We start from the raw sequence: 144179 nt of genomic DNA on the forward strand, positions 1-144179 counted from the left end.
CGAGCCTTACACTGGAGTTGCGGTACTTTTTTCCGGCATGGTAACCTGTCGGCAGATTATTGAGGTAGAAATGGGGAGATGCATGGTCTTAGATGTCTCCATGGGGGGGCAGGACCTGCGCCTGATTAACATCTATGGGCCCCAGACAAAATGGGACAGGAAATGCCTCTTCATGAAGATCAAGCCTTTCCTTTTTACAGCCCAGCAAGTTGTCTTCGGTGGTGACTTTAACACCGTCACTAGGACTAAGGACAGGAGAGGGACCGGAGTCAGGCTGGACTGTGACGGGTTTTTTTTAAACAAAATAGCTAGAGAGGCAGGTCTGGTTGATGTGCACATTCATTGCTGCCCAGACGAAACGGGATTCACTTTTCAGCGAGGTTCTAGTCAGAGTAGAATAGATAGGTTTTTTTTAAAGGGGAACTCCGCCTTCTCGGCACCAGTGTGTCAGGCGGTGGAGTTTTCCGATCACTGTATTCTGTCTGTGACTCTGAGTGGCCCCGATACACCACCTAAGGGGAGGGGTACCTGGAAGCTGAATTCGGCACTCCTGGACGATGAGAAGGTGAGTCAATCCTTTGAGGACTTTTTTCAGGCACAGGTATCAATCATGGACTTTTGCAGCAGTAAGTCCGAGTGGTGGGAGCTTACAAAACGAAGGATCGTTGGGTTTTTCAAGGCCATAGGAAGAAATAAACAGCTTGATAAGTATGTCACCTACCAGCGTCTGCGGAGGAAGCTCGATCGGCTTGTCTCGAATAATGGAGATCCAGAAGCGATCTCTGAGGTTAAACTCTTGCTCAGGCGGTGTCAATATGACAGGCATGCCTCTTTGGTTCTGGAAAGGGATTATGGGAAATATCACTCACCCGACCCTTACCAGGACTGCAAACAAGGTAGAGCAGTTAAGTCAGTTGTAGTCCTGGTTGACAGTAAAGATTCCCTGACAAAGTCCAAGTCGGGGATCCTGGAAACCTCCAGGTCATATTATGCTGACCTCCTGGGTAGGAGGGACCTCGATCGGGCGAGCATGTCTGGTTTTCTGGACTCTACTCCAGGACTGGGAAATGGCAGTTCTCCTGTGAGTTTGACAGAGGACATCACGGCAGATGAGGTGGTGAAAGCTATTGATCAGCTTGCCATGAAGAAGTCGCCTGGGCCAGACGGATTGACAGCCGAGTTTTATAAGCACTTTAAGGTGACTCTGGCCCCATATTTGGTGGAGGTGTTTAATGGCTGTCTGAGAGAGGGTTCGCTCTCTCCCTCCATGCGACAATCTGCAGTGATTCTTCTGTCAAAGGGTAAGGATTCCTCGAGAATTGAGAATTGGCGGCCCATTAGCCTTCTCAATGTTGATAGGAAGATATTGGCAAAGATTATTTTTTGGCGTTTATCGTCTGTTGCGGGCAATTTACTTTCTCGCCATCAGCACTGTTCGGTTCAGGGAAGAAGCACTTTTTCAGCGGTGTTAGCTGTCCGGGAGGACCTGGAGCGGTGCAGGGCTGCAGGCTGGGGAAAGTTCCTGCTGGCATTGGATCAGGCCAAAGCTTTTGATCGAGTCAATCATGAGTACCTATGGCTGCTTCTTGGCAAGTATGGCCTAAAGGGGGGCTTTATCGATTGGCTAAAGACCTTATACAGAGGGGCTGAAAGCTTCATGCTTGTAAATGGTTGGATTGGAAGGCCCTTTGAGGTTGGCTCAGGAGTTCGTCAGGGGTGTCATTTGAGTCCTCTGCTATATGCGTTTGTAATCGATCCCTTCATTCGGAGGTTAGAGAGCGGACCGTTGTGTGGAGTTCCTTTGGGCATTCCTGGGGAGCCCCCTCTGAGGGTCTTGACCTATGCTGATGACATGTCTGTTTTAATCTCTGGGATGCAGGAGGCAGAGGAGGTGGTCTCGGTGATGGAACAGTATGCTGAGGCAGGAGGCGGAGGAGGTGGTCTCGGTGATGGAACAGTATGCTGAGGCATCTGGCTCAAAGATCAATCAGGATAAGAGTGAGGTTTTCTGGATGGGAGAGGAAGGCGAAGGCTTTACCCTTCCGGACGCCTTCCCAGAGCCCCAGCAGGAAATTAAAGTTTTAGGCATCAGATTTGTTCCCGGTGATTACGGCCTTGCAAATTGGGTAAGCAGGCTACAAGATGCCGATGCCAAGGTGGCCAGCTGGAAGGATTGGAAACTCTCTTACAGGGAAAGGATTGACCTGATTAAAACTTACCTGATCCCGGTATTTCTGTATGTCAGCTTTGTCTGTGTTTTGCCAGTGTCTCTCTATGCGAGAATCTACAGTTGTTTCTTCCAGCTGTTATGGGGGCACAAACTGAACCTCATTAAGAGGTCTGTAACCTACCTTCCCAGGCGGATGGGTGGCCTAGGTATGGTCAACCCGGTGGTTTTCTTTTCTCTGATGTTTTTGAAACATAATTTTGGTAGCATGCTGGCAGAGGAACCGCCTGGGTGGGTTGGTATTTTTCAGTCCTGGTTTAGGCCTTTTCTGTGGAGCTGGGAGAATGGTGGGCCAGTGAAAAGCCTGAGGGTCCAACATGGTAAGCTCCCGGCTTATGTTGCCCCATGTCTGAAAATGCTTCGGCAATGGCGAGTGACGGCGGAGGAAATTAAATCTCTTCCTAGGAAGGCCCTGGAGAGGAGGGTTGTTGAATCTGCCTTTAGTGAGCCATTGGCTTTGAAGGATTGCCCAGGCCCGGTTATGAGGGAGGGTCTGCGTTTGATGAATCTGGAGAGAATCCCTTTAAAGTTTTGGGATTTGGCCTGGCTCTCGTTCCATGGCAGACTCTATGTGAAGGGCAACCTGATGCATCGCTCTGCGGAGAACTGTGGTTGTCCAAGAGTGGAGTGCGGTGGAGTGGAGGAGACGATGGACCATTTCTTGCTTCAGTGCCCCTTCAATATAGATGTCTACAAGCGGGTGGGTGGGGCTCTGGGGATCCCTTTCCTTTCCCGCTTGAGTTACGCGGAGTGGTCATATGGTGCCTTTCAGACTCACCGGGATTTTGATTTTGAGACACTTTTTCTAGTTAGCTTAGTAGTCCGTGGAATTACACGTGGAATGCACGGTGTCAGGTTTCCATTCGCAAAAAAGTCCTTCCTGTCGAGGTGGTGGTGAGCAACATTCTGGGTGAGGTTGGGAAGATTCGGGGTCTTGAGAAGGACAGGTGGCGGCCGGGAGCCTGGACAAAGGCGTGGAGGAATGTCAGGTCCCCGTAGCTGCAATCTGTCAGTCTCTGGGGGCGTGGCTTCTCTTTCTGTCCTTTCAGTCCCCTAGATTTTGTAACGTCAGATTTTTGAAGAAAGGCTGCATGCATGAGATCAATGTATGGGATCAGTGTATGGGATCAATGTGTGGGATGAATGTTTAATTGTTTCTTAGCCTGAGGGGGGTGTTTAGGTGACGGTCAGGATTTGTTATTGTTTTGCTGAAGTAAGCTGGTTTTGTTTAATTATATATATTTTATTCTGTATATATGTAAATATGATTTTTATGATGTTTTTTTGTTTGCAAGATTTTAATAAACAAAAAATTTACACTCTAATGTCCCCTCCCCCACAATCACATCTGTCTCTGTAGTGACTTTTGGAGTATTTATTAAGAAAAATTATATTATCCCAAAAAGGAAGTTCTAAGCTGACTCTTATGGGTTAAAATAGTTGATGAACTTCAGGTGACCTTCCAGGAAGCCACCATAAACCATGAGTGGAGGAGATCTGTGTGACATACAATGGGGACCAAATACACTATGTGAGGCCTGCAGATGATCAAACACAAGATACCGTATAATGACAATGGTGGACTGAACCTTAGTGACTCTGGTTCTCACAAGACCTCGCAGATGATCAAACACAAGATACCGTACAATGACAATGGTGGACTGAACCTTAGTGACTCTGGTTCTCACAAGACCTCGCAGATGATCAAACACAAGATACCGTACAATGACAATGGTGGACTGAACCTTAGTGACTCTGGTTCTCACAAGACCTCGCAGATGATCAAACACAAGATACCGTACAATGACAATGGTGGGACTGAACCTTAGTGACTCTGGTTCTCACAAGACCTCGCAGATGATCAAACACACAATACCGTACAATGACAATGGTGGACTGAACCTTAATGACTGGTTCTCACAGGACCTCGCAGATGATCAAACACAAGATACCGTACAATGACAATGGTGGACTGAACCTTAGTGACTGGTTCTCACAAGACCTCGCAGATGATCAAACACAAGATACCGTACAATGACAATGGTGGACTGAACCTTAGTGACTCCGGTTCTCACAGGACCTCGCAGATGATCAAACACAAGACACCGTACAATGACAATGGTGGACTGAACCTTAGTGACTGGTTCTCACAAGACCTCGCAGATGATCAAACACAAGATACCGTACAATGACAATGGTGGGACTGAACCTTAGTGACTGGTTCTCACAAGTCCTCGCAGATGATCAAACACAAGATACCGTACAATGACAATGGTGGACTGAACCTTAGTGACTCCGGTTCTCACAGGACCTCGCAGATGATCAAACACAAGATACCGTACAATGACAATGGTGGGACTGAACCTTAGTGACTCTGGTTCTCACAGGACCTCGCAGATGATCAAACACAAGATACCGTACAATGACAATGGTGGACTGAACCTTAGTGACTCCGGTTCTCACAGGACCTCGCAGATGATCAAACACAAGATACCGTACAATGACAATGGTGGGACTGAACCTTACTGACTCTGGTTCTCACAAGACCTCGCAGATGATCAAACACAAGATACCGTACAATGACAATGGTGGACTGAATCTTAGTGACTCTGGTTCTCACAGGACCTCGCAGATGATCAAACACAAGATACCGTACAATGACAATGGTGGACTGAACCTTAGTGACTCTGGTTCTCACAGAACCTTGCAGATGATCAAACACAAGATACCGTACAATGACAACGGTGGACTGAACCTTAGTGACTCTGGTTCTCACAAGACCTTGCAGATGATCAAACACAAGATACCGTACAATGACAATGGTGGACTGAACCTTAGTGACTCCGGTTCTCACAAGACCTCGCAGATGATCAAACACAAGATACCGTACAATGACAATGGTGGACTGAACCTTAGTGACTCTGGTTCTCACAGGACCTCGCAGATGATCAAACACAAGATACCGTACAATGACAATGGTGGACTGAACCTTAGTGACTCTGGTTCTCACAGGACCTCGCAGATGATCAAACACAAGATACCGTACAATGACAATGGTGGACTGAACCTTAGTGACTCTGGTTCTCACAAGTCCTTGCAGATGATCAAACACAAGATACCGTACAATGACAATGGTGGACTGAACCTTAGTGACTCTGGTTCTCACAGGACCTCGCAGATGATCAAACACAAGATACCGTACAATGACAATGGTGGACTGAACCTTAGTGACTGGTTCTCACAAGACCTCGCAGATGATCAAACACAAGATACCGTACAATGACAATGGTGGACTGAACCTTAGTGACTGGTTCTCACAAGACCTCGCAGATGATCAAACACAAGATACCGTACAATGACAATGGTGGGACTGAACCTTAGTGACTCTGGTTCTCACAAGACCTCGCAGATGATCAAACACAAGATACCGTACAATGACAATGGTGGACTGAACCTTAGTGACTCCGGTTCTCACAAGACCTCGCAGATGATCAAACACAAGATACCGTACAATGACAATGGTGGGACTGAACCTTAGTGACTCTGGTTCTCACAAGACCTCGCAGATGATCAAACACAAGATACCGTACAATGACAATGGTGGGACTGAACCTTAGTGACTCTGGTTCTCACAGGACCTTGCAGATGATCAAACACAAGATACCGTACAATGACAATGGTGGGACTGAACCTTAGTGACTCTGGTTCTCACAGGACCTCGCAGATGATCAAACACAAGATACCGTACAATGACAATGGTGGGACTGAACCTTAGTGACTCTGGTTCTCACAGGACCTCGCAGATGATCAAACACAAGATACCGTACAATGACAATGGTGGGACTGAACCTTAGTGACTCTGGTTCTCACAAGACCTCGCAGATGATCAAACACAAGATACCGTACAATGACAATGGTGGACTGAACCTTAGTGACTCTGGTTCTCACAGGACCTCGCAGATGATCAAACACAAGATACCGTACAATGACAATGGTGGACTGAACCTTAGTGACTCTGGTTCTCACAGGACCTCGCAGATGATCAAACACAAGATACCGTACAATGACAATGGTGGGACTGAACCTTAGTGACTCTGGTTCTCACAAGACCTCGCAGATGATCAAACACAAGATACCGTACAATGACAATGGTGGACTGAACCTTAGTGACTCTGGTTCTCACAGGACCTCGCAGATGATCAAACACAAGATACCGTACAATGACAATGGTGGACTGAACCTTACTGACTCTGGTTCTCACAAGACCTCGCAGATGATCAAACACAAGATACCGTACAATGACAATGGTGGACTGAATCTTAGTGACTCTGGTTCTCACAGGACCTCGCAGATGATCAAACACAAGATACCGTACAATGACAATGGTGGACTGAACCTTAGTGACTCTGGTTCTCACAGAACCTTGCAGATGATCAAACACAAGATACCGTACAATGACAACGGTGGACTGAACCTTAGTGACTCTGGTTCTCACAAGACCTTGCAGATGATCAAACACAAGATACCGTACAATGACAATGGTGGACTGAACCTTAGTGACTCCGGTTCTCACAAGACCTCGCAGATGATCAAACACAAGATACCGTACAATGACAATGGTGGACTGAACCTTAGTGACTCTGGTTCTCACAGGACCTCGCAGATGATCAAACACAAGATACCGTACAATGACAATGGTGGACTGAACCTTAGTGACTCTGGTTCTCACAGGACCTCGCAGATGATCAAACACAAGATACCGTACAATGACAATGGTGGACTGAACCTTAGTGACTCTGGTTCTCACAAGTCCTTGCAGATGATCAAACACAAGATACCGTACAATGACAATGGTGGACTGAACCTTAGTGACTCTGGTTCTCACAGGACCTCGCAGATGATCAAACACAAGATACCGTACAATGACAATGGTGGGACTGAACCTTAGTGACTGGTTCTCACAAGACCTCGCAGATGATCAAACACAAGATACCGTACAATGACAATGGTGGGACTGAACCTTAGTGACTCTGGTTCTCACAAGACCTCGCAGATGATCAAACACAAGATACCGTACAATGACAATGGTGGACTGAACCTTAGTGACTCTGGTTCTCACAAGACCTCGCAGATGATCAAACACAAGATACCGTACAATGACAATGGTGGACTGAACCTTAGTGACTCTGGTTCTCACAAGTCCTTGCAGATGTGTGTTATCTAAACAAGCACCATTGTCTATGGGAAGCCAGGAGATATCTGGATTAAAGTCAATTGTAGGTCTCCAGGAAACTCAATTATAGTGAGTCAAACTTCTCACTAATCTCCATCTGGAGGTGTTCTCTAATGATCACACAATAGTTCTAGTACCTAGATGCTTCCTATGTCATCTGTCTTGGAACTTTGCACTCGGCTCAAAAGAAAGATTTGCTTCATTTAATTACAAAAAAAAAATTACAAAATAAGTGTGGCATATATCTAAACTGAAATATTATCTCAGGTATATACCCACACACCAAGATCCAGTTACCAAAGTTGGGTCCTGCATATCACTCAACTGAAGATCATGAAGTCATAGAATTTAAGTTTTTGGAAAATGACAAAAAATTTTTTTTTACATAAAATTGTCATTTAAATGATTTATTGCTCACACAAGCCATGGGTATACGTGGAATTACACCCCAAAATACATTCTGCTACTTCTCCCGAGTATGGGGGTACCACATGTGAGAGACATTTTGGCAGTCTAGCCAAGTACAGGACCCAAAATCCAATAAGCACCTTTAGGCTTTTAAAGGACTTTATTTCCTCATTACACTTCCAGACTACCTATCACAGTTTCGGAGGCCCTGAAATGCCAGGATAGCACCAAACCCCCACCCCCCCAAATTACCCCTTTTTGGAAAGTAGACACCCCAAGAAATTTAATAAGAAGCATGGTGAGTATTTTGCAGATCTCATTTGTTGCCACAAGTTTTTATAAAATGAAGAAAAAAAACAAAAACATATTTCTTTTCTTTTTGAATATTTCAATACCTTGTGAAAAACATGAGATCTGAAAAATACTCCCCATGCCTCTTTTTAAATTCCTTGGGGTGTCTACTTTCCAAAAAGGGTTCATTTGGGGTTGGGGGGTTTGGTGCTATCCTGGCATGTCAGGGCCTCCAAAACTGTGATAGGTAGTGAGGAAGTGAAATGAGGAAGTTACGCACCTTCAGGCTTTCAAAGTGGTCATTGGATTTCAGGCTCCTGTATGTGGCTGGGCTCCCAAAAAGTCTATATATATAATTCCACATATGCCCATGGCTCATGCCAGAAATATATCACTTAAATGACAACTTTGTGTAAAAAATATATATATTTTTGTCATTTTTCAAAAATTAGTGGAACAAAAAAACCCTTCCATGAACTCAATATATCTCCCAGCAGATAGCTTAGGGTGTCTACTTTCCGAAAAGGGGTTATTTGGGGGTGTTTGTACTGTCCTGGTATTTGGGGGTGTTTGTACTATCCTGGTATTTGGGGGTGTTTGTACTATCCTGGTATTTGGGGTGTTTGTACTATCCTGGTATTTGGGGGTGTTTGTACTGTCCTGGTATTTGGGGGTGTTTGTACTATCCTGGTATTTGGGGGTGTTTGTACTGTCCTGGTATTTGGGGGTGTTTGTACTGTCCTGGTATTTGGGGGTGTTTGTACTGTCCTGGTATTTGGGGGTGTTTGTACTGTCCTGGTATTTAGGGGTGTTTGTACTGTCCTGGTATTTGGGAGTGTTTGTACTATCCTGGTATTTGGGGGTGTTTGTACTATCCTGGTATTTGGGGGTGTTTGTACTATCCTGGTATTTGGGGGTGTTTGTACTGTCCTGGTATTTGGGGGTGTTTGTACTATCCTGGTATTTGGGGGGTGTTTGTACTATCCTGGTATTTTAGCACCTCAAGAAATGTGATGAGCAGTCAGAAAGTAAAAGCTGTAAATTCCATTATCTATCCCATAGATTGTAGACGCTATAACTATCAATATACACTGATTGGGATTTTTTTACCAGAACATGGAGCAGAATACATTTTGGCCTAAATGTATAACGAACTTTGAGTTTACTATATATTTTTTATAGCCAAAAGTAAAAAATATCCTTTTTCTTCAAAAAGTTTGGCCTTTTCTTGTTTATGGTGTGAAAAATAAAAATCGCACAGGTGATCAAATACCAATGAAAGAAAGCTCTATTTGTATGAAAAAAAGGATGTAGATTTCATTTGGGTGCAGCATTGCATGACTGCGCAATTGTCAGTTGAAATAGTGCAGCGCCGAACAGCAAAAACAGGAAGGGGGGTAAATCCTCAGGATGTCCAGTGGTTAAATATATTTTAAAAATATTCTTCCAAAATTTATTGAAATACTGCAATTTTGGTCATATGCAATATATTTCTAAAGATATTTCAATAAATATATATATATTGTATGTTGAAATGCATTTGTATTACAAAATATAGGAAACATATTTTTAAAAATACATTTACATATATACTGTATGCCTTTGTAAATACATTTAATCTACATTTTTGGAATGCATTTACAAATATATGTAAAAATATATGTTAAAGTTACTTTTTTATATGTTAAAAAAAAATCTGAAGAATACATTTTAAAAATATATATTTTTAAAAATATTTTTAATATATTTTGGAACATATAAAAAAACTCATTTTAACATGCAGCATATATATACGGCCAAAATTGTAGTATTTCAAATATATGTCAAAATATTGGGAAGAATATTTTTAGAATATATTTAAAATATATCTTCCTTCCATGTGGGTATAAAGTCTTTAGCTGTTAATCTTCCCTTCATATACAGATTAATACCTGCTGGAGGGATTTCTGATTTTTTGACCAAACATCTTATCATGAAAATGTTAATTGCTGAAATGGACAATTGTTTCCCACCCTGGTCACCCAGGACAGGACAGTATACTATTCTCCATTGGACCATTACCATTTCTCTCATTACAGTCACACAGATACAGTTTGCCTTTTAAATAGAATTAGCACCAGAATAGTCCCCATAGTCTATCACTCTTCAGGATTTCCCTTTTAATATGTAAATGGGCTTGTCCCCAGTCTATGCATGGATATTCAGGAATGTGTGTGTATACGTTACCTTTGCATGTACTCTTTTTATTTCTTATAAAACTTGTTCCTGTTTATTCATTTTTTCCTTTTTTCTTATTTATTTCCATTACTTATATAGCGTCATCAATTTACGCAGCTCTTTACATATATATTGTACATTCACATCAGTCCCCACCCCTCAAGGGACATACAATATAAAGTCCTTAACTTACATTCATACAGTCAGGTCCATAAATATTGGGACATGGACACAATTCTAACATTTTTGGCTCTATACACCACAATGGATATGAAATGAAACAAACAAAATGTGCTTTAACTGCAGACTGTCAGCTTTAATTTGAGGGTATTTACATCCAAATCAGGTGAACGGTGTAGGAATTACAACAGTTTGCATATGTGCCTCCCACTTGTTAAGGGATCAAAAGTAATGGGACAATTAGTTTCTCAGCTGTTCCATGGCCAGGTGTGTGTTATTCCCTCATTATCTCAATTACAATGAGCAGATAAAAGGTCCAGAGTTCATTTCAAGTGTGCTATTTGCATTTGGAATCTGTTGCTGTCAACTCTCAAGATGAGATCCAAAGAGCTGTCACTATCAGTGAAGCCATTAGAGATGAGCGAAGAAATGAAAAATTCGATTCGACTGATTCGGCGAATTCGTGGACAATATTCGATTCGAGTCGAATAAATTCGCTGTGAATTTAACTTAAAAAAGGGTGTTTCTAGGCTTCAGAGAGACTTAATATTAGTGCAGAACACTGTACCTTTAATTTAAATGCCCTTGGAGTCTGCTGGGGAAGAGAAATAATACTGTCAGTCAGTATGACATGCAGATGAGTGCCGTCGATCTTAGAATCACCGCACACTTCACTCATTTGGGCAGTCACGGGGCCAAAACCAGAGTGTGGAGCCACAGTGTGGCGGTGGAGGCAGCAGCAATGGGAGGCCATACAGCACCCTATGACAAAAATGGAAACCACCAGCAGTGTGAGGAGACCTGAAAGTGGCACATGGCAGAGTGTGGCGATAGAGACAGCAGCAATGGGAGGCCGTACAGGGACCCATGACACACTCTGGACCTGGCAGCAGCATGAGGAGGCGGTACAGGGGCCCATGACAGATTACGGGCCTGGCAGCAGCATGAGGAGTCGGTACAGGGGCCCATGGCAGATTACGGGCCTGGCAGCAGCAATGGGAGGCCGTACAGGGACCCATGACACACTCTGGACCTGGCAGCAGCATGGGGAGGCGGTACAGGGGCCCATGACAGATTACGGGCCTGGCAGCAGCATGAGGAGTCGGTACGGGGGCCCATGACACACTCTGGACCTGGCAGCAGCATGAGGAGGCGGTACAGGGGCGCATGACAGATTACGAGCCTGGCAGCAGCAACTTGGACAGGAGGACGTTCAGCTTCTGCACCGTCGGGTGCGTGCTCGCAAACTGTTGTCTCTTGGAAACGGATTCCAAGAAAGACTGCTGACGGAATCCGTGAAGAGGAGTAGCAGGAGAAGGAGCATCTGAACGAGCGGAATATGCCAACAAGCGACAACAGTGGCCCATGACAGATTACGGGCCTGGCAGCAGCATGAGGAGTCGGTACGGGGGCCCATGGCAGATTACGGGCCTGGCAGCAGCTATGGGAGGCCCGTAATCTGCCAGCACCCTATGACAAAAAATGGAACCCACCAGCAGTGTGAGGAGACCTGAAAGTGGCACATGGCAGAGTGTGGCGATGGAGACAGCAGCAATGGGAGGCCGTACAGGGACCCATGAGAGACTCTGGACCTGGCAGCAGCATGAGGAGGCGGTATAGGGGCCCATGGCAGATTAGGGGCCTGGCAGCAGCTATGGGAGGCCCGTAATCTGCCAGCACCCTATGACAAAAAATGGAACACACCAGCAGTGTGAGGAGACCTGAAAGTGGCACATGGCAGAGTGTGGCGATGGAGGCAGCAGCAATGGGAGGCCGTACAGGGACCCATGAGAGACTCTGGACTTGGCAGCAGCATGAGGAGGCGGTATAGGGGCCCATGGCAGATTAGGGGCCTGGCAGCAGCTATGGGAGGCCCGTAATCTGCCAGCACCCTATGACAAAAAATGGAACACACCAGCAGTGTGAGGAGACCTGAAAGTGGCACATGTTTGGGGCATGATTCATGGCGGATTTAGTCAGTTGTGTCAGGAACTGGTGGTTTGAAATCCAGACTAATCCACGCCTGATTCATTTTCACAAACGTCAGTCTCTCCACACTTTGGGTGGACAGTCGTGTCCTCCGCGGAGTTGCAATACCTCCTGCCGCACTAAACACGCGCTCCGATGCCACGCTACTGGCCGGGCATGACAGCCTTTCAAGGGCAAATTCAGCTAGTTGGGGCCAAAGGTCAAGTTTCGTTGCCCAGTAGTCAAGGGGATTGTCTACCTCGGTTGGCAGGGTGCTGTCCAAGTAGGCCTAAGCCTGTTGTTTGAGGTCCTGCTCCAGGTCCACCTGATGCTGCTGCTGCTGCTGCGGCTGGTTAGTAGTTTCCTCACTGCGCTGGTGAAGAAAGCTACTCATCATCGACTGCAGACTGAGGCAGCCGCTGCTGGTGGAGCTGCCACTGCTCCTACCACCCCACCCCTCCCCTGCTGCCATGGCAGCGGAACACGAGCGCACAGGGCCCACAGTGTCTGAGGATGGACGTTGGCGCAGACAGGCAGAGACCAGCTGACTACATAGGTGTTTTTTATAGTACGTTATTTTGGCCTCCCTCTCAGCAGGTGTGAAAAAGGCCACCATTTTTGAACGGTAGCGAGGGTCCAACAAGGTGGACAGCCAAAAGTCATCCCTCTGTCTGATGGTTATTATTCGGCTGTCGCTACGCAAGCAACCGAGCATGCTATGGGCCATTTGTGCCAAGGAATGCGAGGGACTCCCTGCCTCCATCTCCACAGCATACTGCCACGGTGCGTCTAGGTCCTCTGTCTCCTCTTCCTCCTCCTCTACCAGATGCTCCTGCTCCTCCACTCCTGTCCGCTGAGTGGAAAAACCACCCATTTCACTCAATAATTCCTGAGCACCAATGTCCTCCTCTACCTCCTCCTCTTCTTCCAGTCCTGCCCCCACAGGGGCCATGTGGCGTTGAGATCTGTGCGCCACGTCTACCGCACCCTGACCAGCCATTGTTAACAGCATTTGTTCCAGGACGTGCAACAGAGGAATGACGTCGTTCATCCCATAGTCCTGCCGACTCACGAATAGCGTGGCCTCCTCAAAGGGCCTGAGCAAGCGCAGGTGTCACGCATGAGCTGCCAATGGCTGACATCTAAGTTACACAGGGAGTACCTTTATCTGCTTTTAACATCAGGAAATCTGTGATGGCCTTTTGCTGTTCGTAAAGGCGGTCTAACATATGTAGGGTTGAATTCCACCTTGTTGCAACGTCACAGCATGAGGAGTCGGTATAGGGGCCCATGGCAGATTAGGGGCCTGGCAGCAGTTATGGGAGGCCCATAATCTGCCAGCACCCTATGACAAAAAATGGAACACACCAGCAGTGTGAGGAGACCTGAAAGTGGCACATGGCAGAGTGTGGCGATGGAGACAGCAGCAATGGGAGGCCGTACAGGGACCCATGAGAGACTCTGGACCTGGCAGCAGCATGAGGAGGCGGTATATAGGGGCCTACGGCAGATTAGGGGCCTGGCAGCAGCTATAGGAGGCCCGTAATCTGCCAGCACCCTATGTCAAAAAATTCAACACACCAGCAGTGTGTGAGGAGACCTGAAAGTGGCACATGGCAGAGTGTGGCGATGGAGACAGCAGCAATGGGAGGCCGTACAGGGACCCATGACAGACTCTGGACTTGGCAGCAGCATGAGGAGGCGGTATATAGGGGCTTATGGCAGATTAGGGGCCTGGCAGCAGCTATAGGAGGCCCGTAATCTGCCAGCACCCTATGTCAAAAAATTCAACACACCAGCAGTGTGAGGAGACCTGAAAGTGGCACATGGCAGAGTGTGGCGATGGAGACAGCAGCAATGGGAGGCCGTACAGGGACCCATGACAGACTCTGAACTTGGCAGCAGCATGAGGAGGCGGTATATAGGGGCCCATGGCAGATTAGGGGCCTGGCAGCAGCTATAGGAGGCCCGTAATCTGCCAGCACCCTATGTCAAAAAATTTAACACACCAGCAGTGTGAAGAGACCTGAAAGTGGCACATGGCAGCAGAGTGTGGCGATGGAGACAGCAGCAATGGGAGGCCGTACAGGGACCCATGAGAGACTCTAGACTTGGCAGCAGCATGAGGAGGCGGTATATAGGGGCCCATGGCAGATTAGGGGCCTGGCAGCAGCTATGTGAGGCCCGTAATCTGCCTGCACCCTATGTCAAAAAATTTAACACACCAGCAGTGTGAAGAGACCTGAAAGTGGCACATGGCATGAGAGACTCTGGACCTGGCAGCAGCAGGAGGAGGCGGTATAGGGGCCCATGGCTGATTAGGGGCCTGGCAGCAGCTATGTGAGGCCCGTTATCTTGCAGCACCCTATGTCAAAAAATTTAACACACCAGCAGTGTGAAGAGACCTGAAAGTGGCACATGGCAGCAGAGTGTGGCGATGGAGACAGCAGCAATGGGAGGCCGTACAGGGACCATGACAGACTCTGGACTTGGCAGCAGCATGAGGAGGCGGTATATAGGGGCCCATGGCAGATTAGGGGCCTGGCAGCAGCTATGTGAGGCCCGTTATCTTGCAGCACCCTATGTCAAAAAATTTAACACACCAGCAGTGTGAAGAGACCTGAAAGTGGCACATGGCAGCAGAGTGTGGCGATGGAGACAGCAGCAATGGGAGGCCGTACAGGGACCCATGAGAGACTCTGGACCTGGCAGCAGCAGGAGGAGGTGGTATATAGGGGCCCATGGCAGATTAGGGGCCTGGCAGCAGCTATGTGAGGCCCGTAATCTGCCTGCACCCTATGTCAAAAAATTTAACACACCAGCAGTGTGAAGAGACCTGAAAGTGGCACATGGCAGCAGAGTGTGGCGATGGAGACAGCAGCAATGGGAGGCCGTACAGGGACCATGACAGACTCTGGACTTGGCAGCAGCATGAGGAGGCGGTATATAGGGGCCCATGGCAGATTAGGGGCCTGGCAGCAGCTATGTGAGGCCCGTAATCTGCCTGCACCCTATGTCAAAAAATTTAACACACCAGCAGTGTGAAGAGACCTGAAAGTGGCACATGGCAGCAGAGTGTGGCGATGGAGACAGCAGCAATGGGAGGCCGTACAGGGACCATGACAGACTCTGGACTTGGCAGCAGCATGAGGAGGCGGTATATAGGGGCCCATGGCAGATTAGGGGCCTGGCAGCAGCTATGTGAGGCCCGTTATCTTGCAGCACCCTATGTCAAAAAATTTAACACACCAGCAGTGTGAAGAGACCTGAAAGTGGCACATGGCAGCAGAGTGTGGCGATGGAGACAGCAGCAATGGGAGGCCGTACAGGGACCCATGAGAGACTCTAGACTTGGCAGCAGCATGAGGAGGCGGTATATAGGGGCCCATGGCAGATTAGGGGCCTGGCAGCAGCTATGTGAGGCCCGTAATCTGCCTGCACCCTATGTCAAAAAATTTAACACACCAGCAGTGTGAAGAGACCTGAAAGTGGCACATGGCAGCAGAGTGTGGCGATGGAGACAGCAGCAATGGGAGGCCGTACAGGGACCCATGAGAGACTCTAGACTTGGCAGCAGCATGAGGAGGCGGTATATAGGGGCCCATGGCAGATTAGGGGCCTGGCAGCAGCTATGTGAGGCCCGTAATCTGCCTGCACCCTATGTCAAAAAATTTAACACACCAGCAGTGTGAAGAGACCTGAAAGTGGCACATGGCAGCAGAGTGTGGCGATGGAGACAGCAGCAATGGGAGGCCGTACAGGGACCATGACAGACTCTGGACTTGGCAGCAGCATGAGGAGGCGGTATATAGGGGCCCATGGCAGATTAGGGGCCTGGCAGCAGCTATGTGAGGCCCGTAATCTGCCTGCACCCTATGTCAAAAAATTTAACACACCAGCAGTGTGAAGAGACCTGAAAGTGGCACATGGCAGCAGAGTGTGGCGATGGAGACAGCAGCAATGGGAGGCCGTACAGGGACCCATGAGAGACTCTAGACTTGGCAGCAGCATGAGGAGGCGGTATATAGGGGCCCATGGCAGATTAGGGGCCTGGCAGCAGCTATGTGAGGCCCGTAATCTGCCTGCACCCTATGTCAAAAAATTTAACACACCAGCAGTGTGAAGAGACCTGAAAGTGGCACATGGCAGCAGAGTGTGGCGATGGAGACAGCAGCAATGGGAGGCCGTACAGGGACCATGACAGACTCTGGACTTGGCAGCAGCATGAGGAGGCGGTATATAGGGGCCCATGGCAGATTAGGGGCCTGGCAGCAGCTATGTGAGGCCCGTTATCTTGCAGCACCCTATGTCAAAAAATTTAACACACCAGCAGTGTGAAGAGACCTGAAAGTGGCACATGGCAGCAGAGTGTGGCGATGGAGACAGCAGCAATGGGAGGCCGTACAGGGACCCATGAGAGACTCTGGACCTGGCAGCAGCAGGAGGAGGCGGTATATAGGGGCCCATGGCAGATTAGGGGCCTGGCAGCAGCTATGTGAGGCCCGTAATCTGCCTGCACCCTATGTCAAAAAATTTAACACACCAGCAGTGTGAAGAGACCTGAAAGTGGCACATGGCAGCAGAGTGTGGCGATGGAGACAGCAGCAATGGGAGGCCGTACAGGGACCCATGACAGACTCTGAACTTGGCAGCAGCATGAGGAGGCGGTATATAGGGGCCCATGGCAGATTAGGGGCCTGGCAGCAGCTATAGGAGGCCCGTAATCTGCCAGCACCCTATGTCAAAAAATTTAACACACCAGCAGTGTGAAGAGACCTGAAAGTGGCACATGGCAGCAGAGTGTGGCGATGGAGACAGCAGCAATGGGAGGCCGTACAGGGACCCATGAGAGACTCTAGACTTGGCAGCAGCATGAGGAGGCGGTATATAGGGGCCCATGGCAGATTAGGGGCCTGGCAGCAGCTATGTGAGGCCCGTAATCTGCCTGCACCCTATGTCAAAAAATTAAACACACCAGCAGTGTGAAGAGACCTGAAAGTGGCACATGGCATGAGAGACTCTGGACCTGGCAGCAGCAGGAGGAGGCGGTATAGGGGCCCATGGCTGATTAGGGGCCTGGCAGCAGCTATGTGAGGCCCGTTATCTTGCAGCACCCTATGTCAAAAAATTTAACACACCAGCAGTGTGAAGAGACCTGAAAGTGGCACATGGCAGCAGAGTGTGGCGATGGAGACAGCAGCAATGGGAGGCCGTACAGGGACCATGACAGACTCTGGACTTGGCAGCAGCATGAGGAGGCGGTATATAGGGGCCCATGGCAGATTAGGGGCCTGGCAGCAGCTATGTGAGGCCCGTTATCTTGCAGCACCCTATGTCAAAAAATTTTACACACCAGCAGTGTGAAGAGACCTGAAAGTGGCACATGGCAGCAGAGTGTGGCGATGGAGACAGCAGCAATGGGAGGCCGTACAGGGACCCATGAGAGACTCTGGACCTGGCAGCAGCAGGAGGAGGTGGTATATAGGGGCCCATGGCAGATTAGGGGCCTGGCAGCAGCTATGTGAGGCCCGTAATCTGCCTGCACCCTATGTCAAAAAATTTAACACACCAGCAGTGTGAAGAGACCTGAAAGTGGCACATGGCAGCAGAGTGTGGCGATGGAGACAGCAGCAATGGGAGGCCGTACAGGGACCATGACAGACTCTGGACTTGGCAGCAGCATGAGGAGGCGGTATATAGGGGCCCATGGCAGATTAGGGGCCTGGCAGCAGCTATGTGAGGCCCGTTATCTTGCAGCACCCTATGTCAAAAAATTTAACACACCAGCAGTGTGAAGAGACCTGAAAGTGGCACATGGCAGCAGAGTGTGGCGATGGAGACAGCAGCAATGGGAGGCCGTACAGGGACCCATGAGAGACTCTGGACCTGGCAGCAGCAGGAGGAGGTGGTATATAGGGGCCCATGGCAGATTAGGGGCCTGGCAGCAGCTATGTGAGGCCCGTAATCTGCCTGCACCCTATGTCAAAAAATTTAACACACCAGCAGTGTGAAGAGACCTGAAAGTGGCACATGGCAGCAGAGTGTGGCGATGGAGACAGCAGCAATGGGAGGCCGTACAGGGACCATGACAGACTCTGGACTTGGCAGCAGCATGAGGAGGCGGTATATAGGGGCCCATGGCAGATTAGGGGCCTGGCAGCAGCTATGTGAGGCCCGTTATCTTGCAGCACCCTATGTCAAAAAATTTAACACACCAGCAGTGTGAAGAGACCTGAAAGTGGCACATGGCAGCAGAGTGTGGCGATGGAGACAGCAGCAATGGGAGGCCGTACAGGGACCCATGAGAGACTCTGGACCTGGCAGCAGCAGGAGGAGGCGGTATATAGGGGCCCATGGCAGATTAGGGGCCTGGCAGCAGCTATGTGAGGCCCGTAATCTGCCTGCACCCTATGTCAAAAAATTTAACACACCAGCAGTGTGAAGAGACCTGAAAGTGGCACATGGCAGCAGAGTGTGGCGATGGAGACAGCAGCAATGGGAGGCCGTACAGGGACCCATGAGAGACTCTAGACTTGGCAGCAGCATGAGGAGGCGGTATATAGGGGCCCATGGCAGATTAGGGGCCTGGCAGCAGCTATGTGAGGCCCGTAATCTGCCTGCACCCTATGTCAAAAAATTTAACACACCAGCAGTGTGAAGAGACCTGAAAGTGGCACATGGCAGCAGAGTGTGGCGATGGAGACAGCAGCAATGGGAGGCCGTACAGGGACCATGACAGACTCTGGACTTGGCAGCAGCATGAGGAGGCGGTATATAGGGGCCCATGGCAGATTAGGGGCCTGGCAGCAGCTATGTGAGGCCCGTAATCTGCCTGCACCCTATGTCAAAAAATTTAACACACCAGCAGTGTGAAGAGACCTGAAAGTGGCACATGGCAGCAGAGTGTGGCGATGGAGACAGCAGCAATGGGAGGCCGTACAGGGACCCATGAGAGACTCTAGACTTGGCAGCAGCATGAGGAGGCGGTATATAGGGGCCCATGGCAGATTAGGGGCCTGGCAGCAGCTATGTGAGGCCCGTAATCTGCCTGCACCCTATGTCAAAAAATTTAACACACCAGCAGTGTGAAGAGACCTGAAAGTGGCACATGGCAGCAGAGTGTGGCGATGGAGACAGCAGCAATGGGAGGCCGTACAGGGACCATGACAGACTCTGGACTTGGCAGCAGCATGAGGAGGCGGTATATAGGGGCCCATGGCAGATTAGGGGCCTGGCAGCAGCTATGTGAGGCCCGTAATCTGCCTGCACCCTATGTCAAAAAATTTAACACACCAGCAGTGTGAAGAGACCTGAAAGTGGCACATGGCAGCAGAGTGTGGCGATGGAGACAGCAGCAATGGGAGGCCGTACAGGGACCCATGAGAGACTCTAGACTTGGCAGCAGCATGAGGAGGCGGTATATAGGGGCCCATGGCAGATTAGGGGCCTGGCAGCAGCTATGTGAGGCCCGTAATCTGCCTGCACCCTATGTCAAAAAATTTAACACACCAGCAGTGTGAAGAGACCTGAAAGTGGCACATGGCAGCAGAGTGTGGCGATGGAGACAGCAGCAATGGGAGGCCGTACAGGGACCCATGAGAGACTCTGGAACTGGCAGCAGCATGAGGAGGCGGTATATAGGGGCCCATGGCAGATTAGGGGCCTGGCAGCAGCTATAGGGGGCCCGTAATCTGCCAGCACCCTATGTCAAAAAATTCAACACACCAGCAGTGTGTGAGGAGACCTGAAAGTGGCACATGGCAGAGTGTGGCGATGGAGACAGCAGCAATGGGAGGCCGTACAGGGACCCATGAGAGACTCTGGACTTGGCAGCAGCATGAGGAGGCGGTATATAGGGGCCCATGGCAGATTAGGGGCCTGGCAGCAGCTATGGGAGGTCCGTAATCTGCCAGCACCCTATGTCACTCTCCTCGCCAGTACTTCTTCGCCTGGCTGCTGAAAAGGCTGATGTCTCCCCCCGTTTCTGACCGCCCTCTGTTAGCTCTTCCTCACTGTACAGTGGGGCTGAGCCCACAGCATGCGATACTTCGCTTGGTGAGGGAACAGCAAAGGACAGGGGCAGGTAGAGGACACGTGATTTCAGTGGGCTTGGTCCCGGGCCATGCCAACTAACGGTTGTGTCTGACGTACCCACCGACCGTTGGCTGTAGGTGTCAGAGGTGACCTGGGAAGAGGAAGACGACCGAGCCAACCAATCAATGACGGCAGGGTTGTCGGTGGAGACACGACCGCTGGATGACACCGGGAGCACTGGCCTCTGGCTGCGAATACTGCTGCCTCGACCCCTTCCTCTGCTGCCACGTCTGCTCGCTCCTAAAACATTGCCTCCTCTGCCACTCCTCTGCATGTTGTCTGACATACTATTTAATTCAACGATTAGGTGTCCCTGAGTAACAATTCTCTGGCACTCAGTAACAATTCTGTCTGTCCCTGAGTATGAATTCTGTGGCCCTGAGTAACAATTGTGTGTCTGTGCAAGTAACAATTCTGTGTCTGTGCAAGTAACAATTTTGTGTCTGTGAGAGTAACAATTCTCTGGCACTCAGTAACAATTCTGTCTGTCCCTGAGTAACAATTCTCTGGCACTCAGTAACAATTCTGTCTGTCCCTGAGTAACAATTCTGTCTGTCCCTGAGTATGAATTCTGTGGCCCTGAGTAAGAATTCTCTGGCACTCAGTAACAATTCTGTCTGTCCCTGAGTATGAATTCTGTGGCCCTGAGTAACAATTGTGTGTCTGTGCAAGTAACAATTCTGTGTCTGTGCAAGTAACAATTTTGTGTCTGTGAGAGTAACAATTCTCTGGCACTCAGTAACAATTCTGTCTGTCCCTGAGTAACAATTCTCTGGCACTCAGTAACAATTCTGTCTGTCCCTGAGTATGAATTCTGTGGCCCTGAGTAACAATTCTGTCTCTGTGCGAGTAACAATTCTGTGTCTGTGCAAGTAACAATTTTGTGTCTGTGAGAGTAACAATTCTCTGGCACTCAGTAACAATTCTGTCTGTCCCTGAGTAACAATTCTCTGGCACTCAGTAACAATTCTGTCTGTCCCTGAGTAACAATTCTCTGGCACTCAGTAACAATTCTGTCTGTCCCTGAGTAACAATTCTCTGGCACTCAGTAACAATTGTGTGTCTGTGCAAGTAACAATTCTGTGTCTGTGCAAGTAACAATTTTGTGTCTGTGAGAGTAACAATTCTCTGGCACTCAGTAACAATTCTGTCTGTCCCTGAGTAACAATTCTCTGGCACTCAGTAACAATTCTGTCTGTCCCTGAGTATGAATTCTGTGGCCCTGAGTAACAATTCTGTCTCTGTGCGAGTAACAATTCTGTGTCTGTGCAAGTAACAATTTTGTGTCTGTGAGAGTAACAATTCTCTGGCACTCAGTAACAATTCTGTCTGTCCCTGAGTAACAATTCTATGGCACTCAGTAACAATTCTGTCTTCCCTGAGTAACAATTCTCTGGCACTCAGTAACAATTCTGTCTGTCCCTGAGTATGAATTCTGTGGCCCTGAGTAACAATTCTGTCTCTGTGCGAGTAACAATTCTGTGTCTGTGCAAGTAACAATTTTGTGTCTGTGAGAGTAACAATTCTCTGGCACTCAGTAACAATTCTGTCTGTCCCTGAGTAACAATTCTCTGGCACTCAGTAACAATTCTGTCTGTCCCTGAGTATGAATTCTGTGGCCCTGAGTAACAATTGTGTGTCTGTGCAAGTAACAATTCTGTGTCTGTGCAAGTAACAATTTTGTGTCTGTGAGAGTAACAATTCTCTGGCACTCAGTAACAATTCTGTCTGTCCCTGAGTAACAATTCTCTGGCACTCAGTAACAATTCTGTCTGTCCCTGAGTATGAATTCTGTGGCCCTGAGTAACAATTCTGTCTCTGTGCGAGTAACAATTCTGTGTCTGTGCAAGTAACAATTTTGTGTCTGTGAGAGTAACAATTCTCTGGCACTCAGTAACAATTCTGTCTGTCCCTGAGTAACAATTCTCTGGCACTCAGTAACAATTCTGTCTGTCCCTGAGTAACAATTCTCTGGCACTCAGTAACAATTCTGTCTGTCCCTGAGTATGAATTCTGTGGCCCTGAGTAACAATTGTGTGTCTGTGCAAGTAACAATTCTGTGTCTGTGCAAGTAACAATTTTGTGTCTGTGAGAGTAACAATTCTCTGGCACTCAGTAACAATTCTGTCTGTCCCTGAGTAACAATTCTCTGGCACTCAGTAACAATTCTGTCTGTCCCTGAGTATGAATTCTGTGGCCCTGAGTAACAATTCTGTCTCTGTGCGAGTAACAATTCTGTGTCTGTGCAAGTAACAATTTTGTGTCTGTGAGAGTAACAATTCTCTGGCACTCAGTAACAATTCTGTCTGTCCCTGAGTAACAATTCTCTGGCACTCAGTAACAATTCTGTCTGTCCCTGAGTAACAATTCTCTGGCACTCAGTAACAATTCTGTCTGTCCCTGAGTAACAATTCTCTGGCACTCAGTAACAATTGTGTGTCTGTGCAAGTAACAATTCTGTGTCTGTGCAAGTAACAATTTTGTGTCTGTGAGAGTAACAATTCTCTGGCACTCAGTAACAATTCTGTCTGTCCCTGAGTAACAATTCTCTGGCACTCAGTAACAATTCTGTCTGTCCCTGAGTATGAATTCTGTGGCCCTGAGTAACAATTCTGTCTCTGTGCGAGTAACAATTCTGTGTCTGTGCAAGTAACAATTTTGTGTCTGTGAGAGTAACAATTCTCTGGCACTCAGTAACAATTCTGTCTGTCCCTGAGTAACAATTCTATGGCACTCAGTAACAATTCTGTCTTCCCTGAGTAACAATTCTCTGGCACTCAGTAACAATTCTGTCTGTCCCTGAGTATGAATTCTGTGGCCCTGAGTAACAATTCTGTCTCTGTGCGAGTAACAATTCTGTGTCTGTGCAAGTAACAATTTTGTGTCTGTGAGAGTAACAATTCTCTGGCACTCAGTAACAATTCTGTCTGTCCCTGAGTAACAATTCTCTGGCACTCAGTAACAATTCTGTCTGTCCCTGAGTATGAATTCTGTGGCCCTGAGTAACAATTGTGTGTCTGTGCAAGTAACAATTCTGTGTCTGTGCAAGTAACAATTTTGTGTCTGTGAGAGTAACAATTCTCTGGCACTCAGTAACAATTCTGTCTGTCCCTGAGTAACAATTCTCTGGCACTCAGTAACAATTCTGTCTGTCCCTGAGTAACAATTCTGTCTGTCCCTGAGTATGAATTCTGTGGCCCTGAGTAAGAATTCTCTGGCACTCAGTAACAATTCTGTCTGTCCCTGAGTATGAATTCTGTGGCCCTGAGTAACAATTGTGTGTCTGTGCAAGTAACAATTCTGTGTCTGTGCAAGTAACAATTTTGTGTCTGTGAGAGTAACAATTCTCTGGCACTCAGTAACAATTCTGTCTGTCCCTGAGTAACAATTCTCTGGCACTCAGTAACAATTCTGTCTGTCCCTGAGTAACAATTCTCTGGCACTCAGTAACAATTCTGTCTGTCCCTGAGTAACAATTCTGTCTGTCCCTGAGAATGAATTCTGTGGCCCTGAGTAAGAATTCTCTGGCACTCAGTAACAATTCTGTCTGTCCCTGAGTAACAATTCTCTGGCACTCAGTAACAATTCTGTCTGTCCCTGAGTAAAAATTCTGTGGCCCTAATAACGTTTCTGTGGCCCTAAGTAACAATTCTCTGGCACTGAGTAACAATTCTGTCTGTCCCTGAGTATGAATTCTGTGGCCCTAACTAGCGTTTCTTTGTCCCTAAATAACGATTCTGTGGCCCTCATTAACAAGTCTGTGTCCCTGAGTAATGGTTCTCTGTCCCTAAGTAACTTCTCTCTGTCCCCAATTCTCGTTTCTGTGGCCCTAACTCTGTCCCTGTCCCTAGTACAGAGCGGTCTGCCTCTGTTCAATGACTGCAGGCAAATGAAGATTTCCAAAATGGCCGCTATATATACCTCGACCATTACACAGTGCTGGCTGGCTGGCTGCTGATTGGCTGATGCGATCACATGTCGTTGAGGAATGCATTATGGGGCAGCGCGCCTTGTCTGCGCGCCTTCCCCGACATCCCCGCTCCGTCGCCGCACATGTCAGCCGCCATTTTCGGAAAAATTTCGATTCGCGCGTCCGAATTAGGCTGTTTTTCGGATTCGGCACGAATCGAAATTTTTCCGAAATTCGACTCGAATTCCACTTCGGATACTTCGATTCGCTCATCTCTAGAAGCCATCATTAGGCTGAAAAAAACAAAACAAACCCATCAGAGAGATAGCAAAAACATTAGGCGTGGCCAAAACAACTGTTTGGAACATTCTTAAAAAGAAGGAACGCACCGGTGAGCTCAGCAACACCAAAAGACCCGGAAGACCACGGAAAACAACTGTGGTGGATGAGCGAAGAATTCTTTCCCTGGTGAAGAAAACACCCTTCACAACAGTTGGCCGGATCAAGAACACCCTCCAGGAGGTAGGTGTATGTGTGTCAAAGTCAACAATCAAGAGAAGACTTCACCAGAGTGAATACAGAGGGTTCACCACAAGATGGAAACCATTGGTGAGCCTCAAAAACAGGAAGGCCAGATTAGAGTTTGCCAAACGACATGTAAAAAAGCCTTCACAGTTCTGGAACAACATCCTATGGACAGATGAGACCGACATCAACTTGTACCAGAGTGATGGGAAGAGAAGAGTATGGAGAAGGAACTGCTCATGATCCTAAGCATACCACCGCATCAGTGAAGCATGGTGGTGGTAGTGTCATGGCGTGGGCATGTATGGCTGCCAATGGAACTGCTTCTCTTGTATTTATTGATGATGTGACTGCTGACAGAAGCAGCCGGATGAATTGTGAAGTGTTTCGGGAATATTATCGGCTCATATTCAGCCAAATGCTTCACAACTCATTGGACGCTTCACAGTGCAGATGGACAATGACCCAAAGCAGACTGCAAAAGCAACCAAAGAAGTGGAATGTTCTGCAATGGCCAAGTCCATCACCTGACCTGAACCCGATTGAGCATTTCACTTGCTGAAGACAAAACTGAAGGGAAAATGCCCCAAGAACAAGCAGGAACTGAAGACAGTTGCAGTAGAGGCCTGGCAGAGCATCACCAGGGATGAAACCCAGCGTCTGGTGATGTCTATGCGTTCCACACTTCAGGCTGTAATTGACTGCAAAGGATTTGTAACCAAGTATTAAAAAGTGAAAGTTTGATTTATGATTATCATTCTGTCCCATTACTTTTGGTCCCTTAACAAGTGGGAGGCACATATGCAAACTGTTGTAATTCCTACACCGTTCCCCTGATTTGGATGTAAATACCCTCAAATTAAAGCTGACAGTCTGCAGTTAAAGCACATCTTGTTTGTTTAATTTCAAATCCATTGTAGTGGTGTATAGAGCCAAAAATGTTAGCATTGTGTCCATGTCCCAATATTTATGGACCTGACTGTATATTAGGGCCAATTTTAGACAGGATTCAATTAACTTGCCAGCATGTCTTTGGAGTGTGGGAGGAAACCAGAGTCCCAGAGGAAACCCATGCAGGCACAGGGAGAACATGCAAACTCCAGGCAGGTGATGCTGTGGTTGGGATTTGAACCAATGATCCTAGTGCTGCCAGACAGAAGTGCTAACCATTTAGCCACTGTGCAAATATTTTTATTAAATGCAAAAAAAAAAAATGAAAATACCATTAAAAATTGTTCCTATTTATTAATTTTTCTTTTTTTTATTAAATGCAACAAAAATGAATTTGTATGTACTCTCTATTTTTTTTCAAATTCTTTATTTATAGAGACAATTCCACACTCACAGAGCAGTTCAGTATTTCCAGAGTACACAGATTAGAAATGGGTAACATCCCCTATGCAGAAAAGTCATCTTGCAAAATACAGTCAAAGGTATAAACTTTAACACTGTACTCTTTATTTTTAATAAAATGTGTTCCTATTTGTTCATTTTTCTTTGATTTTTATTGAATGCAACAAAAAATACACTGTCAGTTTTTTTTTTACATCTGTGCACCATTGTGCAGATTTCCCTTCACTTCTTGTGTCAGCCAAACAGGAAGTGAGAGAAAATTCTTCCAAATTAAGGAAGTTCCTTGGTGACCACCAGAACCAGCGTCCCCATTGGAAGATTTCTCTTCTATTACTTTTCTGGGGACAACCCAAAGTGTGGGATTTTTTTTATGTTCACAATGAAAACAGGACAAATAGAGACAGTGAATCTCCCTAATGGGGACACAGACAGTAACAGCAATTTCTATTGGGCATAGCTATCATATACACATGATTTTGTGCAGGGAGTCCGCCCTGTGGCAGTATTTCTATTATAGGGAGGACCTAAAGTGGTTAAGGAAAGCTTGGCGCTGTATTTCTATTTATTGACATTTTTGCACATTTATATGAGTATGTTTAGGTGTGGCCAGCGTTGTTTTAGTTGAATTCCCTGTTAAGTTGGTTTATTGATTGTTGATCACCTTTTTTAGCTGCTTGTGGGAATACTTTGTATTATTTGTGCTCCTCTTCACTAGTGTACCTTTCCAGTTCCTGTTTATAAATATGGACACAGAATGATCGCTGATTCTGTACAGGTGATCAGCAGGTCCAGGTGATCAGCAGGTCCAGGCCAGAAATCATTGACCTGGACCTGATAATCAGCTTGTGTTGTACTGAATGACAGCACAGTCAGGGCGGTGGGCTCACACGTGTACATGTACTGTATGTGATCTGGAACAGAGGGGCTGCCCTGCCGCAGTATAAGTGTGGTGGTCGGTCCTGAACTGGGTAAAGTCAGATTGTTTGCCGATGATCTTTTACTTACTTTGGTCCAACCCAACACCTCCCTGCCAGTCCTATTCTCTGTACTCCATACATTTCCCTTTCCTCTATAAAACAGAATGATAGTTTCCTTGGCCCACCCCCTACCTGGATTATTTGGGCATTCATCTCCCTCGCTCGTACAACACACTCCATGAGGCCAACTACATCCCCACTTTCAAATACTTGAGAGTCCTACTTCTGTCCTGGACTCATCTTCACCTCTCCTGGATAGGGAGGATCAGCGATGGAAAAGTGGCAATTTTACCAAAACTCCTTTACTTGTTCTGTACTCTTCCCCATCCCCACCCCCACCGATCCCCATCTCCTCCTATACTCTGAAATCTTTTTTAAAATCAGGTCTTGTGATTCAACTGAGCAGACAAAGGGCCACAAATCCCAAGACATGCTATGTATATACATAAGGAACAAGGAGGTTTGGGTGTTCCAAATGTTACTAAATATTTCTTGGTGCCCAGATTACCCCACTAACCCCCCTTTACACCACAATACATGGCTCCTTATGGGCTGACTTAGAAGCATTGCTCTGTTCTCAAACTTCTCACCATTCACTCCCATGGAGTCCTCCTAAATCCAGACCTACGTCTATCAGCCTCTTGATGGGTCACACACTCTGCACCTGGAACTCTGATAAATATTCCAGCAACTTCATATCCCCTCACTTGCCTCTCTGTCCTCTTTTGGGCGATCCTAAAATGGTTACAAACATTACTAATCTGCGCTCCCCCCGGAACCCTTGGTACATCTTAATGCATTTGCAGCCCCCAGGCCTCACAAGTTCCCAATATAATTGTCACACATTCCATACCCTGGACTTTGTCTGCCCTTGTACTACATAGCTGGGGGGAGATCTAGAGGAGATTGTCCAATCAGATTGTATAGGAAGGTATTATAATGAGGGAGGTGTGGTCCCGAGTGGTGAACACGCCCTGTCACACCCCCTTCTGTGATGCAACAAGGAAGTGAAGGCTTCTGGGAAGTGGCCTACAGGAAGTGAATGGTGAGATATCATGGACAGGAAATGATGCAATCTGAAAATCCGTTCCAACGATCCAATAAACTGACAGACAAGTGATGGTCCTGTGGGTGAGGGGAGAGGAAAGCCCATCGGGACGGCCGGGCCAGAGACGGCATCAGAGAACGCTTCTGTGTATTATGGGAGGGAAATTCTGCCCGAAAAGGGGAACTTCTCCTTTAAGTATGGACCAAACTGGTCACGTCTGGGTGAATGGCGGTCCATTCATTCAACAATTTATAGACTCAGCCAATCACAGGGCAGGACTCCATTGTTATTCTTCTCCTGATATCAATGGCCAACCCGGTCCCACACTTCATCCATGTCTTTGGGGACCTCTGATCTCCTTATGAACTGTTCCTTCCATGATGAAGATCAGCCATGGAGTATATCTGAGGTGTATATCAGGGTGTGCTTCTTCCCCACATGAGAGCTGGGATGTCCAGCAACATTCATCTAGAAGACATTTCCCGCACTCAAGGCACTAATACACCTCCAGGGTTGTGTGGGACCCCTGATGTACAGGAAGACAGGACTTCAGTGAGGAACATTTCCCTCACTCAGGACAGGAAAGTGGCTTCTCCGTGTGAGATTTCTTATGCCTGGAAAGATTGAAGCTCCTTGAAAAACATTTCCCAAACTCAGGATAGGAATACGGCTTCTCCCCCGTGTGACATCTCTGATGTGTAACAAGTGCTGATTTATATATGAAACATTTACTGCACACAGGACAGGAATACAGCTTTTCCCCCATGTGAGATCTCTGATGTGTGTACAGATCAGACTTCTGTGAAAAACATTTCCCACACTGAGAACAGGAAAGTGGCTTCTCCCCCATGTGAGATCTCTGATGTTTGGAAAGACTGGACTTCTCTGAAAAACATTTCCCGCACTCAGGACAGGAATATGGCTTCTCCCCCGTGTGAAATTTCTGATGGCTGTAAAGATGAGACTTCACTAAAAAACATTTCCCGCACTCAGGACAGGAATACGGCTTATCCCCCATGTGAGATCTCTGATGTTTGTAAAGACTAGACTTGTCTGAAAAACATTTCCCACACTCAGGACAGGAATACGGCTTCTCCCCTGTGTGAGATCTCTGATGTACATAAAGATTAGACTTCTGTGTAAAACATTTCCCGCACTCAGGACAGGAAAATGGCTTTTCACCCGTGTGAGATCTCTGATGTCTGGAAAGAATGGACTTGCATGAAAAGCATTTCCAGCACTGAGGACAGGAATACGGCTTCTCCCCCGTGTGAGATCTCTGATGTCTGTAAAGACTGGATTTTTGTGAAAAACATTTCCCACACTCAGGACAGGAATATGGCTTTTCCCCCGTGTGAGATCTCTGATGTGTGTAAAGATTGGGTTTCTGTGAAAAACATTTCCCGCACTCATGACAGGAATATATTTTTTCTCCTGTGTGCAGCCTTTGATGTGTGACAAGATGTGATTTTAATACAAAACATTTCCCGCACTCAGCACAGGAATATGGCTTCTCACCTGTGTGAGATCTTTTATGCCTATTAAGATTGGATTTATAACGGAAACATTTCCCGCACTCAGTACAGGAGAACCTCTTCCCTGTTGGAAGGCCGGCCCGGTCCCGCACAGTCTGAGGTTCCTCAAGATACGAGGAAACTGATGGTCCATCTACACTGGGTGGTGCCGGATGGACATTGGAGGGAGCCGGGTTTTCTCCTGGACTATACTGTGTGATGTCCTCATCTTCTACTTTCCAGTCTGGAGACAAAGTGAGACAATCCTCGGAGGTTTTCCTCATCTCCCGGCCATGGACTAAAATACAAAGACAAAGAGGATTACTAGACAGGAGCTGATTGGTTCCCCCAAACCAGGACTCCGCCCACATCAGGCAGCTTGGTCTCTGAGGAGCTTACAATTCCACCCTCAAGGGAACTAGGAAATGGCTCCTCTGATCTCCTACCAGGTCATTTATTTATTCATGGACCTTAGTCAGAGAGTGAGGAAACAACCAGAACTGTCTTTTATAGGAGGGACAGTGATGAGGGGATTATAGGACGAGGGTCCCCACCCCCTCTATCACTCATCGCCATCTTCCCAACACAAGAAGTACTGCACTTCCTTGTTTAGTCCATGATTTAGTCATGAAGAACAGCGGGGCTGAGCCCCACCAGAGGTCAGAGAGTGAGGATGGGGGAGAACAACCAAGATGAAAACTGGACTGATCCTGAAGACCACCATCATTGGGGTATTGACTCCTCCCTCATTATCACTTTCTGTTTAAGGGTCCAAAGTTGGAGGATGTTATCACATTATTATCACCATGTAAAAGTCTGTGCTCCAATCACATCATCCGATATAAAATGTCCAGCTGGGAGGAAATGGGGGAAACAAAAGAGAATCCATATTATGTGTATATATAGCAGTGGGGGGAGGGGGGAGAGCAGAAGTCAGAAGTATGTAATGTACAACATAGAGTATATAGTGCAGGGGTCAGGAGTATGTAATGTACAACATAGAGTATATAGTGCAGGGGTCAGGAGTATGTAATGTACAACATAGAGTATATGGTGCAGGGGTCAGGAGTATGGAATGTACAACATAGAGTATATAGTGCAGGGGTCATGAGTATGTAATGTACAACATGGAGTATATAGTGCAGGGGTCAGGAGTATGTAATGTACAACAGAGTATATAGTGCAGGGGTCAGGAGTATGTAATGTACAACACAGAGTATATAGTGCAGGGGTCAGGAGTATGTAATGTACAACATAGAGTATATAGTGCATGGGTCAGGAGTATGTAATGTACAACATAGAGTATATAATGCAGGGGTCAGGAGTATGTAATGTACAACATAGAGTATATAGTGCAGGGGTCAGGAGTATGTAATGTACAACATAGAGTATATAGTGCAGGGGTCAGGAGTATGTAATGTATAACATGGAGTATATAGTGCAGGGGTCAGGAGTATGTAATGTACAACATAGAGTATATAGTGCAGGGGTCAGGAGGATGTAATGTACAACATAGAGTATATAGTGCAGGGGTCAGGAGTATGTAATGTATAACAGAGTATATAGTGCAGGAGTCAGGGGTATGTAATGTACAACATAGAGTATATAGTGCAGGGGTCAGGAGTATGTAATATACAACATAGAGTATATAGTGCAGGGGTCAGGAGTATGTAATGTACAACATGGAGTATATAGTGCAGGGGTCAGGAGTATGTAATGTACAACATGGAGTATATAGTGCAAGGGTCAGGAGTATGTAATGTACAACATAGAGTATATAGTGCAGGGGTCAGGAGTATGTAATGTACAACATAGAGTATATAGTGCAGGGGTCAGGAGTATGTAATGTACAACATGGAGTATATAGTGCAAGGGTCAGGAGTATGTAATGTACAACATAGAGTATATAGTGCAGGGGTCAGGAGTATGTAATGTACAACATAGAGTATATAATGCAGGGGTCAGGAGGATGTAATGTACAACATGGAGTATATAATGCAGGGGTCAGGAGTATGTAATGTACAACATAGAGTATATAGTGCAGGGGTCAGGAGTATGTAATGTACAACATGGAGTATATAGTGCAGGGGTCAGGAGTATGTAATGTACAACATAGAGTATATAGTGCAGGGGTCAGGAGTATGTAATGTACAACATGGAGTATATAGTGCAGGGGTCAGGAGTATGTAATGTACAACATGGAGTATATAGTGCAGGGGTCAGGAGTATGTAATGTACAACATGGAGTATATAGTGCAAGGGTCAGGAGTATGTAATGTACAACATAGAGTATATAGTGCAGGGGTCAGGAGTATGTAATGTACAACATAGAGTATATAATGCAGGGGTCAGGAGGATGTAATGTACAACATGGAGTATATAGTGCAGGGGACAGGAGTATGGAATGTACAACATGGAGTATATAGTGCAGGGGTCAGGAGTATGTAATGTACAACATAGAGTATATAGTGCAGGGGTCAGGAGTATGTAATGTACAACATAGAGTATATAGTGCAGGGGTCAGGAGTATGTAATGTATAAGATAGAGTATATAGTGCAGGGGTCAGGAGTATGTAATGTACAACATAGAGTATATAGTGCAGGGGTCAGGAGTATGTAATGTACAACATGGAGTATATAGTGCAGGGGTCAGGAGTATGTAATGTACAACATGGAGTATATAGTGCAAGGGTCAGGAGTATGTAATGTACAACATAGAGTATATAGTGCAGGGGTCAGGAGTATGTAATGTACAACATAGAGTATATAATGCAGGGGTCAGGAGGATGTAATGTACAACATGGAGTATATAGTGCAGGGGACAGGAGTATGGAATGTACAACATGGAGTATATAGTGCAGGGGTCAGGAGTATGTAATGTACAACATAGAGTATATAGTGCAGGGGTCAGGAGTATGTAATGTACAACATAGAGTATATAGTGCAGGGGTCAGGAGTATGTAATGTATAAGATAGAGTATATAGTGCAGGGGTCAGGAGTATGTAATGTACAACAGAGTATATAGTGCAGGGGTCAGGACTATGTAATGTATAACACAGAGTATAAACTGTAAGGGTGATGATTGTCCATTTGAAGGCCAGGCCTTTTTTGAAGTAAAAATCAGTATTTTTTGCTGTGAAATTACTTAGAAGCATAAAACATATCAAAGACGCCGCTTTAAAAGCCTTTCCAGGTTACCAGTTTGGAGTTACAGAGGAGGTCTGGTGATGGAATTCTCTCCCTCTGATGATTGTGGCAATACCTCAAGTGTGGGACAATCTCTGTATACGTACCAATGGAGGACTGATGCCTGGGTTTGCCTTTGCACACAAGAACGGTGGGACGGGAACTTTACATTTTGTTTCCTAATTTTTAACCTATTTCTTTAATTTTGAATCACTTTATTGCTGACACTAGGAATGTAAACATCCTTTGTGACAACAATAGACAGTGACAGGTACTCTTTATGGAGAGATCTGGGGTCTATTAGACCCTGGATGTTTCCTCTGCCCTGGCAAGCATTGATGTGGTCAGATACTTTCCAAATTTCAAAATGGCGCCATTTACAAGTGAGATAATGTAAGAGTGAGGACTACATAATGTACAATAAAATCATATAATAAAGGGTCAGGACTCATAATATTGTATTCAGTAATCAGTGGAAGATGAAATGTTTACTGTAGACAAGTTGCAGAGATCCCACACCGCTGCCTCCCATCTCCTGAGACTGCACTCAGTGACTTGGGTCTGAGACACTACAGACATATCCCTCCACCCGGCACAGCCAGCAGACCACAGAGCAAGGAACCCTGGAGGAGTCAGGCACAAGGCAGGAGACCCCAGTCACATGTCCTGGGTGCTACATTATGCAATGCTTAGAGTAAAAATCAACATTTTTCTGCCGGCTGAACCCCAGAATCTCCATAAATCCAGTCTAGAGACATAAATTGTGTCTGCAGCACAGAGAAGGAAGATTATCCGAGAGAAATCCAGGAATACAGGACGGGAAACACAGCTCAGGAAAGTGACCAGGGGATTACAGGCTGATATCACCCAGTCCCCGCCCTACTCTGGACCAATCAGTGAGCAGTATGGGTGGAGGAATGGATTTAGTGTTCATGACCCACCTGTGCTGATCTCTGTAGGAGTGTCCTCCTCTATAAATGTCCCCGTTATTCCATCCTCCTCCATAGACTGCTGATCATCCCTCACATACGCCTCTTCTTCTTCTGCTTTCACCTCAACTTTTATATCGATCAGATCTTCAACCTAAACCAACGGAAGAAAAGAAAATATCATCTGTACGACAGAAGCATTAATATTGTTGCATCACATAAAAAATCCACACATGTCTCTAGGAGTCCATGCTCTGGATGCTCTGTCCCACCAACCTTGTAATGGTGAGGGATGGTGTGACCTTCCTGTGTGGAATCCCGGGAATACAGAGGACGGGGACATCTCTCTGGTGGGTTCCTGGTATTAGGTGGCTCCATCATATCCTTGTGTCCTTCTGAAAACTCCTCCATCACTCCATACTCCTCATCCTCCTCTTTATACTCTTCTTTAACATCAATATTATCATCCCCGAGGATTCCACTCTGAAAGATATAATAAAACATTCATTGTAACAAACATGCTGTGTATAAATCACAACTACCAATAATTGTCATCATCTACCTGATGATGGTGAGGGATGGTGTGACCTTCCTGTGTGGAATCCCGGGAATACAGAGGACGGGGACATCTCTCTGGTGGGTTCCCATGACTGGATCCATCTGTAGGAAACACACACACTGACTGAATCCATTGTTTCTATGTGTTTATCAGATGATGGGGGATCTAGGTGGATCCTCCGTACTGCTCTCTCCTTTACAATAAAGTCTCCTCTTACCCGGTGATGTGAGGGGCGGCTGATTGTCCATCATGACGTCCTTGTAGAGATCCTTGTGTCCTTCTAAATACTCCCACTCCTCCATGGAGAAATAGACAGTGACACCCTGACACCTTATAGGAACCTGACACACACAATGATACAGTCACCATCCAGACACATCCCTTGTCTGTTACTGGAGAATGTCCCAGAATTCCCGGCACCGCTCACCTCTCCTGTCAGCAGCTCCATCATCTTCTTGGTGACTTCTAGAATCTTCTGCATGTTGTGTCTCTCAGGGTTTAGGGAGTCACATGGAGGCACTGTGATGGTCATATGATCACCTGACTTCAGAAGAGGAAATCTCTGTATTGAGGAACCAATAGGAATATCATGTTAGACTCCCAGAATCCTCCTCACCTCTCCGGTCAGGTCTGTGTTTTATTAATAGAGATAAGTGATGTCATGTGACCTCCCAGAATCCTCCTCACCTCTCCGGTCAGGTCTGTATTTTATTAATAAAGAGTGATGTCATGTGACCTCCTAGAATCCTCCTTACCTCTCCAGTCAGGTCTGTGTTTTATTAATAGAGATGAGAGTGATGTCATGTGACCTCCCAGAATCCTCCTCACCTCTCCGGTCAGGTCTGTGGTTTATTAATAGAGATAAGAGTGATGTCATGTGACCTCCCAGAATCCTCCTCACCTCTCCGGTCAGCAGGTAGATGATCTCCAGGGTGAGGTTTAGTATCTTCTCAGTCATGTGACTCCGGTCCTCCTCCATCCTCATTGGTGCCATCATGTGATCTATACAGGTCTCCTTGTAGACGGATAACTTTGGGAAATGAAAGTAAGAATGATTTGGATGGTATTGGTCACACAATAATAGGATGTGGATGTGAGGGGGGAATAGGAGGGTTGCTGGACATTTAAGGACTACTCCCCCCATGGGAAGACATTTAGTCAGGACTGTTTAGGGTTTACTGAATCTTCAAGGTCCCGGGACCCTCTTGACCTGCTGCATCAGAAATCCCCTTTTCTCTGTTGGGTTTGTTTGGTCTCTGAACTGGTTTTGATGAGTTTTAGATCTGCAGACAAGGAATGATAAATCTGATCCTTCCTATGACTTGTTTGCTCTGAGGCAGTGCTGTGAGGTCAATGTCGGATCATCAAGATGTCCAGGAAGGGGAACTTGCTGATTTTTGGCCAGAGTTGCTTGATAATCAGGATAATTGGCAGAACTACGGCTGCAAGGCTCCAATCTCCGGCACCCTGCTGACAGGAGTGATGTCACTGTCACTCTCTTCAGTAAGAGAAGGGATTGGGTAGCAGGAGGATGGTGCTGGTGGAGTAGAGAGCTGTGGGGGAGGAGTCTGTTCTCATCTCTTCTATGTGTGGGTAGGAGGAGGACAGCAGGGGGAAGGGTTTGATCTCTTAGTTGCCAAGTATTCTGACATTTCCAGGACATTGTACAGAGTGGCAGTGGATTTTTGAGGTTCTGAATTCTAGTACCGGCACTGCCAGATTCTGTGGTATGGGAAGGTATTGGACTGTCCGCCCATTAATCATTAATGCTATGCAAACAGACCTCCCCAAGGACCAAGTGTCCTTCTTTGTTCTATTTTGTGTCTTGCAATATAATTCTTGACCAGTGAGATGGTGAGGTGAAGACTCCCTACATGTGCTGGCAGAGAGTTCTTTAAGGAGGTCAGAAAAGTAAGTGAAGGTGGGGTGGGAGGACCATCAGAGACCAAGAGTTCCTATGAGCCCTAAAGCCCCCTCTTACCTCAGAGCCTTGCAGCCTGAATACCCCCTCAGAGGCCCCCACAGCTTCCAGCCCTACTAACCTCTCAGAGTTGTTCAGCCCTATTACTTCCTAACAGACTCCAAAAGTTCTTCAGCTACTCCTCCTCCTCAGAGGTCCCAGAGTCCTTCAGATGCAGGAAACCCTCAGAGGATCCAGAGTTCTTTAGTCCCACTACCTCCTCAGAGACCCCTCAGCTCCTCTTCTTCCCTCAGACCCCTCAGTATTTCCCTCCCTCTGACACCAATGATGGAACATATTCTTCATGGCCGGCTGGGGAATGTTTTCTTCCTCCTTCCCAGCAATGTAAGGGGCTCTATGCTCCATACTCCTGACCCCGGCACTCCATCATTGTGTTGGCTGCATAGTGTAATGATTGCCCATTGGCTGCCTGTGTAGTGTCATCATTGCCCTTTGTAGGCCATGTATGGTCAGGATGGTCCTTGTCTTGTCTATTTATTGTCAGTGCTGTTTGTTTAGAGGACCATATTACTAGAATTTATCTCCACAATGAGGAGAATGTTCCGGCCCCGGAAGTGGGGGAATGTTCTGCCCCTGAAGGGGTTCATCTGGGTTCCCACACTATATATGTGTGTATCATCATCTGCTGGAGATAAAAGACGTCACAGTGACTATGGAGGAAGAGGACGGACATGACTATGGAGGAAGAGGACGGACGTGACTATGGAGGAAGAGGACGGACATGACGATGGAGGAAGAGGACGGATGTGACTGTGGAGGAAGAGGACGGACGGACGTGACTATGGAGGAAGAGGACGGACGTGACTATGGAGGAAGAGGACGGATGTGACTATGGAGCAAGAGGATGGACGTGACTATGGAGGAAGAGGATGGACGTGACTATGGAGGAAGAGGACGGACGTGACTATGGAGGAAGAGGACGGATGTGACTATGGAGGAAGAGAATGGACATGACTATGGAGGAAGAGGACGGACGTGACTATGGAGGAAGAGGACGGACGTGACTATTGAGGAAGAGGACGGACATGACGGGGGGTTACTGGGTGTAAATTGGAAATAGCATCTTATTACCTCCTCTGCTGCCACTTCTGGTAACGGCTCCTTTCTACTTCAAAACCACTTGGAACTTCCTGCCTGACATCACTTCCTGTCTGTACCTGAAATCACTTCCTGTCTGTCTTCCATAGAGACTTCCTGTCTGGGTAGAAGTGTAGAAGTGAGATCCCCACCTTGAGGAGCTCAGAGGAACTGCAGCCCTGAGAAACATCTGTAAGGCTCTGTTCACAGCTTTGTAGTTTGCTTTTTGTTCTTTTTGCAGTTCATTTTGCGTTTTTTTATGTGTTTTTGATATGTTTGTAAGGGAGAATGTCACCAGCACACCGAGGATCACCAATATGGGTCCAAAAGTTTTAATGAACGATCACATAGTTACTGCAAGGCAATGTTTTGGAGCCTCGCAGGACCCCTTCATCAGGCATGTGACGGAGGAGTCCTGCGAGTCTCCGAAACATTGCCTTGCTGTAACTATGTGATCATTTGTTAAAACTTTTGGACCCATATTGGTGATCCTCGGTGTGCTGGTGACATTCTCCCTTACTGATTCTGTTTGGTTCCAACCAAACCATTTTTAATGCAGGAACGTGTGCATTAATTGTACACTTGCATGTTGATACGTTTGTGATACCTTTGTGGTACATTGTGTGTTTTGTTCAGTTTTTTTTTTCCAAAGTCAAATTTTTTTATTTGCTGGGCAGAATAAAAATGCACAACCATGCATTTCAGCAAATTCTCCATTGAACTCTGTTGTAGCAAAAATGCTTCATTTTGCTTTTTAAAAAGTCCCTGACCCTTTCCAAAAACACAGCAGCTCAAAAAAGCTTAGATGTGAATGTGTCCCATAGGAAACCATATTTAATGGACTGGAGTGTTTTTCTGAAAACAAAAAGTACTAAAAAACGTATTGGTGTGAACAGCCTGAATAATCACTCCTGTAAAATATCTGCCTTACACAGCTACCAGGGAAACTCAAATATAACACAAGATAAGGAAGAAAATATAATTCTAGCTCTTATGGAACCAACACTTTAACAAAGATATTTTATTACATATAGAAAATACATTAAAACAGATTCCCTCTGAAATCAATCTTTTTGGTAAAGAAAATGTAAAATTATTCTTTAAAGCAGGGCTTGAAAAAGCCGCTCGCCCGCTCGCCAAACACGAAGGGAAATCCTTGTGTGGCGAGCACAGATGGAGCTCCAAGCCTCATTGTGAAGCCGAGTTCCGGTTTCCGACTTCTTCTTCAACACCGCCATTACACTGGCAGCGCCGCTGAGGGGACAGGTGCAGGAGAGGTCTGCTCTCCTCCACTGAGAGGAGACACCTGCTCTCCACCACCACGGGAGACTCGAGGAGAGGTCCGCTCTCCCCCTCCACGGGGGACACGAGGAGAGGCCCACTCTGCACTGCCTTGGGGGACACGAGGCCCACTCTCCACCACGTTTGAGGACACGAGGCCCGCTCTGCACTGCCTTGGGGGACACGAGGCCCACTCTCCACCACATTTGGGGACACGAGGCCCACTCTCCACCACGTTTGGGGACATGAGGCCCACTCTCCACCGCCTTAAGAGACACGAGGCCCGCTCTCCACCACCTTGGGGGACACTAGGCCTGCTCTACACTGCCTTGGGGGACACAAGGCCTGCTCTACACCGACTTGGGGGACATGAGGCCCGCTCTACACCACCTTTGGTGACACGAGGCCCGCTCTCCACTGCCTTGGGGGACATGAGGCCTGCTCTCCACTGCCTTGGGGGACGAGGCCCACTTTCTACCACCTTGGGGGACACGAGGCCTGCTCAACACCACCTTGGGGGACATGGAGCCCGCTCTACACCACCTTGGGGCACATGGAGCATGCTCTACACCGCCTTGGGGCACATGGAGCCCGCTCTACACCACCTTGGGGCACATGGAGCATGCTCTACACCGCCTTGGGGCACATGGAGCATGCTCTACACCGCCTTGGGGCACATGGAGCATGCTCTACACCACCTTGGGGGACATGAGGCCTGCTCTACACCGCCTTGAGGGACACGAGGAGAGGCCTGCTCTACACTGCCTTGGGGGACACGAGGAGATGCCCGCTCTACACCGACATGGGGGACACTTGAAGGAGAGACCCACCAACACTGCACATCCCTACACCCGCCAGCTTAAGGTAAATGACATTAACTAAATTTACATTTTTTTAAAAGAGACTTTAGTTACTAAAGATGCAGGAGATAAACAAAAAAATACAAAATGTTCACTGCAGGTTTAAAGCTGTAAAACTTGATATTTTGATTGCCCCCTATTGCTATTAAGCTATTGCTGTGATGTTTAAATTGACATAATAAAGCTTTGTTATAATTGCAGTTTTTTATATTTTGGACTCTTTATTCTAAAGAAAAATGTAATTTCATAAGCTTTAAGGGGGTGTGGTTGGGGGCAGGGCTAGGGGCGGGGTTGGGGGACAGGCCAGGTGTTGGTTGGAGGCGGACCTGGGCAAGGTTAGGTGGGGCAACTAGTGGAGAGTAAGGTTTTTGCCTGGCTAGTAGGTCTAGACTCAAAATTTTAAGCCCTGCTTTAAAGTATAAAGATATACATCAATCCTCTCAATGAAAATGTTAAACATAAAGTACAGGGATAGAACAATCCTCAGAAGGGAACATGTAGGATGACAGGAAAGGCTCCTGACTGGTGAGATCCTCCAAACATAATGATGACATCCATGAACTGGAGCGAGCTCGTTGGGGTGATAAAGCCAATCTGGAAACACTGTGTAGACGTTCTCCAAGAACTCAGCACACTCCAGGTGTGGAGAAAGTCTCCAGGTGGGTTTAGCCTGTCATTTATCATAGATACAAACACACTGTAACCGGGATGGATCACTCTGCCATTTGCTCTCTTTTTTAGTCTGCTGGCATAGCTGTGTCCAAATTTGATAGATCTGTACCTATGATCCGCTGTGCTTTATTTCTCCTCCCGAGACCGACACTTCCTATCCTCCACCCTACAGCCATCATACTACACTGCAGTGTGGATGGGAAGAATACTCTCCATGGTGCAATGATAGAAATGGACCAGAATTCCTGGAGACCAAAACACCAATCATATGAATGTGGAACTCTTTGGAGTAATCCTCTTTGGACATACTGCAAAAAGTTCTGCAATGCCTTCTCTTCTCACCTTGGAACTCCTATCTGAAGATATCCGCCTGTAAACTTGTACACAAAGGGCATTTACTCTGTCAAAGATCTGCTGAACAACACTTACATAAGAACGTTTCAGGATCCCAGAGTCACTTATTTTCTGGACCAGGAAGACTTCTACAAATTCCTCAGAATTAGACATATGCTACCTCACCTGCACTGGTGTGAGAACACTCAGCCCATGGGCCTCATAACACTCTTCAACAGCTCTACACCTTCCAGCTCCCATCTCTCTACCTTCTACCACCTACTCCAAAAACAAACTCATACAACCAATCTCCCAACGATGGAATTCTGGAACTCTAATTCTCTATCTTTTGAAAAAACAAACAATATTTTCTCATTTCTGTTATAAAAAATATCCAATTAAGTCAAATTTCATCATAAATTTAGGTCAAAATGTATTTGGTCTTTGGTAAAACAAAAATCCAAATAACTGCATATTAATTGGTTTGTGTGAAAGTTATAGAACTACAAACTATGGGATAGATAATGGAATTTACACAGCTTTTACTTTCTGACTGCCATCACATTTCTTGAGGTGCTAAAATACTGGGGTAATACAAACACCCCCAAATTAGCCCTTTTCGGAAAGAAGACACCCTAAGCTATCTGCTGAGAGGCATGTTGAGTCCATGAAAGATTTTTTTTTTTCCTTTTTTTTCTCTTACACAAAATTGTCACTTAAATGACATATTGCTCACACAAGCCATGGGTAAATGTGGAATTACACCCCAAAATACATTCTGCTACTTCTACCGAGTATGGGGGTACCACAAGTGTGAGAGGCTTTTTGGGAGCCTAGCCACATACAGGAGCCTGAAATCCAATGACCACTTTGAAAGCCTTAAAGTGCATAACTTCCTCATTTCACTTCCTCACTACCTATCACAGTTTCGGAGGCCCTGAAATACCAGGATAGCGCCAACCCTGACCCCATATCTGGCACGCTTGCTGGGGAACAATTGTTTGAATGCAAGGTTACCATAAAAATTAATGAGGGACTCATCAATGCAGATTTTTTGCTGGGGAGTATAGACATCTGCACATTTTTGGTTGAGGTGATTTATGAAGGGCCTAATTTTGTGGAGTCAGTAAAATTCAGGGTCACCCCGAGGAGATGTCGTTGAAGTGCATAAAATGCAATATCTTCTCATATCTATGCCTGGCCATGGCAGCAGAGAACACGGCATATGATGAATCGGGTCTGCGGACCAATACAACCACAATTCATTTTTCTTAGTAATACTCATGTTGAGGGTTAGGTCCAAAAAAACCTTAAATTTGGAAAACGTATTAGGTTTCCATTCAAATAGTCTGGTAAGGTTTGAACTTGGGTTGGTGGCGATAAACTGATTTATACATTGATTTAATCCACAATTAATGCATACAGATCTTCCATGAAAAACCGCTCCAAAAAATCAAGGGGAGTATTTAAATTGGCTGTTTCCACCTGAATTCCAGGTTGGGCAGTGAATGGAGGAAGTATGGGAGCTGCAGAATTTGTGGGCTGCCAATTGGGATTTGCAAGCACATCCAGAAGGATACTAGGGGCTCTATGAGCTTGTGTGTGAATTCTTGGTGGCTGCGGGACAATACTTGTGTTCGCCACCGCACCAGCTTGTACTGCACTTTTGGGACTTGCCATGTCACCAAGTGATACTGCAGTGCTGGTATGTATAAGACCAGGATGTACTAGGCCGCTGGTGCTCACCAGTTCACCAAAAGGTAGTGCGGCACTAGTACTGGCACTCTGCTGCATATGAGTCATCATGCAGTTGTACCACCTCAGCACCCTGGGAATGGGGTCGGGTATACCTGACCTTAACAGGGACCTCTTCCTCATCGTCTGAGTGATCTGTCAGGGTGCTGCTGCTGTCTGCAGGTTCGTGTTCTGAGGCTGATTGTATCAGTGAATCTTCCCCTTCACTCTCACCTGACATGCTCAGAATCCTGGAGGCCTCTTCACTACTGTACCTTTTGTTGGACATTTTGGCCACTAAATGTATAGGTACCTGGTGCGACTCACGGGAAAAAGAGCACCTGGCTGTCGAGGACTTTTTGATTTTGCAAACACTGCGGTTTTGTGTGCAATGTATCAAGTGACAGTGACCTACTGACACTGCACTTGCTGGGGAAGAAAGGGGGGTAAGCATAGGGGCTAAATGCAGGTGCTGGCAGGTGTGTGAACGCTGGTATAGTGCTGATCTAATCAAAGATATTGATCCATTCAGACACTAAACTAGCAATGGAGGTTTATTGTATATGAGCATCTTCCTGGCAATCAAGGGGTTAAATGTGATGACTGGTGTAGTGACGGGCAATCTGACACTATCTGGTAGGGGCGCTAACTGACACTAACGCTATGTGAAGTCGCTGGTGACACTAATACAGTGATCAGCAAAAAATCTGTACACTGTACTAATGACACTGGTGACAGGGCAGTGAAGGGGTTAACTGGGGGGCGATCAAGGGCTTAAATGAGTCCTAAATGTGATTTTACTGTGTGTGTGCAGTGTGTGGATCTGCTTTCTTCTCTCTCTGGGATGGAATGCGCTCAGAGAGAGAAGATTTCATCATTTCCTGTACCTGTGTAATGTAAACACAGGTACAGGAAGATCTCTGATAGGGCAGGGATCGATCATCAGATCCGAACATCACTGGCCTGAACATGATGATTGGTCAGGAACTGAATCACGGCAATGGCAGGTTGGTGCATGCACACACGTCCCCGGTCACCGCGGGAGCATGAACCATATATATACATGATTTTGTGCAGAGAGTCTGCCCTGTAGAAGTATTTCTGCTATGGGGAGACTTAAAGCAGTTAAGGAAAGCTTGGCGCTGTATTTCTATTTATTGACATTTTTGCACATTTATATGAGTATGTTCAGGTGTGGGCAGAGTTGTTTTAGTTGAATTCACTGTTAAGTTGGTTTATTGATTGTTTTCACCTTTTTTAGCTGCTTGTGGGAATACTTTGTATTATTTGTGCTCCTCTTCACTAGTGTACCTTTCCAGTTCCTGTGTTTATAAATATGGACACAGAATGATCTCTGATTCTGTACAGGTGATCAGCAGGTCCAGGTGATCAGAAGGTCCATACCAGAAATCATTGGCCTGGACCTGATAATCGGCTTGTGGTGTACTGAATGACAGCACAGTCAGGGCGGTGGGATCACACGTGTACATGTACTGTATGTGATCTGGAGAAGCGGGACGGCCCTGCCGCAGTATAAGTGTGGTGGTCGGTCCTGAACTGGGTAAAGTCAGATTGTTTGCTGATGATCTTTTACTTACTTTGGTCCAACCCAACACCTCCCTGCCAGTCCTGTTCTCTGTACTCCATACATTTCCCTTTCCAATGCAGCGCTCGCCTCTGTAAAACAGAAATATAGTTTCCTTGGCCCACCTCCTACCTGGATTATTTGGGCATTCATCTCCCTCGCTCATACAACACACTCCATGAGGCCAACTACATCCCCACTTTCAAATACTTGAGAGTCCTACTTCTGTCCTGGACTCATCTTCACCTCTCCTGGATAGGGAGGATCAGTTCTGGGCCATAGATGGCAGGAGGGGTTGTTTTGTGTTTACACCTGCAGTTCCATTACTCCAGTCACTTTCCGGGTCGTTACCACCCCCCATTATTATCACTGTCCCAGCCCGTTCCATCTGTGTGAGGAGCTGAGTCTCCACCTCCTCATTAACACTGGGAGGCCTATAACAAACTCCAATGATGACCTTTGTAGTACCGCCCCCCATGTGCAGTTCCACCCATAATACTTCAGCCTCATCACACTCTCCATCAACTAGGTCCTCTTTCACACTCGCTCTGAGATCACTTCTCACACAGAGACAGACACCACCACCTTTCCTATTTCCCCCGTCTCTCCGAAAGAGAATCGAGCCAAGATTCAGCAATACCAATTCAATCCTAGTTCTCTTCATGCACCAAACCTTCCAACTCACCTATTGTGCTGGGCACACTTCTGGCATTGGGGAACAAACACTTTCATTCACTGACACCTTGTCCATTCACCGACACCTTGTCCATTCACCGACACCTTGTTCATTCACCGACACCTTGTCCATTCACTGACACCTTGTCCATTCACCGACACCTTGTTCACATGGATTTTCTGTAATTGTTTTACTTTAATACAAATGGTACCAATTCCACTGGTTTTAACATGGGAACCTTCTTATCTGCCACAGCCCTCCCCTCATCTTTCCCCATTCCACCCCTCAATAAGAACTGACCCCTGTCTGATCTGTCTACCCCGTTATAATCACTGATGTACAGGAAGACAGGACTTCAGTGAGGAACATTTCCCTCACTCAGGACAGAAATACAGCTTCTCCCCTGTGTGAGATCTCTGATGTCTGCAAAGACTGGACTTCACTGAAAAACATTTCCCACACTCAGGACAGGAATATGGCTTCTCCCCTGTGTGAGATCTTTGATGTGTGTGCAGACTGAACGTCTGCGAAAAACATTTCCCACACTCATGACAGGAATACGGCTTCTCCCCTGTGTGAGATTTCTGATGTCTGTAAAGATGGGACTTCTGTGAATAAAATTTCCCACACTCAGGACAGGAATACGGCTTCTCCCCTGTGTGAGATCTCTGATGTGTGTAAAGATTGGATTTCTGTGAAAAACATTTCCCACACTGCGGACAGGAATACAGCTTCTCCCCCGTGTGAGATATCTGATGTCTGTAAAGACTGGACTTCTGTGAAAAACATTTCCCGCACTCAGGACAGGAATAAGGCTTCTCCCCCATGTGAGATCTCTGATGGCTGCAAAGACTTGACTTCAGTGAAAAACATTTCCTGCACTCAGGACAAGAATACGGCTTCTCCCCTGTGTGAGATCTCTGATGCCTGTGAAGATGGGACTTCTGTGAATAACATTTCCCACACTCAGGACAGGAGAAGCTCTTCCCTGTTGGAAGGCCGGCCCGGTCCCGCACAGTCTGAGGTTCCTCAGGATACGAGGAATCCGATGGTCCATCTACACTGGGTGGTGCCGGATGGACATTGGAGGGAGCCGGGTTTTCTCCTGGACTATACTGTGTGATGTCCTCATCTTCTACTTTCCAGTCTGGAGACAAAGTGAGACAATCCTCGGAGGTTTTCCTCATCTCCCGGACATGGACTAAAATACAAAGACAAAGAGGATTACTAGACAGGAGCTGATTGGTTCCCCCAAACCAGGACTCCGCCCACATCAGGCAGCTTGGTCTCTGAGGAGCTTACAATTCCACCCTCAAGGGAACTAGGAAATGGCTCCTCTGATCTCCTACCAGGTCATTTCTTTATTCATGGACCTTAGTCAGAGAGTGAGGAAACAACCAGAACTGTCTTTTATAGGAGGGACAGTGATGAGGGTATTATAGGACGAGGGTCCCCACCCCCTCTATCACTCATCGCCATCTTCCCAACACAAGAAGTACTGCACTTCCTTATTTAGTCCATGATTTAGTCATGAAGAACAGCGGGGCTGAGCCCCACCAGAGGTCAGAGAGTGAGGATGGGGGGAGAACAACCAAGATGAAGACTGGACTGATCCTGAAGACCACCATCATTGGGGTATTGACTCCTCCCTCATTATCACTTTCTGTTTAAGGGTCCAAAGTTGGAGGATGTTATCACATTATTATCACCATGTAAAAGTCTGTGCTCCAATCACATCATCCGATATAAAATGTCCAGCTGGGAGGAAATGGGTGTAACAAAAGAGAATCCATATTATGTGTATATATAGCAGTGGGGGGAGGGGGGGAGCAGAAGTCAGGACTATGGAATGTACAACATAGAGTATATAGTGCAGGGGTCAGGAGTATGTAATGTACAACATAGAGTATATCGTGCAGGGGTCAGGAGTATGTAATGTACAACACAGAGTATATAGTGCAGGGGTCAGGAGTATGTAATGTACAACACAGAGTATATAGTGCAGGGGTCAGGAGTATGTAATGTACAACATAGAGTATATAGTGCAGGGGTCAGGAGGATGTAATGTACAACATAGAGTATATAGTGCAGGTGTCAGGAGTATGTAATGCACAGCAGAGTATATAGTGCAGGGGTCAGGAGTATTTCTCAGATTGGGGGGGCACAGTCACAGATGGGGTGCTGCTTTTGCGTGTGTTGTTTTTGAAGGATTGCTAAGACGCAGTTGAACACAGCAGTCTAATCATACCTTCCCTGCTTTTCACAGGTAAATGCTGCTATCTGCTCTCCACTATAAACTACAACAGCACATTGACTCCTTTTAATTTCAGAACAAATAGTGTATATATATATATTTGTCTGTTTGTGTTGATTAGTTCACACCTCTAGTTGCACCTTTTTTAATGACTGTGGCCTGTGTCTGGTCTGTGCTTGAGAATCATCCCCCCTATTCATGTGATCCTTATCAGTTACTAATTGGGGCGGAGATGAGTGCTCATTTGGCCATCTCCCTATAAATTTAGATCAGCTCATGGGGGCGCATAGTCACAGATGGGGCGCATAGTCACAGATGGGGTGCTGCTTTTGCATGAGTGCTGTTTTGATGGAGTGCGGAGACACAATTCAACACAGCAGTTGAATTAAAGCAGGAGAACTCAAGCAGCAGGAAGAAACAACAAGAAACTCTCCTGCATGATGGACAGACTGCGAGCAAACACCCTGGGAAACATCTCTTACAAGTCCGAGTCCTGTGGGGGAAAGGGTTCATCTCTAATACCTGTCTAAAATCTATTTCAATAATTCTGAAACATACTAACATCTCACAGATAGAGAACGTTGATGAAATCAATACGGAGTATTTACTCTGCTACTGTTTATACAAATTCTAATATGTCATGTCAACCTGCCCGAAATGTGTCATATCACGCCAGCTACAGATATTGGACTTTGATTTCTGCAAAATACAGTATTTTTATATAATAATACTTATTAGGATGAGATCATGTTATGAAATACGTTTAGCTAATGATGTTCTGATTGGTTGAATCGATATTGGTTGTAATAATCTGATTGGATGGAGAGACATCCTCCCTCCATAATTGTATTTAAATCCTTCTTTTGCTACCAATAAATGAGCATACTTAGAACCATCCTGCTTCTGCGGTCTGTCATTGTATGCTCCCAGAATTCCGAGGGGTCCTCCAGATCATCCCGGGGGCCAAATTAACCCCTTCCCAACAAGTCCCACTCCATGTACCTTTTATTATGTCCCCTCTACTCCTTTTCATATTACTTTCCTGCGTTCCCAAAATCTAACATCTTTACCCCTCTGCTCCACCCCAAAACCTGTACATCTCCCCCTCACTGCTACCATCTCCCTACTACTGCTCTCATCACCTCCTGCTGATACTTCACTCTCCTGCTGACCCAAACACCAGGACTGGAAGGCATGTGCGCTCATGTACATCCCGCTCCCATCTTACTTTCCTCACCCTCCTTCTCCTAACATCTGGGGGTATCTCCCCAAACCCTGGTCCTCCACTATCTCACCCCCACACCAGGCACCCTCCTTCTCCTAACCTCTGGGGATATCTCCCCAAACCCTGGTCCTCCACTATCTCACCCCTGCACCAGGCACCCTCCTTCTCCTAACCTCTGGGGATATCTCCCCAAACCCTGGTCCTCCACTATCTCACCCCCACACCAGGCATCCTCCTTCTCCTAACCTCTGGGGGTATCTCCCCAAACCCTGGTCCTCCACTATCTCTCCCTCACACCAGGCATCCTCCTTCTCCTAACCTCTGGGGATATCTCCCCAAACCCTGGTCCTCCACTATCTCACCCCCACACCAGGCACCCTCCTTCTCCTAACCTCTGGGGATCTCTCCCCCACACCAGGCATCCTCCTTCTTCTCCTAACCTCTGGGGATATCTCCCCAAACCCTGGTCCTCCACTATCTCACCCCCACACCAGGAACCCTCCTTCTCCTAACCTCTGGGGATATCTCCCCAAACCCTGGTCCTCCACTATCTCACCCCCACACCAGGCATCCTCCTTCTTCTCCTAATCTCTGGGGATATCTCCCCAAACCCTGGTCCTCCACTATCTCACCCCCACACCAGGCATCCTCCTTCTCCTAATCTCTGGGGTTATCTCCCCAAACCTTGGTCCTCCACTATCTCACCCCCACACCAGGCACCCTCCTTCTTCTAACCTCTGGGGATATCTCCACAAACCCTGGTCCTCCACTATCTCACCACCACACCAGGCACCCTCCTTCTCCTAACCTCTGGGGATATCTCCCCAAACCCTGGTCCTCCACTATCTCACCCCCACACCAGGCATCCTCCTTCTCCTAACCTCTGGGGATATCTCCCCAAACCCTGGTCCTCCAGTATTTCACCCCCACACCAGGCACCCTCTTTCCTCCAGGAATAGCTGCAATCCCCTCAATTTAATATTTGCCCCCGTGCTCCCAAAAACCACCCTCCCTTTTTCATGTGCGATCTGGAATGCCCGCTCTGTCTGTAATAATCTCACCTCTGTCCATGACCTTTTTGTCTCCCGCTCCCTTAACCTACTAACAATTACAGAAACCTGACTCCAAGCAGCAGATTCTGCTTCCACCGCAGCACTTTCCTATGGAGGCCTCCTCTGGACCCACTCACCCAGACCCAGTGGTCAGAAAGGTGGTGGGGTTGGTTTGCTTCTATCCTCACTGAGCACCTAAAAGGATCTAGATAACTTCCATTTTGTATTATGTACGCCATTTTAAGTATTAAGTTAGTTTTTTGTAGAGATATTAGAAGTTTAATGAAACTGTTTTCAGTTGTTCAAGGATGTATCAACAGAAGCTAACATGACCCTGACAATGTCTTTGTCTGGCTGTTATTCCAGAAAGTTAGCCAAAACAATTTGTACCAAGAAATGTATATGTTATGTTTCATGTAGTTAGCTCATGATGGAAAGTTACAGTTTTGAAACTCGCTCCCCCCTCCCTTATGATTATCTGTAGTCTATATAATCTTATTAATGTCTAATAAACTTTGAACATCTCTGAACATAAGCTGTCGTGATTTCCGTGTTCAAGGGGTGTTCCCAGAATTCTGCTGATAAACCAGGAATCTCTCCACAGACCGGGGGTCTCTGAGGGGAAAAGAAAATCATTCCTTTCAGCTGGGGGCTCAGCCCGGGATGACCACCCACCTCACTTGGTAAGTAAACCTTTTGTCTTTTTATGACTAAAAGCTCTTTCTTGCCCTGTGTTGAGGGAAGGTCTTGAATCATTCTGTATTGTCTATATAGACCCGTGATAACCTGTAGCTGCTTTTGGTAAAGCAGACTTAACTCTTTGGTAGAGTTACAAAATAGTGCACTATAAAAAAAGGTGTTTTGGTAAACACAGTTCTCTGGTAGAACACACTGTTTTTGGTAAAACAGTGAAGAGATAACTTTTGGGAAGTTATCAAGAGGTTAATAAGTCTGTGGAGCAGATTCTGGTTTATCTGTCTTTTGCTTTTTCTTTCTGTTGCGTAGAAGTATAAGATAATTTGTTGTGTGGAACAAAATAAGATTTGAAGGTAAAATTGTTTTATCCACTGTCTAAATATGGGTCAAGGAGGTAGTTACCCACCAGGTCCCCCAGAAAAGGGAGAAAATTGTAAGGATTATGTTGCTAGAGTTTGTGGAACGGACTATTATTTAATAAATCCCTGGGTGGATTGTATGGCAGGCTGGACAGAAGCTATGGGGAGTACAGACCCATTCCCAAGAAAGGGGGAGAAAACTGGTTAAAATGGTCACCGTATTGGGTTGATAATAGCAAGGGAAAGTTCAATTTGATTTTCTCTTTAAAACAAAAGAGGAAGTTGAAATTGGATACATTAAAAATATGCCAGGAAAAGCATCAATCTGAAAAGACATGCAGACCCAAGATTGGACTGAAAACAGTTCAGACACCAATCCCACCCCCTCCGTATAATATATATCCTTCATTAAGTGGTTTTAAAAATGCTGCTGATGATGATTTTTTGATTAGTTTGGGGATTATTACTCCCCAGCCTAATGCCCCTCCAGCCCCTGCTCCTGTCTCTGCAGCTCCTGCCCCTGCCCCTCCAGTCCCTGCCCCTCCAGCCCCTGTCCCTGCGCCACTTCCCATCCCGGATCTACGGCCAATACAGCCAGGCCCCTCCACTAGACCCAAACAGATTATTAGTATAAAATCACCAGACAAAGAGGGCAGCCAAGTTCAAGGCATCCTTACAGAGAATAATGACGACGAAGGAGAGTTGGAATACGAAGAACAGGGACAGGTAAATATAATAAAATTACAGAAAAAGGATGGTCAATGGAGAAGAAGTGACACCAGTCATAGAAAGGGCAGAGATGTGGAGGAATTTAGAATGCAGTTTAGATCCATGGATAAGAAACAAGAGGGAAAAAGAGAAGATGAGGGGGCCGTAGGAGGAAAGGAGTTGGCTATATTGACACTACCTTTTCTCACAGCAGGAGAACTAATTCTAAAAAAACCCCATAGAATTAGAAGATATTAATAAGATTGTTAAACATTGTCCCAAGCCTACAGTATCTCCTGGAGGTACACTTGCTTATGTAAAAAAGGCATGTTTAGGAAGAAATTACACGCAGGAAGATATGAGATTGATCATTGATGGTATTCTGGGAAATAATCCAGCTTGGGATTGGATAAATGTAAAAAGCATTAGTCACATAGAACCAAGTAATACACAGGCTACTGCCTATAAACTGAACACCACAGAAGGGAGAGAAACTATGTGGGGGGAGCTTGACACAGAACTAAAAAGGGTTTTCAAGAATAAGGCTTCCCTCCCTATTGCTACAGCATGTAAACAGAAGGTAGAAGAAACGGTTTCTCCTTACAACACACCTATCAATCCTGTTAGGAAGCCGGATGGCTCTTACAGGTTTGTACAAGATCTGAGGGCCATAAATAATTTGGTAGTTCCATTAGCCCCAATAGTGCCTGATGTGCCATCACTCCTCACCTCCATTCCGTCCGATGCAGAATATTTTACAGTGATTGATTTAACAAATGCATTTTTTTCGGTTCCTGTGGACCACCAGACAAGGGCGCTATTTGTATTTATATTCTGAAAATTGCCAGATGACCTGGTGTAGATTGCCCCAGGGCTATGTATATTCGCCTGCAGTCTACTCACTTGCCCTCCAGACCACACTGAGGTCCTGGACCCCTCCCAATGGTTCGGTTCTCCTACAATATATGGGACCTATTGATTTGTAGTCCAAGTCAGGCGGCCAGTCAGGAGGATAGTTGGTCTCTGTTAGAATGGTTGTCAGGGAATGGTCACAAAGCATCTAAAAAGACACTGCAATGGTGCCAAAAACAGGTTGAGTACCTTGGTTTTATTCTAAGTCATGGTGAGAGGAATGTCAGTCACAAAAGAGCTGCGGCTCTCGTGGGTCTGCCCCGCCCACAAACAAAAAAGGACATGCTAACTTTTCTTGGTATGATTGGTTACTGCCGCCAATGGATACCTGATTGTTCATTCTATGATCACACTCTGAGGTCTGCCACACTTTCAGAATCATCTGACATTCTCACATGGTCAAATGAAATGGTTGATGCCTTTGTGTACCTGAAGAATGCTATGGTAACGGCCCCTGGTCTTGGACTACCTGACTATAAGAAAATGTTTCATCTGTATGCGGGGGAAAATTGTACAACCATGGCGGGGGTCCCGGCTCAGGAACATGGAGGCAAGCTCCGCCCTGTAGCTTTTTTCCAAAGTAGTGCCGACTCAGGTTCAGGGCATGCCTGCTTGTCTGAGAGCTGTTGCATCGTGTGCAATTCTGGTGGAGATGGCTATTTCTTTCACATTGGGACATGAAACTACCCTACACACCACACACCAAGTGTCCTTACTACTGAAAAACATACACACTCAACACATGTCAGCACAAAGGTTGAGCGGATATGAAGTGATTCTTCTATCTGATCCCAACTTGATTATTAAATATTCTTCAGCAAATTCAGGTCCTACTCCAATTTTGAATGCCCTATTGGGGCTAAAGGGGGAACAGGATGAAGTGGCACCAGAACACAATTGTATAACCCACATACAGCAAGACACTTCCCCTAGGTCCGACATGTCAGCTGTGGCTCTTGATGGGGCCCCAGATGTGTTTGTAGATGGCTCATGTTCTAGGCCAAATGATAATACTTACCATGCAGGAGATGCCATTGTGCAACTTCCTGACAAAATACTCGAGGCAAAGCCAATCCCATATCAGTCAGCCCAAGCAGCCCAACTGATTGCCCTTACAAGAGCATGTCAATTATTTGCAGGACAGGATGTCAACATTTACACAGACTCCAAGTACCCCCATGGTGCTGTACATGATTTTGGGGTCATTTGGGAGAGAAGAGGATTCATTGCTGCTGATGGCAAAACCATATCTCACTCTTCCTTGATATCTAATCTACTCAAAGCCATACAGTTACCAAAAACATTAGCCATTCTTCATTGCAGGGCACATAGAAATCACAGAGATCATATTGCCAAAGGAAATGCATTAGCAGATAAGGTAGCAAAGGAAGCCGCATTACAACAGGTGGCCAGTGAGCAGATGTCTATGCCCACTTCAGGCGTCACAACCACCCCACATGAGCAGATGTATGTAGATTTACAAACATTTGCTACAAAAGTCGATCTAGCAGACTGGAATGGTTCTGGAGCACAACTAGATCCAGCTTCTGGTCTAGTGTGCTTAGAGGGGAAACCATGCATTCCCATGTCAAGTGCCCCATTGTTCATTGCACAGTACCACGGTCTAGGACAGCAATGGGCAAACTACGGCCCGGCGGACCTTTTAATCCGGCCCGCGGAGCTAGGCTCCCGCAAGGCCAGTGGTCGGCAAGCCGCGGCTCTTTACAAACTTAAATGCGGCTCTCCTGTGTGCCGGGCGCCCGCTCCCCTCCCTCCTCTCGGGCGGGCGGGCGGGCGGGCGGCCTCCTCTCCTCCTCTCCCCTCCCCTCCTCTCGGATGGCCGCCCCCCCTCTCGGATGGCCGCCCCCTCCCTCCTCTCGGGCGTCAGGACTCTGCAGCTGTCAGGATGTAGGCGGGGCAGCCAGGATGTAGGCGGGGCAGCGTGACGAACTCTTCTCCTCTCACAGTCCTCCCTGAAGACCAGAACGGCGCGGGAATACGAGAGGAACGCGCGGAGCAAAGGTAAGTGAATTGACACAGGGGGGACTTACTATATGGGGAATGAATTACTATATGGGGGACTTACTATATGGGGAATGAATTACTATATGGAGGACTTACTATATGGGGAATGAATTACTATATGGGGGACTTACTATATGGGGGATGAATTACTATATGGGGGACTTACTATATGGGGAATGAATTACTATATGGGGGACTTACTATATGGGGGATGAATTACTATATGGGGGACTTACTATATGGGGGATGAATTACTATATGGGGGACTTACTATATGGGGGATGAATTACTATATGGGGGACTTACTATATGGGGGATGAATTACTATATGGGGGACTTACTATATGGGGGATGAATTACTATATGGGGGACTTACTATATGGGGAATGAATTACTATATGGAGGACTTACTATATGGGGAATGAATTACTATATGGGGGACTTACTATATGGGGGATGAATTACTATATGGGGGACTTACTATATGGGGGATGAATTACTATATGGGGGACTTACTATATGGGGGATGAATTACTATATGGGGGACTTACTATATGGGGGATGAATTACTATATGGGGGACTTACTATATGGGGAATGAATTACTATATGGAGGACTTACTATATGGGGAATGAATTACTATATGGGGGACTTACTATATGGGGAATGAATTACTATATGGGGGACTTACTATATGGGGGATGAATTACTATATGGGGGACTTACTATATGGGGAATGAATTACTATATGGGGGACTTACTATATGGGGGATGAATTACTATATGGAGGACTTACTATATGGGGAATGAATTACTATATGGGGGACTTACTATATGGGGGATGAATTACTATATGGAGGACTTACTATATGGGGAATGAATTACTATATGGAGGACTTACTATATGGGGAATGAATTACTATATGGGGGACTTACTATATGGGGGATGAATTACTATATGGGGGACTTACTATATGGGGGATGAATTACTATATGGGGGACTTACTATATGGGGGATGAATTACTATATGGAGGACTTACTATATGGGGAATGAATTACTATATGGAGGACTTACTATATGGGGGATGAATTACTATATGGGGGACTTACTATATGGGGGATGAATTACTATATGGAGGACTTACTATATGGGGAATGAATTACTATATGGGGGACTTACTATATGGGGGATGAATTACTATTTGGAGGACTTACTATATGGGGAATGAATTACTATATGGAGGACTTACTATATGGGGGATGAATTACTATATGGGGGACTTACTATATGGGGGATGAATTACTATATGGAGGACTTACTATATGGGGAATGAATTACTATATGGAGGACTTACTATATGGGGGATGAATTACTATATGGGGAATGAATTACTATATGGGGGACTTACTATATGGGGGATGAATTACTATATGGAGGACTTACTATATGGGGAATGAATTACTATATGGGGGACTTACTATATGGGGGATGAATTACTATATGGAGGACTTACTATATGGGGAATGAATTACTATATGGGGGACTTACTATATGGGGGATGAATTACTATATGGGGGACTTACTATATGGGGAATGAATTACTATAGGGGGGACTTACTATATGGGGAATGAATTACTATATGGAGGACTTACTATATGGGGAATGAATTACTATATGGGGGACTTACTATATGGGGAATTAATTACTATATGGGGGACTTACTATATGGGGGACTTACTATATGGGGAATGAATTACTATATGGGGGACTTACTATATGGGGGGATGAATTACTATATGGGGGATGAATTACTATATGGGGGATGAATTACTATATGGGGGATGAATTACTATGTGGGGGATGAATTACTATATGGGGGATGAATTACTATATGGGGGATGAATTGCTATATGGGGGATGAATTACTATGGGGGACGAATTACTATATGGGGGACTAATTACTATATGGGGGATGAATTACTATATGGGGGATTAATTACTATGCTTACTATGGGGGAATATTACTATACTTACTATGGATGACACATACACATCATTCATCTACTCTTGGTCCGGCCCCCGGGTCCAATATATGAACCCATTGCGGCCCTCAAGTCAAAAAGTTTTCCCACCCCTGGTCTAGGACATAGAGGATGGAAAACAACATGTGAAACATTATTGCAGGATTTTTACATTACAGGTTTATCTAGGTTGGTGAAAGAATATGTTTCTAGGTGCATTACATGTATAAGGAACAATCCACAGAACCCAAAGAAATCACAACACCAGCATCTAGTGTACCCAACTACACCTTTCACCCATTTACAAATAGATTTTACCCACATGCCAAAAACAGGACAGAGGCAAGAGTTTTTGTTGGTAATGGTGGATATGTTCAGCAGATGGGTGGAAGCATTTGTCACTAATAAAGAAGACGCACAGACTGTAGTCAGAATTCTCACACAGGAGATAATACCCAGATGGGGATGTCCGCTGCAGATAAATTCTGATAACGGACCAGCCTTTGTGGCCAAGGTATGCCAAGACCTGGTAAAAGTACTTAGATTGGAAGTTTCATATTCCCTATCATCCTCAAAGTTGGGGTATAGTAGAAAGGATGAACAGGACAATTAAGGATAAGTTGAGGAAGGCCACTGGAGGAACCTATACCCACTGGAAGAAGATGTTACCTGCAATTCTAGCAGAGGTAAGAATGACACCTAATAAGACTACAGGGTTATCTCCTTTTGAAATATTAATGGGAAGACCGTTCCCCACTCCTTGGGCTAGACAGCCACTTATGTTAGAAAGAGGGGACCTTGACCTGGTACAACAAGAATATGTGAGAAAATTGATTCAGACTTTAGATCAGATTGAAAGAAATGTTGCTCGCACCTCTCCTTTATCTTTTCAGGAACCAACACACCTTTTCCAAGTGGGAGATGTCGTAGTGATCCGCCAACTCGCTAAAGACAAGAAGCAAGGCTACCCCTTTGGACCACCTACTACGGTGATAGCGGTTACCAGAACGGCTGTTCTGGGGAGAATTCCCAGTCCTGGATCCATGCTAGTCGAGTGAAGAAGGTGAACCAAACACCTGACAAACATGAGATGGAAAAAGGAGGTGAAGTATGAGAGAAAAATCCTCGAAGAGTGGGTGAAGTAAGTGAAAAAGACCCTGAAGATGACATTCCTTACTGCCCCTCATGGTGCTTTGAAGATCTGGATCCTATTGGGCACACTGACTGCTCTTTTTCCTGCCAGTATGGATCCTAACTAACTGTATTTATCACCCTGAGGACTTGGGCCTAATAAAAGGTATCTGTGGTCAAGGACTAGATTTAAATGAGACCCAGATAACCAAAAGTGAAAGAAAGTCAAAAAGAAGTTTTGAAGACAACAATCCTTTTTCAGGAAAAATGTTGATGATGCAGTTTAAATCTGCTTATGCTCAAAAGTCAGGTTCTGATAAATGTTGGATCTGTAGTAAGTTACATCCGAGCACATAGGAAATTCCTCTTCTGGCCGCTCCAGTCAAAATATTTTTGTTAATAACAGGGAATGTAAGTATTGGTTTGACCAATATTACTTCTAATGCCACCATATCTTTTCCAACTCTGGGAGTCACCCAACTCCCCGATTGGTGTTTTAGACTGGGGAATACTTCCCACAAGGGAAAGGGAATGTGCTCTCAGTCCATATTAAATATATCTGATCCTGGAAGGAGGGATGGAACTTCTTCTGTGAAACTCTGGCAAGTAAATGGTAGAGCCCTGAATGAAAGTTTAGAAGGGATACAAGACAATGTGGGGAAAACTATGTTTGGAAAACTTCTTTTTTATTTCACACTTGTTGTCACCCCTGAATTTCACTCTGCAATACAAAAATTGCCGATCTCCTTGGGAAACAATACCTATATCTGTTGTGGTAAGATCTGTTACCCTTGGATACCGAGTGATGTCCAGGGCTGGTGCTATGTAGCCCAATTAGTGCCAATCATGGCAGCTATAGACCAGAAGGAACACCAGGTAAAAGCCAGTACATACCCAAAACACCAACTAACTCTGAGACAGAGAAGGGAAACCAAACAAGAAAAGGTAGATCTGTTCTCTACAGGGGATAAGGTTTGGTCATGGTTCCCTACCTACACGGGATGGGGAATAACACTCATGAACAAAATAAATAGTTACACAAACATTATTGATGATATACTGGAGAGGAACTCTAAGGACATGGGGTTGCTAAATACCGAGACCAGAGCTATTAGAGAACAGCTGGAGATGCAAGAATTAGCTATTGAAAGCATGAGTGCTGCTCTGACAGGTCTGTGTGAGATGACAGAGGATTCTGAATGTTGTACTTGGATATATAATACCACAATGACTGTTCCAGATTATTATGAAATAATAAAGCAACACAGGGAACAGGTAGATGGTTTAATGGAAGAAGCTAGAGCTATAGGAAAAGATGGATGGAGTCCTTTTGATTGGCTAGGATCAGGATTTGGTTCCGTCTTTTCATGGATGAAAGGTATCGCTGTAAGAATAGTCATGATATTGTTTTTTGTTTTATTTTTATATCCATGTTTTAAATGCTTATTATATTGCATTGCTAGAGCTACCAAGCCGCAAAATACAAATGAAGGTTATCTGGCTATGTACAAAAAGATGAAGGAGGTAAAGAATTGAGATCATGTCCATGATCTAAGAGGGGATTGAAAGGATCTAGAGAACCTCCATTGTGTTGATGTACGCCATTTTAAGTATTAAGTTAGGTTTTTTCAGATATATTAGAAGTTTAATGGAACTGTTTAGTTTGCTGAAGGATGTATCAACAAAAGATAACATGACCCTGACAATGTCTTTGCCCGGCTATTTCTCAGAAAGCTAGCAAAAACAGTTTATACCAAGAAATGTATATGTCATGTTTCATGTAGTCAGCTCATGATGGAAGCTTACAAGTTACAGTTTTAGAACTCGCTCCCCCCCCTTATTATTTCTGTATCCTATATAATCTTAGTAATGTCTAATAAACTTTGAACATCTCAACAGTTTATAAGACTTTGAATTTTATAGTGAGTGCTATTTTTTGAATCACAAAAAAAATCTGTGCAATCCACAAATTTACAGATCTGACATTTTCCACATCTATACATCCCTTTTGTACGTGACTTCAACCATGCTGTTTGTTTTAATGGTTGATAGTTGGAATGAATAAGGAGGTCACCAAGATTTGGTGCTCTTCTTGCTACCATTTGGGGGCGCTCACCTACAATTTTACTCAGTTTGGGGCATTGGGTTAGAATCTTCCAGTGCTTTTCTAATATTTGTTTCACAGCCTGCCATTGAGCTCCAAATTGAATTATCATTCTAACAGGTTGCTCACTTAGTTTAACCTTCTCTTCCTTTTTTGGGGAAAATAGACTCTTACGGTCAGTTTGATATGCCCGTCTCCGAGCTTTTCTAATCTGAGAGTGAGAATATCCCCGTTCTCTAAACCTTTTATAAAGGTCCTGCGCTTCCATCCTAAAGTCATTAATGTTGGAGCAGTTTCTACGACATCTCAGGAACTGTCCTACCGGAATTCCTGTGATCAGTGAACGTGGATGATAACTTCTGGCCTCTAATAAGGTATTGGCTGCAGTTGGTTTTCTGAACGTTTTAGTAAGGAGACTTTTGTCTTCAAGTCTAATTTCCAGGTCAAGAAAGGAGATACATCTTTCATCAAACACATATGTAAGTCCAATATTGAGGGAGTTTTGATTTAACTCCTCCATGAAAAGTTTTAATTCCTCCGATGTTCCTCTCCATATAAGGAAAATATCATCAATATACCTCAACCAAATCTGGGCATGTGCAAGAAACCCTGCTGACCTGAAGACAACCTGCTCCTCCCAAAAACCTAAATGCAGACAGGCATAGGCCGGGGCCCATGGTGCCCCCATACTTGTACCTCTAATCTGTTGATAAAAGGTATTGTTAAATTGGAAAAAATTATGTCGTAATGCAAAATCCAGTAACTCACTAATAAATTTGTTTTGTCCCCCCAGAGTGTTTTATCAAGAAAGTAGAAAGTCGATCTCAAACCACATTCATGTGGGATTGATGTGTAAAGTGATTCTACATCTATTCCAACTTGAATAGACTTTTCATTTATTATTAAATTTTCAATTTTAGCCAAAACATCTTTGGTATCTCTTACATAAGATAGATTAGGGACCATATCTTTGAGGAACAAATCAATGTATTTCCCTGTTTTATCTAAGGGACCATTAATGGCAGAAACAATAGGTCTACCCGGAGGATTTTCTTGATTCTTATGTATTTTAGGGATGATATAAAAGGTAGGATGATTAAATTCCTCAATTCTTAGATATTCAAACTCCTTTTTGGTAAGAAGACCCGGCTCTTTGCCCAATGTTAACATAGAGTTTAATTTTTTCACCACTACAGGGAAAGGATTAGTAGTTAATTTTCTATACGTAGATGAATCCCCCAATAGGCACTTCACCTCTTTGACATAGTTTTGTTCATTTAAAATGACTACATTACCCCCCTTGTCACTTCTCTTAATTACTATATTTTTGGTCTCTTTTAATTCTTTAAGGGCTTTTCTTTCCTTTTTTGTAAGATTGTCACCAATTGGCATTCTCCACTCAAGGTTTTTAAGATCATCTGAAACTAAATCTAGAAATGCCGATATCCTCATGTTGGAATGTATTTTTGGCATTTTAGTCGACCTAATATTTAGATCGACTTTTCTGATCACATCATTGTGATTATCCAATTCTTTGCAGCACATATATATCCAGACCGGTCTTGGTGTGATTTTAATGGTTTTAGGTCTGTGTGTATTGTCTCATACTGAGGTGATGGTAAACCAGGGCGATTGCCCTATTGTCAATCATTAATGTGTGATAAAGCATCATTTTTGGAAATTTTTCAGAGATATGTGACTGCCTAGTCCAGCCTTTCTCAGCCAGGGTTCCTCTAAAGGGTTCTAGGGCTTCCTTGTCACTTCATTGGGCTGTATATGGAAGTGTCACCGACCAGCCGTTTCTGGATACACAGCTTTGTCATCATTGCACACACACCATTTTTTTCTGTTCAATACATTTTTATTATAATTTCACTTTTAACAAGATTGCAGAAAAAAAATCAGTAAATGGTAAAAGAAGGAATACGATTGGTCAGGAAGATCCCTTGTCTGGAATGTGGGGGCGGAGTCATTATTATTGGTGTACAATACAATACACAACGTGTTCCATTATTATAACAAAGTATTGTAGAAAAGATCCCAACATGTGACATGGCTGAATGAATGCTGGTCATATTAGTTCATCTATTCTCTAAGTGGGGTGGTATCTATTGGGCCAATCCCTTTTACAAACCACACATAATATCGCCCTTCAAAGTGAAAACAGAAACGATTCGCACAAAATCAAAGAGTAGAAATATTTTCCGGTGGATCCCCTCTACCCAGACCCCATATGTAGACATAGAACAACAAGCTGTGTTCCCTCTCGTGCCGCACTCCTCCAACCACCCAAACCCACACAGAAGCCAAGGGAAATTATGAGAGGAAAGTTCCCCCCTAGTTTGGGGCGGAGTTCTCCTTCCCTCCTGTTGGGGGATGGGAGAAGGATGGACTGAAGACAGAGAGACGCTTCGGGGTCACCACTGTTCTGTAGAGCCTTGAAATGAAGGACATCAACTTCAGAAGTTCTTGTTGTCTGTGTAAAGTTCCCCGATAACGAGATCTGGGCTCTCCCGGCTTCTAGCTCTGTAACCCGCTATATCATTATCAGGAAACGCAACTCCGACACCCAAGAAGGGCTGAAGTTGTGTCCTTCATTTCCAGGATCTACTGACCACTCTGCACCCCGACATTTACTGCACTTCATCCATGTCTTTGGGGGCCTCTCATCTCCTTATCAACTGTTCCTTCCATGATGAAGATCAGCCATGGAGTATATCTGAGGTGTATATCAGGGTGTGCTTCTTCCCCACATGAGAGCTGGGATGTCCAGCAACATTCATCTAGAAGACATTTCCCGCACTCAAGGCACTAATATACCTCCAGGGTTGTGTGGGACCCCTGATGTACAGGAAGACAGGACTTCAGTGAGGAACATTTCTCTCACTCAGGACAGGAAAGTGGCTTCTCCCCCGTGTGAGATCTCTGATGTTTGGAAAGATGGGACTTCTGTGAAAAACATTTTCCACACTCAAGACAGGAATACGGCTTCTCCCCCGTGTGAGATCTCTGATGTGTGTGAAGATTGGTCTTGTATGAAAAACACTTCCCGCACTCAGAACAGGAATACAACTTCTCCCCCGTGTGACATCTCTGATGTTTGTGAAGACTAGACATGTCTATAAAAGATTTCCTGCACTCTGTACAAGAATATGGCTTCTCCCCCGTATGAGATCTCTGATGTGTGTAAAGAATGGACTTCTGTGAAAAACATTTCCCGCACTCTGGACAGGAATACGGCTTCTCCCCTGTGTGAGATCTCTGATGTGTGTAAAGACTGGACTTCACTGAAAAACATTTCCCACACTCTGGACAGGAATACGGCTTCTTCCCTGTGTGAGATCTCTGATGTGTATAAAGATTGGACTTCCATGAAAAACATTTCCCGCACTCAGAACAGGAATATAGCTTTGTTCCAATGTGAGATTTCTGATGTGTATAAAGATTGGTCTTCTTTGAAAAACATTTCCCACACACAGGACAGGAATATGGCTTCTCCCCCGTGTGAGATCGCTGATGTGTGTAAAGACTAGACTTCACTGAAAAACATTTCCCGCACTCAGGACAGGAATACGGCTTCTCCCCCGTGTGAGATCTCTGATGTGTGTAAAGATGGGATATCTGTGTAAAACATTTCCCACAGACAGGACAGGAATATGGCTTCTCCCCCGTGTGATATCTCTGATGTGTGTGAAGACTGGACTTCTGTGAAAAACATTTCCCGCACTCTGGACAGGAATACAGCTTCTCCCCCGTGTGAGATCTCTGATGTGTGTAAAGATTGGACATCTGTGAAAAACATTTCCCACACTCAGGACAGGAATACGGCTTTTCCCCCGTGTGAGATCTCTTATGTGTGTTAAGATTGTACTTACATGAAAAACATTTCCCACACTCAGGACAGGAATACGGCTTCTCCCCTGTGTGAGATCTTTTACGCACATTAAGATGGGATTTACAGTGGAAACCCTTCCCGCACTCAGTGCAGGAGAAGCTCTTCCCTGTTGGAAGGCCGACCCGGTCCAGGACAGTCTGAGGTTCCTCAGGATACAAGGAATCCGATGGTCCATCTACACTGGGTGGTGCCGGATGGACATTGGAGGGAGCCGGGTTTTCTCCTGGACTATACTGTGTGATGTCCTCATCTTCTACTTTCCAGTCTGGAGACAAAGTGAGACAATCCTCGGAGGTTTTCCTCATCTCCCGGCCATGGACTAAAATACAAAGACAAAGAGGATTACTAGACAGGAGCTGATTGGTTCCCCCAAACCAGGACTCCGCCCACATCAGGCAGCTTGGTCTCTGAGGAGCTTACAATTCCACCCTCAAGGGAACTAGGAAATGGCTCCTCTGATCTCCTACCAGGTCATTTCTTTATTCATGGACCTTAGTCAGAGAGTGAGGAAACAACCAGAACTGTCTTTTATAGGAAGGACAGTGATGAGGGGATTATAGGACGAGGGTCCCCACCCCCTCTATCACTCATCGCCATCTTCCCAACACAAGAAGTACTGCACTTCCTTATTTACTCCATGATTTAGTCATGAAGAACAGCGGGGCTGAGCCCCACCAGAGGTCAGAGAGTGAGGATGAGGGGAGAACAACCAAGATGAAGACTGGACTGATCTTGAAGACCACCATCATTGGGGGATTGACTCCTCCCTCATTATCACTTTCTGTTTAAGGGTCCAAAGTTGGAGGATGTTATCACATTATTATCACCATGTAAAAGTCTGTGCTCCAATCACATCATCCGATATAAAATGTCCAGCTGGGAGGAAATGGGGGGAACAAAAGAGAATCCATATTATGTGTGTATATAGCAGTGGGGGGAGGGAGAGATCAGAAGTCAGGAGAATGTAATGTACAACATGGAGTATATAGTGCAGGGGTCAGGAGTATGTAATGTACAACATAGAGTATATAGTGCAGGGGTCAGGAGTATGTAATGTACAACACAGAGTATATAGTGCAGGGGTCAGGAGTATGTAATGTACAATATAGAGTATATAGTGCAGGGGTCAGGAGTATGTAATGTACACCATGGAGTATATAGTGCAGGGGTCAGGAGGATGTAATGTACAACAGAGTATATAGTGCAGGGGTCAGGAGTATGTAATGTACACCATGGAGTATATAGTGCAGGGGTCAGGAGTATGTAATGTACAACATAGAGTATATAGTGCAGGGGTCAGGAGTATGTAATGTACAACATAGAGTATATAGTGCAGGGGTCAGGAGGATGTAATGTACAACATAGAGTATATAGTGCAGGGGTCAGGAGGATGTAATGTACAACATAGAGTATATAGTGCAGGGGTCAGGAGTATGTAATGTACAACATAGAGTATATAGTGCAGGGGTCAGGAGTATGTAATGTACAACACAGAGTATATAGTGCAGGGGTCAGGAGTATGTAATGTACACCATGGAGTATATAGTGCAGGGGTCAGGAGTATGTAATGTACAACAGATGTTATGTTCCTGTGATGTCAGGTTCCTGTGATGTAAAAAATAAGACAAAGATGAATCATTTCAGAACTTTTTCCATCTTTAATGTGACCTATAAACTGTACAACTCAGTTGAACAACAAAATGAAATCGTTTAGGTGGGGATAGTAAAAATAAAAAACTAAAATAATCTGGTTGCATAAGTGAGCACACCCTTACACTAATCCTTTGTTGAAGCCCCTTTTGATGTGATTCCAGCACTCAGTCTTTTTGGGGGAGGAGTCTATCAGCACGGCACATCCTGACTTGGCAATATTTGCCCGCTCATCCTTGCAAAAACACTCCAAATCTGTCAGATTGCGTGTCATCTCCTGCGCACAGCCCTCTGCAGATCACCCCACAGCTTGTCCATCAGATTCAGGTCTGGGCTCTGGCATTCCAAATCTTCCATCTTTTTCTGGTGAAGCCGTTCCTTTGTGGATTTGGATGGATGCTTTGTGGTTGTCATGCTGAAAGGTGAAGCTCCTCTTTGTTCAGCTTTGTAGCAGAAGCCAGAAGGTTTTGTGCCGATATTGACTGGCATTTGGACCTGTTCATAATTCCCTCTACCTTGACCCCAGTTCCAGCTGAAGAAAAACAGCCCCAAAGCATGATGCTGCCACCACCATGCTTCACAGTGGGTATGGTGTTCTTCTGGTGATGTGCAGTGTTGTTTTTGTGCCAAACATATCTTTTGGAATTATGGCCAGAAAGTTCAACCTTGGTGTCATCAGACCAAAACACATTTCCCACATGTTTCTGGGAGACTTCAGATGTGTTTTTACAGAATGTAGCCGGGCTTGGGTGGTTTTCTTCCAAAGAAAAGTCTTCCGTCTTCCACTCTACCCCATAGCCCAGACATATGAAGAACACGGAGATTGTTGTCACATGGACCACACAGCCAGGACTTGCCACATATTCCTGCAGCTCCTTTCATGTTGCTGTAGGCCTCTTGGCCGCCTCCCACACCAGTGTTCTTCTCGTCTTCTCATCCATTTTGGAGGGACGGCCAGTTCTTGGTGATGTCACTGTTGGTGATGTCACTGTTGGTGATGTCACTGCTGCGCCATATTCTCTCCACTTGATGATGACTGTCTTCACTGTGTTCCATTGTACATCTAATGCCTTGGAAATTCTTTTGTACCCTTCTCCTGACCGATACCTTTTAACAATGAGATCCCTCTGATGCTTTGCAAGCTCTCTGCAGACCATGGCTTTTTCTGTAGGATGCGACTAAGAAAATGTAAGAAAAGACAGACTAGAACAGCTGAACTTTATTTGGGGTTAATCAGAGACACTTTAAATGATGGCGGGTGTGTACTGACTCCTATATCACATGATTGTGAGTGTGAATGCTTAATTATGAACACAGCTACATCCCCAGTTATAAGAGGGTGTGCACACTTATGCAACCACATTATTTTAGTATTTTTTGTTGACTTCCTCACTCAAAGTTTTCAGTTTGTTTTTAAATTGAGTTGTACAGTTTATAGGTCACATTAAAGGTGGAAAAGTTCTGAAATTAGTTATCTTTGTCTCATTTTTTTACATCACAGAAACCTGACATTTTAACAGTGGTGTGTAGACTTTTTATATCCACTATAGAGTATATAGTGCAGGGGTCAGGACTATGTAATGTACAACATAGAGTATATAGTGCAGGGGTCAGGAGTATGTAATGTACAACATAGAGTATGTAGTGCAGGAGTCAGGAGGATGTAATGTACAACAGAGTATATAGTGCAGTGGTCAGGAGTATGTAATGTACAACATAGAGTATATAGTGCAGGGGTCAGGAGTATGTAATGTACAACATAGAGTATATAGTGCAGGGGTCAGGAGTATGTAATGTACAACATAGAGTATGTAGTGCAGGGGTCAGGAGTATGTAATGTACAACATAGAGTATATAGTGCAGGGGTCAGGAGGATGTAATGTACAATATAAATTATATAATCTAATGGTCAGGGCTGATAATATTGTTATTCAGTATTTAAACGGTTGCTTGCCTCCCATCTCCTGAGACTGCACTCAGTGACTTGGGTCTGAGACACTACAGACATATCCCTCCACCCGGCACAGCCAGCAGATAACAGAGAAGGTCCCCTGGAGGAGTCAGGAGTCAGGCACAAGGCAGGAGACCCCAGTCACATGTCCTGGGTGCCTACATTATGCAATGCTTAGAGTAAAAATCTACATTTTGCTGCCAGCTGAACCCCAGAACCTCCATAAATCCAGTCTAGAGACATAAATTGTGTCTGCAGCACAGAGAAGGAAGATTATCCGAGAGAAATCCAGGAATACAGGACGGGGAACACAGCTCAGGAAAGTGACCAGGGGATTACAGGCTGATATCACCCAGTCCCCGCCCTACTCTGGACCAATCAGTGAGCAGTATGGGTGGAGGAATGGATTTAGTGTTCATGACCCACCTGTGCTGATCTCTGTAGGAGTGTCCTCCTCTATAAATGTCCCCGTTATTCCATCCTCCTCCATAGACTGCTGATCATCCCTCACATACGCCTCTTCTTCTTCTGCTTTCACCTCAAATTCTATATTGATTGGATCTCCACTCTAAATCAAGGAAATGAGAGAAAATATCATCTGTAAAATATAAGGTCACATAAAATATCCACACATTGTCTCCATGAGTCCATGTTCTAGATCCCACCAACCTTGTAACAATGAGGGATGGTGTGACCTTCCTGTGTGGAATCCCGGGAATACAGAGGACGGGGACATCTCTCTGGTGGGTTCCTGGTATTAGGTGGCTCCATCATATCCTTGTGTCCTTCTGAAAACTCCTCCATCACTCCATACTCCTCATCCTCCTCTTTATACTCTTCTTTAACATCAATATTATCATCCCCGAGGATTCCACTCTGAAAGATATAATAAAACATTCATTGTAACAAACATGCTGTGTATAAATCACAACTACCAATAATTGTTCCTCATCTACCTGATGATGGTGAGGGATGGTGTGACCTTCCTGTGTGGAATCCCGGGAATACAGAGGACGGGGACATCTCTCTGGTGGGTTCCTGTAGCTGGATGACTCCACCATGGTGTCCTGGTACAGATCTTTGTGTTCTTTTAGAAGCTGTGACTCCTCCATCCCGCCATCCTCATCCTCCTCCTCTTTTATCTCTTCTTTATCCTCAACTTTAGGATCTCTCAGGTTTCCACTCTGAATATATAATAAAAATGCCATCAATGGTAACAATGCAGATAATGTACAGATCCTAATGATACTATCAGTGATTGTTCCTCATCTACCTGATGATGGTGAGGGATGGTGTGACCTTCCTGTGTGGAATCCCGGGAATACAGAGGACGGGGACATCTCTCTGGTGGGTTCCCATGACTGGATCCATCTGTAGGAAACACACACACTGACTGAATCCATTGTTTCTATGTGTTTATCAGATGATGGGGGATCTAGGTGGATCCTCCGTACTGCTCTCTCCTTTACAATAAAGTCTCCTCTTACCCGGTGATGTGAGGGGCGGCTGATTGTCCATCATGACGTCCTTGTAGAGATCCTTGTGTCCTTCTAAATAGTGATGTGTATCCTCTGCTGGAGATAAAAGATGTCACAGTGACTATGGAGGAAGAGGACAGACATGACAATGGAGGAAGAGGACAGACATGACTATGGACGGAGAGGACGGACAGGACTATGGAGGAAGAGGACGGACATGACTATGGAGGAAGAGGACGGACATGACGGGGGGTTACTGGGTGTAAATAGAACATAACATCGTATTACTGGTTTATGACTATGACCTGTGTCTGGTCTGTGTTTGAGAATCATCCCCCCCATTCATGTGATCCGTATCAGTTCCTAATTGAGGCGGAGATGAGTGCTCATTTGGCCATCTCCCTATAAATTTAGAACAGCTTATGGGGGAGATCACTGATGGGAGGGCACAGTCACTGATGGGGTGCTGCATTTGAGTGAGTTCTGCGTTGATGAAGTGCTAAGAAGCAGTTGAACTAAAGCAGCAGGAAGATAAAACAACAAGAAACTCTCCTGCATGCTGGACAGACTACAAGCAAACACCCCGGGAAACATCTCTTACAAGTCTGAGTGCCACTCCGTGTACCTTTCATATGTCCCCTCTACTCCTCCTTTTCATATTACTTTCCTGCGTTCCCAAAATCTCACTTCTTTACCCCTCTGCTCCACCCCAAAACTTATACATCTCCCCCTCACTGCTACCATCTCCCTACTACTGCTCTCATCACCTCCTGCTGACCCAAACACCAGGACTGGAAGGCATGTGCGCTCATGTACATCCTGCTCCCATTTTACTTTCCTCACCCTCCTTCTCCGAACATCTGGGGATATCTCCCCAAACCCTGGTCCTCCACTATCTCACCCCCACACCAGGCATCCTCTTTCTTCCATGGAATAGCCACAATCCCCTCAATTTAATATCAGCCCCTGTGCTCCCAAAAACCAGGCTCCCTTTTTCATAAGCGCTCTGGAATGCCCGCTCTGTCTGTAATAAGCCTCTCTCCATGACCTTTTTGACTCTCCCTTAACCTACTAGCAATTACAGAAACCTGGCTCCAAGCAGCAGATCCTACTTCCCCCGCAGCACTTTCCTATGGAGGCCTCCTCTGGACCCACTCACCCAGACCCAGTGGTCAGAAAGGTGGTGGGGTTGGTTTGCTTCTATCCCCACTGAGCACCTTTCAAGTCCCCCCTAACCCTCCCTCTCTATCCTTCTCTTCTTCCCAGACTCACTGCATCCGGCTGTTTTCTCCCATTTCTCTGAGGATTGCAGTGATCTATCGGCCTCCTGGACCCGTGTCCCACTTTCTTGATGATTTCTCCTCCTGGCTACCCTACTTTCTCTCCTCTGAACTACCCGCTATCATTCTCAGAGATTTTAACATCCCTATTAATGTCAACAACCCGGCTACATCCCAACTCTTCAACCTAACCTCATCTTTTGCATTAGCACAATGTATACAGTCCTCCACTCACTCTGATGGACGCCGTCCTCCACTCACTCTGATGGGAGAACATTAGACCTTGTTTTCTCCCATCTTTGCACTCCCTACAACCTCACAAACACCCCCTTTCCTCTCTCTGATCACAATCTCATCACCTTCACAGTCTCCTCATCTTCAAACACCTATCCCTCCAAGCAGCAAACAATTACCTGCAGAAACCTTCACAACTTGAACCCGGCTCCTTTCCACTCTGCAACTGACCGACTCTATGACAGAATCTCTCCCCTGTCCTGCCCTGACCTGGCCACTGCTGTCTACAACAGTTCACTATCATCCACATTAGACTCACTTGCTCCTCTAACAACACGAAGCATCCGGCCCCGACCATTACAACCTTGGCAGACTGAAGACACCAGAAATCTTAAGTGACATAGTCGTGCGCTGGAGCGATTCTGGCGTAAAACCAAATCTCAGCAAGCATTCACCCGATGTAAATCTGCTTTCTTCATATACAATTCCTCCCTCCATGCTGCCAAACAAGACGACTTTGTCACTCTCATCAATACCTGCTCATTCAGTCCTCGTTTTCTCTTCTCTACTTTTAACTCTCTACTTTCTCCACCTCCACCCAGTACCTCACTCACTGCTCATGAGATTGCAAATCATTTAAAAAACAAGACTGATGCAATCCGTAGGGGCATCACCACTGCACAGACATCCATCCCACTTAGCATACCTTATACTAAACCTCCCTCAACACTTTCCTCTTCTGACCTCGCTACTACCGAAGAGATCACTAAGGTCTTCTCAGAAGCCCGTCTCACCACCTGCCCCCTGGATCCTGTCCCCTCACAGCTACTATGGTCACCCTCTTCTTCCATCCTATGATCCCTCACTCACATCTTCAATCTTTCCCTCTCTACTGGTGCCTTCCCCTCCCCTCTAAAGCATGTGCATATAACTCCCATACTTAAAAAGCCCTCCCTGGACCCCATCAACCTGAACAACTTAAGACCCATCTCCCTGCTGCCATTTACCTCTAAACGCTTAGAACGCTTAGTCTACAATCGCCTGAGCTCCTACCTCACTGACAACAACCTTCTCGACCCTTTACAGTCTGGCTTTCACTCACTACACGCCACTGACACCGCCCTACTAAACCTCACTAATGATCTACTAACTGCTAAGACCAATGGCCACTACTCCATACTCATCCCAACCAATGGCCACTACTTCATACTCATCCCAACCAATGGCCACTACTCCATACTAATCCCAACCGATGGCCACTACTCCATACTAATCCCAATCGATGGCCACTACTCCATACTAATCCAAACCGATGGCCACTAATCCGTACTCATCCCAACCGATGGCCACTACTCCGTACTCATCCCAACCGATGGCCACTACTCCGTACTCATCCCAACCGATGGCCACTACTCCATACTCATCCAAACCGATGGCCACTACTCCGTACTCATCCCAACCGATGGCCACTACTCCGCACTCAGCCCAACCGACGGCCACTACTCCGCACTCATCCCAACCGACGGTCACTACTCCGTACTCATCCCAACCGACGACCACTACTCCGTACTCAGCCCAACCGACGGCCACTACTCCGTACTCAGCCCAACCGATGGCCACTACTCCTTACTCATCCCAACCGATGGCCACTACTCCGTACTCATCCCAACTGACGGCCACTACTCCGTACTCATCCCAACCGACGGCCACTACTCCGTACTCAGCCCAACCGACGGCCACTACTCCTTACTCATCCCAACCGATGGTCACTACTCCGTACTCATCCCAACCAACGGCCACTACTCCGTACTCATCCTAACCAATGGCCACTACTCCGTACCCATCTCAATCAATGGCCACTACTCCGTACCTATCCCAACCAATGGCCACTACTCCATACTCATCCCAGCCACTGGCCACTACTCCCTACTCCTTCCAACCAATGGCCACTACTCCATACTCTTACTACTTGACCTCTCTGAAGCTTTTGATACTGTTGACAATCCTCTCCTGCTCAAAAAACTCCACTCTCTGAGTCTCAGAGACTCTGCTCTCTCCTGGTTCTCCTCCTACCTATCACAGCGCTCCTTAAGCATTACCTATAATGCTGCTTCCTCCTCTTCACTCCCTCTTTCTATAGGGGTGCCTCAAGGATCTGTCCTTGGACCCCTTCTCTTCTCCATCTACACCTCCTCCATTGGTCACTTGATAAACGCCCATGGCTTAAAAGTACCATCTCTATGATAATGATACACAAATCTATCTTTCTACTCCTCACCTCACCCCTTCAGTCACCTCCTCACCTCACCCCTTCATTACTAACCTACTAAGCGACATATCGGCATGGATGTCACTCCACTTCCTCTAACTCAATCTTTTCAAAACTGAGCTCTTAGTATTTCCTCCAGCCCGTGCCCCCTCCCCTGACTTCTCCATCAAGATCAATAACACAATCATCAGTCCCACCCCTCATGCCAGGGTACTAGGTGTAATCCTAGACTCCCATCTGTTCTTTCAACCCCAAATCCAATCGCTGTCCAAATCTTGTAGACTTCACCAAGACAACATCTCCAAGATACGCCCGTTCCTAACCTCGGAAACCACTAAGCAAGTTATTCTCTCCATTGTTATATCTCGCCTTGACTATTGTAACTCCCTCCTCATTGGCCGACCTCATCACAGGCTATCCCCTCTTCAGTCTATCATGAATGCTGCTGCCAGACTCATCCACCTTACTATCCTTTCTGTATCTGCCACCCCTCTATGCCAATCCCTCCACTGGCCTCCACCCAGTGTGCTCCACCCCTCTCTGCCAAGCCCTCCACTGGCCTCCATTCACTGTCCTCCACCCCTCTCTGTCAATCCCTCCACTGGCCTCCATTCAGTATCCTCCACCCCCCTCTGTAAATCCCTCCACTGGCTTCCCGTTGCCCAATGGATATAATTCAAAACATTAACAATAACATATAAAGCCATTTATAACTGCCCAAAAATACATCACCAATCTTGTCTCCAAATATCACCCAAACCGTCCTCTCCGCTCCTCGCAAGACCTCCTACTCTCTAGCTCCCTTGTCTCCTCCTCCCATGCTAATCTCCAGGACTTCTCCAGAGACTCCCCCATCCTCTGGAACTTTCTACCACAATTTATCAGACTATCGCCTACTCTGCTCACTTTTAGGCGATCTCTGATAACCTCTCTCTTCAGGGAAGCCTATCCTGCCTCTTCTACTCTTCCTACCAGTCCATCCCCCACAGTTACTACCTCTTGTACCACTAGCCCCTCCCTTTTAGATTGTAAACTCCCAGGATCAGGGCCCTCCTATCCCTCTTGTATTGAACTGTATTGTTGCTGTATTGTCTACCGTTATATTGTAAAGCGCTGAGAAAACTTTTGGCGCCATAAATCCTGTATAATAATTACCTCCTCTACACGTCCACCAACCTCTCCAATCTCCTTCAGACCGCATAGAACTTTGTGTCTTTATTCCAAATGACTTCTTGTCTGTTCCTGACATCACTTCCTGACTGTATTCCATAGAGAAGTCCTGTCTGGGTAGTAGAAAGGAGATCACCATCTTGTGGCATTCAGAGGAACTGCAGCCCCGAGAAATGTCCCTTAATCATCATTCCTGTATTGTATCTACCTTACAGAGATACCAGGGAAGTTCCAAAATAACTAAAAAAAGTAAGAAACAATAAACCTAACTCTTATGCAACCAACTGCTTAAAAAAGATATTTTACTACAGATAGAAAAGTCTTAAAGACACAGAACATAAGATAAAAACAAAAGGTATACATAATAAAACAGAGACCTCTAAAATCAGACTATCCAGAATGTCCAATCCTTCATATCAGAGAGAGACAGACTACCCAGAATGTCCAATCCTTCATATCAGAGAGAGACAGACTACCCAGAATGTCCAATCCTCCATATCAGAGACCAAGACAGACTACCCAGAATGTCCCGTCCTCCATATCAGAGACCGAGACAGACTACCCAGAATGTCCCGTCCTTCATATCAGAGACCAAGACAAACTACCCAGAATGTCCCATCCTTCATATCAGAGAGAGACAGACTACCCAGAATGTCCCGTCCTTCATATCAGTGACCAAGACAAACTACCCAGAATGTCCCATCCTTCATATCAGAGAGAGACAGACTACCCAGAATGTCCCGTCCTTCATATCAGAGAGAGACAGACTACCCAGAATGTCCCGTCCTCCATATCAGAGAGAGACAGACTATCCAGAATGTCCCATCCTTCATATCAGAGACCGAGACAGACTACCCAGAATATCCCGTCCTCCATATCAGAGATAGACAGACTACCCAGAATGTCCCGTCCTCCATATCAGAGAGAGACAGACTACCCAGAATGTCTCGTCCTTCATATCAGAGAGAGACAGACTACCCAGAATGTCCCATCCTTCATATCAGAGAGAGACAGACTACCCAGAATGTCCCATCCTTCATATCAGAGAGAGACAGACTACCCAGAATGTCCCGTCCTCCATATCAGAGAGAGACAGACTATCCAGAATGTCCCATCCTTCATATCAGAGAGAGACACAGACTACCCAGAATGTCCCATCCTTCATATCAGAGAGAGACAGACTACCCAGAATGTCCAATCCTTCATATCAGAGAGAGACAGACTACCCAGAATGTCCAATCCTCCATATCAGAGACCAAGACAGACTACCCAGAATGTCCCGTCCTCCATATCAGAGACCGAGACAGACTACCCAGAATGTCCCGTCCTTCATATCAGAGACCAAGACAAACTACCCAGAATGTCCCATCCTTCATATCAGAGAGAGACAGACTACCCAGAATGTCCCGTCCTTTATCTCAGTGACCAAGACAAACTACCCAGAATGTCCCATCCTTCATATCAGAGAGAGACAGACTACCCAGAATGTCCCGTCCTTCATATCAGAGAGAGACAGACTACCCAGAATGTCCCGTCCTCCATATCAGAGAGAGACAGACTATCCAGAATGTCCCATCCTTCATATCAGAGACCGAGACAGACTACCCAGAATGTCTCGTCCTTCATATCAGAGAGAGACACAGACTACCCAGAATGTCCCATCCTTCATATCAGAGAGAGACAGACTACCCAGAATGTCCCATCCTTCATATCAGAGAGAGACAGACTACCCAGAATGTCCCGTCCTCCATATCAGAGAGAGACAGACTATCCAGAATGTCCCATCCTTCATATCAGAGAGAGACACAGACTACCCAGAATGTCCCATCCTTCATATCAGAGAGAGACAGACTACCCAGAATGTCCAATCCTTCATATCAGAGAGAGACAGACTACCCAGAATGTCCAATCCTCCATATCAGAGACCGAGACAGACTACCCAGAATGTCCCGTCCTTCATATCAGAGACCAAGACAAACTACCCAGAATGTCCCATCCTTCATATCAGAGAGAGACAGACTACCCAGAATGTCCCGTCCTTCATATCAGTGACCAAGACAAACTACCCAGAATGTCCCATCCTTCATATCAGAGAGAGACAGACTACCCAGAATGTCCCGTCCTTCATATCAGAGAGAGACAGACTACCCAGAATGTCCCGTCCTCCATATCAGAGAGAGACAGACTATCCAGAATGTCCCATCCTTCATATCAGAGACCGAGACAGACTACCCGGAATGTCCCGTCCTTCATATCAGAGAGAGACAGACTACCCAGAATATCCCATCCTCCATATCAGAGATAGACAGACTACCCAGAATGTCCCGTCCTCCATATCAGAGAGAGACAGACTACCCAGAATGTCCCGTCCTCCATATCAGAGATAGACAGACTACCCAGAATGTCCCGTCCTTCATATCAGAGAGAGACAGACTACCCAGAATGTCCCATCCTTCATATCAGAGAGAGACAGACTACCCAGAATGTCCCGTCCTCCATATCAGAGAGAGACAGACTATCCAGAATGTCCCATCCTTCATATCAGAGACCGAGACAGACTACCCAGAATATCCCATCCTCCATATCAGAGATAGACAGACTACCCAGAATGTCCCGTCCTCCATATCAGAGAGAGACAGACTACCCAGAATGTCCCATCCTTCATATCAGAGAGAGACAGACTACCCAGAATGTCCCATCCTTCATATCAGAGAGAGACCGACTACCCAGAATGTCCAGTCCTTCATATCAGAGACCGAGACAGACTACCCAGAATGTCCCTTCCTTCATATCAGAGAGAGACAGACTACCCAGAATGTCCCATCCTTCATATCAGAGACCGAGACAGACTACCCAGAATGTCCCGTCCTTCATATCAGAGACCGAGACAGACTACCCAGAATGTCCCGTCCTTCATATCAGAGACCGACACAGACAACCCAGAATGTCCTGTCCTTCATATCAGAGAGAGACAGACTATCCAGAATGTCCCATCCTTCATATCAGAAGACCGAGACAGACTACCCAAAATGTCCCGTCCTTCATATCAGAGAGAGACAGACTACCCAGAATGTCCCATCCTTCATATCAGACAGCCATCCAGCTCTTGAAGGCTGGTAGGAAAGAACCCTAAGGTACCTAAGGGCTTGACTAGAAGAGGAAAAAGTGCCAAGACACCTCCACAGGGGTAAGCAGAGAGAAGAAATATGGGACAACCCATATGGGGCACAAAACACCAGCAGGTCATAAGGACGCACAGGGACCCATGTGCCTAAACACCCACCGCTGCCTCTAAGCAAAACTGCCGACATCTAATCACGGAGCATGGTCCAACAAAGCATCCTCAGCTGAGGAGAGGGGAAGGGGGAAGGGATCCTAGATTGTCTACCTGATTAGGAACAGGAGCAAGTGAAGGAGTCTGGAGGAACTGCACTTTGGTCATCAAATGAGAACTTAACCTCCAGTGACCAGGTCCTACAAAGGTCTCCAGGCAGACTCCCTATCTGCTGGGGGAACTAGCAGAAGGACCCCAGCATGATCTTCTTGCTGACAATGTGGAGAGCACAGGGCCATCCTGTAATTAAGTATTCCTGCCAGTTGGGAAATCAACAGCTTTCAGGTACTGAATCAGATATATCAGTATAGTGAAACGTAACACTCTCAGTGTAGTACAGCATAGGGACTAGGACACTAGACCTACCACAGGGAAAACTCCCAGACCGTTCTATAAGGAAGACTCTTCAACACGTGAGGGATTTCCAGTGGAGCTCAGGTCAGAGTACCAAGTCATGAATGGGATGCTTGATGAGATGGGAACTGTTCTCAGGAAACAGATTGGAGCCCCAAGACTTTCATGGTGAAGGGAAGAAAGTACCCCTTTCAGACAAAAAGGCAGACAGGTAATATCTGGAAGTACTTGGTCTAGAGAGACCATTTGGATGTTTCACCCCATGTTCAGGCTCCAAGGCATGAGGGATTGATGACAAGAACTGAGTTACAATTGAAAAAGGGAGTCTAAATTATGAGTGTAATCCCTTGGCACCCTACACACCCTGAAAGATGAAGGAGGGAGAATGATCCTGACTTATAAGGGGAGGAATTAAAACCCTAAAGCACAGGTGTAAAACTGGTGACCCTCCAACTTTTGCAAAACTTCAAGTCCCATGAGGCATTGCAAGATTGACAGTTACAAGCATGACTCCCAAAGTCAGAGGCATGATGGGACTTGTAGTTTCACAACAGCTGGAGGGCCGCCAGTTTGACACCCCTGCCCTAAAGGAAATGAGCAACCTTGCCCAACAGTGACCTTTAAAAAAAAACAAGGCCTGGAACACGAGTCTGATTCTACAGATGATGGTTAGTACATCTATAAGGTTTGAAACAACCCCAGTAAATCTGTGTCCACTTCAGGAGACTGTAATGACCCCAACCAGAGGTAGACTGTTGGAATTCTCAGAGACAGTGACAAGATCAACATGGCCAGCATGAATAGAAGTTTTAGGCCAATCACAGACAATCTGCAAGGGACCATGTGGAGCCTTTGAGGGTAGAGTGCCCCGATATCTGAGCAAAAACAGCCATGAAGTACAAAGTGTAGACTGAGGTCCCTGTGGACATGGGGGATACCTTGGCCACACACGAGAGAGCTTTGGTAGACTGCAATAAAGATGATCCAGTAACAATAGGGGTCCAAGGTTCTGAATTACAGGTGTCAATTCCATCTGGGAAGGAAGCACTCTAGGACTATAAGCCGTGTTCATCCTTGGCAGTGGGACGCTGTCTTAATGTAGACATGTTGTGTTTGCACAGTGGTAATTCAACTAGGCCCAATGTGAGGCAATGTTTTAAGTCTCATAAAACCAGGCAGCTTGGGCTCAGGGTTTTAGGTGGCCGAGGGTGACCAAGTCAGTGTAGGAAGGGAGATCCATGTGATGCTTCAAGAGCAACGGCAGAATGATGCTTCCTCCAAGCTGAATAGAGAGAAAGAGAAGTCAGAGCTCCACCCAGTGAATGCCATCAGCACTCGATTCCTCAGCCTTAACCCTTAAAGACAAATGTTATATATTTTGCTTTAATGTTTGAAGCCCATAGTCAAAATGGCTGCAGTAGCTTATGGGCATAATGGAGCCATCCTAACACATATGCCTCCTTTTTTGGCAGGAAAGGGGGCCCCTCATTCTTGTGGCCCCTGCTCCTGAGCCTTACCATTCCTCTTTCTACTCCCTACCAGTCTCCTGGGCTGTGGCTGCCAGTGTCCTATTTGTCTGGATAAACTGGAGTGAAGAACATACCAATGAGCAATCCCTCAAACCTTGGTCACAAATGTCACATCATACATACAGCCTAACTAGTATCTGTTACTAATCATCATCTTGAACTCTATTTGCAGATCATCTTTTGCCCCTGGAGGCCCCAGCTGTTGGAGTGGGAGAAGAATCTACATCTGATGTTGGGGTACGGGAACTGCTGTAATGGGGTGGGGGATGTACAAATATATGTTACATGTGTATTTGGGAAATGTCATTTTTTTTTTGTTTTGTGGTGCAGGGAAGTTCAGGCACTCCAAACTTGTGTGAAATACCGTCACCTCCACCTGAGTTGCCTGAACCTCCGGTAAGAGATGCTAAAGATGTTCTCCCTAATGAGTCACCCATTTAGAGTATAACTCCGTTCCTGGCTGGGCAGGATTTGGCAACGTGATGTGTAACTTACTTTTTTCGGATCATTGCTTAGTCAGGAGCTGGAGGGAGTGATGTGCATGTGACAAATCAGCAGGAAGGTATCAGTCTGGGGAAAGATGCCAAACCATTCATTTCAGTCAAATGTTCATCCAGTGTAATGTGTCAGGGAAAGGTATTCACCAATACCTGGTCCTAGGGGTGGGACAAGAACATGATCTAGTGTTTGGTGTCAGACGAGCCCCCTGTCCTACTGTACACTTGTGCTGTGTGTTAAACACTCTTTCATTTTTTTGTTTGTTTCTCCTTGCAGCCAACATTGGATGCCGCTGGATCGGCACCCCGTCCACCTGGACTCAGCCCCCTTCTCAAGCTTGAGGAAAGGCTGGTGTTCAACATGGAGAGATTATGGGAGCAAAGGAGGCTTTCTAATACATCCAGTAATATAGAAAGGTTACTGGGGCTCCAACATGAAGCCCTGCTTGGACTTGTCACCTCGGTCAGGGAGCAGACTACAGTGCTGCAGGACCTTAGTCATGATATCCGGGCCTTATGTCAAGCAGGGGCTGAACAAAATGCACCTTCGGCCAGGGGATTCCAACCCCTGTGCAGTAGTTTGGGGCCAATGCCAAGGTTACCACAGAGTTCCCCTGTAGAAAGTGCTGGGGAATCAGCAGGGGAACAAGCCTTGGAGGTGCCGATTCTGGAACGACCCACTCTGGAGCAGCCCCCTCAAGAAACCCCACCCGAAGACCAGTATGCCTCCTTCCCCATGGATCCCTCTTCTGCACCTTCTTCACACTCCACTTTGCCCCTTGACCACACCCCCACTTTCACACCCCTTCCCCTTGTTTCTACACACCCCTCCTCTCAATCCCATTTCCACCCTTACCTTCCACGTCCTGCCCACTCTCCTCAGCCCTCAAACGCCTCTCCCCACATACTCTCTCCCCATCACTCTTCCGTTCCCGCCTTTCCATCACTCCAGGTTCAACCCCTTCCCCAGCACTCCCTCCCAATCCATCTTTTCCCAGCCCCTCCCTGCATCCTCCCTGCCTTCCGTTCCCACCTTTCCTTCACCCCCCGTTCAACCCCTTCACCAGCCCTCTATTCCCACCACTCTTTCCCAGCCCCTCCACACACTGTAGCTCCCCAAACCTCACACCCACCCTCCTCTGCAGCAGCCGCCTCTTCCTCCTCCCCATTAATTTTGTATTATGTTTGTGTTTGTAATAAACATTATTTGGAAAGTAGCAGAACGTGTCTTTCAAATTGTCAAATGCATTTGGGGTAATAATGGTGGCTTGGTCATGTCGGGAATCCAACACAGGTGCTTTTCTGAGTATGGCTACCAATAATTCCAAATAGCGAACACTAAAAAAGCAGCACTTCAGAAAGAAAACTAAAAGGTGACCCTTCCAGAGGCATTGGTGGTTAGACTCTTTGGCCTTTCTGCTGCTTTCACCTGGTGGTCTGTCCTGCAAATAGTTTTAGCTGTTCCCCATCACACAAGTTCTCTGGCACATGTGGCGGTTGGCCATTATCTGCTAATATGAAACATGCACGCATTACCCCCATACTTAAAAAGCCCTCCCTGGACCCCAATGACCCGAACAACCTCAGACCCATCTCCCTGCTCCCATTTACATCCAAACTCCTCGAGCGCCTAGCCTACACCCGCCTATGCTCTCACCTCAATGACAACAACCTCCTCGACCCCCTACAGTCCAGCTTCCATCCCCTACACTCCACCAAAACTGCCTTACTCAAACTCTCCAACGACCTGCTAACCGCCAAAGCTAATGGCCACTATTCAGTGCTCCTACTCCTTGACCTCTCTGCGGCCTTCCACACAGTCGACCATAACGCTCTTTCAGCGTTACCTATAATGCTACCACCTCCGCCTCACTCCCCCTCTCTGTTGGGGTCCCTCAAGGCTCTGTCCTCGGGCCCCTTCTCTTCTCCATCTACACCTCCTCCCTTGGCCAACTCATACACTCTCACAGCTTCAACTACCACCTCTATGCCAACGACACACAAATCTATCTCTCAACCCCCCACCTCACCACCTCAGTCTCCGCCCGCATCACACACCTACTGAGTGACATATCAGACTGGATGTCGCTCCACTTCCTTAAACTGAACCTCTCCAAAACCGAGTGTCTTGTCTTCCCCCCCAGCCCGGACACCACCCCCCATTGACTTCTCCATCATGTCCAACAACGCCACCATCAAACCCGCCCCACAGGTCAGAGTACTTGGTGTCATTCTGGACTCCAACCTATCCTTCCAGCCCCAAGTCCAATCTTTAACAAGCTTGTGCAGACTCCACCTCCGCAACATCTCCAAAATCCGCACGTTCCTAACTCCAGAAACCACTAAACAGTTCATCCACTCCCTCATCATATCACGACTCGACTACTGCAACTCCCTCCTCACTGGCCTGCCTCGCCGCTGGCTATCCCCACTTCAGTTGATCCTGAATACGGCAGCCAGACTCATTCACCTTTCCAACTGCTCCATCTCCGCCACCCCCCTCTGCCAATCCCTCCACTGGCTTCCGATTGCGCAATGGATAAAATTCAAAATCCTAACACTGACATACAAAGCCGTCCACCATACTGCCCCGAACTACATCACTGACCTAATATCCAAGTACCACCCAACACGCACACTCCGCTCCTCACAAGACCTCCTTCTCTCTAGTTCCCTGGTCTCCTCCTCCCATGCCCACCTCCAGGACTTCTCCAGGGTGTCACCCATCCTCTGGAACTCCCTGCCCCAACCCATCAGTATATCACCTACTCTCCTCTCCTTTAGGCGCACCCTGAAAACCCATCTCTTCAGGGAGGCCTACCCCACCCCCTGCTAACTTGCCGACCTCCTCCACTCTTCCTACCACTCCATCCCCCACAGCTATCTCCTCCTGTGCCACCATCCCCTCCCTCCTAGATTGTAAGCTCCAAGGAGCAGGGTCCTCGATCCCCTCATGTTTTGCATTGTATTGGTATTGTTCTGTCACATGTTCTGTCCCCCTTTGTAATGTACAGCGCTGAGCGAACTATTGGCGCTTTATAAATACTGTATAATAATAATAATAACCATTTGGCTGTCCCAAGGGAGCTTAGAATTATCAGTGGACTCTGTGGGCAAGGCTAACGTTCCCCAATATGGGAACACACAATATTGCAGCTTGTTTTCTAGGTGTCGGCTAGCTTTTGTCTTTTTGGGGTGCTGATTTTGGCCAAGACTCCTGCATGGAACACTCACCCCCCCAGAGACTGACACTGCTGTCCAAATATGTTCCCTGTGCTACTTCATTGACACACACTATACAAGAAGTGTGTGATATCCAGGACACCAGGCGTGACACCAGGACACAACTTACACACAGTAAGCCTGCCAAGGAATGCTAGAGACACAGAAAAGTTGGGAGAATAAGAAGAAGGCCTTCTGTTGTTTGGACTATCATTATGCTGGACTAACTGGACCCAGACTAAGTTTGCTTTACACCCCGTGTAACATCTTGCCCCGAGATTGGTTGGGGAGCATAGGATCTTTAGCTGCCTGATTCTAGACGTGTGTGCCTATGGAATTTATGTGCCCAGTGGACACTTGTTCCTCACTTCATTCCCTCCCCACCTCTTGTTGCCAAAACACTGACATGTGAATGAGGAACAAGTTGGATCCAAGTGGTATGTGTGGAGCAGATAGACAATTTGCCCATTAGGGCCCCTTCTTTTCTGGGGGACATTGCATGTAACTGGTCTCATCCATAACTGATAGTCCTTCCAAGAGCAGCTTTCAAGTCATGTGACTTCTGTGTAATGCCAATCCCAACTAGAGATGAGGTGATGGGAGACATCTTGAAAGAGTTGGGCCACAGGATCCCCCCACACATTGTCTACTTGGTTGCACCCCCTTTTGGCAGTCTGCACAACTCCACTCCACCAAGCTATGTAGAAGTCCCTGGATGGAATGAAGAGCTACTCCAAACGTGAACAATGTAACGTGAATGGAGTGTTCTGTGTAAACTGTTGCAGCATTTCACAAGAGGAAGCAAACCAAGATTGGGAGTAGCTGCAGACAGCAAGCAGACAACTTCAATCTTTATGTATCCCAGCTTAGGATTGAAGGAGCTGGTTTACCTCTCGGAAACATGCAATCCTATCTGCTACAGTCCTAAAGCTGGACTTGCCAGAAAACACTTTGTTTGGACATTACCAGAAATTCCAGGTAAGCAAGATTGTCCAGTGCAGCTGGAGCTAGCAGAGTCCTGCAATGCTTTAGGGACATGCAGATCAGCTCCAACTGCAATGAAGAAGATTGCCGACCTGCAAAGGCTGAAGAAGACACAACACAGGGCACTGTCCAAGAGAAATAGAACATTTATTACCAACAATCAATAGAAAACTATAAAACATCATAAAAATTGTAACTAAACTAAAATTGCTGCCTGAAATAGGCTCCAAGGCTGGGCTGGTCCTCGTCTGGTTCCACCTCCAGGGCTTGCTCCAGGGCCTGGATCCAGCGGCACATCCAGCCCAGAAGGCCACGAATGTCTGGATCGGGGAACAATGTAGAAAAAGCCAAACAAAATGTATTATCTGTAATAAAAAAGGAGACAGACTTGCTTCACACAACAACAGCATGCAATGCTTGTCTACCTTTGTCCATTATCCTGAAAGCACTCTATGCTGTTGTCACCTCATAATTGGAACACAGAACTTACATTTCTTGCCTGGATGATATCATGGCCCAAGGAGTGAGCTGGGAATCCTTAGTCCTAGATTACCCGCTTCCCACCCGCAATGTACTGTGGCCAGGCGGCAGCTACAGGCAAAGCAATGTACTTGTACGTCACTCTGGCTGTACTAACACAGGAGGCACACCACACACCCGAGCCGGCACACAGCGCTCCCCTCACCCGACTGCTGTGTCTGGCAGATACAGCGGAATGAAGATCCCAGTGATTGTGACCCGGTGATCATGTGATCTCTAGGTGATCCCAATGTAAGCAGTTGTTATGAATCAATCTCATTCATAACAGCTCTGCTTCTCCTCCTAGTGAGCTGTGATTGGCCCACAGCTGTCACATGATACACAAGGCCAATCACAGCACCCTGTACCATGTGACCAGCTCCAGCCAATCACAGATCACTGTCTTGAGCTGTCAAAAAGCTAACTCACTGATGACAGTTGATGAATGAGTTCGGTTCTGACAGCAAGCTTTGCATTGCAGGAGAAATCACCATTATTTCTCCTGCAAAGAAAAGTGTGGAAACAAAATCCCTGATCACCCCCCTCCCCCCACAGTAGTACAATGGTTACTATGGTAACATCCTACTATTCTGATAAAAGTATTAAAAAATAAAGTTAAATACCATATTGAGAATTTTGTTTTAAACATTTTTAAGGTTTTTTTTTTAACTACTTGCCAACCACTTACCTGCATTTTGTGGGCGAGCAGCAGCTCTTAGCAAAGTGACGTAATCTGCATCGCTTCCGGTGTCAATGCACCTGCACCCCCCACTGCCCCCCCGGTCGGTCCAGGGAGAGAAGAGAGAACACGGCACCGAGTAAAAGCACCACTACATTGTACACACACGTTAGATTAGCACATTTAACCCTTTGATGGCCCCGTCACCCAGCCAGTGCCATTAGTACAGTGTCAGTATATAGAATGTTTCACTGATCACTGTATTCCTGCCACTAGTGACATCACATAGTGTCAGGGTCAGTAAGCCCCTCCCAGCCAGGGTCAGCTGGCGTTAGATTGGCCGCACACTGTCGCACTCACGCTATAGGTCGCTGATCACCGCCATTACTAGTATAGTGTTTGTACGGATCAATATATTGATCATGAACAGAACTATACTAGTGCCGGCTTTGTATAGTGTCCCCAATACTCAGTGTTAGCCGGATCGGCCCGGTCACTGCCAGCACTAGTGTTCAGCCCCTCCACTGTTCTTCACAGAAGATTTGTACCAATTGTGGGCCAAGGCAATTTATACACCACAATACATGGCCGCCACCCAAATTCAGCTCTTGTCACACAATTCACATGGAACTCTATCACCGTTTATGAAATTAAAACTTATTGGGCCGAACCCCCAACATGGGCATTACAGAAAAGAATGAATTGCAGTCATATTGGTCCGCAGACCCGATTCATCGTATGTCCGTGTTCTCTGCTGGTACATATATGTCCAACATGGACCAGCAATGTACTGGAACGTCGCTGGACTTGGAGTGGTTATACCGGGAGGATGCTTGCAGCTACAGGCATCCTTCTAGTGCTGGTTTATTAGCTGGTGGGCGGCTTTCATGTAAAAGCAATCCTAGTGGCCAATTAGCTGCAGAATTGTTTTTATGATCATTTTAAATGATTTCCTATAGCAGCAAATCTGATGAGATGAATGAAGTGGGTGTAAAGTGGAAGCAGTGGATGTGCAGGGAGCAGCATCTTGAGCACAAAGCACTTTATGTTGTGGATGGATTTGCACACGGTTCAGTTTCCTTCATTTATTGATAAACCCCATAAGACCAATGAAGTGGGTGTAAAGTGGAAGCAGTGGATGTGCAGAGAATAGGATTTGGAGCCCCGAGCTCTTTATCTCTGAATGTCTCCACATATTTGTAGTGTATTTGTGATGATTTCTGTGCACACACAATAGGACAGCGCTGTGACACATAATGCTCTTCTAGATGACAGGGAATCCTTCCCTTTGTTACAGCAGCAGTCCGCTAGAAGGTTTTTGTAGGTTTGGAGTTGTTACACATAGCGCGGGTTTTATCCATTTATAGTGATGACATCATTGCCCAAATCTGGGGGTCACCAGCCATTTCCACCCTTTACTCCCAGCTGGGGGGCTTTGTATCCATATACCAGATGTTCTACAGGACTAAATCTGCAATCAATGTTACTGCAAAATCAAAGGAGCCAAAACCCCTCCCCCGAGCAGTCATATATTTCTGTCCCCCTTGGTGGGAGTGGAGGTGACCCCTCTATAAGGATCTACAGTCCATACACACCCAGCACAAGGCCGGTGTAGCGGCAAGATGAGTCCCCCATGAAGATGTGTGTCCCGGACACATCTGCACATGTCACAGTTTCAGTCACAATCAATCGATTACTAAACTGCTGCATCCGACCTTCTTGAATTAACCCCTTCGTGGCAATTTCTTACTTTTCTTAACTAGTTAATTCATAATTATAATAATCATAATTAATAATAATACATTTCTTAGATGTGGCAGTTCTGTGCTATGGATGGTGATCGGCGATCATCTGCTGCTGCCAAAAACCGTGACGTGCGCAGATGCATCAGAGACACACATCTTCATGGGGGAACTCATCTTGCCCCTACTCCGGGGTCACACTACCAGAGGATTCTCGGGGCTGCAGTTCCTCTGAGCTCCACAAGGTGGTGATCTCATCTCTACCCAGACAGGAAATCTCTATGGAAGACAGACAGGAAGTGATGTCATGTATAGACAGGAAGTGATGTCAGGTACAGACAGGAAGTGAGGTTTGGTACAGACAGGAAGATCTATGAATGAGGAAGCAGAAAGGAGACATTCCTGGATGTGGCAGCAGAGGAGGTAATACGTAGATGAACCCCTTCAGGGGAGGAGTTGATGATAATATATTTGCTCCCAAAGCTGGCCTACATGGTTCAGTTTTATCGTTCAGCCAGCGGGATGACCATAAAAACTGAAGTGATTCCCCCATCCACACATTGTAGGTGGATGGGGGAATCCTCCCCGCTGCACTCTTGTATTCTGACAATGGGGGGACTCCTCCGCTCTCAGAATACACAGATCAGCACTGAAGCTATTGGCTGCAGCCGCTGGGGGAGTGGCTTTTATCCGGCAGTGGCCACACATGGATGGAAATGTGAGCGATCCCTGCTGAACCAGCTGAATTTCCATGGATCTATGGTCACCTTCAGTGACTTCCTCCCCTCCCCCTCATCTCCTTCATGATGGAAGTCATGCTGAGATCATCTCCCATTGGCTGAGCAATATTCTCATTTGTCTCTCAGCTCCTTCTTGCTATTCCTCGTCCTGCCTGTTGTTTCCTTGGATTGATTTTCTGTGTAGTGACCCCGGCTTGGTCTCTTGGATGCGCTCGTCTGTTGCTTGCCCTGACCTTTCTCCTGATTCCTGGATCTCCTCCTCATCTCTCCTCCATATCCTCTTACACAGCTTTTCTCCACACCTGCAGTGACCCTGGGGGGAGGAAACTTGGCACCAGCACGCCGCCAAATCCATCCCCACCATTAGGGGCTCTGGAGACAATTGTCTGCTATTTACACTCCGTTCCTCCGCACGTCACCTGATCACATGACAGCTTACTTCCACAGATTCCGGACAGATTTCTGGATGGTAAAGGCCAAAGTTCACTCTTCAGTTTAGGAGAGGTAGGACGCACCCAGGAACAAGGATTTGGTTTATACGGGAGTCTCATATAGAGGACCCCTCAAATCTTCCCATCCAAATGTCCCTCCATCCAGAGTCTATACGTCCTATGACATCACACTGACCTCACAGCCCCTCCTCCCAATGTCCCTCCATCCAGAGTCAGAGAATTCTATGACATCACACTGACCTCACAGCTCCTCCTCCCAATGTCCCTCCATCCAGAGTCAGAGAATCCTATGACATCGCACTGACCTCACAGCTCCTCCTAATGTCCCTCCATCCAGAGTCTATATGTCCTATGACATCGCACTGACCTCACAGCTCCTCCTCCCAATGTCCCTCCATCCAGAGTCTATATGTCCTATGACATCACACTGACCTCACAACTCCTCCTCCCAATGTCCCTCCATCCAGAATCAGAGAATCCTATGACATCACACTGACCTCCCAGCTCCTCCCCCAATGTCCCTCCATCCAGAGTTAGAGAATCCAATGACATCACACTGACTTCACAACTCCTCCTCCCAATGTCCCTCCATCCAGAGTCAGAGAATCCTATGACATCACACTGACCTCCCAGCTCCTCCCCCAATGTCCCTCTACCCAGAGTTAGAGAATCCAATGACATCACACTGACCTCACAGCTCCTCCTCCCAATGTCCCTCCATCCAGAGTCAGAGAATCCTATGACATCACACTGACCTCACAGCTCCTCCCAATGTGCCTTCATCCAGAGTCAGAGAATCCTATGACATTACACTGACCTCACAGCTCCTCCCATAATGTCCCCCCATCCAGAGTCAGAGAATCCTATGACATCACACTGACCTCACAGCTCCTCCTCCCAATGTCCCTCCATCCAGAGTCAGAGAATCCTATGACATCACACTGACCTCACAGCTCCTCCTCCCAATGTCCCTCCATCCAGACTCAGAGAATCCTATGACATCACACTGACCTCACAGCTCCTCCTCCCAATGTCCCTCCATCCAGAGTCAGAGAATCCTATGACATCACACTGACCTCACAGCTCCTCCTCCCAATGTCCCTCCATCTGACTTTTCTGATCCTCTTAGGATGTGGGGGCCCCTTGGTATCCTCACATGTAAAGTGGGACTGTTGGTCCTGCGTTGTATGTAATGACATCAGAATGCTGCAACAAGCCTATACCCTGCGTAGTGTGGGGGTCCTGTGGGGGGGAATTATACCTCAGCCTGAAGTGGGGCTTTAATAAAATGGAGACCTGAATGGAGAGGTGAGGAGGATTCTGGGAATATCATTTGATGTGACTATTTGTGTTCAGATGTAGAGTTTTCCTCCTGTGAAGTCTGGAGATCATATGACATCACATTGCCTCCACCTCCCTCCCTGATAGAAGAGAGAAAGAAGAAGAAGATTCTAGAAGTCACCAGAGAGATCACTGAGCTGCTGACAGGAGAGGTGAGCGGTGCCGGGAATTCTGGGACATTCTCCAGTAACAGACAAGGGATGTGTCTGGATGGTGACTGTATCATTGTGTGTGTCAGGTTCCTATAAGGTGTCAGGGTGTCACTGTCTATTTCTCCATGGAGGAGTGGGAGTATTTAGAAGGACACAAGGATCTCTACAAGGACGTCATGATGGACAATCAGCCGCCCCTCACATCACCGGGTAAGAGGAGACTTTATTGTAAAGGAGAGAGCAGTACGGAGGATCCACCTAGATCCCCCATCATCTGATAAACACATAGAAACAATGGATTCAGTCAGTGTGTGTGTTTCCTACAGATGGATCCAGTCATGGGAACCCACCAGAGAGATGTCCCCGTCCTCTGTATTCCCGGGATTCCACACAGGAAGGTCACACCATCCCTCACCATCATCAGGTAGATGAGGAACAATCACTGATAGTATCATTAGGATCTGTACATTATCTGTATTGTTACCATTGATGGCATTTTTATTATATATTCAGAGTGGAAACCTGAGAGATCCTAAAGTTGAGGTTAAAGAAGAGATAAAAGAGGATGAGGATGGGGGGATGGAGAAGTCAGAGATTCAAGGACGACACAAAGATCTGTACCAGGACACCATGGTGGAGTCATCCAGCTACAGGACCCCACCAGAGAGATATCCCCATCCTCTGTATTCCCGGGATTCCACACAGGAAGGTCACACCATCCCTCATCATTACAAGGTTGGTGGGGTGGAGGTTATAAAAAATAGACTCATGGAGACAATGTGTGGATTTTGTGTGTGATATCACAATAACAAAACTTACAATTTACAGATGATATTTTCTCTCATTTCCTTGATTTAGAGTGGAGATCCAATTGATATAGAATTTGAGGTGAAAGCAGAAGAAGAAGAGGCGTATGTGAGGGATGATCAGCAGTCTATGGAGGAGGATGGAATAACGGGGACATTTATAGAGGAGGACACTCCTACAGAGATCAGCACAGGTGGGTCATGAACACTAAATCCATTCCTCCACCCATACTGCTCACTGATTGGTCCAGAGTAGGGCGGGGACTGGGTGATATCAGCCTGTAATCCCCTGGTCACTTTCCTGAGCTGTGTTCCCCGTCCTGTATTCCTGGATTTCTCTCGGATAATCTTCCTTCTCTGTGCTGCAGACACAATTTATGTCTCTAGACTGGATTTATGGAGGTTCTGGGGTTCAGCTGGCAGGAAAATGTTCATTTTTCCTATAAGCATTGCATAATGTAGGCACCCAGGACATGTGACTGGGGTCTCCTGCCTTGTGCCTGACTCCTCCAGGGGACCTTCTCTGTAGTCTGCTGGCTGTGCCGGGTGGAGGGATATGTCTGTAGTGTCTCAGACCCAAGTCACTGAGTGCAGTCTCAGGAGATGGGAGGCAAGCAACCCTTTAAGGACCTTTAATTACTGAATACCAATATTATGAGTCCTGACCATTACACTATATACTGTATGTTGTACATTACATACTCCTGACCCCTGCACTATATACTCTATGTTGTACATTACATACTCCTGACCCCTGCACTATATACTGTGTGTTGTACATTACATACTCCTGACCCCTGCACTATATACTCCATGTTGTACATTACATACTCCTGACCCCTGCACTATATACTCCATGTTGTACATTACATACTCCTGACCCCTGCACTATATACTCTATGTTGTACATTACATACTCCTGACCCCTGCACTATATACTCTATATTGTACATTACATACTCCTGACCCCTGCAGTATATACACTATGTTGTACATTACATACTCCTGACCTCTGCACTATATGTTGTACATTACATACTCCTGACCCCCACACTATATATGTTGTACATTACATACTCCTGAACCCTAAACTATATACTTTCTGTTGTACATTACATGCTCTTGACCCCTGCACTATATACTCTATGTTGTACATTACATACTCCTGACCCCTGCACTATATACTCTATGTTGTACATTACATACTCCTGACCCCTGCACTATATCCTCTATGTTGTACATTACATACTCCTGACCCCTGCACTATATACTCTATGGTGTAGATTACATACTCCTGACCCCTGCACTATATACTCTATGTTGTACATTACATACTCCTGACCCCTGCACTATATACTCCATGTTGTACATTACATACTCCTGACCCCTGCACTATATACTCTGTGTTGTACATTACATACTCCTGACCCCTGCACTATATACTCTATGTTGTACATTACATACTCCTGACCCCTGCACTATATACTCTATGTTGTACATTACATAGTCCTGACATCTGCCCTCCCCCCACTGCTATATATACACATAATATTGATTCTCTTTTGTTCCCCCCATTTCCTCCCAGCTGGACATTTTATATCGGATGATGTGATTGGAGCACAGACCTTTACATGGTGATAATAATGTGATAACATCCTCCAACTTTGGACCCTTAAACAGAAAGTGATAATGAGGGAGGAGTCAATACCCCAATGATGGTGGTCTTCAGGATCAGTCCAGTCTTCATCTTGGTTGTTCTCCCCCCATCCTCACTCTCTGACCTCTGGTGGGGCTCAGCCCCGCTGTTCTTCATGACTAAATCATGGACTAAATAAGGAAGTGCAGTACTTCTTGTGTTGGGAAGATGGCGATGAGTGATAGAGGGGGTGGGGACCCTCGTCCTATAATCCCCTCATCACTGTCCCTCCTATAAAAGACAGTTCTGGTTGTTTCCTCACTCTCTGACTAAGGTCCATGAATAAAGAAATGACCTGGTAGGAGATCAGAGGAGCCATTTCCTAGTTCCCTTGAGGGTGGAATTGTAAGCTCCTCAGAGACCAAGCTGCCTGATGTGGGCGGAGTCCTGGTTTGGAGGAACCAATCAGCTCCTGTCTAGTAATCCTCTTTGTCTTTGTATTTTAGTCCATGTCCGGGAGATGAGGAAAACCTCCGAGGATTGTCTCACTTTGTCTCCAGACTGGAAACTAGAAGATGAGGACATCACACAGTATAGTCCAGGAGAAAACCCGGCTCCCTCCAATGTCCATCCGGCACCACCCAGTGTAGATGGACCATCGGATTCCTCGTATCCTGAGGAACCTCAGACTGTGCGGGACCAGGCCGACCTTCCAACAGGGAAGAGCTTCTGCTGTACTGAGTGCGGGAAGAGGTTCTCCTGTACTGAGTGCGGGAAGAGGTTCTGTTCTAAATACAAACTTAATAGTCATATAACATCTCACACGGGGGAGAAGCCGTATTCCTGTCCTGAGTGTGGGAAATGTTTTTCACAGAAGTCCAGTCTTTACAGACATCAGAGATCTCATACGGGGGAGAAGCCGTATTCCTGTCCTGAGTGTGGGAAATGTTTTTCAGAGAAGTCCCAACTTTACACACATCAAAGATCTCACACGGGAGAGAAGCCGTATTCCTGTCCTGAGTGTGGGAAATGTTTTTCAGAGAAGTCCAATCTTTACACACATCAGAGATCTCACACGGGAGAGAAGCCGTATTCCTGTCCTGAGTGCGGGAAATGCTTTTCATTGAAGTCCTATCTTCATAAACATCAGAGATCTCATACGAGGGAGAAGTCGTATTCCTGTCCTGAGTGCGGGAAGGGGTTCTGTTCTACATCCAGTCTTAATGTGCATAAAAGATGTCACACAGGGGAGAAGCCGTATTCCTGTCCTGAGTGCGGGAAATGTTTTTCAGTAAAGTCCAATCTTTACAGACATCTGCACAAACATCAGAGTTCTCACACAGGGGAGAAGCCGTATTCCTGTCCTGAATGCAGGAAATGTTTTACAAGGAAGTTCCATCTTTCCATACATCAGAGATCTCACACGGGGGAGAAGCCGTATTCCTGTCCTGAGTGCGGGAAATGTTTTTCAAGGAAGTCAGGTCTGCACACACATCAGCGATCTCACACAGGGGAGATGCCGTATTCTTGTTCTGAGTGTGGGAAATGTTTTTCAGTAAAGTCCAATCTTAACCGCCATCAGAAATCTCACGGGGGAAAAGCCATACTCCTGTCCTGAGTGCGGGAAATGTTTTGTAGAAAAATCAACACTTGTCAGACATCAGATTTCTCACACGGGAGAGAAGCCATATTCCTGTACTCAGTGTGGGAAATGTTTTTCATGCAAGTCCAATCTTTCCATACATCAGAGATCTCACACAGGGGAGAAGCCTTATTCCTGTCTTGAGTGTGGGAAATGGTTTGTAAAAAAATCAAAACTTGTCAAACATCAGAGATCTCACACAGGGGAGAAGCCATATTCCTGTCCTGAGTGCGGGAAATGTTTTTCAGAGAAGTCCAGTCTGCACAAACATCAGAGATCTCACACAGGGTAAAAGCTATATTCCTGTCCTGAGTGCGGGAAATTTTTTTCACGTAAGACCAGTATTTCCATACATCAGATTTCTCACATGGGGAAAAGCCATATTTCTGTCTTGAGTGCGGGAAATGTTTTTCAGAGAAGGCCAGTCTGCACAAACATCAGAGATCTCACACGGGGAGAAGCCGTATTCTTGTACTGAGTGCGGGAAATGTTTTTCAGTAAAGTCTACTTTTAACAGCCATCAGAGATCTCAAAGGGGGGAGAAGCCATATTCCTGTCCTGAGTGCGGGAAATGTTTTGTAGAAAAATCAAAACTTGTCAGACATCAGATTTCTCACACGGGGGAGAAGCCATATTCCTGTCCAGAGTGTGGGAAATGTTTTTCAGAAAAGTCCAGTCTGCACAAACATCAGAGTTCTCACACAGAAGAGAAGCCATATTCCTGTCCTGAGTGCAGTAAATGTGTTTCATGCAAGTCCAGTCTTTCCATACATCAGAGATCTCACACAGGGAGAAGCCATATTCCTGTCTTGAGTGCGGGAAATGTTTTTCACGCAATTCCAGTTTTTCCATCAGTTTTCTCACAGGAGGGAAAAGCCATATTCCTGTCCTGAGTGTGGAAAATTTTTTTCAGAGAAGTCCAGTCTGCACAAACATCAGAGATCTCACACGGGGGAGAAGCCGTATTCCTGTTCTGAGTGCGGGATATGTTTTTTAGGTCACACTCCCGTACTCTGAGGTCACACTTCCGCACTCTGAGGCCATACTCCCGCACTCTGAGGTCACACTCCCGCACTCTGAGACCGATAAAATTTTATCTTGGTGGTATTTATTGACTGCTGGAATTTTTTTTTTTTTTTGCTATATAAATGAAAATGTCCAAAAATTTTGGAAAAAAAGTTTTTCTTATAAAATTTTGCAAATAAATAATCTTTCTTCATAAATCTTGGCCAAAATGTATTCAGATATCTTTTTAGTAAAAAAAAATAAAATTAGTTTATAACCAAAAATTTGAATTTTTCAAAACATTTTTTTACATTTTTATTTTTTTTTATATTATTATTTATGTTTTTTTTACACCCATAAAGGCTGTAAAAGCAATTATTTCTCCTTCATTCCGGCTGCATTCCTGCAGCCATTGAGAAATACTGTGAGAGTTGTGATTGGTCACAGCTTGTCACATGGTACAAGTCTGTTGGGAATAGCCCTGTACCATGTGACCTCGGTGATCAGCCACAGATTTCACTAGTAGTAAGCAATGATATCAGGAAGTGACATCTTGCTTACAACTATTCATCTGATCACTTGTCTTCTGTTCACTGGTCTCCCCAGTGAATGGCTGTGCAGGGAGGGGGATGCCAGGACAAGTCTGATGATTGGAGGAGAGCAGGCTGAGCTCCCAGGACAGCTAGAGAACTGACCACGCTGAGTTTTAATAGGAAATCAGAGGGACTGGCAGGATCACCGGGGATCTCACACAAAGGAAACAATACAGAGAGAAGAGGAGACATCTTCATACCAGGACATGGGACAGCCGGCACAGAGCAGGAATAGGACATGTTGGAGGAACATATTCTTTGAAGGAGAAGTTCAGGCAAAGCTCTTTTGTCTGTACTTCTCCTGTGGATCAGAGGAGTGCAGTTCATTCTGATCTCCTGTGACCCGTTTTCAGGTGAAGCCCGCTGTCAGCTGACGTCACTCAGCCGGTCCAGGCTGGGGAAAGATCCCGACATCAGAGTCTGGACCAGCCGCACCCTCCCCCTCCACAGCCCAGTGAGTGTGGGGGGGGCAGGGCAGAGAACGGTGACTGACAGTCACCGCTCTCTGCTCAGAATGGCTGTGAGAACTCATGGTCAGCAATCACGTGATCGCTGAGTTCTCACACTTGGAGCCGGAGGGGGATGGGTGCAGCATCCACCTCGGGGCAAGGATGATTTTACAAAGTCAATAAATAAATGCCATACTTTTCTGGCCTTTAGGTGGCGCTAAGTATCATAGAAATTAGAACCATCTTATTGCCAAATGTGGTATTCTCCATTTTATATCCATGGAAACCATTCACCCCGCCCAGCACAGAGCCTACTCCCTCTACTCCCCCCATCCCATTCACACAGAGGGAATGACAGGCACATTCACCGGGTGTATTGCTGTGCAATTGTTTTATGGACAGACTCCTAGATGATTACAGCTACTTATATAGGGACATCAATTTACATATTACCCATCAGTCCCCGCCCCCGAGGAGCCTACAGTCTAAGGTCCCTAATATTCATACATACGCATACTAGGGGCCAATATAGACAGGAGCCAATTACCTTCCAGCATGTCTTTGGAGTGTGGGAGGAAATCGGAGTACCCGGAGGAAACCCACGCAGGCACAGGGAGAACATGCAAACTCCAGGCAGGTAGGGAAGTGGTTGAGATAGCAGCATCAATGACATTAGTGCTGCTAGGAGGAAGTGCTAACCACTGAGCCACTGTGCTGCAGAATATGTTTCTATAAAGGTGGGAAGTATGTAGCAGTGAATAGACCTCCTAGCAATGTTATTACCAGGCTGCAGCTAGGGGGCGCTCTAATGTGTACAGTGTGACCCCAGCAGAGTGATCCCATCTAGCCCACATTAACCCTCTCACTGCCAGAGCTGTTTCTGCATGATTTTGCACACATGGGAAAATGCAGATTTTGGTCCTGAAGATGAGATAAACCCCCAAACATCTATTCTGTGACATCAGAGGCCCTGGAGAATACAATGGTGAGAGTTCTGATTTTTTATGTCACATGATATTCGCTCCATCAGTACAAAATACACTAAATGTAATGTTTGAGAACACAAATACATTATTTTACCAATTGCTTGTAAAATATAAAAGATGAGGTTGTGCCGAGTCAATAGATACCCAACATGTCCAGCCCTAAAATGGGGCGTGCCATTGAGATGATGAAAAACGTTGTTACTGAACAATGGCCCCTAGGTGGCACTTGAACCCTTTCCCTGCCATGGATGTACTGATGTCCTACTGACCTACAGAACTGCCTCCAGCTGGTCAGGTGACTACAACATACTGTCATGGCTTTCCCCCTTCTACTATGAGTGCCTGGTCTGCTGAGCTTCCCTCCACTCCACAGCCCCTCTGCCTGTCCTCCAAGATGGCTCCCCACAGCTCTAACATCCCCTTGCAGCACTTATCCCCCCACAGCACCCATCCCCCACAGCACCCATCCCCCACAGCACTGATCCTCCCTCTGCTGCACTGATCCCCCCACAGCACCCGTCCCCCCTCCTCCCATCACCGTTCCATCTGTGGCTCCCCTGCATCTGGCTTCTCCTCTCCCCTCCCACTGGCTTCAGCTGCTGCAGGGGAGCCACAAGAAGATCAAAATGTTCAAATACTTCCCCATCACTGAAACTCCCTTCCTGTGCTGGGACCTCCTACCGATGCCCCAGCCCCCCTCTGTGCAGTGCTGCTGCCTGACTTCCCCTCCTACCCCCTACACTGGCTGCAGCTGCTGGATGGAGAGTGGGGGGGTTGTCATGTCATGTTTACCAGCCCCTTCCTAAATTGATTTGGTGAATGATCGATACCAATCACTCCTGTGTTCATTCACTGAAGCATAGTAAAGGGTGTTTCCTGGGCTTCAGTTTTGTGAATGAATAGGAGCCTCTGTACAGAATCTTCCTACAAATCCCTCCCATAGAACAATATTGGAGATAACAGCAGTATTGTCCTCACCAATCACAGCCCGGATATTTCCCAGTACAGGTCAAGAGGGGGAGGGGTTATAGTACAATAAGGGGCCCATAGACATGACATGACAGAGACCCTCATAGATATGACTTTGTCATCTGATCTATCAGGAAATGACCAGATTGTAGGACAGTCTCATGTCTGGGGGGTACCTGCACACAGTGGGGGCTCCTCAGGGGATATTGTGATTGGACAGGGCAGAATACCCAATAGGTCCCCCTCATAAACCAACACTGGGAGGAGTCTGTCTGTGTACTCCTCCCCCTCCCCACTGCATACAACTAAAGTAGACCTGTCATGAGAGCAATATGTAGAAATCCTCCAAACCATCAGGAGACAGGAAAAGAGGATAAAAGACCATGGGAGAGATGGTACTGAGTGTAGTGATGGATACAAGAAGGTGGGAGATGGTTCTAGAAGATGGGGAGAAGTACGGTGCATGGACTCACATCTGGGAGGTTGTGGGAACCCATCCAGGGATCAGACAACCTATCTGAGGACTTGTGGAGAATATGTCCCTCTCCTCACTGAAGTCAATGGGTGGTCACCCTCCATGGTCATCGAGGAATTCCGGATCATCATATACTAAGCAGGATTTGGATCCCGGTGGAGAACTTTCACCTCAAGAAAAAATGAGGGTTAGGTCAGCAGAGGAGCCCATAGTAAAGGAGGAAACTCTGAAATGTTTTCTTCAGAAGGTCGGAGTTTACTGGACAAGTGAATGTAAAATACACCATCAACGCGTTTCATGGCTTCAAAGTGTCACTTCATCAGGACAGGTGTAAGAAGACGATATAAAAATAGGGAATGAAGTAACAGTCCAGTATATGGTATTATAAAGACCCGAGTCACATACAATTCATGGACAGGACTGAGATTTATAGCATTCAGGATTTGTATGATGTTAGACAAGGTGAAGAGATATATGGAGAGGATGATCAATACATGGAGAAATCAATCTATTCTATCATAGAAGGGAATCAATAGATCAATCAATGACATCAACCAATCAATAAGATCCATTTCATGGGATAGATTTATCATTCTGTGCACTGGTTATGTTGGAGGATCAAACCGTGATCACTGGATATTGGAAACATTCCTATTGATCTGATGATTGCTGGCATGGATTCCTGATTGATTATTGCTGGGAATAAAGTCCAATAAACACGCAGATTTGATGGGATTATTGATAGAAAAATCTCTTCATATTCCATGGAATAAATATGTGTAGAATAGTTTGGATTTGATGGAATAAATCTCTATAAAAAGACTTTGTGGGGTTTGTTGGTTCTTTTCTATTCCTCTCTAGGTCTGGATTTCAGGAAGAAGAAACAATTCCTCCAATTTCTAGTGGATGGTGAGGAGGGGAGAGATTTGGGGGAGTTTTGTACCTACAGGAGGTAATAGAGAGAATCCGGCTAGTAATTGATGAGAGAAGATTTCACTGGAGAGTTCCATTGGTGAGAATTCCGGGCTGGGGGCACTGCTGGGGCCTGGAGGGTTCTGATTGGACCACCAGTACACGTGTTGTATTAATCTGGTGGTGTGCACTGCTGGGGCCTGGAGGGTTCTGATTGGACCACCAGTACACGTGTCATATTAATCTGGGGGTGTGCACTGCTGGGGCCTGGAGGGTTCTGATTGGACCACCAGTACATGTGTCATATAAATCTGGGGGTGTGCACTGCTGGGGCCTGGAGGGTTCTGATTGGACCACCAGTTCATGTGTCATATTAATCTGGGGGTGTGCACTGCTGGGGCCAGGAGGGTTCTGATTGGACCACCAGTACATGTGTTGTATTAATCTGGGGGTGTGCACTGCTGGGGCCTGGAGGTTTCTGATTGGACCACCAGTACATGTGTCATATTAATCTGGTGGTGTGGCCTGCTGGGGCCAGGAGGGTTCTGGTTGGACCACCAGTACATGTGTCATATAAATCTGGGGGTGTGCATAAATCTCCCACCTTCAGTCTAAGTTCATTGCCAATCTGTATGCAATTGCACTGCTTGTTGGCAGATTGTAAGGCAGCAGATCTGCCAGACGGAGATCTGTGTGTGTGGAGGCCCAGCAGACCAGTCTGCGACAAACTGTTGGGTGGTGGCAAGCTACCATTTGTGGTGTGTCTGGTGTGGGGGGGGGGGGGTGTGGACAGTGGAAGAGTGATTAATACTGGGGTCCTGCTTGTAGGATAGCTGGAGGAATCCTGGAAGGGTGTGTGATTGCTGAGCTGCTCCCCAACCCTTAGAGTTCACTAGATTGTATATAAGATTTGTATCTGCCTGTGTGTGGTCAGACAGCTGGATTGGAGTGGAGTCTCCCTCTAGTGGTGACCAGAGGTAGTGCGAGCTGTGAATGTGTATCATGGCCAGCCTTATATGCTCAGAGTCCCCCTCACTCCCTCTGTACCCCAGTCACACATGTGCACGCCTCGGTTATCTAGTCACTGTGGGCATGCTTTTTTATCCCTGACACACCCTCATACTGATGGCCTGGTGGGGCTTCCCCAGTCCTCTAAGGGGCACTCTCCATTTGAGTTACTCTATGGGAATCATCCTCGGGAGCTCCTAGACATAGCCAAGGAAACCTGGGAGGGGGAACAGGCACCCCACAAAGGTGTCATTGAGTATATCTCTCATATGCAGGACAGGATTACAGCGATCACGTCTATTGTAGAAGAACACGAAGTTCACATCCAGGAAGCCCAACAAAGAATATACAATGGGGTTTTCTCATCTGGTGACCGGGTCCTGGTGTTGGTTCCCACTGTTGAAAGCAAGTTCCTGGCTAAGTAAAAGGCTCCTTTGAAGTGGTTAAAAGAGTTGGGGAATTACAAAGTATATGAATCGGATAATAGAAATCCTGAGCAGATATACCATGTACCCCTGGATATACCATGTTATGCCCCTGGAAGGAAAGGGTGGCACTGACTGTGGGGTCTGCCCCTGTAACTCCTGGGAGTACTGAGTCCCCTCTAGTCCCTGAAGTCACAATTCCAGACAGACTGTCTCATTCCCAAAAGCAGAGAGCTAGAGAGTTCCTGATAAGGAACAGAGACACATTTTCAGAGTTACCTGGTATGACTTCAGTGGTTTAGGATGATATTACTGAACCTGGGGACCGTGACAAACTCAAATCATACCGATTCCTGAAGCCAGGAGAAAGGACATCAATGACAAAGTCAAGAGGATGCTGGAGCTAGACATCATTGAGGGGTCTAATAGTGACTGGTCTAGTCCTATCATTTTAGTCCCAAAACCAGACGGTACTTTGAGGTTCTGTAATGACTTCAGAAAGATTAATTCAGTGACAGCCTATCTGGATGACATAGTGATACATAGCACTGAATGGGAATCTCACTTGCCCCTTGTCCAGGTGGTCTTGGATTCTCTCTTCAAGGAAGGTTTTATGGCAAAACTTGGGCAGTGGCCATTTTTTGTTCTGTTGAATTGTTGGGGAGGAGACACACTGGACACCTTGGCTGCCATTGTGCTATACGCTGGGTGTCCGGTGCGCTCCTGTACCTTTAACCACTTCCAGACCGGACACTTTTACCCCCTTCCTGTCCAGGGCAATTTTCAGCTTTCAGCGCTATCACACTTTGAATGACAATTGCGCAGTCATGCAACACTGTACCCAAATTAATTTTTTACCATTTTTTTGAGACAGATAAAGCTTTATTTTGGTGGTATTTATTCACCGCTGGGATTTTTATTTTTTTTGCTATGTAATGAAAAAGTCCAAATATTTTGAACAAAAGTGTTTTTTTTATAAAATTTTGCAAATAAATAATATTTCATCATACATCTTTGCCAAAATGTATTCCGTTATCTTTTTAGCAAAAACACAAAAAAAAAAAAGTTTATAACCAAAAATTATAATTTTTAAACATTTTTTTTACATTTTTATTTAATTTTTTTATATTATTATTTTTTATTTTTTTTTACATACTGTCACCCTAGCAGTACAGTGTCACCATAGTGACACTGTACTACTTGTGGGGGGTGATGAAGATTTTTTTTTTAACTGATTGCTTTTATACCCATATAGGATGTAAAAGCACTCATTGAGAAATACTGAGTGAGCTGTGATTGGTCACAGCTTGTCACATGGTACAAGGCTGTTGTGAATAGCCCTGTACCATGTGACCTCTGTGATCATTCACAGATTTCACACATAGTAAGCAATGATGTCAGAAGTGACATCTTGCTTACTACTTTGCATGTGATCACTGATTGGCCAATCAGTGATCACATGATCGGGACCTCGTACAGAGGTCCCGTCCGACGATCGGTGTTTCACTGTGTCCGGAGGACACAGCGGGCACCGGATCGCGGTGCTGCGCGCTCCCTGGGAGCGCGCACAAGCAGGGTGCGGGGAGGCCGTTCATAAACGGCCACCCGACCCTGTACTGCCACCGTCCGGCCGTTTATATACAACGGCCGGTCGGGAAGTGGTTAAAGAGGGGTGGGCTCCCTCAGGTCCCCCTGCCCTTGGTCTATACATTAAACCCGTTTTTAACGCATACTGTTAGACGGGGTACTTTGGTTTGTTTGCAGGCTGGCTGGTAAGTTGAGCCGGGAACTTTTCTCTTTTGTTGTGTGACATGCGTTGCCCGTTCAAGTGCTCCTTGCTGTGAAGGCCAGTTATAGACTGGGGCAGTGGCCATTTCTTGTCCTATCAGGGTGAGCAAGCCTAGTGCTTGTCAGTCTCCAAAGATGCAGTTTTACAGCTTCCACCAACCTTCCATCTCTCCAGACATGACTTGTCTGTTCCCAGGTATGAGAGCTCTGACTGCATGTTTCTGGTGAGTATAAATTACACCCGGGGAGAAGTGTGAGAAACCTGAGCTGGACCAAAGATCAGAGATCCCTATAGGTGTATGAGGAGGAGCCTGGGAGATGTGTGAACCCAGAAGAGGATTTTCCCAGCTCCCTCTGAGACACTCTGCTACATATCCCCCTTGTTTCATCCCCAGGGTTGGCACAGCTGTCGCCCAACAGGAGTGAACCCGGGACCGGGCATCTACATTTCCCATCTTAGCCCCTGGTCTGTGTTTTACCATGAAGGGATAATCTTGAGGAGCCAAAAACCATCAGTTCACCCGTCTATTTGTCTCCTTCTTTTGGGCCATCCATTGAGGGGATCATGGTCAGCTATCAGGTCAAACTCACCCTAACAAATAGTATCTTAGAGCATCCAAGGCCCACTTTATGACTGAACATTTCCTGTCAATTACTGCATATTTCTTTCCATGTTCATTACGTTTGTTTTCTGCTCAGGTACACTACAGGGTGGTCTTCCCCATTATGCACCTGTGACAACATTGCCCCAATACCAACATCAGATGCATCTGTTTGAACCACATAAATCCTTGGAAAAATCAGGGATGTACAGTACTGGGTGTGCACAAGGGGGCCCTCTTCAGGACTTGGGAAGACTCTTCTGCCAATGGGTACCATCTTACCATTACCAAGTCTTTCCCTTTTGTAAGGTCAGCCAGTAGAGATGTTAGAGTTGCACAATTTTGGATAGACCTTCTGTAGTACCAAGGAAGGTTCTGCTTTTTGTTTGCAGGACATGGCCATTCTTAGATGGCTTCTATTTTGTTTTATGACTCCTTGTCCAATAGTGTTGCCCAATTACTTGGTTTTTGCCGTTACTTTGTGGAACATTGTACAGCACCTGTAAATAGCACCAATAAACACTGCACTGTGTGACACCACATCACTGAACTGGTATCTGTCCCTGAAAGTGTGCCCATCCCAGGGAGCTTTGTACCCGCTACCCATCCCCAGCCCACGATTCAGAAACATTGAACTGCAATTTCCACTGCTCTCACCAGTCTTCCAGCAACACCAAATCCTGTTCCATGTTACAGGTACCTCCAAGTTCTATATGTAGTCTGGGGGTCCCTGTGGAAGTCCATGTGTGGACATTTCTACCTATGATAAATGACAGGCTAAACCCACCTGGAGACTTTCTCCACACCTGGAGTGTGCTGAGTTCTTGGAGAACGTCTACACAGTGTTTCCAGATTGGCTTTATCACCCCAACGAGCTCGCTCCAGTTCATGGATGTCATCATTATGTTTGGAGGATCTCACCAGTCAGGAGCCTTTCCTGTCATCCTACATGTTCCCTTCTGAGGATTGTTCTATCCTTCCAAACAAATGTATGAAATCATGGATGAGTCCTCCTTCTATGTGATCTAGAAGATCTTCAATCACAATGTCTTTATGGATGAAGTGGATGGCCCAGTTTATATATTATTTATTGCTTTACAGCTTTATTCCCTCCAGGATTCATTCTTTATTTATAGAACCATTCAAGGAAGTGTTCTTACTGTGAGAGATCTCCACCACCATTCCTCTGTGACCATTACATCCTTGTCATTTATTTATTTCAGGTAGTTATATAGTGCTGTCAATTTACGCAGCACTTTACATATATATTGTACATTCACATCAGTCCCTAACCCTCAAAGGATGTACAATCTAAGGTCCCTAACTCACATTCATACATACACATACTAGGGACAATTTAGACAGGATCCAATTCACCTACCAGCATGTCTTTGGAGGGTGTGAGGAAACCGGAGTACCCGGAGGAAACCCACACAGACACAGAGAGAACATGCAAACTCCAGGCAGGTGGTGCCGTGGTTGGGTTTTGACTCGGCGACCATAGTACTGCCAGGCAGAAGTGCTAACTACCTTCAAAACAACTGCACTGTCTTTTTCCAGAGCAGCCTGGATTTTTCTTATGGTTACCTGTGGGTTTCCCTTTGTATCCTGAACAATTATTCTGGCAGTTGTGGCTGCAATCTTTCTTGGTCTACCTGACCTTGGCTTGGTATCAAAAGGTCCCTGAATTTTCTACTTCTTAGTGGAAGTGATGACTGGCATATTCATGGCTTTGGACATCTTTTTATGTCCTTTTCCATCTTTATAAAGTTCCATTACCTTGTTACGCAGGACTTTTGATAGTTCTTTTCTGCTCCCCATGGCTCAGTATCTAGCCTAGTCAGTGCTTCCACGGAAGATCTAACAAACTCATTGACTATTTATACACTGACACTAATTGCAATTTACAAAGCCACAGATGTGGGACATTAACCTCTAATTGGAATTTTAACCCGTGTGTGTGTCACCTTGTGTGACTGTACCGAGGCCAAACATTCCAGGGGGCGGAGACTTCTGATCTGGGGGGCGGAGACTTTTGATCTGGGCCATTTCTGTTGTCATTATGATTTCTAAAAGAGCCAAACAACTATTGGATAATAAATGGCTTCATGTGATCATCATCCTTCAATAAAAGAGCAGATCAGTCGTATTTCAATATCAATGCCAAAATGTCACAATATCTGCCAGGGGATGCAAACTTTTGAGCACAACTGTATGTGTATATATATATATATATATTTAATGACATTTATTGCTTACTTATACGTACACAGCTGTATCTTTTTATCAAATTTTTTTATCTGCATTTGTGTTTTGACATGGTGGAGGACCCTGGGGAGGCTGCACTATGAATACCCCCCCAGGTGATCCAGGATATGGAGAATTGTCATTGTTCACCTGGTGACGTCTGCTGGGGCTCATCCTGGGACTAAGGAAAATGGGTCTCCGAGTGTGTCCTCCTGAGATGTCTGTGGTGGAGGTGAGGGCTGCTGCAGTGGTGGGCTGCTGTGCGTTGTGGCTTTGTGCAGCGGTGCCATCTTGGCTGGAGGAGTTCACTGCAGAAGAGGGGACTGGCGGTCTGACCGAGGCTGCTGTGTGGGCTTCTTTTTCACCATTAGCACCGACTGTACATCTTGTGTTCCCCCAGCTAGTGCTGCTGTTTCCAGGACCCCTCCTCTGCCCCACTTGCTTCATTTATCTCGGATGGTGGAGGACATGCAGAGTGCGGTCAGCACATAACCTGTCCCTGCCCAGCGCATGCGCACTGCGGGTTCAAAGACATGTTCTAGCAAAAATACTGATTGTTACATGGAAACAAAGTGTCAGAAATGGCTTGGGGGGGTCGATGTGATATTCCTGTGCCGGCTGTCCCATGTCCTGGTATGAAGACATCTCCTGTTATTTATTTATATATTATAGGTACTTATATAGCACCCTCAATTTACACAGCACTTTATATATATATTGTACATTCACATCAGTCCCTAACCCTCAAGGGGCGTACAATCTAAAGTTCTCTCTGTATTGCTTCCTTTGTATGAGATCCCCGGTGATCCTGCCAGTCCCTCTGCTTCCCTGTCACTATCGTGGTCAGTTCTCCATCCATGCTGAAAACAAAGCCTGCTCTCCTTCAATGATAAGACTTGCCCTGACACCCCCCCACTCAGCCATTCACTAGGAAGACCAGTAAACAGAAGACAATTGTGCTGTTGTTTCTCCTCCCCATATACAGCTGAGAACAGAGGGAATGTGATCACTTATAAAAAGGGGAACAATGTATTTCTAATGTTTTCTATCTATACACAAACGCTTTGCCTTTCCTTTTTATGTTTACCTGAACTGGTTGTATTACAAGGTGAAGACTTACATACAGATCACCTTCTATCCTTCCATGTCTACTGTAGTCAGAAGTGTATTAGTATGAATCCATGCCTGAAGGAGAGTAAGGGGTCTGCTGATAGAAATTAATTGGACGAATGTGACACAAATTCATCGAGTCCTTACAGATTCTGGCCGTAATGTAACACATTGATTTCCTATGACCGTCAGCTCCATCTAGTGACCATAATGAGGTATTATTCATGAAATACCTCAATCAGTAAAAGTATCTCAATACTGCATTATGGCCACTAGATGGAGCCAAGAATATCAGAGCATGAAATAAAATACGGCCAATGTTCATCCTAGCTGGGCGAACGCTGGTCACATTCGTTCAACTCATTCTTTTATTTTTAAATAGATCTCCAAGTGTTTGTGAAATCTCCCACCACAGAATGTTCTCAGCCAATGACAGGTCAGGACATTTTTATTCTCCTCATGATATGTATGGCCAACCCGGTCCCACACTTCATCCATGTCTTTGGGGGCCTCTCATCTCCTTATGGACTGTTCCTTCCATGATGAAGATCAGCCATGGAGTATATCTGAGGTGTATATCAGGGTGTGCTTCTTCCCCACATGAGAGCTGGGATGTCCAGCAACATTCATCTAGAACAGTGGTTCTCAACCTTTCTAATGCCGCGACCCCTTAATACAGTTCCTCATGTTGTGGTGACCCCCAACCATAAAATTATTTTCGTTGCTACTTCATAACTGTAATTTTGCAGTGGGAGGAATAGTGCCACGTCATTGGTGTCAGTGGAAGGAGTAGTGCCCCATCACTGATGTCAGTGGGAGGAGTAGTGCCCCATCATTGGTGTCAGTGGGAGGAATAGTGCACCATCATTGGTGTCAGTGGGAGGAATAGTGCCCCATCATTGGTGTCAGTGGGATGAATAGTGCCCCATCGTTGGTATCAGTGGGAGGAATAGTGCCTCATCACTGGTGACAGTGGGAGGAATAGTGCCCCATCATTGGTGTCAGTGGGAGGAATAGTGCCCCATCGTTGGAGTCAGTGGGAGGAATAGTGCCCCATCATTGGTGTCAGTGGGAGGAATAGTGCCTATCATTGGTGTCAGTGGGAGGAATAGTGCACCATCATTGGTATCAGTGGGAGGAATAGTGCCCCATCGTTGGTGTCAGTGGGATGAATAGTGCCCCATCGTTGGTGTCAGTGGGAGGAATAGTGCCCCATCGTTGGTGTCAGTGGGAGGAATAGTGCCCCATCGTTGGTGTCAGTGGGAGGAATAGTGCCCCATCGTTGGTGTCAGTGGGAGGAATAGTGCCCCATCATTGGTGTCAGTGGGGGGAGTAGTGCCCCATCATTGGTGTCAGTGGGAGGAATAGTGCTCCATCACTGGTGTCAGTGGGGGGAGTAGTGCCCCATCACTGGTGTCAGTGGGAGGAGTAGTGCTCCATCACTGGTGTCAGTGGGAGGAATAGTGCCACATCATTGGTGTCAGTGGGAGGAATAGTGCCACATCATTGGTGTCAGTGGGGGGAGTAGTGCCCCATCATTGGTGTCAGTGGGGGGAGTAGTGCCCCATCATTGGTGTCAGTGGGAGGAATAGTGCCCCATCACTGGTGTCAGTGGGGGGAGTAGTGCCCCATCACTGGTGTCAGTGGGAGTAGTGCCCCATCACTGGTGTCAGTGGGAGGAATAGTGCCACATCATTGGTGTCAGTGGGAGGAATAGTGCCCCATCATTGGTGTCAGTGGGAGGAATAGTGCCCCAACATTGATGTCAGTGTGGTGGAGGGGAGAATAGTGCCCCATCATTGGGGTCGGGGGGGGGGGGGAAATAGTGTCCCATCGTTGGTGTCAGTGGGGGGAGGAATAGTGCCCCATCATTGGTGTCAGTGGGAGGAATAGTGCCCCATCATTGATGTCAGTGTGGTGGAGGGGAGAATAGTGCCCCATCGTTGGTGTCAGTGGGGGGAGGAATAGTGCCCCATCGTTGGTGTCAGTGGGGGGAGGAATAGTGCCCCATCGTTGGTGTCAGTGGGGGGAGGAATAGTGCCCCATCGTTGGTGTCAGTGGGGGGAGGAATAGTGCCCCATCGTTGGTGTCAGTGGGGGGAGGAATAGTGCCACATCGTTGGTGTCAGTGGGGGGAGGAATAGTGCCCCATCGTTGGTATTAGTGACACAAATGATGGGGCACTATCCCTTCCACTGACACCAATGATACTTACCTTGCTGACCCCTGCTCCAGCCTGGGCTCGCTCTCTCACTTACCTGTCAGCTGTCTTCCTTCTCTGGCCGCTCTCCTCTTCACTCGCTCCGACAGCTCCCTCGATCTTCTTTGATGTGTCGGCTCCTCCTCTCCAAGCTCCACCTCCTCGCCGGTGATTGGCCGCCTGTGTGCCTCTCCTGAGCTACAGTTCCGGTGGCCAATCAGCGGCGAGGAGGCGGAGCTGCTGAGCGATCCCGGAGGTGTGGCCAGGTGACAGGAGCAGCGTATCATCCCGCCCACACATCGCCTGAGACGGAGGAGCGGTGTCTCGGTTCCTAAGACCATCGGAAATATGTGTTTTCCGATGGTCTTAGGCGACCCCTGGAAAATGGTCGTTCGACCCCCAAAGGGGTCGCGACCCCCAGGTTGAGAACCGCTGATCTAGAAGACATTTCCCGCACTCAAGGCACTAATACACCTCCAGGGTTGTGTGGGACCCCTGATGTACAGGAAGACAGGACTTCAGTGAGGAACAATCACCTCACTCAGGACAGGAAAGTGGCTTCTCCCTGTGTGACATCTCTGATGGATAGAAAGATTGGACTTCTGTGAAAAACATTTCCCGCACTCAGGACAAGGATACGGCTTCTCCCCTGTGTGAGATCTCTGATGTATGTAAAGATTAGACATATGCGAAAAACATTTCCCGCACTCAAGACAGGAATACGGCTTCTCTCCCGTGTGAGATCTCTGATGTTTGTAAAGGTTGTACTTCACTGAAAAACATTTCCCACACTCAGGACAGCAATATGGCTTCTCACCCGTGTGAGATCTCTGATGTATGCAAAGACTGGACTTCCATGAAAAATGTTTCCCACACTCATGACAAGAATATGGCTTCTCCCCAGTGTGAGATCTCTGATGTGAAACAAGCTCTGATTTTTGAAAAAAACTTTTCCCACAATCAGAACAGGAAAATGGCTTCTCCCCTGTGTGCAGTCTTTGATGTGTGCTAAGGTGAACCTTCTGTGAAAATGTTTTCCCGCACTCAGGACAGGAATATGGTTTCTCAGCTGTGTGAAGCCTCTGATGTTTTTTAAGATTAGACTTTTTTGAAAAACATTTCCCGCACTCAATACAGGAATACGGCTTCTCCCCCGTGTGAGATCTTTTATGTTCATCAAGATAGCATTTAAAATGGAAACCCTTCCCGCACTCAGGACAGGAAAAGCTTTTCCCTGTTGGTAGTACGGCCCGGTCCTGCACAGTCTGAGGTTCCTCAGGATACGAGGAATCTGATGGTCCATCTACACTGGGTGGTGCCGGATGGACATTGGAGGGAGCCGGGTTTTCTCCTGGACTATACTGTGTGATGTCCTCATCTTCTACTTTCCAGTCTGGAGACAAAGTGAGACAATCCTCGGAGGTTTTCCTCATCTCCCGGCCATGGACTAAAATACAAAGACAAAGAGGATTACTAGACAGGAGCTGATTGGTTCCCCCAAACAGGACTCCGCCCACATCAGGCAAGATGGGGAACACAGCTCAGGAAAGTGACCAGGGGATTACAGGCTGATATCACCCAGTCCCCGCCCTACTCTGGACCAATCAGTGAGCAGTATGGGTGGAGGAATGGATTTAGTGTTCATGACCCACCTGTGCTGATCTCTGTAGGAGTGTCCTCCTCTATAAATGTCCCCGTTATTCCATCCTCCTCCATAGACTGCTGATCATCCCTCACATACGCCTCTTCTTCTTCTGCTTTCACCTCAAATTCTATATCGATTGGATCTCCACTCTAAATCAAGGAAATGAGAGAAAATATAATCTGTAAAATATAAGGTCACATAAAAACTCCACACATTGTCTCTATGAATCCATGTTCTAGATGCTCCATCCCACCCACCTTGCAATAGTGAGGGATGGTGTGACCTTCCTGTGTGGAATCCCAGGAATACAGAGGACGGGGACATCTCTCTGGTGGGTTCCTGGTATTAGGTGGCTCCATCATATCCTTGTGTCCTTCTGAAAACTCCTCCATCACTCCATACTCCTCATCCTCCTCTTTATACTCTTCTTTAACATCAATATTATCATCCCCGAGGATTCCACTCTGAAAGATATAATAAAACATTCATTGTAACTAGAGATGAGCGAATCGAACCAGGCGAACCGGAATTCGATACGAATTTCAGGAAAAATTCGATTCGCGGCGAATCCGAATATTTGCCTACTTCGGGTGCGCGAATCGGATTTTTCCAGATCAGCCGGCAAAAGTGTCCCTGCAGAGAGCTCCGCTATTTCTGACAGTTCTCTGACAGTTCCTTCACATGTACAGCGGTTGAAACATTGTATCTATTAGTTTCCATTTAGGATACAGATGTTTCAACCGCTGTACATGTGAAGGAGCTGTCAGAGAACTGTCAGAAATAGAGGAACTCTGCAGATACACTTTTTGCCGGTTTGGAATTCTTATTTTCATCCTACTTCTTCTTCTTCATCCTCAGAAGAAGAAGAAGAGGATGAGGATGAAGAAGAAGAAGAAGAAGTAGGATGAAAATAAGAATAAATAGATACAATGTTTCAACCGCTGTATGGAGGGAATGTCACAGAACTGTCAGAAATAGACAGAAACTGTCACAGAACTGTCCTTCTTCTCATCCTTCTCCTTCTTCTCATCCTTCTCCTTCTTCTCATCCTTCTCCTTCTTCTCATCCTTCTTATCATCCTTCTCCTTCTTCTCATCCTTCTCCTTCTTCTCATCCTTCTCCTTCTTCTCATCCTTCTCCTTCTTCTCATCCTTCTTATCATCCTTCTCCTTCTTCTCATCCTTCTCCTTCTTCTCATCCTTCTCCTTCTTCTCATCCTTCTCCTTCTCCTTCTTCTCATCCTTCTCCTTCTTCTCATCCTTCTCCTTCTTCTCATCCTTCTTATCATCCTTCTCCTTCTTCTCATCCTTCTCCTTCTTCTCATCCTTCTCCTTCTCCTTCTTCTCATCCTTCTCCTTCTTCTCATCCTTCTCCTTCTCCTTCTTCTCATCCTTCTCCTTCTTCTCATCCTTCTCCATCTTCTCATCCTTCTCCTTCTCCTCATCCTTCTCCTCATCCTTCTCCTTCTTCTCATCCTTCTCCTTCTTCTCATCCTTCTTCTCATCCTTCTCCTTCTTCTCATCCTTCTCCTTCTTCTCATCCTTCTTCTCATCCTTCTCCTTCTCCTTCTTCTCATCCTTCTCCTTCTTCTCATCCTTCTCCTTCTCCTTCTTCTCATCCTTCTCCTTCTCCTTCTTCTCATCCTTCTCCTTCCTCATCTCCAAGGACATTTAAATTAAAGGTACAGTGTTCTGCACTAATTTAAAGGCTCTCTGAAGCCTAGAAACCCTTTTTATAAGTTAACTTCGTAGCGAATAAATTCGCATCGAATCGAATTTCTTCCTGAAATTCGCCGAATCAGCCGAATCAAATTTTTGAATAATTCGCTCATCTCTAATTGTAACAAACATGCTGTGTATAAATCACAACTACCAATAATTGTCATCATCTACCTGATGATGGTGAGGGATGGTGTGACCTTCCTGTGTGGAATCCCGGGAATACAGAGGACGGGGACATCTCTCTGGGGGATTCCTGTAGCTAGATGACTCCACCATGGTGTCCTGGTACAGATCTTTGTGTTCTTTTAGAAGCTCTGACTCCTCCATCCCCCCATCCTCATCCTCTTTTATCTCTTCTTTAACGTCAACTTTAGGATCTCTCAGGTTTCCACTCTGAATATATAATAAAATGCCATCAATGGTAACAATGCAGATAATGTACAGATCCTAATGATACTATCAGTGATTGTTCCTCATCTACCTGATGATGGTGAGGGATGGTGTGACCTTCCTGTATGGAATCCCGGGAATACAGAGGACGGGGACATCTCTCTGGTGGGTTCCCATGACTGGATCCATCTGTAGGAAACACACACACTGACTGAATCCATTGTTTCTATGTGTTTATCAGATGATGGGGGATCTAGGTGGATCCTCCGTACTGCTCTCTCCTTTACAATAAAGTCTCCTCTTACCCGGTGATGTGAGGGGCGGCTGATTGTCCATCATGACGTCCTTGTAGAGATCCTTGTGTCCTTCTAAATACTCCCACTCCTCCATGGAGAAATAGACAGTGACACCCTGACACCTTATAGGAACCTGACACACACAATGATACAGTCACCATCCAGACACATCCCTTGTCTGTTACTGGAGAATGTCCCAGAATTCCCGGCACCGCTCACCTCTCCTGTCAGCAGCTCCATCATCTTCTTGGTGACTTCTAGAATCTTCTGCATGTTGTGTCTCTCAGGGTTTATGGAGTCACATGGAGGCACTGTGATGGTCATATGATCACCTGACTTCAGAAGAGGAAATCTCTGTATTGAGGAACCAATAGGAATATCATGTTAGACTCCCAGAATCCTCCTCACCTCTCCGGTCAGGTCTGTGTTTTATTAATAGAGATAAGAGTGATGTCATGTGACCTCCCAGAATCCTCCTCACCTCTCCAGTCAGGTCTGTGTTTTATTAATAGAGATAAGAGTGATGTCATGTGACCTCCCAGAATCCTCCTCACCTCTCCAGTCAGGTCTGCGTTTTATTAATAGAGATAAGAGTGATGTCATGTGACCTCCCAGAATCCTCCTCACCTCTCCGGTCAGGTCTGTGTTTTATCAATAGAGATAAGAGTGATGTCATTTGACCTCCCAGAATCCTCCTCACCTCTCCGGTCAGGTCTGTGTTTTATTAATAGAGATAAGATTGATGTCATGTGACCTCCCAGAATCCTCCTCACCTCTCCGGTCAGCAGGTAGATGATCTCCAGGGTGAGGTTTAGTATCTTCTCAGTCATGTGACTCCGGTCCTCCTCCATCCTCATTGGTGCCATCATGTGATCTATACAGGTCTCCTTGTAGACGGATAACTTTGGGAAATGAAAGTAAGAATGATTTGGATGGTATTGGTCACACAATAATAGGATGTGGATGTGAGGGGGGAATAGGAGGGTTGCTGGACATTGAAGAACTACTCCCCCCATGGGAAGACATTTTGTTTGGACTGTTTAGTGTTTGTTACATCTTGAAGGACCTGGAACCCTCTTGTCCTGTCGGATCAGAAATCCCCTTTTCTCTGTTGTGTTTGTTTTGTTTCTGAACTGGTTTGCAGCTGAATCAGGACTCCTCTAAGAACAAGTGCTCACTGAGTGAAGGAATGTCCTTCTCTATGTTACTTGATATTCCAGAACATGTCACATGACCAGTGAGACAATAAGAAGGTTAAGATTGCCGGTTCTGTAAGGTCAGAAAAATAAGTACATGTGGGGGGGGGGCACCACAGACCCAGAGACCTCCCCTCCTTCCGAGTCACCTGAGCCCTTCAGCCCCCTATTCCCCCAAAGCCCTGCAGCCTGACTACCCCCTAAAAGGTCGCAGATTCCCCCTTCAGGGGCCCTAAAGACCTTCAGCTTTACTAAACCCTCACAGCTTCTCAGCTCCTCTACTTCCCTCAGACCCCTCAGTATTTCCCTCCCTCTGACACCAATGATGGAACATATTCTTCATGGCCGGCTGGGGAATGTTTCCTTCCTCCTGAGCAGTAATGTAAGGGGCTCTATGCTCCATACTCCTGACCCCGGCACTCCATCATTGTGTTGGCTGCATAGTGTAATGATTGCCCATTGGCTGCCTGTGTAGTGTCATCATTGTCCTTTGTAGGCCATGTATGGTCAGGATGGTCCTTGTCTTGTCTATTTATTGTCAGTGCTGTTTGTTTAGAGGACCATATTACTAGAATTTATCTCCACAATGAGGAGAATGTTCCGGCCCCGGAAGTGGGGGAATGTTCTGCCCCTGAAGGGGTTCATCTGGGTTCCCACACTATATATGTGTGTATCATCATCTGCTGGAGATAAAAGACGTCACAGTGACTATGGAGGAAGAGGATGGACATGACTATGGAGGAAGAGGACGGACATGACTATGGAGGAAGAGGACGGACGTGACTATGGAGGAAGAGGACGGACGTGACTATGGAGGAAGAGGACGGACGTGACTATGGAGGAAGAGGACGGACGTGACTATGGAGGAAGAGGACGGACATGACTATGGAGGAAGAGGACGGACGTGACTATGGAGGAAGAGGACGGATGTGACTATGGAGGAAGAGGACTGACGTGACTATGGAGGAAGAGGACTGACGTGACTGTTGATGAAGAGGACGGACATGACTATGGAGGAAGAGGACGGACGTGACTATGGAGGAAGAGGACGGACATGACCATGGAGGAAGAGATTGACATGACGATGGAGGAAGAGGACGGACATGATGGGGGGTTACTGGGTGTAAACAGGAAATAACATCTTATTACCTCCTCTGCTGCCACTACCACCAATGTCTCCTCTTCTTTGTGCCACATGGAACGTTCTATCTGTACCTGACATCACTTCCTGTCTGTACCTGACATCACTTCCTTTCTGTAGCTGACAACATTTCCATAGAGACTTCCTGTTTGGGTATAAGCGAGATCACCACCTTGTGGAGCTCAGAGGAACTGCATCCCTGAGAAATGTCTCATGGTGTGATCCCTTGTGCTGTGTTCTGCATTTTGAATGTTTTCTTGTCATATTTGCCCTTTAACCCCTTCAATTCCGGGCACTTTTCCCCCCTTCCTGCCCAGGACAATTTTCAGTTTCCCCTATCCTTCATTCAGGAGGTCCAGTCCCCACCATCTGGGGATACAGTATGTATGGTAGGTATATGTGAGCGCACATAGATGGATATCAGCCGCTATGCACAAGGTAACCCAGTAACACCTTACAATCAGCAATGTAAATAATAGTGTGCAGCACGAAAATTATTGTAAAAGGTCAAAAAGGTGCATAAAAGTGACAAATATTCACAAATTGATTCTGAAAAATAAACTCATGAGATATAAATAACACCAGACATATAAAAGTTCATAAAGTGACTAAGTGCTCATATATCCTGTACAGTCCTGGAAACGGTGCTGTGCAATCAGTATGGAAGAAATGCGCACTCACCGGAACGCGTAAAATAATGTGTGTTTTGTAATAAATCCTGCTGTCATCTAATGGTCATCTCAGGGCAGGAATAGAGTAAACTCCCTCTTATGGGGGATGGGTCCTGGGACTTTAAGATGATGAATCCGGGTTTTCCAGAGTTCCCCTTAAGGGATGGATGGGTGCAGCTCACTGGGTGTAATAGAGGCTCCCTCTCTGGGAACTGGGCAGTGGATGTCTGTAAATCAATACTCCCCGGGGGAGTCAAGGCAAACACATCCCATAGTGTAGTAGTATGAATATGTAATGAGATAATAATAGGTATCCAGATAAAAACACATAGGGTGAGTAAGCAAAACAGCATGGACTAACCGGCCAGAGTTAAAGATGGCCGCCGGAGCTCCACGTTGCTACGGCTGCGTGACATCATGGCGTTATTGGTTCCCCCTTACGCGTTTCGTGCACCCGCACGTCATCTGAGGGGAACACCAATAACACCAAGCCACACGCCATCAGTTTATATAGACAACTGCGCATGCTCATTATACATGCGCCATCTTTGAGAAGACGTAACGTAGTTCGCACGCACGGCTAAGCGGGCGCCATTTTTCCTTAGGTATATTGAAGGATACAAGCTGGAGTGACATATACAAGTGTCAGCAAATACACAGTAAATATTAGATAGTAGTGGGGTCCGGATAGGTCAGTAAGTAGTGATCAGTTGTTGGATCAAAACAAGGCGATATAAGAAAAGGGACAACAATTGAGTGTCCTAAATCCAGGCATATACCAAGGGAAGAATGGAAGCTGAGGTGTCATATATGTCAGGGAAACATACCATAGAAATCATTATAATTCCCAACAATATACTATATAGTCATCAACAATGATATACCACCAGATATAAATATATATATATATACCAAGGGAAGAATGGAAGCTGAGGTGTCATATATGTCAGGGGAAACATACCATATAAATCATTATAATTCCCAACAATATACTATATAGTCATCAACAATGATATACCACCAGATATAAATATATATATATATACCAAGGGAAGAATGGAAGCTGAGGTGTCATATATGTCAGGGGAAACATACCATATAAATCATTATAATTCCCAACAATATACTATATAGTCATCAACAATGATATACCACCAGATATAAATATATATATATATACCAAGGGAAGAATGGAAGCTGAGGTGTCATATATGTCAGGGGAAACATACCATAGAAATCATTATAATTCCCAACAATATACTATATAGTCATCAACAATGATATACCACCAGATATAAATATATATATATACCAAGGGAAGAATGGAAGCTGAGGTGTCATATATGTCAGGGAAACATACCATATAAATCATTATAATTCCCAACAATATACTATATAGTCATCAACAATGATATACCACCAGATATAAATATATATATATACCAAGGGAAGAATGGAAGCTGAGGTGTCATATATGTCAGGGAAACATACCATAGAAATCATTATAATTCCCAACAATATACTATATAGTCATCAACAATGATATACCACCAGATATAAATATATATATATACCAAGGAAGAATGGAAGCTGAGGTGTCATATATGTCAGGGAAACATACCATATAAATCATTATAATTCCCAACAATATACTATATAGTCATCAACAATGATATACCACCAGATATAAATATATATATATACCAAGGGAAGAATGGAAGCTGAGGTCTCATATATGTCAGGGGAAACATACCATATTATTATTATTATTATTATACAGTATTTATAAAGCACCAATAGTTCTCTCAGCGCTGTACATTACAAAGGGGGACAGAACATGTGACAGAACAATACAATACAATGCAAAACATGAGGGGATCGAGGGCCCTGCTCTTTCAAGCTTACAATCTAGGAGGGAGGGAGTGGTGGCACAGGAGGAGATAGCTGTGGGGGATGGAGTGGTAGGAAGAGTGGAGGAGGTCGCAAGTTAGCAGAGGGTGGGGTAGGCTTCCCTGAAGTGATGGGTTTTCAGGGTGCGCCTAAAGGAGAGGAGAGTAGGTGATAATCTGATGGGTTGGGGCAGGGAGTTCCAGAGGATGGGTGACACCCTGGAGAAGTCCTGGAGGCGGGCATGGGAGGAGGAGACCAGGGAACTAGAGAGAAGGAGGTCTTGTGAGGAGCGGAGTGTGCGTGTTGGGTGGTACTTGGATATTAGGTCAGTGATGTAGTACGGGGCAGTATGGTGGACAGCTTTGTACGTCAGCGTTAGGATTTTGAATTTGATCCGCTGCGCAATCGGAAGCCAGTGGAGGGATTGGCAGAGGGGGGTGGAGGACACTGAGTGGAGGCCAGTGGAGGGATTGGCAGAGGGGGGTGGCGGAGACAGAGCGGTTGGAAAGGTGAATGAGTCTGGCAGCCGTGTTCAGGATGGACTGAAGAGGGGATAGCCAGCGGCGAGGCAGGCCAGTGAGGGGGGAGTTGCAGTAGTCGAGTCGTGATATGATGAGGGAGTGGATGAGCTGTTTAGTGGTTTCTGGGGTTAGGAACGTGCGGATTTTGGCGATGTTGCGGAGGTGGAGTCTGCATGAGTTTGTTAAAGATTGAACTTGGGGCTGGAAGGATAGGTTGGAGTCCAGAATGACACCCAGTACTCTGGCCTGCAGGGCGGGTTTGATGGTAGCGTTGTTGGATGTGACGGAGAAATCAATGGGGGGTGGTGTCCGGGCTGGGGGGAAGACAAGAAACTCGGTTTTGGAGAGGTTCAATTTAAGGAAGTGGAGCGACATCCAGTCTGATATGTCGCTCCCTTCTACCAAGGGAAGAATGGAAGCTGAGGTCTCATATATGTAAATCATTATAATTCCCAACAATATACTATATAGTCACTAACAATGATATACCACCAGATATAAATATATATATATACCAAGGGAAGAATGGAAGCTGAGGTCTCATATATGTCAGGGGAAACATACCATAGAAATCATTATAATTCCCAACAATATACTATATAGTCATCAACAATGATATACCACCAGATATAAATATATATATATATAGTGTGTAAACGTGGGATTGTATTATATATTATTATCTGGGAATACAAGTCATTCACACTCTACTGGTAGACAACAAGGTCCCCCAATCAGTCCGTCACCTTCCAGTCTCTGCAGCAGAATACCAGGATGGAGTCTAGACGACGCCTCCCACTGACTCCGCCCCTCTCCATGACTTGGATTCCTGAGTGGAGATGACACCTTGGAAGAGGACTGAACCCCAAATGTCTATCAGACAAACTATGAAGGTCCAAACTCCCTCAGATTCAGAAATGAGATGACATTTCACAGAGGAGAGATTCATTTATATTTTACCAGGTGAGGAGAGCTGTGGTGGATGATAGGACCGCCCCCGAGGATTCCCAATGGCTGCTCCCCATAGAATCTGTTCTGGTATGGAGAGTCTGGATTGGTGGAGAGCGGAGATGAGGATCAGATGAGTGTCTGTGAAGATTCATGTGCATCGTCCAGTGTCAGTCCCTGTCTGAGAGCCCCTCCCCTTTTATATCCAACATCCCCTTATCTAAGGAAAAGAGGTGTGGCTTAGAGTATTTACCCGCATCTGATTGGCCGACATTTCTGTTGCTGTTCCCTCTCTCCGGAGGTTTCCATTTCCAGAGATGTTTCCTCTGTTAATGATTGGTGGGACACAGACAATGCAATCTTCATACATACATGGAGGCCCTCTGCCATTCAGAGAGGAGATGTTTCTGATCCCCTCCCCCGACACATGACCTCCCAGCCTGCAGATTCAGAGTGAAGGAGAAATCTTCCACACTTATCAGCTGCTCATTGGAGGACCTTTCCCATCCCCCCACCACCACACACAGCCACAATGCCAATGTGAACGGGGTGATCAGGGAGTAATCAGACACATTCATAACACCCTGTGAACACGCCTGCAGCCTATTAGTGCCCATTTCCCTCTCTATGTCTCAGCAGATCTCCTGCAGCCTATTAGCGCCCATTTCCCTCTCTATGTCTCAGCAGATCTCCTGCAGCCTATTAGCTCCCATTTCCCTCTCTATGTCTCAGCGGATCTCCTGCAGCCTATTAGCACCCATTTCCCTCTCTATGTCTCAGCAGATCTCCTGCAGCCTATTAGCGCCCATTTCCCTCTCTATGTCTCAGCAGATCTCCTGCAGCCTATTAGCTCCCATTTCCCTCTCTATGTCTCAGCGGATCTCCTGCAGCCTATTAGCACCCATTTCCCTCTCTATGTCTCAGCGGATCTCCTGCAGCCTATTAGCACCCATTTCCCTTTCTATGTCTCAGCAGATCTCCTGCAGCCTATTAGCACCCATTTCCCTCTCTATGTCTCAGCGGATCCCCTGCAGCCTATTAGCACCCATTTCCCTCTCTATGTCTCAGCGGATCTCCTGCAGCCTATTAGCTTCCATTTCCCTTTCTATGTGTCTGTACTCTGTGGGGGTGGGACTTGGGAGAATAAGACTCTGTGGGGGCGGGACTTGGTGAGCAGTACCCTGTGGGGGCGGGACTTGGTGAGCAGTACTCTGTGGGGGCGGGACTTGGTGAGCAGTACTCTGTGGGGGCGGGATTATGATTAGATTTACTATTCCATTCATTTTCTGCTCATATAAAGATGGAATTCAGATATAAAGACGGGAAGTATGGAGCAGAGAAATGAATAAACCTCCCAGCAATGTTATTCCCAGGCTGCAGCTAGGGGGAGCTCTAATGTCACCCCAGCAGAGTGATCCCATCTAGCCCACATTAACCCTCTCACTGCCAGAGCTGGTTTTGCAGTGTGTAGGAGTCTGGGATGCGTTTTGTTGAGGTGGGGGAGGGGTTATGAATTGTTTCCATTCTCACTGTAGAATGTGCTGCAACAAAAGTGACATGAAGGCTCCTCCCACACTGATCACGGGACACGTATGACTTTTTGCTGCATTTCTGCCATGTTTTTACCGTGTTTGCATTGCACTTTTTAAAGATCATGTGACTCAAAATCCGCACCAAACCCTCACCGTGGGGGCATTGTTGGTTTGTTCTGCGGCGGTTTCCATTGATTTCAATGGGGGAGGGGCGTTCTTGGAGCGTTTTCTTACTACCCCAAACCTGCAGCAAAGATGTGACAAGCAGGATTTTGAAAAATGCAGCGGCCCCGCATCGGCTGAGTGTGAAGAGTTCCAGGAATACACGTCACATGATGTTCTTTTACTAACACAAACCTGGGAGAACACCGGATGGGGTGACAGCAGAGTGACCGATAATGACACACATTGAGCTGCCGATAAAACTTCATTTCCAGAGTCCCCCCACAATACAGGAGGGGGCGCTATGTACTGTGGGGTCTGGGGGAAGGAATCCGGGAGGAAATGTCATCTACAGAACATTTCATACTCTGCTCTAGATTTATAAATGTCAGCGACGTGCGATGATTGACACCCCCTTACCCAGATAATGGGGACTTGTAATCTGACAGATTCACACAGGAATTGTTCATTGCTGAAGGAACCCCGAGAAACCTTTGGAGGAACCCTGACTGAGAAAGGCTGGACTAGGCAGTCATGTATTTCTGTCCCCCTTGGTGGGAGTGGAGGTGACCCCTCTATAAGGATCTACAGTCCATACACACCCAGCACAAGGCCGGGGTCACACTGCCAGACGCTTCTCGGGGCTGCAGTTCCTCTGAGCTCCACAAGGTGGGGATCTCACTTCTACCCAGACAGGAAGTCTCTATGGAAGACAGACAGGAAGTGATGTCAGGTACAGACAGGAAGTGATGTCAGGTACAGACAGGACATTCCGAGAGGTGAGTGGGGAGGAAGTAGATCAGAGACATTGCTGGACGTGGCAGCAGAGGAGGTAATAAGATGTTATTTCCTATTTACACCCAGTAACCCCCCCATCATGTCCGTCCTCTTCCTCCATAGTCACGTCCGTCCTCTTCCTCCATAGTCACATCCGTCCTCTTCCTCCATAGTCACGTCCGTCCTCTTCCTCCATAGTCGTGTCCGTCCTCTTCCTCCATAGTCACGTCCGCCCTCTTCCTCCATAGTCACGTCCGCCCTCTTCCTTCATAGTCACATCCATCCTCTTCCTCCATAGTCATGTCCGTCCTCTTCCTCCATAGTCATGTCCGTCCTCTTCCTCCATAGTCGTGTCCAACCTCTTCCTCCATAGTCTTGTCCGTCCTCTTCCTTCATAGTCATGTCTGTCCTCTTCCTTCATAGTCACATCCATCCTCTTCCTTCATAGTCACATCTGACCTCTTCCTCCATAGTCATGTCCGTCCTCTTCCTCCATAGTCATGTCCGTCCTCTTCCTCCATAGTCATGTCCGTCCTCTTCCTCCATAATCATGTCCGTCCTCTTCCTCCATAGTCATGTCCGTCCTCTTCCTCCATAGTCATGTCTGTCCTCTTCCTCCATAGTCATGTCTGTCCTCTTCCTCCATAGTCATGTCTGTCCTCTTCCTCCATACTCATGTCCGTCCTCTTCCTCCATAGTCATGTCCGTCCTCTTCCTCCATAGTCACGTCTGTCCTCTTCCTCCATAGTCATGTCCGTCCTCTTCCTCCACAGTCACGTCCGTCCTCTTCCTCCATAGTCACTGTGACATCTTTTATCTCCAGCAGATGATGATACACACATATATAGTGTGGGAACCCAGATGAACCCCTTCAGGGGCAGAACATTCCCCCACTTCCGGGGCCGGAACATTCTCCTCATTGTGGAGATAAATTCTAGTAATATGGTCCTCTAAACAAACAGCACTGACAATAAATAGACAAGACAAGGACCATCCTGACCATACATGGCCTACAAAGGACAATGATGACACTACACAGGCAGCCAATGGGCAATCATTACACTATGCAGCCAACACAATGATGGAGTGCCGGGGTCAGGAGTATGGAGCATAGAGCCCCTTACATTGCTGCTCAGGAGGAAGGAAACATTCCTTTTTAACAAGAAATGTATATAAATCGGAGGTGCTTTTAGGAATGTCCGGGGGCTTTCAAAAATGAAAGGGGCTTTATAGCGACTAAAACATTTAATATGTGTAACATTGTTCTGTTTATCTCCTCCTCCCCTCCCCCGCCTGTCTCCAGCACCGCACCCGGGGACTAGCAGGGAGGGGAGAGACCTTGCAGTGTAATGAGAACTGATTGGCTGCTCCTCAGGAAAGGGGAGTGTCCTGCTTATCCTTTCTCCCTTTCACTCCCAGAGCCGTTTTTGCATTTTTTGCACATTTAAAGAATCTATTTAGCCTGAAGATGACACAAAACCCCCAAAATTTAGGTTTTCTAAAAGTAGAGACTTTAGAGAATAAAATAGCGGCAGTTCTAATTTTTATGTCAAAAATATTATCACAAAGTCTAGGAAATGCCAAATTTCACTAAAAAATACACTTAAGCTGATTTCAGGGCACAAAAAGCAATAAATGACCCATTTATGTGTAAAAATATAAAAGCCGAGGTTGCAGCGAGTAAATAGATATCCAACATGTCAAACCTTAAGTTGTGTGTGCTGAAATGGTGACAACCTTTAGTCCCCGGTATTACCTATAGGGGACACATTTATAGCCCCTTCTAGGTCATCAGTATAGAGTACGGAGGAGGTCTGCTCCTAGAATTATCCTCTCATTCTGGTGTGACCGGCGATATGTAACGTGTATCACAATCAATGTTATCACATGTAGGCGCTCCAGCGTGTGCTCTTACGTTTGGGTGTGCATATATGTGGGGGAGGGGGGGGGGCCTTAACATTTTTTAAAGGGAGGAGTTATGTACTTGGGTGTAACTTTAATTGTTTGCATTTAAAAAAACATTTTTACTTAAGGGGACAAAGTCCTCTATGAGATGACTTTTGATGAGAGGTTCTCTTTATTGAGACATCCAGGGTCTAAAAGACCCCCAATGTCTCCCCTGTACTCCATTGGATGTAATGTAGAGCACATCGCATCGTATTACATTCTTTGCCGGCCTCGATGGTCGGGAAATCTGTCATAACGTCACTTCTGGGTCAGGACAAGAAGGGAGTGAACGTGTCCGCTCTCCTCCATCCCCTCTACCCTCCGACACCCGCTGACCCGGACCCACAGATGGGCAAGCAGAGCCGGGGAAGCATAGTAGGTACAGGAGAGGTTCACACACACGGGGTGGCAGAGGCTGGCACCTGAAAGGAGAGCCCTGCGGCTTGCCATCAGCAGGGATATAGATTATAACAATACTTGCCCGGCCCCCAGAACTACATATCCCGGGCGTCAGGCGATGTAAAGTGACCATCCCTGCATGATGAGCCGACATTGACCTCACAGCACTGCCTCAGAGCAAACTAGTCATAGGAAGGATCAGAATTATCATTCCTTGTCTGCAGATCTAATACTCATCAAACCAGTTCAGAGACCAAACAAACCCAACAGAGAAAAGGGGCCCCGGACCTCAAAATTGTAGTAAACACTAAACAGTCCAAACTAAATGTCTTCCCATGGGGGGAGTAGTTCTTCAATGTCCAGCAACCCTCCTATTCCCCCCTCACATCCACATCCTATTATTGTGTGACCAATACCATCCAAATCATTCTTACTTTCATTTCCCAAAGTTATCCGTCTACAAGGAGACCTGTATAGATCACATGATGGCACCAATGAGGATGGAGGAGGACCGGAGTCACATGACTGAGAAGATACTAAACCTCACCCTGGAGATCATCTACCTGCTGACCGGAGAGGTGAGGAGGATTCTGGGAGGTCCCATGACATCACTCTTATCTCTATTAATAAAACACAGACCTGACCGGAGAGGAGAGGAGGATTCTGGGAGGTCACATGACATCACTCTTATCTCTATTAATAAAACACAGACCTGACCGGAGAGGTGAGGAGGATTCTGGGAGGTCACATGACATCACTCTTATCTCTATTAATACAACACAGACCTGACCAGAGAGATGAGGAGGATTCTGGGAGGTCACATGACATCACTCTTATCTCTATTAATAAAACACAGACCTGACCGGAGAGGTGAGGAGGATTCTGGGAGGTCACATGACATCACTCTTATCTCTATTAATACAACACAGACCTGACCAGAGAGATGAGGAGGATTCTGGGAGGTCACATGACATCACTCTCATCTCTATTAATAAAACACAGACCTGACCGGAGAGGAGAAGAGGATTCTGGGAGGTCACATGACATCACTCTCATCTCTATTAATAATACACAGACCTGACCGGAGCGGTGAGGAGGATTCTGGGAGGTCACATGACATCACTCTTTTCTCTATTAATAAAACACAGACCTGACCGGAGAGGTGAGGAGGATTCTGGGAGGTCACATGACATCATTCATCTCTGTTAATAAAACACAGACCTGACCGGAGAGGTGAGGATTCTGGGAGGTCACATGACATCACTCATCTCTGTTAATAAAACACAGACCTGACCGGAGAGGTGAGGAGGATTCTGGGAGGTCACATGACATCACTCTTGTCTATTCTGGTCAATAGACCATTTTATTTTTGCACACATTTAGATGATGTCAGGTGGTTGATATTGTTTTATTTGTCTCCTGATCTGTAGGATTATGTTGTAAAGAAGAAGTCTAGTGAGGAGCCAATCTCAGGACGATGGAGCAGAACCCAGAGCCTCACCATGGTGCCTCCATCTCATTCTCTGATACCTGAGAGGGAAAAAGAGCAGAAGATTCTGGAACTGACCACCATGATGGTCCACCAGCTGACAGGAGAGGTGAGCGTTGCCGGGAATTCTGGGACATTCTCCAGTAACACACAAGGGATGTGTCTGGATGGTGACTGTATCATTGTGTGTGTCAGGTTCCTATAAGGTGTCAGGGTGTCACTGTCTATTTCTCCATGGAGGAGTGGGAGTATTTAGAAGGACACAAGGATCTCTACAAGGACGTCATGATGGACAATCAGCCGCCCCTCACATCACCGGGTAAGAGGAGACTTTATTGTAAAGGAGAGAGCAGTACGGAGGATCCACCTAGATCCCCCATCATCTGATAAACACATAGAAACAATGGATTCAGTCAGTGTGTGTGTTTCCTACAGATGGATCCAGTCATGGGAACCCACCAGAGAGATGTCCCCGTCCTCTGTATTCCCGGGATTCCACACAGGAAGGTCACACCATCCCTCACCATCATCAGGTAGATGATGACAATTATTGGTAGTTGTGATTTATACACAGCATGTTTGTTACAATGAATGTTTTATTATATCTTTCAGAGTGGAATCCTCGGGGATGATAATATTGATGTTAAAGAAGAGTATAAAGAGGAGGATGAGGAGTATGGAGTGATGGAGGAGTTTTCAGAAGGACACAAGGATATGATGGAGCCACCTAATACCAGGAACCCACCGGAGAGATGTCCCCGTCCTCTGTATTCCCGGGATTCCACACAGGAAGGTCACACCATCCCTCACTATTACAAGGTTGGTGGGATGGAGCATCTAGAACATGGACTTGTAGAGACTATGGGCTCCAATCACAAAGCGGTATCTTCCCGTATCCCAGTATGTAGTAAGATGCTGCATTCTGTTTTTTAGTAGTGAATCCTGCGGGGAATTTACCACTTGTGTCCATAGCAACACTTGTAAATAGCTTGTTGTTAAGGAGAGGGCAGCCGCCAGTGTCCTCAGCAACCAGTAAACAAGGAGCGGACGGCCACCAAGTTCCCCGCTGACATCTGTGACAGGTCTGGTATGGATTTTGAGGGGAACCCCGATGCCAAAATAATACAAAAAGTGTGGTTTCCCCACTAAAATCAATACCAGACCCTTAGTGAGTGCCCACCTTCCTCCTGAACCATACCAGGCCACATATCCTCAACATTGGGTGGGTGCTTCAGGGCAGGGGCGCTCTATCCTCCCAAAAGCACCTTGTCCCCATGTCGATGGGGACAAGGGTTCCTTCCCCACAACCCTGGGCAGTGGTTGTGGGGGGCTTATTGGAATCTGGAAGCCACTTTTAACAAGGAGGCCCCCAGATCCCATCCCCCCACAATGTGAATGAGTATAGAGTACATAGTACTCCTATTCATTCACCAAATAGTGTAGTGTAAAAAAACACTGGAAGTAATTTTTGACAAAACAAAAATAAAGAACAATATCCCCCTAATGTAGATCCATCGATGATCCAATCACGATACTCGCTGTCATCGCTGACTCAAATAAAAAACAAAGCTCCCCTCCTGCCGTCTGACAGCTCCGCCACCTCCCACTTCTAAATAAACTAAGGAGCACTACCACCCTGTGATGTCACTGGGTGGCCTTGCCCTCTTGTGACATCACCAATACAACATGCCCCTGTCAGTGACGTAACCAATACAACATGCCCCGGTCAGTGACGTCACCAATACAACATGCCCCGGTCAGTGACGTCACCAATACAACATGCTCCGGTCAGTGATGTCACCAATACAACATGCCCCGGTCAGTGATGTCACCAATACAACATGCCCCGGTCAGTGACATCACCGAGTTGCACCGTCCCTTAGTATATTTAGTGGCAGGAGGCAGCAGAGCTGTCAGGCAGAGGGGAGTCTTCATTGGGAGCGGAGCTTTTCTTTCCGAGTCAGCGGTGACAGCGAGCATCGTGATTGATGATGGATCTACACCGGGGGGGACATTTTGCTTTAGTTTTCCTTTTTTAATAAAGGACTTGTCAAAAACTGCCTGCTGTCTTTTTAACAGAATACTTTTTTGGGGTGAATAATTAGGGGTACCATGTACCCCATACTCATTCACATGGGGTGAGGGATCTGAGGGCCCCCTTGTTATATTTTGTAAGTCCTCTTCCTGCAAACCTCCACAGCCACTAGCCTGGGTTGTGGGGAAGAGTCCCTTGTCCTCATCAACATGGACAAGGTGCTCTGGGGGAGCAAAGCCCCCCCTGCAACAGAACATCCACTCCATGTTAAGGGCATGTGGCCTGGTATGTTTCAGGAGGGGGGGACACTTGCTTGGCCCCCCTTTCCTGACCTGCTGAGCAGCATGCTCAGATAGGGGTCTGGTATGTATTTCTTTCATTTTGACAAGGGGTCCCCCTCAAAATCCATACCAGACCCGGGAGGGGGACCCCACGCCATTTTCTTAATATTTTGTTGCCGGTAAATCTTTTTTTTTAGATTTATCGGTTGGTTAGGACATGGCAGACGCTCGCTCCCTAACAACCATGTTGTTTACTGGTTGTTAAGGATGCCAGCGGCCGCCCACTCTTTACCAAGCAGTACACATTTCCTGAATGCCGCATGTCTCCACCACTAATTAATGACCGCATGCATTTCATTCTTTATTTCCTTCTGTGAATGTAACGCCTGTTCATGCGGTATTTACTGAGCGTGTTCAGTGTTTGTGGTCAATACCGCAACACGGGATAGGAAATGGACAGTTTCAGGATGGCATGCGGTATTTAGGGGAAATGTACCCACATATCACATGTGATCTGCTTCTGTGAAGGGAGACAATGTGTGGATTTTGTGTGTGATGTCACAATCATAAATCTTACATTTTACAGATGATATTTTCTCTCATTTCCTGGATTTAGAGTGGAGATCCAATCGATATAGAATTTGAGGTGAAAGCAGAAGAAGAAGAGGCGTATGTGAGGGATGATCAGCAGTCTATGGAGGAGGATGGAATAACGGGGACATTTATAGAGGAGGACACTCCTACAGAGATCAGCACAGGTGGGTCATGAACACTAAATCCATTCCTCCACCCATACTGCTCACTGATTGGTCCAGAGTAGGGCGGGGACTGGGTGATATCAGCCTGTAATCCCCTGGTCACTTTCCTGAGCTGTGTTCCCCGTCCTGTATTCCTGGATTTCTCTCGGATAATCTTCCTTCTCTGTGCTGCAGACACAATTTATGTCTCTAGACTGGATTTATGGAGGTTCTGGGGTTCAGCTGGCAGCAAAATGTTCATTTTCACCATAAGTGTTACTAGACCTAGGCACCTGGACATGTTCTTTTGATGTTATGCCTCATGGTGGTGACATAGCAATTCTCCCAGTATTTGTCACCTGTGCCGGGTGGAGGGATATGTCTGTAGTGTCTCAGACCCAAGTCACTGAGTGCAGTCTCAGGAGATGGGAGGCAGCGGTGTGGGATCTCTGCAACTTGTCATTAGAAGGCAGGGGAAGCAGTTGAATCTGAAGCCAGTGAAGCCTAGAACAGTCCAAAACATTCAATCACTGATTAGAGGGGAACCAAAAAGGACTAAAGGTGCCTAGGCTATCTGGAAACCTGTCTAGAAGGGTGCTATGCACTATATAATTTATATTACAACTTGACCCATGCACTATATACTCTATGTTGTACATTACATACTCCTGACCCCTGCACTATATACTCTATGTTGTACATTACATACTCCTGACCCCTGCACTATATACTCTATGTTGTACATTCCATACTCCTGACCCCTGCACTATATACTCTATGTTGTACATTCCATACTCCTGACCCCTGCACTATATACTCTATGTTGTACATTACATACTCCTGACCCCTGCACTATATACTCTATGTTGTACATTCCATACTCCTGACCCCTGCACTATATACTCTATGTTGTACATTACATACTCCTGACCCCTGCACTATATACTCTATGTTGTACATTACATACTCCTGACCCCTGCACTATATACTCTGTTGTACATTACATACTCCTGACCCCTGCACTATATACTCTATGTTGTACATTACATACTCCTGACCCCTGCACTATATACTCTATGTTGTACATTACATAGTCCTGACTTCTGCTCTCCCTCTCCCCCCACTGCTATATATACACATAATATGGATTCTCTTTTGTTCCCCCCATTTCCTCCCAGCTGGACATTTTATATCGGATGATGTGATTGGAGCACAGACTTTTCATGGTGATAATAATGTGATAACATCCTTCAACTTTGGACCCTTAAACAGAAAGTGATAATGAGGGAGGAGTCAATTCCCCAATGATGGTGGTCTTCAGGATCAGTCCAGTCTTCATCTTGGTTGTTCTCCCCCCATCCTCACTCTCTGACCTCTGGTGGGGCTCAGCCAGTCCTGGTTTGGGGTAACCAATCAGCTCCTGTCTAGTAATCCTCTTTGTCTTTGTATTTTAGTCCATGGCCGGGAGATGAGGAAAACCTCCGAGGATTGTCTCAATTTGTCTCCAGACTGGAAAGTAGAAGATGAGGACATCACATAGTATAGTCCAGGAGAAAACCTGGCTCCCTCCAATGTCCATCCGGCACCACTCAGTGTAGATGGACCATCGGATTCCTCGTATCCTGAGGAACCTCAGACTGTGCTGGACCATGCCGGCCTTCCAGCAGGGAAGAGGCTGTCCTGTCCTGAGTGCGGGAAATGTTTCCATTCAAAATCCAATCTTAATGTGCATAAAAGATCTCACACAGGAGAGAAGCCGTATTCCTGTCCTGAGTGCGGGAAGGGTTTCCGGCGTAAACCAGAGCTTAATGTGCATAAAAGAACTCACACAGGGGAGAAGCCATATTCCTGTCCTGAGTGCGGGAAATGTTTTTCACATAACTCCAGTCTTTACCTTCATAAAAGATGTCATACAGGGGAGAAGCCATATTCTTGTCCTGAGTGCGAGAAATGTTTTTCACAGAAGTCCTATCTTTACCTGCATAAAAGATCTCACACAGGGGAGAAGCCATATTCCTGTCCTGAGTGCGGGAAATGTTTTTCAGTCAAGTCCATTCTTAACAAACATCAGAGATCTCACACAGGGGAGAAGCCGTATTCCTGTCCTGAGTGCGGGAAATGGTTTTCAGACAAGTCCAGTCTTTACACACATCAGAGATCGCACATGGGGGAGAAACCTTATTCCTGTACTGAGTGCGGGAAATGTTTCAGTTCTAAAAAACATCTTAATAGGCATAAAAGATCTCACACAGGGGAGAAGCCGTATTCCTGTCCTGAGTGTGGAAAATGTTTTTCAGACAAGTCCAATCTTTACAAACATCAGAGATCTCACACAGGGGAAAAGCCGTATTCCTGTCCTGAGTGCAGGAAATGGTTTTCAGACAAGTCCCATCTTTACACACATCAGAGATCTCACACAGGGGAGAAGCCGTATTCCTGTCCTGAGTGTGGGAAATGTTTTTCAGAAAAGTCTAGTCTTCACAAACATCAGAGATCTCACACGGGGGAGAAGCCGTATTCCTGTTCTAAATGCGGAAAATGTTTTTCAGTGAGGTCCTATCTTTCCAGGCATCAGAGATCTCACACGGGGGAGAAGCCATATTCCTGTCCTGAATGCGGAAAATGTTTTTCAGACAACTCTAATCTTTACACACATCAGAGAACTCACACAGGAGAGAAGCCGTATTCCTGTCCTAAGTGTGGGAAATGTTTTGCACATATGTACGTTCTTCACAAACATCAAAGATCTCACACGGGGGAGAAGCCGTATTCCTGTTCTAAGTGCGGAAAATGTTTTTTAGAGAAGTCTGATCTTTCCAGACATCAGAGATCTCACACGGGGGAGAAACCATATTTCTGTCCTGAGTGTGGGAAATTTTTTTCACATAAGTGCAGTCTTTCCAGACATCAGAGATCTCACAAGGGGGAGAAGCCGTTTTCCTGTCCTGAGTGCGGGAAATGTTTTTTGCAGAAGTCCGATCTTTACAGACATCAGAGAACTCACACAGGGGAGAAGCCACTTTCCTGTCCTGAGTGAGGGCAATGTTCCTCACTGAAGTCCTGTCTTCCAGTACAGCAGGGGTCCCACACACCCTGGAGGTGTATTAGTACATTGAGTGCGGGAAATGTCTTCTAGATGAATGTTACTGGACATCCCAGCTCTCATGTGGGGAAGAAGCACACCCTGATATACACCTCAGATATACTCCATGGCTGATCTTCATCATGGAAGAAACAGTCCATAAGGAGATCAGAGGTCCCCAAAGACATAGATGAAGTCTGCGACCGGGTTGGCCATTGATAGGAGAAGAATAAAAATGGAGTCCTGCCTGAAAGGATCTAGAGAACCTCCATTGTGTTGATGTATGCTATTTTAAGTATTAAGTTAGGTTTTTGCAGATATATTAGAAGTTTAATGGAACTGTTTTAGTTTGCTGAAGGATGTATCAACAAAAGATAACATGACCCTGAAGCTTTCTTTGCCCGGCTATTTCTCAGAAAGCTAGCAGAAACAGTTTATACCAAGAAATGTATATGTCATGTTTCATGTAGTCAGCTCATGATGGAAACTTACAAGTTACAGTTTTAGAACTCGCTCCCCCCCCCTTATTATTTCTGTATCCTATATAATCTTAGTAATGTCTAATAAACTTTGAACATCTCTGAACATAAGCTGCCGTTATTTCCGTGTTCCAGGGGTGTTCCCAGAATTCTGCAGATAAACCAGGAATCTCTCCACAGACCGGGGGTCTCTGAGGGGATAAGAAAATCATTCCTTTCAGCTGGGGGCTTGGCCCAGGATGACCACCCACCTCACTTGGTAAGTAAACCTTTTGTCTTTTTATGACCAAAAGCTCTTTCTTGCCCTGTGTTGAGGGAAGGTCTTGAATCATTCTGTATTGTCTATATAGACCCGTGATAACCTGCAGCTACTTTTGGTAAGCAGACTTAACTCTTTGATAGCGTTACAAAAGAGTGTACTATATATACAGTCATGGCCGAAATTGTTGGCACCCTTGATATTTCTCCAGGAAATCATGTATTTCTCACGAAACGTATTGCATTAACACATGTTTTGCTATACACATGTTTATTCCCTTTGTGTGTATTGGGACAAAACAAAAAAAGGGAGGAAAGAAAGCAAATTCGACATAATGTCACACAAACCTCCAAAAATGGGCTGGACAAAAGTATTGGCACCCTTTCACAACTGCGGATAAATAAGAATGTTACAAGCATGTGATGCTCCTGTAAACTCACCTGGGGCAAGTAACAGGTGTGGGCAATATAGAAATCACACCTGAAAGCAGATAAAAAGGAGAGACGTTCACTTAACCTTTGCATTGTGTGTCTGTCTGTGCCACACTAAGCATGGACAACAGAAAGAGGAGACGAGAACTGTCTGAGGACCTGAGAACCAAAATTGTGGCAAAATATCAACAATCTCAAGGTTACAAGTCCATCTCCAGAGAACTAGATTTGCCTTTGTCCACAGTGCGCAACATTATCAAGAAGTTTGCAACCCATGGCACTGTAGCTAATCTCCCTGGTCGTGGACGGATGAGGAAAATTGATGAAAGATTGCAACGCAGAATAGTCCGGATGGTGGATAAGCAGCCCCAAACATGTTCCAAAGACATTCAAGCTGTCCTGCAGGCTCAGGGAGCATCAGTGTCAGCGCGAACTATCCGTCGACATTTAAATGAAATGAAACGCTATGGCAGGAGACCCAGGAGGACCCCACTGCTGACACAGAGACATAAAAAAGCAAGACTACAGTTTGCCAAAATGTACTTGAGTAAGCCAAAAGCCTTCTGGGAAAACGTCTTGTGGACAGATGAGACCAAGATAGAGCTTTTCGGTAAAGCACATCATTCTACTGTTTACCGAAAACGGAATGAGGCCTACAAAGAACAAAACACAGTACCTACGGTAAAATATGGTGGAGGTTCAATGATGTTTTGGGGTTGTTTTGCTGCCTCTGGCACTGGGTGCCTTGACTGTGTGCAAGGCATCATGAAATCTGAGGATTACCAAAGGATTTTGGGTCGCACTGTAGGGCCCAGTGTCAGAAAGCTGGGTTTGCGTCCAAGATCCTGGGTCTTCCAGCAGGACAATGACCCCAAACATACGTCAAAAAGCACTCAGAAATGGATGGCAAAGAAGCGCTGGAGAGTTCTGAAGTGGCCAGCAATGAGCCCAGATCTAAATCCCATTGAACACCTGTGGAGAGATCTTAAAATTGCTGTTGGGAAAAGGTGTCCTTCCAATAAGAGAGACCTGGAGCTGTTTGCAAAGGAAGAGTGGTCCAAAATTCCGGGTGAGAGGTGTCAGAAGCTTATTGATGGTTATAGGAAGCGACTGATTTCAGTTATGTTTTCCAAAGGGTGTGCAACCAAATATTAAGTTAAGGGTGCCAATACTTTTGTCCAGCCCATTTTTGGGGTTTTGTGTGACATTATGTCATATTTGCTTTTCTGCCTCTGTTTTATATTTGTTCCAATACATACAAAGGGAATAAACATGTGTATAGCAAAACATGTGTTAATGCAATACCTTTTTTGTGTGAAATACTTGATTTTCAGGAAAAATATCAAGGGTGCCAACAATTTCGGCCATGACTGTATATATATAAAAAAGAGTGTTTTTGGTAAAACACAGATTGTTCTTTGGTAGAACACACTGTCCTTTGGTAGTGTTAGGGATCCAGGTATGACCAGAGATGTGTGGACTGACACAGGGAAACGCAGGCTTCAAGTATGGTATAAAACAATATAATTTATTAAGATTATACAGTACACAGTGCAAAAACCAAACCTTCAATAAATAACAATATGTGCGGGAACACAAACGCAGTCAGGCAGGGTCGGTAACTATCGGGCAGACAAGGTACCAAGGAATAGCCGGGGTCGGTGCAGGCAGAGTTCTAGCAGAGTCACGATCAGGCAGGATGCAGATACGGGCTCATGGGAACAAACACCAAGGCACTGACTGCAGGCCTGGCCATTGCTTAAATACACCTCCTGCAATCAGTCTCAGGTGATGGCTTGATTGCAGAAGTGAGATTCTGGCTGCTGAGAGCACCCGCTGGCCAGCACTGGTACTGCAGCCCACAAGGCAGGTGAGCCCCAGCACCACCTGTGCTGAGCCCATTCCTAACAGGTAGAACAGTGAAGAGATAACTTTTAGGAAGTTATCAAAAGGTTAATAAGTTTGTGGAGCAGATTCTGGTTTATCTTTTGCTTTTTCTTTCTGTTGCATAGAAATATAAGATAATTTGTTGTGTGGAACAAAATAAGATTATAAAAAGGTAAGATAGATAATCTTATCTACTGTCTAAATATGGGTCAAGGAGGTAGTTACCCACCAGGTCCCCCAGAAAAGGGAGAAAATTGTAAGGATTATGTTGCTAGAGTTTGTGGAACGGATTATTTAATAAATCCCTGGGTGGATTGTATGGCAGGCTGGACAGAAGATATGGGAAGTACAGACCCATTCCCAAGAGAGAGAGGGAGAGATTTTATGGGAATTTTAGGGATTTCTCTGAGAGTAACATCAGAAGGAGGTATTGTTGCCAGATCCTCCAAAGTCCCCATTATACCCACCTATTTCAATGATGAGAGTCATCCCTCACACATTACATCCCCTCCTGATACACATCCAGTTTGGGTCACAAATTCTATGGATGTAGGATTAATTTCATGTACACCATACACAGTCACACTCAAGGAAGGGGCATTGCCCTACAAACAGAGGCAAGACAAATTGTCGCCAGAGAAGGAGGAAGGGATTGCTCCTCTAGTGGAAAGATTTTTAGAGACGGGTATTTTAGAAGAAACGGTTTCTCCTTACAACACACCTATCAATCCTGTTAAGAAGCCGGATGGCTCTTACATGTTTGTACAAGATCTGAGGGCCATAAATAATTTGGTGGTTCCATTAGCCCCAATAGTGCCTGATGTGCCATCACTCCTCACCTCCATTCCATCCGATGCAGAATATTTTACAGTGATTGATTTAACAAATGCATTTTTTTTTGGTCCCTGTGGACCACCAGACGAGGGCGCTATTTGTATTTATATTCTGAAATTGCCAGATGACCTGGTGTAGAATGCCCCAGGGTTTTGTAGATTCACCTGCAGTCTACTCACTTGCCCTCCAGACCACACTGAGGTCCTGGACCCCTCCCAATGGTTCGGTTCTCCTACAATATATGGGACCTATTGATTTGTAGTTCAAGTCAGGCGGCCAGTCAGGAGGATAGTTGGTCTCTGTTAGAATGGGTGTCAGGGAATGGTCACAAAGCATCTAAAAAGAAACTGCAATGGTACCATAAACAGGTTGAGTACCTTGGTTTTACTCTAAGTCATGGTGAGAGGAATGTCAGTCACAAAAGAGCTGCGGCTCTCGTGGGTCTGCCCCGCCCACAAACAAAAAAGGACATGCTAACTTTTCTTGGTATGATTGGTTACTGCCGCCAATGGATACCTGATTGTTCATTCTATGATCACACTCTGAGGTCTGCCACACTTTCAGAATCACCTGACATTCTCACATGGTGAAATGAAATGGTTGATGCCTTTGTGTACCTGAAGAATGCTATGGTAACGGCCCCTGGTCTTGGACTACCTGACTATAAGAAAATGTTTCATCTGTATGCGGGGGAAAATTGTACAACCATGGCGGGGGTCCTGGCTCAGGAACATGGAGGCAAGCTCCGCCCTGTAGATTTTTTTCCAAAGTAATGCCATCTCAGGTTCAGGGCATGCCTGCTTGTCTGAGAGCTGTTTCATCCTGCGTGATGGTGGTGGAGATGGCTATTTCTTTCACATTGGGACATGAAACTACCCTACACACCACACACCAAGTGTCCTTACTACTGAAAAACATACACACTCAACACATGTCAGCACAAAGGTTGAGCGGATATGAAGTGATTCTTCTATCTGATCCCAACTTGATTATTAAATATTCTTCAGTAAATTCAGGCCCTGCTCCAATTTTGAATGCCCTATTGGGGCTAAAGGGGGAACAGGATGAAGTGGCACCAGAACACAATTGTATAACCCACATACAGCAAGACACTTCCCCTAGGCCCAACATGTCAGCTGTGGCTCTTCATGGGGCCCCAGATGTGTTTGTAGATGGCTCATGTTCTAGGCCAAATGATAATACTTCCCATGCAGGAGATGCCATTGTGCAACTTCCTGACAAAATACTCGAGGCAAAGCCAATCCCATATCAGTCAGCCCAAGCAGCCCAACTGATTGCCCTTACAAGAGCATGTCAATTATTTGCAGGACAGGATGTCACCATTTACACAGACTCCAAGTACGCCCATGGTGCTGTACATGATTTTGGGGTCATTTGGGAGAGAAGAGGATTCATTGCTGCTGATGGCAAAACCATATCTCACTCTTCCTTGATATCTGATCTACTCAAAGCCATACAGTTACCAAAAACATCAGCCATTCTCCATTGCAGGGCACATACAAATCACAGAGATCATATTGCCAAAGGAACTGCATTAGCAGATAAGGTAGCAAAGGAAGCTGCATTACAACAGGTGGCCAGTGAACAGATGTCTATGCCCACTTCAGGCATCACAACTACCCCACATGACCAGATGTATGCAGATTTACAAACATTTGCTACAGAAGTCGATCTAGCAGACTGGAATGGTTCTGGAGCACAACTAGATCCAGCTTCTGGTCTAGTGTGCTTAGAGGGGAAACCATGCATTCCCATGTCAAGTGCCCCATTGTTCATTGCACAGTACCACGGTCTAGGACATAGAGGATGGAAAACGACATGTGAAACATTATTGCAGGATTTTTACATTACAGGCTTATCTAGGTTGGTGAAAGAATATGTTTCCAGGTGCATTACATGTATAAGGAACAATCCACAGAACCCAAAGAAATCACAACACCAGCATCTAGTGTACCCAACTACACCTTTCACCCATTTACAAATAGATTTTACCCACATGCCAAAAACAGGACAGAGGCAAGAGTTTTTGTTGGTAATGGTGGATATGTTCAGCAGATGGGTGGAAGCATTTGTCACTAATAAAGAAGACGCACAAACTGTAGTCAGAATTCTTACACAGGAGATAATACCCAGATGGGGATGTCCGCTGCAGATAAATTCTGATAGTGGACCAGCCTTTGTGGCCAATGTATGCCAAGACCTGGTAAAAGTACTTAGATTGGAAGTTTCATATTCCCTATCATCCTCAAAGTTGGGGTATAGTAGAAAGGATGAACAGGACAATTAAGGATGAGTTGAGGAAGGCCACTGGAGGAACCTATACCCACTGGAAGAAGATGTTACCTGCAATTCTAGCAGAGGTAAGAATGACACCTAATAAGACTACAGGGTTATCTCCTTTTGAAATATTAATGGGAAGACCGTTCCCCACTCCTTGGGCTAGACAGCCACTTATGTTAGAAAGAGGGGACCTTGACCTGGTACAACAAGAATATGTGAGAAAATTGATTCAAACTTTAGATCAGATTGAAAGAAATGTTGCTCGCACCTCTCCTTTATCTTTTCAGGAACCAACACACCTTTTCCAAGTGGGAGATGTCGTAGTGGTCTGCCAACTCGCTAAAGACAAGAAGCAAGGCTACCCCTTTGGACCACCTACTACGGTGATAGCAGTTACCAGAATGGCTGTTCTGGTGGACAATTCCCAGTCCTGGATCCATGCTAGTCGAGTGAAGAAGGTGAACCAAACACCTGAGAAACACGAAATGGAAAAATGAGGTGTACAAGTAGAAAATCCTCGAAGAGCGGGTGAAATCAGTGAAAAAGACCCTGAAGATGACATTCCTTACTGCCCCTCATGGTGCTTTGAAGATCTGGGTCCTATTGGGCACACTGACTGCTCTTTTTCCTGCCAGTATGGATCCTAACTAACTGTATTTATCACCCTGAGGACTTGGGCCTAATAAAAGGTATCTGTGGTCAAGGACTAGATTTAAATGAGACCCAGATAACCAAAAGTGAAAGAAAGTCAAAAAGAAGTTTTGAAGACAACAATCCTTTTTCAGGAAAATGTTGATGATGCAGTTTAAATCTGCTTATGCTCAAAAGTCAGGTTCTGATAAATGTTGGATATGTAGTAAGTTACATCCGAACACATATGAAATTCCTCTTCTGGCCGCTCCAGGCAAAATATTTTTGTTAATAAAAGGGAATGTAAGTATTGGTTTCACCAATATTACTTCTAATGCCACCATATCTTTTCCAACTCTGGGAGTCACTCAGCTCCCCGATTGGTGTTTTAGACTGGGGAATACTTCCCACAAGGGAAAGGGAATGTGCTCTCAGTCCATATTAAATATATCTGATCCTGGAAGGAGGGATGGAACTTCTTCTGTGAAACTCTGGTGAGTAAATAGTAGAGCCCTGAATGAAAGTTTAGAAGGGATACAAGACAATGTGGGGAAAACTATGTATGGAAAACTTTTTTTTTTATTTCACACTTGTTGTCACCCCTGAATTTCACTCTGCAATACAAAAATTGCCGATCTCCTTGGGAAACAATACCTATATCTGTTGTGGTAAGATCTGTTACCCTTGGATACCGAGTAATGTCCAGGGCTGGTGCTATGTAGCCCAATTAGTGCCAATCATGGCAGCTATAGACCAGAAGGAACACCAGGTAAAAGCCAGTACATACCCAAAACACCAACTAACTCTGAGACAGAGAAGGGAAACCAAACAAGAAAAGGTAGATCTATTCTCTACAGGGGATAAGGTTTGGTCATGGTTCCCTACCTACACTGGATGGGGAATAACACTCATGAACAAAATAAATAATTACACAAACATTATTGATGATATACTGGAGAGGAACTCTAAGGACATGGGGTTGCTAAATACCGAGACCAGAGCTATTAGAGAACAGCTGGAGATGCAAGAATTAGCTATTGAAAGCATGAGTGCTGCTCTGACAGGTCTGTGTGAGATGACAGAGGATTCTGAATGTTGTACTTGGATATATAATACCACAATGACTGTTCCAGATTATTATGAAATAATAAAGCAACACAGGGAACAGGTAGATGGTTTAATGGAAGAAGCTAGAGCTATAGGAAAAGATGGATGGACTCCTTTTGATTGGTTAGGATCAGGATTTGGTTCCATCTTTTCATGGATGAAAGGTATCGCTGTAAGAATAGTCATGATATTGTTTTTTGTTTTATTTTTATATCTATGTTTTAAATGCTTATTATATTGCATTGCTAGAGCTACCAAGCCGCAAAATACAAATGAAGGTTATCTGGCTATGTACAAAAAGATGAATGAGGTAAAGAATTGAGGTCATGTTCATGATCTAAGAGGGGATTGAAAGGATCTAGAGAACCTCCATTGTGTTGATGTACGCCATTTTAAGTATTAAGTTAGGTTTTTGCAGATATACTAGAAGTTTAATGGAACTATTTTAGTTTGGTGAAGGATGTATCAACAAAAGATAACATGACCCTGAAGTTTTCTTTGCCCGGCTATTTCTCAGAAAGCTAGCAAAAACAGTTTATACCAAGAAATGTATATGTCATGTTTCATGTAGTCAGCTCATGATGGAAACTTACAAGTTACAGTTTTAGAACTCGCTCCCCCCCTTATTATTTCTGTATCCTATATAATCTTAGTAATGTCTAATAAACTTTGAACATCTCTGAACATAAGCTGCCGTTATTTCTGTGTTCAAGGGGTGTTCCCAGAATTCTGCTGATAAACCAGGAATCTCTCCACAGACCGGGGGTCTCTGAGGGGATAAGAAAATCAATCCTTTCACTTACCTGACCTAAATCCAACAGAACACCTCTAGGATGTCATGTTTTGGTCCATCCGAAGCCACCAGGTTGCAACCAAATCGGATATCGTATGTACTCTCCAGCGCCTCAGGATATGCACAGCCAAAAGGGAAGCCAAGGAAACCAGGACAGCGACAACCAAAGGAAATGCTTCAGGGGTGCAGCCCTCCTCAGACGGGGAGATCAGCCACTAGATAGAGAATAAACAGGTGCGCACACACCTTGTGCATTATCCAAGGTTTATTGAAAGGAGTGAAAAATAAAAACAGACTCACAGGTGAAGCATGTATCTAAAAATCATTTGCATAATGACGATGGCCACAACGGCAAGCAAGGTGTTCCAAGTGTCAGTGCGGTCAAATGCTGACGCGTTTCGGGGATGAATCCCTTTCCTCAGAGCTACTGACCAGCCTCTGATGCAGATGTGTAATGGATGGATGATGGGAGTCTTGCTGGTGATATCTCATTAGAAGCCTCCCCCGACGTTGTCAGGCATGAATACAAGCACATGGGGGCCATACAGACTACTGAGGACCATTCTGAGTTGCTGCAATGACATTTCAGCACAATGGTATGACAGGCGGTGCCACCTGTGAGACTCGGCATGTGAAGGTAAAATTGCCGCACTGTGAAGCTAAGCATGGAGGTCACAGCAATGTGTACTCACCCAATCAGCTGCTTTCTTCATTTAGAGGTAGGTGATCAGGGGGCGGGTCTGTGACATTATCGTCTTCTAAGCCCCTCCCATCTGACCGTGCCCATTACTCTCCATAGCATGCTGAGCAGAACTTGGTTTTCATGTGTCTGCGTTGGGCTGATTTGTGGTCACCATGGATTGAATTATTAGGTGTAAACCAGGCAGATGGCTTGTTCTGGGGATTGTCAGTGATCACATGTCCTGTTATATGGATTCAATATCCATCGTCTGACATCCTAACAGGAGTTCTGTCATTTTTCAGGATGTCAGTAAAAACATGTCCTCCATCAGTAAATGTTCATGTGTCAGTAATAAAAGTCACGGAGGGTTGGGAACCCTGCAAGGGGGGCAGAGATATGTGACTGCCTAGTCCAGCCTTTCTCAGCCAGGGTTCCTCCAAAGGGTTCTAGGGCTTCCTTGTCACTTCATTGGGCTGTATATGGAAGTGTCACCGACCAGCCGTTTCTGGATACACAGCTTTGTCATCATTGCACACACACACCATTTTTTTCTGTTCAATACATTTATTATTATAATTTCACTTTTAACAAGATTGCAGAAAAAAAAATCAGTAAAGGGTAAAAGAAGGAATCGGATTGGTCAGGAAGATCCCTTGTCTGGAATGTGGGGGCGGAGTCATTATTATTGGTGTACAATACAATACACAACGTGTTCCATTATTATAACAAAGTATTGTAGAAAAGATCCCAACATGTGACATGGCTGAATGAATGCTGGTCATATTAGTTCATCTATTCTCTAAGTGGGGCGGTATCTATTGGGCCAATCCCTTTTACAAACCACACATAATATCGCCCTTCAAAGTGAAAACAGAAACGATTTGTACAAAATCAAAGAGTAGAAATATTTTCTGGTGGATCCCCTCTACCCAGACCCCATATGTAGACATAGAACAAGAAGCTGTGTTCCCTCTCGTGCCGCACTCCTCCAACCACCCAAACCCACACAGAAGCCAAGGGAAATAATGAGAGGAAAGTTCCCCCCTAGTTTGGGGCGGAGTTCTCCTTCCCTCCTGTTGGGGGATGGGAGAAGGATGGACTGAAGACAGAGAGACGCTTCGGGGTCACCACTGTTCTGTAGAGCCTTGAAATGAAGGACATCAACTTCAGAAGTTCTTGTTGTCTGTGTAAAGTTCCCCGATAATGAGATCTGGGCTCTCCCGGCTTCTAGCTCTGTAACCCGCTATATCATTATCAGGAAACGCAACTCCGACACCCAAGAAGGGCTGAAGTTGTGTCCTTCATTTCCAGGATCTACTGACCACTCTGCACCCCGACATTTACTGCACTTCATCCATGTCTTTGGGGGCCTCTCATCTCCTTATCAACTGTTCCTTCCATGATGAAGATCAGCCATGGAGTATATCTGAGGTGTATATCAGGGTGTGCTTCTTCCCCACATGAGAGCTGGGATGTCCAGCAACATTCATCTAGAAGACATTTCCCACACTCAAGGCACTAATACACCTCCAGGGTTGTGTGGGACCCCTGATATACAGAAAGACCGGACTTCAGTGAGGAACATTTCCCTCACTCAGGACAGGAAAGTGGCTTCTTCTCCATGTGAGATCTCTGATGTGTGTAAAAACTGGACTTCCATGAAAAACATTTCCCGCACTCAGGACAGGAATACGGCTTCTCTCCTGTGTGAGATCTCTGATGTCTGGAAAGATTGGACTTGTCTGAAAAACATTTCCCGCACTCAGGACAGGAATACGGCTTCTCCCCCGTGTGAGATCTCTGATGTTGATGAAGACTGAACTTCTGTGAAAAACATTTTCCGCAATCAGGACAAGAATACGGCTTCTCCCCAGTGTGAGATCTCTGATGTTTATGAAGACCGGACATCTCTGAAAAACTTTTTCCACACTCAGAACAGGAAACTGGCTTCTCCCCCGTGTGAGATCTCTGATGTATGTAAAGATTGGACTTCCTTGTAAAACATTTCCCACACTCAGAACAGGAATATGCATTCTCCCCTGTGTGAGATCTCTGATGTGTGTAAAGATGAGACTTCTGTGAAAAACATTTCCCGCACTCAGGACAGAAATATGGCTTCTCCCCCGTGTGAGATCTCTGGTGTGTGTAAAGTTGGGACTTCAGTGAAAAACATTTCCCACATTCAGAACAGGAATATGGCTTCTCGCCCGTGTGAGATCTCTGATGTCTGTAAAGACTGGACTTCACTGAAAAACATTTCCCACACTCAGGACAAGAATATGGCTTCTCCCCCCTGTGAGATCTTTTATGCACATTAAGATGGGATTTATAACTGAAACATTTCCCGCACTCAGTACAGGAGAAGCTCTTCCCTGTTGGAAGGTCGGCCCGGTTCTGCACAGTCTGAGGTTCCTCAGGATACCAGGAATCCGATGGTCCATCTACACTGGGTGGTGCCGGATGGACATTGGAGGGAGCCGGGTTTTCTCCTGGACTATACTGTGTGATGTCCTCATCTTCTACTTTCCAGTCTGGAGACAAAGTGAGACAATCCTCGGAGGTTTTCCTCATCTCCCGGCCATGGACTAAAATACAAAGACAAAGAGGATTACTAGACAGGAGCAGATTGGTTCCCCCAAACCAGGGCACCGCCCACATCAGGCAACTTGGTCTCTGAGGAGCTTACAATTCCACCCTCAAGGGAACTAGGAAATGGCTCCTCTGATCTCCTACCAGGTCATTTCTTTATTCATGGACCTTAGTCAGAGAGTGAGGAAACTACCAGAACTGTTTTTTTTTTTAGGAGGGACAGTGATGAGGGGATTATAGGACGAGGGTCCCCACCCCCTCTATCACTCATCGCCATCTTCCCAACACAAGAAGTACTGCACTTCCTTATTTAGTCCATGATTTAGTCATGAAGAACAGCGGGGCTGAGCCCCACCAGAGGTCAGAGAGTGAGGATGGGGGAAGAACAACCAAGATGAAGACTGGACTGATCCTGAAGACCACCATCATTGGGGTATTGACTCCTCCCTCATTATCACTTTCTGTTTAAGGGTCCAAAGTTGGAAAATGTCCAGCTGGGAGGAAATGGGTGTAACAAAGAGAATCCATATTATGTGTATATATAGCAATGGGGGGAGGAGGGAGAGCAGAAGTCAGGACTATGTAATGTACAACATACAGTATACAGTGCAGGGGTCAGGAGTATTTAATGTACAATATAAGTTATATAGTATAATGGTCAGGACTGATAATATTGGTATTCAGTAATTAAAGGTCCTTAAAGGGTTGCTTGCCTCTCATCTCCTGAGACTGCACTCAGTGACTTGGGTCTGAGACACTACAGACATATCCCTCCACCCGGCACAGCCAGCAGATAACAGAGAAGGTCCCCTGGAAGAGTCAGGCACAAGGCAGGAGACCCCAGTCACATGTCCTGGGTGCCTACATTATGCAATGCTTAGAGTAAAAATCAACATTTTGCTGCCAGCTGAACCCCAGAACCTCCATAAATCCAGTCTAGATACATAAATTGTGTCTGCAGCACAGAGAAGGAAGATTATCCGAGAGAAATCCAGGAATACAGGACGGGGAACACAGCTCAGGAAAGTGACCAGGGGATTACAGGCTGATATCACCCAGTCCCCGCCCTACTCTGGACCAATCAGTGAGCAGTATGGGTGGAGGAATGGATTTAGTGTTCATGACCCACCTGTGCTGATCTCTGTAGGAGTGTCCTCCTCTATAAATGTCCCCGTTATTCCATCCTCCTCCATAGACTGCTGATCATCCCTCACATACGCCTCTTCTTCTTCTGCTTTCACCTCAAATTCTATATCGATTGGATCTCCACTCTAAATCAAGGAAATGAGAGAAAATATCATCTGTAAAATATAAGGTCACATAAAATATCCACACATTGTCTCCATGAGTCCATGTTCTAGATGCTCCATCCCACCAACCTTGTAATAGTGAGGGATGGTGTGACCTTCCTGTGTGGAATCCCGGGAATACAGAGGACGGGGACATCTCTCTGGTGGGTTCCCATGACTGGATCCATCTGTAGGAAACACACACACTGACTGAATCCATTGTTTCTATGTGTTTATCAGATGATGGGGGATCTAGGTGGATCCTCCGTACTGCTCTCTCCTTTACAATAAAGTCTCCTCTTACCCGGTGATGTGAGGGGCGGCTGATTGTCCATCATGACGTCCTTGTAGAGATCCTTGTGTCCTTCTAAATACTCCCACTCCTCCATGGAGAAATAGACAGTG

General features: G+C 46.0%; 3 protein-coding genes and 1 pseudogene across 3 annotated transcripts; 2 read left to right on the top strand and 2 right to left on the bottom strand.

The window, feature by feature from the left end:
- Positions 1–28846: 28846 nt before the first annotated feature.
- On the bottom strand, positions 28847–109423 carry LOC149461948 (uncharacterized). The gene is made up of 4 exons (XM_089677761.1): positions 108217–109423; positions 62214–63163; positions 45213–45781; positions 28847–30023 (listed from the first exon to the last, which is right to left on the bottom strand). The coding sequence occupies exons 1-4, from the start codon at positions 109064–109066 to the stop codon at positions 29000–29002; spliced, it is 3393 nt and encodes a 1130-aa protein (XP_089533887.1). The 5' UTR covers positions 109067–109423; the 3' UTR covers positions 28847–28999.
- LOC149461949 (uncharacterized) lies at positions 76307–94087 on the top strand (annotated as a pseudogene).
- Positions 109424–123262: 13839 nt separating the features above from the next.
- On the top strand, positions 123263–131083 carry LOC149461950 (uncharacterized). Its single transcript, XM_089677762.1, has 3 exons — positions 123263–123447; positions 124300–124467; positions 128952–131083. The coding sequence occupies exons 1-3, from the start codon at positions 123352–123354 to the stop codon at positions 130446–130448; spliced, it is 1761 nt and encodes a 586-aa protein (XP_089533888.1). The 5' UTR covers positions 123263–123351; the 3' UTR covers positions 130449–131083.
- Positions 131084–140440: 9357 nt separating this feature from the next.
- Positions 140441–142467, bottom strand: LOC149461951 (uncharacterized). Its single transcript, XM_089677763.1, has one exon. The coding sequence runs from the start codon at positions 142465–142467 to the stop codon at positions 141487–141489; it is 981 nt and encodes a 326-aa protein (XP_089533889.1). The 3' UTR covers positions 140441–141486.
- Positions 142468–144179: the final 1712 nt, after the last annotated feature.

This window comes from Staurois parvus, unplaced genomic scaffold (assembly GCF_062004578.1).
Source record: "Staurois parvus isolate SC_StPar_1 unplaced genomic scaffold, SC_StPar_1.0 ptg000191l, whole genome shotgun sequence".
Taxonomy (NCBI): domain Eukaryota; kingdom Metazoa; phylum Chordata; class Amphibia; order Anura; family Ranidae; genus Staurois; species Staurois parvus.

Bases quoted from the DNA above. Each gene is read 5' to 3' on its own strand.
- LOC149461948 (XM_089677761.1), bottom strand. From the start codon at position 109,066: ATGAGGAAAACCTCCGAGGATTGTCTCACTTTGTCTCCAGACTGGAAA. The intron at 63,164-108,216 runs ATCAGAGATGTC...ATCTTAACACAC, and splicing joins GAAGTCCAATCTTTCTATCC to ATAAGAGATCTCACACGGGG. The intron at 30,024-45,212 runs GTATTTCTGTCC...AACAGGGAAGAG, and splicing joins TCTCACACAGGGGAGAAGCT to GTTCTCCTGTACTGAGTGCG.
- LOC149461950 (XM_089677762.1), top strand. From the start codon at position 123,352: ATGATGGCACCAATGAGGATGGAGGAGGACCGGAGTCACATGACTGAG. The intron at 123,448-124,299 runs GTGAGGAGGATT...CCTGATCTGTAG, and splicing joins TCTACCTGCTGACCGGAGAG to GATTATGTTGTAAAGAAGAA. The intron at 124,468-128,951 runs GTGAGCGTTGCC...GACATCACATAG, and splicing joins TCCACCAGCTGACAGGAGAG to TATAGTCCAGGAGAAAACCT.
- LOC149461951 (XM_089677763.1), bottom strand. From the start codon at position 142,467: ATGAGGAAAACCTCCGAGGATTGTCTCACTTTGTCTCCAGACTGGAAA.